Here is a 144,179-nt window from a genome sequence, read left to right as displayed (position 1 = left end):
GTTATTCAATTAGTCTTTCTTTGTCCGTTCGCTCTTGGAGTTTTATTTTGGTTGGATGCATTTTTTCTGCTAGAAAATAGGTTATGGCTTTGTACTTTAGTATATTTATCAGTTATTTTTAAAATATATAATCACAGCAATAGTTAATTACTGGTACACATTTTGCAGTCATCTTTTTAACGTCAAGGGTACCGCTACGTCGTTAATTATATATATATATATATATATATATATATATATATATATATATATATATATATATATATATATATAACACAGTTGTCTTGATCACCGTTTCATAAAACTTTTGCATCATTTCTAATAAAATGTAATTAAAATACACGATACGCGTTTTCACAAAACATTTTTCTAAAATTTTCTAAACATGTAGTCAGTAACTTTAAATGCAGTTTTGCATGTCATGTCCTTTTACTGTAGGTTATCTCAAATATACATTCATGCTTGGTATTTGAACGGACTGGCTGATCAGCATTTGTGCCAGTGTTGATTGGACCTTTGCTACATTTTCCCCCGTTCTGTAAAAGAGAGGTAAATGTATTTCATATTAAGTTATTTAGAAACAAAGTTTATTATTATGAACAATATCAATAGTGGCATTCCTGTACAGTGCTGGCAGAATACAGTAGTTGTGAAGACAGTGTGAATCTGACATCCGTCCTGTTACGTGAAGACAGTGTGAATCTGACATCCGTCCTGTTACACTAGTTCTTGAACTACTGGTTGTGAAATGTGAACATTTTCACCATTGCTGTTGTTCATGTGTACTTATTAATACATATGCATACAAAATTAGGTTTCAGTTACACTGGTAGCTTTTGCAGCTTTAACTTTGTAATGTGTGGTATTTAAAAACATTTTGGTATAGACCTGTTCTACTGTAATCTTGGACTACTCAGTGTTAATTCTACAGTAATCCATATCTAAAACATCATCCAGCTGAAATTATGCATGCATAATTTGTAACAACATTTCAAAAGTAAGGAATCCGATGCAGTTATTACATCAAGTTATTTGGTTTAATAATGGCACCAGGGGGTAAGCTTCAGGAGTCTTGTAGTTCAAAGCTGCCTTTATGCTTCTTTAAAAAACATTAACTGGCACAATATGCTGTGTATAAACTAATGTTGTGGAATAGAGCAGGATTCAGGTTTGCATGGCTGTTTTAGTAGCTATTGTGCCTTAGAGAATTCTGTGGTGCTCCTGGTCTAATATGCTATTTAGCTAACCTTTTGTATTTGTTAGTAAGCATTTAATGTAAACTGATCAATACAGTACTAGTTCTTTTTATCAAATCTAATTCTCTCAGATACTGTGGATCGGATTATTATTTTATTTTTTTGAGATTACAATTGACCCTATTAGGAATGTAACTGGATTATGATTGCATAATTTGTAGCCAAATTTTGTGTCCCTCTGTATCAGTGTTTCATTTGCAAAGCAGGAGGTTGTTTAATGTTTAGACCTCTATTTTGACCAAGTCCCCCATGTTCTGTGTATTAGTTTTTTTTGTTATTTTATGTGCAGTTGTTTTCCTACCATAACGTTTCTTACTATATAAGCTAAGATTTGTTATTAGTTGTAAACCGTGCTATATCTAGGGAAATTCATTGTATGGTTAGTCAGCCTGGTAAATGTTTAATCTCTTCAATATTTGAAACTTAACAAATTCAAACGTTGACCAGACACAGTATGAAATATCTGACAAACCAAGCCCCATAAATCAATGTAGTGTTCATTAGAGTACCTGATCTTAAAATTAAAACTTGATAAATGCTAATGTCATTTTCCGAATGTTTATTTTTTCCCTGAAAAGTAGAGAGACAGAGACTACCAGAACAGGCTGGTGTCAAAGAAAAAAACTGCACGCAGTTAGTGTGAGCTGTGTTAAGACAAGACTCCATGGAAATGTACGGTGTTCTAGATAAGTGTTGACACCTGGGAGTGGGGGAGGGAATGGATACTGTAGCCCTTCAGTTAGGCAGGGTTGTTGTCCACCAGTGCTAGCATAGAATTGGGAAATCACAAGCTATGTTTCCCCCAGCTCCATTACTGTCAGGTGATAACATCAGTAATAGACATTGGCAAACACTGCTCACCGCACTGGCATACAGTACAAAAACAGGTGCCCTTTCATTTCTTGCTTTAGGTAAGTGTGATGCAAGAAAGAAAATAAATGTCTCCTCAAGGTGAACATAGTCGGAGAAAAACATAAATCAGATAAATGTAGATTATCACCTATCAGACTATTATCACCTGAAAGATAAAGATGAAAAATGGTATGATTATTCAGTTAACAAGCATGGTCCATAACAGTAATTATTAGCTGTTGGTAAACCTATTCTGCATGTGTTGCTTGCTCCATACTGAGTTGGTGATGAAACTGCACTGTGACACTTTGCACTGAGAGTAAACAACCTCCCCCCCACCCTCTTTGTCCATTCTCATGTAGGCTATATAGTTACATTCACGTCCTATTAAGTTTTGGAATAGCAATATTGTTGGGAATAAAAGGTTCCCTTTAAACAGACTTGTTTTCAGCAGAGTATTTTAGGAAAGCTGGGTCAGCAAAGAGCCACTTGGAGTAAGCAAGTCTATTGTCATGAGTGCAGTATTCTGATGGCATTATGGTATGTGGTCTGGTCTCTTATACTAGTTGTCCATACAGTAACTATTATTTATTATTAGTAATGTGGTATGCGGCTTATGCCCCCACCCCTTTTTTTTTTTTTTTTTTTTTGTAGTTACATTTTTATTGAAAAATAGTATACAAAATGAACAGAAGGTAATGCCATCTTGTCTTACCTTTTTGCTAGCTCCATTGTTTGACCTTATTGAGGTGAATATCATGTTGGGTCCCTGCTTTTTCTAATTAACCAATTTATCTTGGATGTGGTTCAGCCCTGGTAAGTTCTACTAGCACCCTACTTGTGTGAGAGGTACACAGCATGGGGGTTTGATTCACAGCAAATCTTCCTGTATCTTGATGTTCCCTGCAGTTCGTCACTGGCAAAGTTCACAGTCTGTCCAGGAAATGCATTGGACATCTAATCTGATTTATGTGGATAAGCTGCATCAGTAGCAATGACCACATTTTGCAATTTAACCCTTTTTATATATCTTCTGTACCCGTTATGCTGTGTAAATTGGGTTTACTCAAATCTTGACTTGAGTACCTGAAATATACAATGATCAGTTATCCAAGGCTTCACAAGAGTAGCTTTCCATATTGATTTCTTTTTCTTTCTTCCAGATCCGGAGAAGGCGCCTTGCCCGACTTGCAGGCGGACAGACCTCTCAGCCCACCACTCCTCTCAGCACTCCCCTCACCTCTCCACAGAGAGAGAACCCTCCTGGACCTCCCACAGCCCCCTCACCAGCTGCGCCCGGCCCATCCCACTACCTGGGGCTCAGCGTTCACAACATGACCCCTGCTACGTCTCCCATCGGAGCATCAGGTATACCAAATGTTTCATGATTTAGTAAACGATCCCCTCGAGTGGCTCACATGGTAAAAGCACAGCCGCATGGTGTACAGGGTGAATCGCGTCCTGGTTGTGCGGAGTTGCCAGTCTTCACTGGAGATTCCAGAGGGAGTGTCGCATTGGCTCTGGCGTGCTCTAAGGTTACCTGCAGGGTCTGTTTCTCGTCATCGTGCTACAGCGAAGCCTGCTGGCCAGGCAACCAGTGAGCTCAAAAGCAGACATCTACAGAGCTGGCCTTTGTCCTCCAGAGGCCGGTAGTTTGCTGACATCTGCTCTCATTCCTGGGTGTAGGAGAGGAAGCTTGGTCGTGGGATCGGTGATATATATAAATATAAAAAAACAAAAAAACAATTTGATGTAACAGAGTGCTGTACTTTATAGTGAGACAACAGTAAGACATAATTAAGGAGTACAGAAGACAGGATTTTCAATTCCAATTTCTTTTTAATGTGTGCCGGTTTCTGTGCAATCAGGTAACTTGCTTAATTAGTTAATGACAGGCATTTAAACAGTATATTCCGTACTGTAATGTTTAGTTGAAAAATGGTGCACTGTAAAACCTGGCTTATTTTGACCTTTCAGACAGTCAGGTAAAGCTTGAATTCTATCCCTGTCACAAAACCCGATTTACAGTCCAAATATCTGCTGTACTGATATGCTTTTACTAACGCATTGATGGAAGTTGTGGGTCTGTGCCAGTCATGGAGGAACAGCGTTTTTATGCAGATAGCCTGGTGAGGTACCACGATACTGCATGTGTTATTGAATTATGAGTTCCCTGAAGTGATAATCAAACGTGCAAATCAGAAATGAGAACAAGAACGTGTTGCTGTTTAGAATTTCAAGTGTTTTTGTACATAAGATCTCTTCCTTGGGACCTAGAAGTTGAGGCAGCCCAGTTGTTTTAACAAAATGCAGCTGTATTAATGTATGGCAGTTTAAATACAACACATGCTTGAACATTTCTTAGACAGCACTGTTCTCCTGGTGTCCTGTCGCTACTGCTCTTTTTGCACATGTAAAGACTGATTCACATGCGCATCATTGCATTTGTAGTCTTCACAGATACGAAGGCATTGATTTAAGTGACTGCCATGAGAACGTTCTGAAAAACCTGTTCCACTATTTAACTTGTTGTTGTATTTTCAACCAGCATTGCAAATTGTTTTTGTTCTGTACAAACTTCTGTTTATTTAAGCAAAACTTTTGTTCTCTGTGTACTACATTCTTAAGCTAGTGAGTTGGTTTAAAAGCTGTGGTCATTACAATTTGGATCGTCACTGCTTTACAAATATCACATGCTATGGTGTGTGTACCATTTAATGCAGTGATTGCATGGCCTCCAGACTAAGCTATGCTTGAGATAAAACAATGGCTCTGAAAGGCATGTGCATGAAACCCTGCAGCATAGTTTAATGTTCCAGCAAAGTGGTAGTGTATGTGCTCTTGTAGCAGAGCCTAGAATGTTATTGCCAGTACATGCCAAAAGTACAAGTTTTGAATTGTTGAGTTTGGTTGCATGAAGCTGTCCTTGTTTACTTGGATCAAATCTAGGACAGCTGATCAGGTGTCAGTCAAGTTGTGTACCTGCTTGACATTGTACTGGAAAACCCTGTGGGGTCTCTTTTTATTTCATTTCCCTGTTTGCTTTGAGTCATCCCAAAGCTGCTGGTCATCTTCTTTCAGACACTGCTGGTGTTGAGATTACATTTTTTTTTGTCAGTGTGCATTTGTTTCGTTTATCCAGTAATAGCAGCGATCTTCCATAAACCTTCAGAATTGGTCAGATAAACCAATGCACTGTCTTACCTATCATTAGAAAGCTTCTAAATGTTTATCCACAGTGACGCTGAAATATGAACTGTGTTAGTGCCTAGTCTAGCTGATGGCATGGGTGGATGGCTTTCCTCTGTGATGCACTGTTCTCAAGGGAAAAGGAGCTTGATGGGATACGAAGACCCATCTTTCAATGCCGGCTAACATGCATTAAGCATTGGTCAGCAAGGTTATTAAGCTTACACCATTTTTCTTAAAGTAATGGGACAACCTTCGTAACACTTGTTGAGAATTCATTTGAAGGGTGCTCTAGCTTTATCATGAAGTGATGTAGTATATAACATATATATTTTTTTTTTTTTTTTTTTAATGGGTATAACCCAGTGTGTTTTATCCAAAGAGCTGATTGTCAAATTTGAAATAAGAGTACGATGATACATAATTTCTTATGCTGGAAAAATATTGGTTTATCAAATCCACCTCTAAGGCACAATGCGAGTACCTTTTTCTGTTTAACTCCATGACCTTGGAGAATTGGCTAGTTTTAGTTTTTAGTACAGTTAAAAAATAATGGTTTAACACGGAAACAAAAAAGGACGAAATTTGCTCTGTTGGTGTTTCATTTATTTTAGCAATTACCTGCTGACACCATATTTAATTAAGAGCCTCTTTTCATGGATGCTGTCAAGGTAGGCTTGTGCTGTTTAACACTAAGGCTATTCCTCAACTTGACAGTAATTCATTTTCTGTTTTTCAGCCTTTTTAGTTGAGATGGAAAAGATTACACACCGAACATTTAAGGTGAAAATGGACAACTGTTAACAGGAGCCAAGTGCTAATTCCAGGGATGTTGGTTATTTTTGTTCTTTTCCCCAGGAGTTGCTTGCCGGAGTCAGAGTAGTGAGGGGGTGAGTTCTCTCAGCAGCTCTCCCTCAAACAGCTTGGAAACCCAATCCCAGTCCCTCTCCAGATCTCAGAGCATGGACATCGACAGTGTTTCCTGTGAAAAAAGGTCAAGTTCTGGGTACATGCAATAAACACTAGCAAAATTCGCCTTCAATACTCCAAAAATATTGAGTAGCTTTAAATCTTAATGTTCTGAAATATGCGTAGCTTGCAATCTTACTTCAGGAGTAAAATATACTTTTAGACACTAGATAGGTGGTAGATAACACCACGCATTAACTTTTAGTGTTGTCTGGTAAATTATTTAATTTGGGTAGAAGTGTAATAAATGAAGTGAAAAGACCTGGGAGTTTATATCAACCATTCATATTGTAGCTCTTGCTTTTGGATTCTATTGTTCAGTAACCACAAGAATGTTTTTGCATTGGTTTAAAGTGCAATGCTGAGCTTTTGAGACGGTGGAATGCCCTTCTTGAATCTAAAAGAGAGGCCCCATTCAGCGGCAGCAAATGAACTAGCTTCTAACCGAGAAACAAATATGTTTTCATTATCACAGTCCTACAGTAGGACAATCTCTTAAACTGATTCAGATATCTTGGTAGCCTAGAAAACTACTGTACCTAAACAGAAAATGCACTTGGAATAATTTTATATATGTGTGGTTTATTCCAAGAACTTCACCACACTTAATATCCTGTTTGGGATCTGTGCAAGATCTTGGCTTTTCTTGAACATTTCTGGTGTTCTGTCAGGCGAGTGCGTTTGAGCTTTGTAAACTGTTAGTATTTTAAAGCAGTTTTAGCACTAATGCAACTCAAGACCACAAACAGAGAACGGTACGTTTAACGTGTTCCCTTTTTGCTTGCACAGCATGTCCCAGGTGGATGTTGACTCAGGAATTGAAAATATGGAGGTTGAGGAGAGTGATCGCAGAGAAAAGAGGAGCCTTACAGACAAGGTAAGAATGTCTAGATTAGGTGGACTGTGATGGGCAGACATGGTGTTGTTTGTTTTGTAGCAAGGAAAGCATTTTAAGGAGAAACGTTTCCTGCACAAAGACGAAACTGAGGACAGCTTTGTGGTGTGCAAGCTGTGGTCTGTACAGACAGAGATAAGGCAGAAAAATTTAGGTCAGCTAGGAGAAGGCATGCCGTATTTAGTGTTAAGTTTTGCTGCAAGTGGAATGTGCAGTGTGAACTGCTTTCTCCTCTAGTTACTTATATTCCAGTTTTCTTTTCGGAGGGCTAACCAAGCTTCTGTCCTTCCTGAGTAACCCTTCTGATCCCATTACACGCTTGCAGTCGTATTTCCATTTGCTAATAAGTCTGCCAGCTTTGTTTTTCCTTAATCCTTCTGTTTTTTGAAATGCTAAGTTGTTTCAAACCTGTTTCCCCGCAACTGTAAAATGACCTTCGTTTACAGCTTCTGCTGCAAATGCAAAGGGAATTTCAAAAACAGGCTAATCCCTCGGTCCAGATGCAAAACACACAAGCATTGGTAATCTTGATTTAATCACATACACTCATTTAATGCCGTCTGTATTTGTTTTTAAGGAATCTTCTTCGGACTCTGAAGTGTCTGAGGAGCAGGCACTCCAGGTCATCTGTAAGATCCTCAGAGTCTCCTGGAAGGAGAGGGACAGGGATGTCATTTTCCTTCCGTCACTTGCTGCTGAATTCACACAGGATCCTAAAGAAGGTATAGTGGGAGAGCTTTTCAGAACAGAACTAATTTAATATGTTTGATTTCTATTGCTTGTAATACAGTTCAAAACAACAGTGGCTTGCAGACTTCCATCATAGTGTAGAAGATCCCAAGTTGTTTTACCAAACAGTGTGATAAAACTAGACGATTCCTGAATTGCCATAAATTAATTTTACACTGGAGAATAAATTTGGCTTAATTAGACAATTAAGCCTGTGTGCTGCAAGTTGTTCATTTGATAATTTCTCCTGGTTGCACGAAAATGATCTAGTTAACCTTGACTTTGATTGGTATTGTTATTATTATTTTTTTTTTTAAGTTTGTTCAGATTTTAAGGACTTAATTGGCCAGATTTTAATGGAGGTTCTCATGATGTCCACACAAGCGAGAGAGAACAATCCTTTTGCCAGTTTGACCGCTACATCACAGCCAATCGCTGCAGCTGCCAAATCTCCTGATAGACATCTGGTTCTGAACCCTTCCTCGAGCCAAGGAACAAGCCCCATGCTTAACAATGTAGGATCGTTTGGGGCCAGCTCTCTCTCAAGGCAAGTGAATGATTTTATCACCATCACACGCACTTAATAGGCAAATCTAGAAAGTTATTTTATATATTACACACACACACACTACGAAACATGAAATAGTGTATAATTTATGTCTAACTTGTTTTACTGCTTCCTTGTTTTGCAATATTATTGTAGTCTGTATGGGACTAGTCCAAATCCGCAGGCATTCACCTCTGCTGTGATGACTGCTCCATCCCAATCTTCAGCCCCCTTGACAGTGCCGTCTCCCATCTCCCACTCCTCTCCTGCGAGTTCTTCAGCACCACTGCCTATTTCCCAGAGGTACCGTCCATATGCTGTTGGCTACCCCTGGGCTTTCTCCACCTCTCCCAGCCCAAGATCCACAGCAGTGAGCCATGCAGCCACTGCAGCTTCCTCCTCCTCCTCCACTGGGATTTCTGTTTCCCAAAGTCCACAAGTCATGGCTACGAGTCCCCAGGCCGTCCCAGCCAGCTCTCCTAGGCCGAGGCGGCCCACATCGATGCCTCCACCGTTAGTCCCAGGCTCTCCCAGCACTGCTGCTCAACGACCCTCCCTCGTAAACAGGATACCATCTAGGTATTTCCCCACTTGCCAGTGTGAACAGCAAGCACTAACACACAATTAAAAACTGATCCTCAAAGCGTGCTTGTTTTTTAATATATATTTGATTTAACAAACTAACTTTTGTTTTGAACGTGCTTTTTATACTCCAGCAGTTGTTTTAATTCCACCCAGATTATCTGGTCACCCACTCAAATATTTAAAAGAAAAACAAAGCTGCTGTTCGGTTTGCTGGACCTAAATACAGATTAAATTGTGGTTTCTGCCCGAGTTGGTGTAAGGTATCTCCGGAACGGCATGATTTTTCTAGTGGTGGCTTGTTTTGAAACCCAGTACATTTAGATAAATGTTTTCTTTATTCACTCATACTCATACACATGCAAATTTTGAATGTAGCATGTAGATGGTATTTATTTTCTAACCCTGATTTTATGACTGTTTTTGGCTTGCAGTGCAACCATGACTGTTTTTTTATAATCATCGTCTTGTCCTAATAACAGATTAAATGATTTTTAAAAAAAGTAACTTTTCACTTCTTGACTTTTGCCTAATGAAATCTCTGGAGGGCTTGATTTAATTCAGAGAAGGATCAATTGTTTTTGTCTCGGTTGACGTGGAAATTGTTTGTACTCATCTTTGTTACGCAAACAAGCTGTTATTGCTTGCTGTATAAAGCATTCAGTGAATGCCAGCTTTTGGTTGCATAATCCCGTATTCTTTTCTTTCGTGGCTCATTTTACCTTTGCTTACTCGTCCTTCTTTACCTGTTTCATTCCATTATTCTTTGCTCCTGTTTTTTCTTCATTATTTCTTCCCTTCCATGTCCTAGTATCTACGACAGCCCCCTCTCCCTCCTCTTCTTTGCCCTTTCTGATGTTTCTGAGGACAGCAGTGATGATGAGGCAGAGGAAGAAGATTTTTCTAGGGTCCAGTTTGGGTCCAGGTACCTGCGTGATTGAGTGTGCAGTAACTGGCATGCTTGGACCTACAGTACAGGAACTAACAGCGTGTACTGGTGTGCTCAGAGAAGTGTGATCTGCTTATACTTAGCATCACTTCTGTGATTTTATCATTAAAAAAAAAAAAAAAAAAAAAATCCAAGATTGCAGGCAGAGTATGGAAATAAATGTGAGCATTAACAATACTAACAAGGGGTACCAAGTCATTTAATGTGATTATCCCCTAATAAAAATGAGCCTTTCTGCTCTAGCGCCAGGTTTAAAGAGGTGACACAGCACAAAGTATTTCTGGTTTTAAACTTGAGATTTAGAAGAAGCAATTGTTATTTGAGAATAAGGGAGCCTCCTTGTTTTATATTCTGAAGCTGGGCGATTTTTAGCTGTGTTGGAAAGTGAGAGAACTTTGGTATTCTTAATCTTTAACAATCCTCATTTAAAATTGGTTATGCTGTTTTAGTTCCCTACAGTTGTGAGGTCATTTACAATCTTGAGATTGCTAGTGATTTTGATGGTAAAAATACAAAAACAAGTGCTATGTGGGTAGAGTTGTTTGTGTATGCTAATTTCTTTTTTTGTATGCCCGTCTTTTTTTTTTTTTTTTTTTTTCCCACAAGGTGGCTGCATGACTCGAGTGCTGGATTGAGTTTTGTATAATCTTACTGGCTATAATTTAATTTAACTATAACATTATTTCCTTATTTCTGTCTTGGGGTCTCCAAAGCTTTCTTAACCCCTATCAAGTTGATCTATCCTTGCTATGGAAAACATTCTTCTGCTTGCAGTGTTTTGAAACCAACCTCTCAGCATAATGCAAGTACTGTGTTGACAGTGGGAGCATTCTTCCATAGCTTTCAAATTGTATTACTGTGTCTTTTAATGGAACACTTTGCACTCATCATAGAGTGAGGACGGTAATCAATACAGAAGACAATCATCTATTTTCTTTATAGATGTATATTCCAGTGTTGACTGGGAAATGTGTCTGTTACTAGCAGTAATTAAAATACCTTTTCAGTACCAGGGTTCTTTTTTTTTTACTCGCCACATGCAGACAGCTGACTTGGAGACATTAGCCTAACATATTACATGAATGGGTATATTCTGCTACTGATATTAATGGTGAGGCAGCCACATGTTGACACAGTGCATAATGTGCCTGGGAAAATTTGACATCATTGACCCACTTGGACTGTAAAATTCTACTCCTTAAGGTAGGTAATAAAAAAAATGCATAGTTTTTTTTTTAAAAAGGTATAATACAACTTTGTGTAATTGTATGCAGCATGAGCGGTTCTGTAATGGTCTCCCTCAAGTATATTGATGTATCGGGCTGATTTGACTACCCTGTCGCTATATAAAGTTGATCTTTGATGATTTCCCCTTGGGAATGTTACAATCTAGCGCACAATAGTGATAAAATTGTTAAGACAGTCATCAGCATTTCATTGAGTATCTGCATCTGGGCATAAAAGGAGGTGACTGATTTTTTTATGTACATTTGCTCTGAGCTCTGCTTATCTAAATGAGTTTTAAAAATCTAAACTTAAATTATTTAGAGCTTCAGAGGATGTAGATGTAGGTTTCTCTGTCTGTGTCTCTACAGTCAATGCGATTTAATGTTTTAATTAAGATAACTGTTCACATTCCTGTCTTTCATTGGAGTGAGTCCCATGTGCAAAAGCTTTGTATCTGTTGATTTAATTCACTGAATTTGTTTCTTTTAGTAGCCTTGGTACATCGAGTGGTGTCGTAACTGATTCTGGAAGTGACCGCTTTACCATTGAAGCATGCAAAGAGACGGAGATGCTGAACTACCTCATTGAACGCTTTGAGAGTGTTGGAATGGAAGAGAGGAAAGCTCCAAAGGTAACTGCTTCACAAAACAGTCGAAACTGTACAGTGGTGCTTTTGCTTACATGTGAACATTGTATTAGCAGAATTAGCAGAATATTTGCCTGTACTCAATTTGCTACCTACTTATTTTTTTATATGGAATTCTGCTTTGGTTTGATTAAGCACCTTATGTGTTAGTGGTTGTAAGAGTTTTTTTGGTTCAGAATGAGGTATATTGTTATGTGACTGGTCTGAAATCCTGTATTAAATAACATTGTCTGTTTTGTTTCAGATGTGCAGCCAGCCACATGCCAGCCAACTGCTAAGCAACATTCGATCTCAGTGTGTTTCCCATGCTGCTTTGGTGCTGCAGGGAGCATTAACACAGCCGAGGTAAACTCTGATGTAACACTGTTTACATGACAGTACTGTACATGCACTAACTGGAAGCTGAAAGACCTCCTTTTTACATTTTAATAATGGTGACATTATACAAATTCTGCGTCTCAAAGAATATATTTTATTAATAATATTCAGGCTTTCTATAGTGGCTAATTTGTGAATGAATGAAACAAAGAGAAGTTAAATGCCGCTGTGGGTTGGATGCAGCCTGTATTGTGCTAATATGTTACATAATGTATACTTAATGATTATGCAGCCTCTGTAAAACTTTTTGGCAGAAACCAATTACTTCCTTGCTCTTTGATTTAAAAGGTCGTTGCTGCAGCAGTCTCTGCTCGTACCGTACATGCTGTGCCGGAACCTGCCTTACGGCTTCATTCAAGAACTGGTTAGAATGACTCACCAGGACGAAGAGGTTTTCAAACAGGTTTGATTTCTGAATGTTAAATAAGTTAATGTGCTCTGGATGGGTTTTTTTTTTGTTAATTTTGCATATCTTAATTTTTTTTTCAAAAATACAATATACATAACGCTCTTGGTCAATAAGTGTACACTGTATATGGATGTCAATTACCATATGGTTTTGTGCTCTCTCTATTGTCTAGAAACACTTCATTTAAGCCTCCTTTGCAATGATAACAGTATTGCTGACTCTCTTTAAACACAGCTATGTAATGTGGCTTCTGAATTGCTTAGAAAAGTGTATGGCTGCCAGAAGCTAATCTAAGAATCTTTAAAAACCGTCTGCTAAAAGGTTAACCTTTTTTTGTGTGTGTGTGATTCACCTCAACAGTATACGTGCAGAATGCAGTTTAGGATAAATGCTTACGATATCAGTAACTGTTGTAAGCAGCTGGTATTTTCTGCAAATTAATCCTACTGAAATAGTCTTTGAGAGTGCCATGCAGTTAAAGGGACATAAAAGCAGACAGAAAATGCTGATGTCATGTTATTTTTGCTCCAAGTACTGTTGCTTGTGTCTTTAGTGAAATGTTACCCATGCTTGTCTATAGAAAAGCAGACACGTTGCTATTAGAAACGTAGGTGTTTGAAAATAGAAAAGTGATCAGGGCCCTGTGATAGAGTAAAGTGGCCTTTATTATCCGAGCCATTGTTAAAGCTGACTTTGAGGCCACTCCTCTTTCCCTGCCCATCAGAGGATTGTCAGCCATTCACCTCTTCTGTTTAGACAAGAGACTTTTTAGAGTTTTGACTTATTTACATGCAGTCTGACATTTCAAGTCATAGTTGTCCTAAAAATTAATATCCTACTCTCTTGTTTCATGACTTGTTTAAACTGCTGGAGGTGAGATTGGTTCAGTTAAGTGAATTAAGAGTATAGGTGGAATAGAGACCAGGAGGTCTTCAGACTTTGATAGCTGGAATTGTGCTCCCCTGCTGTAGAGCAACCCTCTCCTCGATGTCGGTCCACACCTTTCAGATTGCGCTAAGAAGAGGTAGAGGCTGCTGAACAGAAACTGAAATGCAGTTTGTGCTGAATGTGTGCTTTCCTGTTCCACATGCAAGCAGGTTTTTTTTTTTGAGCCACAAACGCATACAGAGGTTCCCTCCTCATCTCACATTTCCAGCATCGTCTTCTTTTTCAGATCTTTGTTCCAATACTACAAGGATTGGCCCTTGCTGTCAAAGAGTGTTCCTTTGACAGTGACAACTTCAAATATCCTTTAATGGTAAGAGAACAGTTACCATAAGTATGTGAACATGACTTGGATGTGATTTATTAAGTTTGAATTTGAATGATACTTTTAATCATGATAAAATGAATGAATGAGTGAAATTATTTTACATGGTGTTTTTTAACATGATCTGCCAGGATGTATTACTAGTCTTCTGAAAACCTTTGTATTAATAAAATATGTCACTTTTACAACTGATAATTGGTCTCTGAAAAGATTTAAGTGCACTGTAATGTGATGGGAGTCCTTATAGCTCCCTAATGCTACTGGAATTGGCAGTTTCCTTCGATTGATTTGCATTCCAGTGAAAAGAAATTCTACAAATTTACAATCCCTCAATTGTTGAGCTGAAAGCCCACAGCCTTTGTTTAATAGAATACTTTCTCTGTATTAGCCTTCCAGATTGGCATTTTAACATTCGCATTTATTTTAAGTACACACAAAGGAATCCATTGCAAAGAGAATAAAAGGGACAAAAGAGCATGTCCGTTTTACTGGACATTTTCCATCCAAGTTCGGCACCAAACGTTTTGTCTTGTAATAGTCTAGATGTTAAGAACCCTTTTTAGTTTTTTACCTCTGACTTGGTTCCCTCAAAGTGAAGTGAATAGACAAACAGAGTCAGTGCACCAGCACAGCTCAATATAGCTCATTCTTCATGTTAATATTCCCACTGTTAACATACCGTACGTAGGTATTGGTGAGAACATTGAGCCTGGCATTCATTGACTAGTTTAATATGCCTGCTTGTGACATTTCTAAATGTTAAATATTTAGCAATTCTGTATTAAATATCTAATGTGTGCATGGAATACTAATCTCTGAATTGGCAATATCGCTCCATGAATTTTTAAAGGAAGTATTTAAAAGTAAGCTTATTTGTTAAATACTTCACTTAAAGTTAACTCTAACCTAGTGGATATTACAGATCACCTGTACCAAGATCCCCAAGTCTGTTTAAAAGCAGTTCACCCTTCTCCTTCAACCTGTTGGCGTTTTCTTGTAATATCAAGAAATCCAACAATTTAAAGATGTTTGCCATCGTGTTCTTGAATTATTTTTTTGGAAAGACATTCTTATTTTGAATTACTACTTTTATTGAAGGCTTTAGCGGAACTCTGTGAAATAAAGTTTGGGAAGACTCACCCTGTGTGCAGTTTGGTAAGTTTATGAGGAATTTAAAAGATTTTTGTATCTTCAGTTAAGGAAGGAAAGGGAATGTGTTTTTGGACTGTTTTGATACCATGTTGGTGACTTAAAACGTTCATAAAGGGCTAAGGAAAATGATGAGTGTACTAATATACTAAATATTATTACTCTAAGTGAACTTGCAATTCATTAAGAGATTTTAAACGGGGCAAAGTCATGACATGCTATAGTATTGCTGCTGTGTATTCAAGTATTATATGGTTCAGATTGATAGTAGTGTTCCTATGCAATGTCAACAGTGTATGTGTTGCATCATTCTAGCATGAGAGAGGGTATTAACACGTGTTCTGTGTTCCTGTGTAGATCACGTCACTGCCCCTGTGGTGCCCGGATTCTCTGAGCCTGGGGTCAGGCAGAGAGCTCCAGAGACTGTCATATATTGGCGCTTTCTTCAGCCTGTCTGTTTTTGCTGAAGATGATGTAAGTATGGAATTTTATTGCACTTGTCTTTATTTTAGACCATGCTATTCAAAAGGGTTAAAAGAAGTTGTTAAGGCAATGGAGTTTAGTCTAAACTGGTGTGGATCTGAACACTGCCACACCTGAATTATTGATCCCTTTTACTTACATCACTACATACTGCAAGAGCTGGAAAGAGCTTGGAGATTAGAGCTGGTTTAGGGTGGTTTGTTAAGGTTTTGTGCTTGTTGATGACCATATGGGGTAGTATATGAGATACTAGATATCAGCTGCATCTCTCTTTGAGCCACAATCAGTTTGTGGCATATTGGTGTAGCTGATATTCCATGCTTTTGACTTTTTTTTTTTTGTTTCAGACAAAAGTGGGAGACAAGTATTTCTCAGGACCTGCGATTACCCTTGAGAATACTAAACTGGTCAGTCAATCTTTGCAGCATTACCTGGAATCAGCAAGGGTGGGTATTCACATCCTTCACTACTTCTGGTTTCACTTCCACAGAGTATACATTTAAATGTTCTCACTTTCCAGTGAATACTGGGCAAGTGCGCTCTCGCTCACATTGGATAACGGCTCAGAACCACAGTGGGTAAAAAAAAATAAAAAATCCGTCCAGCCTATTGCAAAAAAAGAGTACCATACTGTAGAGTTTCAAACTGGAGATCATGTAGGAATTATCTTACAGTAGGTGTTTTGCGTCTGTATAGTTTGAGATACCTATATTTTATATGAATGTTTTATGTGTTTAAGTTATAGTAGTTTGTAAATTGACTCTTGACTCTATTTCCAGGGTGATCTTTTTAAAATCCTGCATAACATTTTACTGAATGGGGAGACCAGGGAGGCTGCTCTAAACTACATGGCGGCTGTGGTCAATCGAAACGTAAAGAAAGCGCAGATACAGGTAATTTTTCTTTTCTGTCAATATTCCTCTATTTTGATTTCAGTGAGGTCCACCTAGCAGTGAAGGATTTATTCGAACTAATAAATAAAATGAATTAGTTACATAGTGATATAAATCACTATTTTTAATACCTTCTCTATTATGTACGATTCTGTGATAGTAAAGACCTAGGTGGTCGCATGTTTTTGTGAGCAAAACTTTAGCACTGAATAGATCATATTCATGCAATTCTTTTTCTTATTTTATTTTTTTAGACGGACGACAGGCTTGTGTCCACAGATGGATTCATGATAAATTTCCTGTGGGTCCTTCAGCAGCTAAGCATGAAAATTAAACTGGAGACAGTCGATCCGTTTTACATTTTCCATCCAAAGTGCCGTCTAAATATGACAACCGACGAGACCCGCCTAAAAGCCCCCATGGAAGACTTGAAGAGCTGGCTGGCAGAGCTTTGTAAGTGGAGTTGTTAATGATCAGTTTCTTCAATTTCATCAGCTTTTTTGCCAGTTTATCTTTAGGGATCGCAGTGCTGCTTTAGACACACGCAGTTTTGAAAGTTTGCTTTAGATAATGTCTAGACATTTAATTTTGATGAACCGTTTAATTTTCCGAGGAGTTGGGGCGAATTCCACCCTATGCGATGTTGGCACCTGCAATTCTGAGGTCCTGTGCATGAAACTGTCATTGAATACATTTTGCCAAGGCAATCTGTTTTTTTAATGTTTCTTCTCAAACATCCTTCCTGAGACAGTTAATGTTTTTATTTGAACCCTTTTCATTGATTTACATAGTCAGTTTTAAGCTGCCTTGAAAGTCTTCCATGCAGCTAACCTTATAAAATATTGTTTTAAACAGATGGCGATCCGTCAAAATTTCCTGAGCCAAAATTCCCTACAGAATGCTTTTTCCTGACCCTACATGCTCACCACCTGTCTGTTCTTCCTGGCTGCCGGCGTTACATACGAAGACTGAGAGCAATCCGGGATCTGAACCAGTGAGAACTAGAGAGCAGCTTCTGAATAATTCAGCTACCTTTTTTAAGACCATGAGATAAGCCATTGGGAAACAGTGGGGGGGGGAAACCTTTCTGCTTTTTAAATGAACATTTTGTTTAGAAAAGTTTACTTGGCCTACCCTAAAAAAAAATACTTTGATGGAAAAAGCATTTTCTAGAGCTGGGGCATGAATACCAAGCAGAGATTATTGCAAAAGATCTCCTGAGACATTGAGACTCGGCAATGAAAGTGAAATGCGCATCATGCATTAGTCTAGCTAAGATTCTTTTCTGAAATAATAATTTGTGTTTTGATCTCGGTTTAATTTAAGAAGTCTCTCATAGTTTTAGAGCTTCCCACTGTCGGAAGACAAAAACTCCCTCAACTGGAACTAATTAAAATGTCATCAGAGTAACCTGGTAAATACGTCATACAACTTATTTTTTATTTTTCAATCAGTTGTGTAAACTGTGGAGGCTAGCATTTGCTATGTAGATTGCCTTAATTTTCTGTACACGTTGAATTGTGGAAAGATAGTAGAAGTGTAGCTGGTTGTTAAAGGATAGATAGGTTAGATGCAATATATTCATTAAAGTAGGGACCTGTATGTTGAAGGTAGAAGTTGATGATGTGTCTCCTTTTTCTCTGTACTTGCAGAACAGTGGAAGAGTTGAAGAATAGTGAGAGTCAATGGAAGGATTCTCCTCTGGCAACAAGACATAGAGAGATGCTGAAAAGATGCAAGACCCAGCTTAAGGTATGTGGGAGCATTCCTGTTATGCTGTAGGTGGTTTGAAATTAATCTGGGAATATAACTCTTCTGTACTGTATGTTTGTGTGAATGGTAAAAGCACCCTGTAATAAAAGTGAATGTAGACAAAAGAAATAAATGTTCTGCTGAAACTGTTCTAAACTAAATTCCTTTAAATGAATTGCAAGCCACACTGTGCAGAAGCGTTATTTAAGCTTAGACCATGCATCCAGGATATGCAAAATCAGAATCTGAAATCGGTGTTCTGCAACGTGTCTTCCTCCAGAAACTGGTGCGCTGCAAGGCCTGTGCAGATGCAGGATTGCTGGATGAGAACTTATTGAGGAGATGCCTGCAGTTTTATGGCATGTTGATTCAACTGATTCTGCGCATTGTTGACCCAGCCTACCCACAGTAAGTAAAGCACATAGTGTGATATACTGTGTAATCGCTACAGTACTTGGTATAGAAGATGTTTCCTTTTTTTTTTTTAAAGACCAACAGTCGGACCACTCCTTAATGAGAAGTGAAAAGTAGAGATACACTCTTCTTTTTAGTTCTGGAAACTTTGCAGTTTTACAAACAGTCAGGAAGCAGAACAGAATGAAGTAGATTGGTAAAGAATAGTAAAGAATGCAATATATTTTTGAATGTGTAGATTTTTGCATGCTCAGCATTGTATTTGTAACCGTAGTCCAGCAGGGGTCACTAGAAAACAGCCTGAAAGACGGTATTTCTCATTTTGAGTTTTTGTTGTGCTTGTTTAGATTCAGTGGTGGTAGCATGATAAGAAATTGAAAGAGAAAAGACTGACTAATCATTTAAACAGTGTCACCTGTAATTTTATTTTTTTTGTTTAATTTTGTTTCCCCTTTTAGGATAACACTACCTTTAAACCCAGAGATTCCCAACGTCTTTGCTGCCCTGCCTGAGTTTTACATTGAAGATGTGGCGGAGTTCCTGCTTTTCATTGTACAGTAAGTGATTCTCACTGGAACTTTTCACATGCACAGCTCTTCTTAACGGTACACTTTCACGTGCATGTTATCTCGCTCAATAGAAAGGCGTTTTTACAATGAATTTGTCGTTTTTTTTTTTCTTTTCCTCTAGGTATTCCCCTCTGGTTCTGTATGAGCCTTGCACTCAGGACATTGTGACGTTCCTTATCGTTTTCATCTGTAGCCAGAACTATATCAGAAACCCTTACCTTATCGCCAAGCTGGTAGAGGTCTTGTTTGTGACAAACCCGGCCGTCCAGCCACGCACCCAGAGGTTTTCTGAGATGATGGAGAACCATCCCCTGTCTATCAAACAATTAGTCCCTGCACTGATGAAGTTTTATACAGGTAATTCTTTTTAGCTTGTGAATCATATATGTAACTTTTCATTAGTTTGCTGTGCAGAACCATCTTTGCAATGTAGTGCATGCCGTCTTTTTTACTAGATTTGATGTGACGTTCTAAGCAGCTGCTGCGGAATATATGAAAATATTATGCATGAACTTAACATTTAAGTGCTGGAGAAGGCAGTGCAAAAAATATACAAAAACCATTGTGTGTAAATTTGTGTTATGAATTTGCATTTTTCTGACAAACTCTCGACTCCTCCTCAGATGTTGAACATACAGGAGCTACCAGCGAATTCTATGACAAATTCACCATCCGCTACCACATCAGCACAATCTTCAAGAGCCTGTGGCAGAACGCATCTCACCATGGCACGTTCATGGAGGAGTTCAAGTTAGTGAAGTCAGATTTCATGGAGGCAGTTCAGTTTGACAGTGCTGCCACTTAGTAGGCTTGCAAAGATGTTACAAAACTAATCATCAACATGCAGTTTACATTCCTTCCTGTTTTTAAGGCCTGCTGTTAGCACCCGGAGCTATTTCTTATTTAGTTTTCTAACAATAACAGCTTCATTTAAATAATGTTGTAAAGTGTATTAAAGTAATGGTGATTGTGTGTGCATCACCCCCACAATCTCCTAATAAGAGTTTGGGTTCTGACAGGTGATAGCTGAATGAGAATGACTGAGATGAGCTGTCTAGGGATCAGTGTAATTAATGTACAGGTGTCAACCTAGAGAACTAGGCAGAGTTCCAGGGAAATGTTTATCCATACATTCATTTTACTGTGTTGAAACAGTTTCCTAAACATTATCATAAAATTATACATGAAAATAGATAGTTCGAAAGGGCCTTTTCCTTAAATGAATAATTTAGTCAACCACACTGGAAACTACTGTGTATCAATATAGAATTTCTGTTTTAAACCTTTTCAGAAGGATATTAGAATTTAAAGAAATGAGAATAACTTATGAATGCAAGATGAGATTTGAAACAGTTCTTCGTTCACTTGGCAGTTCTGGAAAGCAGTTTGTTCGCTACATAAACATGTTGATAAACGACACCACCTTCTTGCTGGATGAAAGCCTGGAGTCCCTCAAACGAATTCATGAGGTGCAGGAGGAGATGAAGAACAAGGAGCAGTGGGACCTGCTGCCTCGGGTTAGTGAGTGACAGCCGAGACGAAACACACCTTGAGAATTCTTCTGTTCTAAATTCTTCTAAAAACACTGCAGATCACACATTGCTTTATTGTAATTTCAAAAAAGTTCATATTAATGCAGGCTTTAAATACAAAGTATTTTATGATTTACTGCAGGAATAAATAATAATAACGTAATGTCTTGGGTTTTATGCATATGCAGTACACATTAGAAACATGCTGAACATCTAAATATTGATAATCAGTCTGAGGAGGTTATTATTGCTATGTGTGGTTGGTCCCATTAAGACAAGTTGGTGCACGATGGTGTACTGATTTGAGTTTTCGCTCCTTGTTTTTGTTGAAGGATCAGCAGCAGAGCAGGCAGTCTCAGCTGACCCAGGATGAGCGCGTGTCTCGTTCGTACCTCGCTCTCGCAACAGAAACGGTTGACATGTTTCATATTCTCACCAAGCAGGTTCAGAAACCTTTCCTCAGACCTGTAAGTCAAATCTCACTGTCTCTACAATCCCAGACTATCTTGTAGCATGCAGCAGAATTGTACTGTTTTGCAAAGGCTTTGGGTTACATACAAAGACTCTTGATGAAATAAACATTTTCTTTAAAAAAAAGAATATATATCTGCTGGCCAGGAGCCGAGTGAGCTCAGAGTGGACACCTGCAGGGCTGCCTTTGTCCTCCCAGAGGCCGGTAGCTCGCTGACATCCGCTCTCAAGTTCCTGGGTGTGAAAGAGGAAGCTGGCTTGGTCGTGGGATGGGAGGACACCCACTGAACCTTTGATATCCTGAGTTGTGTGGGGAGTTGTGGGAGAAAATTGGGGGTAAAATAATCATGCACAGTAAATAAAAATGGCTTTTAATTTTGTTTTGAATCAAAAGTTTGTGAAGTGCACTTGAATTGACAGAACCCTTGTTAATGTTTTTTTTTTTTTTTTTTTTTTATTGTATAAAGGAGCTTGGCCCACGTTTAGCTGCCATGCTGAACTTTAACCTTCAGCAGCTGTGTGGCCCCAAGTGCCGTGACCTGAAAGTTGAGAATCCCGAGAAGTATGGTTTTGAGCCAAAGAAGCTGCTGGATCAGCTAACTGATATTTACCTTCAGTTAGACTGTGCAAGGTTTGCTAAGGCTATTGCTGATGATCAGGTGGGTCTATTGCTTCAAAAATGCAGAGCAAGGACAATGCTTTTGGAAAAGTATATTGAGAGGTGAAAATTGCCATTTGTGATTTTTTTTTTTTTTTTTTTTATTTTTCTCCTTTTGGATATTCTTTTAAAGTAAATTGTATTTCTTCATTTCTTTCTGGACAAAGTAACATGGCCGCCTTGTTCTTTTCAAACTGGATCTGACTGTTTTTTCAGACAGTGTAGCCACAACAGTAGTAGTTGTTAATGTTTATTGCAATGCAGGTCATGCATCTGTCTGGCTAGTTGGGGCAAGTGCTAGCAGTATAGTTATTCTACCTGAAGATGTTTTCTTGTGCATTGGGAAATTTAAGTCTTTACTCCAGTAAGGCTGAGCCTCCTGCAAAGCTTCTGTTCCCAAATGTTGCAGTCCTCAGCATTGCAGTGCTGATCTGGCCAGTTCCCAGGAACACCACTCCTATTGAACTGCACATTGCTCATTTTGCTGCAAGTCGTTCTTTTTTTAAAATTAAGGTAATAAAGACTGCAGCAGATTAGATTATACAACAGAATTTATTGCCATGATTGCTTTACCCTTATTGTCTAAAAGGTATGTACAGTATACAAAAATTGACATTAGGTTCTCGCTGACTAGCAGTTGATGGTTATTCTTTAATATATTGCAAATGCTTTTTACTTGTGAGCAATTTATTTGTTTATAGATAAAACTTAATTTTTTTTTTTCGTTTTTAGCGGTCCTATAGCCGAGAACTCTTTGAGGAAGTAATTTCCAAAATGACGAAAGCTGGGATCAAGTCAACAATAGCAATAGAAAAATTTAAGCTACTGTCTGAAAAGGTTGAAGAGATTGTGGCCAGGAATTCTCAATCCGAAATTGACTACAGCGATGCACCGGATGAATTTAAAGGCAAGTTTCAGAAAAGGATACAGTAAACATCTGTCATTTTAAATGGCGTTTTATCATTTAAACCATCATATATTCAATAAAAAAATAACACATTCCTATGATGTTTTATACAGTGCTGTACAATACGATGTACAAGTCAATGCAAGATCTGTGTAATAAATTGATAGTCTTAGTGTCAAATACACAAACTGCTCCCTCAAAGGTCAAAGATTTTAGCACTGCTGGAGGTCTGATCAGGACTGTCAAAGAATAAAAACAGATTATGTCTTTTAAAGTCACGTTCAAGAAACAGACTCCCTGCAGAACAAGACTTGCCTTTTTTTGTCCTTTGTTTAAAGCTGACAGTCAAAGCCCAGAAGATTGGAAAATGCATTAGCAGCTATTGAATATATGTAATGCATCTATATGTTTGGGTGCCATTTAGTAAGCTTGAACATGCTGTTAAGTAAACATCAATGCGTTCCTGTTTGACAGATCCCCTGATGGATACTCTGATGAGCGACCCTGTCCGACTACCCTCTGGAAACATCATGGACCGCTCCATAATCTTGCGGCACTTGTTGAACTCGCCCACGGACCCATTCAGCCGCCAGAATCTTACTGAGAACATGCTGGAATCACGTAGGGGATGGGTTTTGTAGACAGTTTGTTAAACGCTGAGCAGGGGGATTAGTAGATTATTTAAATCTGCAGAAGTTTGTTTGACAAGCATTGTAAATTCACTCTTTCCAAGCTGGATAGGCAATCTTATGTATCATATTGGCTCCCGTGAAAAAGCAGGTAAAGACACCTGTATTACATATGAAGCAGAGGTATATTAATAACATTGATACAGTACGTTTGGGGTTCCAAATGGAGGGTTATCCTGCAGTGCCAAGCCTGTTTTTGCTATTAATTTCTGAGCCAATGCTGACATAAGGGGCAGGAATGTTACTGGCGTGGGATCATGATTTGCGTTTAAAGTTATATTCTGTTGTGTTGTTCCAACATACAGTAGCTTCTCGTTCTGATAGTAAACTTGGTCTTCAGTAAGACAAAATCAAAATCATAACTTCAAGTACACATTATCCTGTCAAGTATGTTCACTGATTGCTTTTAAATGTAGTCAAGACAGTTCTGTTTAAATTGTTATGAGATGTAGGTTAATACTGAAATCGTCTTTTTTTTTTTTTTTAAATGGCAGTTCCGGAGTTGAAAGAAAGAATTCAAGCATGGATGAGGGATAAGCTAAATGCTGGCCGCTATTCACAATGAAGCCTTCGCTGCTGATAATAATTAAGGGAAGTGATTACAAGCTGATGTCCAGGAACGAGAGCCAACGGATTTTTTTTTTTTTTTTTTTTTAATTTGTTTTTCTTTGGACTAAGGCTTTTATAGCCTATAGTACTGAACATAATAAAGAATAAAGTGCAGACTTTTAAAAGATTTTGTTTACGGCTTTCTGTATATGTATATATTTATATTTAAATACAAATATACAAAGGTGCTGGCTGCAAATGTATGAATTTAACAGGTACTTGTCACCTATTTGAGGTTTCACAGCTTAAGACCTGTTGTCAAATGAAATTGATGTGGACAGCAAACAGCAAGCTTTACAATCACTTGTGTTTTTACAGTAAGTCTGCAGAAATGAGTTTTCTTTCCCAAAGGGGGTTGTCTACCCTGTATGATGCTAGCCCTGCAGCCTTTTATTTATTGCATTGCCGTAGTATTATTTAAACCAAAGTGAACAAGTCCCTATATTATGAAAGCAGAAATAAGAGCATATGTATACATTGTAACATGGTCAGTGCCGCACAACTTTAAGTGTGCATAACTTACTGTACTTGGTGAAGATGGGGGGAGAATCTACACCTATAATGTCCTCTAACTTTCAATTCTTTGAGTAGACCTTTGAAATTAACTTGCTGATTTATCTTTTATGAAAAGTATTGCTAGATGAAAATAATTGTTTAGATCAAAAAAAGGAACAATAATCAAATTGAACAAACTTTTTATGGTAAGTATTTTGCTTTTTTTTTTTAATTGCATTGAATAACTAATCAAGTGTGTCTCACTTTGTATCCAAGGCATCAGTATGGCCTGTTTGGGGATAATGGGTTTTAGAAGTGATGTTTTGTTCAGTGGGCTATATTCAATTGGATATATATCTGACTTCTGAAGTTGTATTTCTATTATTATTTTTTAAACACTCCCCCTTGTTTACTATGGAAAACAAATACTTGTAATCATAGTATTGTAAAGATACAGCTGTACAGAAATTGTCATTTGCAACAGACTGTTCTTGGATCGCAGATTTCAAATTATAATAAACGGTGATGCACATTCAGACACAGCAAGGAGTGTTTCAGTGACCTTTATTACAGGTGGAGGAGTGGGGCTGGCACTGCAAATCTAAATATTAAACCATGCCTTTTCTCCTTAACAGCACTATACCCTGCAGAACAATAAAGTTACTCAAATGTATCTTGAAATTTAAACTTTGTGCAGTTTATTTAGGTGACATCCAATGACACACATGTGTACATAAGAAGACATTCCTTAGTCCTATGGTCAGATGCACATGAATCAATATGCATTGCTTTGCCTCTGTGGCAGAGGTGAATGTAGTAGTCGAGGATTTAATGAAAGATATTTTGTTCAGTTTAGTTCAAGTACCAAAGGCTGTTTGAATATACTGTATATGGTGGAATTTACATTGTTGCTAGAAAAGCCTAAAAGTATGTTCACCCTGCAGAGATGTGGGAAGAAACATTTCTGTTAAACCCAGGCCAGAAATAAAACTCTGATTGAAAATATCACCTGTTTTGAAAACTCTGTATGCAAATAAAACGTATTAATATATCCAGACAAGCATTTTGATGAAGCTGTTTATCAACTGTATGGTACACTGAAATTGAATTATTCTAGCACACAAAGGATGTATTTTGAAAGCTGTATAATTCTGTTATTGTCGATTGATCACAAAATACCAAGTACATAAATACACTTTTTTTCAGTGCTTTATTACAAACTGTAAGCATTCGTTTTAGTGAATGTATGGTAAAATAAGCTCTTCTCTTTCCTTGTGATTGCACCTATATGTGTTTTTTTGTTTGGATTTATGACCTACTAACCAGCCTATTTTTAAATCCTTATTCCACTGATGTCCACAGGGCCTCAAGTAACTCTTTCCCTGGATAGCCATGTATGTAAACCGATTTTTACAAGCATTTGCCTCAAGGAATTTAATTACTGTGTGATTCATAGTACAGTGAAAGTTAAGTAAAAGGGATAGCCATTAGACCAAACAACGCAATGTCAAAAAGCATCAATGCATGCCACATTCTTATCCCTGTTGCGCCTTAAATAATATCTTGTCGTTTGACACGCATCCATCCAACTGAATACACAGATTAAGGCAGGGCTTCCCAAACCTGCTCCTCGGGACCCCAGTGTCTTCTGGTTTTCATTCCAGCTGAGCTCTCAATTACTAAACCCTTAATTGAACTATAAGAGCTGAGAACAATTCAAGCTAAAATGAAGCAAATAGTTTAAGTTATTGAGAGCGCAGCTGGAATGAAAACCAGGACCTGGGTTGGGAAGGGATTAGCACTTGTTTGTATAGTTTAACCTCAATAACCACTAGACCTCAATCCTAACTTTATAGCTCAACAGAGATCCTTGGATACTGTAATACTGTTTAGTAAATCACACCATCTAGAGCTGCATATATTACTGGTGACAGCCACAATGGCAAGAGATCACATCTTGGTATTATATACCATTCTCTCGTGCCACTAGTGCAGACCTTGTTTTTCTTTGAAGATCAGCTGGTAACACAAAGCCAATACAAACACTATATAGATTGCAGCAAATTGTGTCACACATAGTATCGCTTGCTTGGGGATAATATATTTTAGCAATATACAGAAGGTCCAGCCTCAAGGGTATTTTTTTTTTTCTGCCTTCACTTTGATTGACTGCAGGGGCAGGGAAGTAACATAAGGTCAAGGGGGTGAGTAGCTCAGTGCTTTGAGTCCTGGGCTGGAGGTGTCATAGGGTTGTGGGTTACCTGCTGACAAACTGGGCATGGCACAGGTCAAGGGTAAGATAAAAATGTATTGGTGAATAGCTGCTTGTTTGTGCTGGGTCTATAGACTAAGCTGTGAAATGAGGTTTAGTTTATTATTGATTCAATCAAGTAGGAATATCAGCAGCAAACCGTGGCAGCTGCTCCATCGCACACAATGGTATCTACATGTATTTTAATGATCTAAACAGTGGCAAAGCTTAATACCACCACTAATTCTGTACTGTAGTTTTACTGATCCAATATATAATTCAGATAGACTGCAGGGAATTCTCAAACAGTGACCTTTTTTTCTTTATATCTTTAACATCAGCAACATGTTTTTGGCAGGGCAGCTTCTCCAGTCCCATAGAGTTCACACAAACCGATTTAAAGTCGTGACCGAAGGGGCTGTACTGCACAGTGAAACACGACCGTCATGAGCACCACCACTAATGGAAAAGAGCAACATCAAGGTCAATTACAATTAAATCAGAAGACCTGTGGTTTTGAGGAGGAGGGAATGGCAATGCACCTACCGCAGTTGCTATTAACAAAATGTAATAGATTAATCATGCAGCCTTTTAGTGGGTGTTCGAGCAGGTATATAATCCTCATCTCTAGTAATATACTGCCTGGAGCATGTGCAGTCCACATCTCTTGTAACATTTGATGATATCATAACAGGATGCATGCAGGAACTTGCCCCATCTGGAGAAGCAATACTTGTACAGAACTGAAGAGGTGTTCCACTTCTCATCCTATTACAGCATTTATGCACATGGATGTTAAGCATTGTCTCTTGTATTACACATTTATGTGATGTCATGCTGTGAGAATTTATTTGATTAATTCACAGTTTAGCCTCAGTAACCCCCCCCCCCAGTGGTAACAATTGTTCTTGTTTGGCTAATCGACTTGTATTTTATATAACAAGCAAGTACGTGTTTTACATGGATACAGTATCGAGGAATTGGAACCCTTGGTATACATACAGTTGCAACGTAACGAAGAATCGATGTAACAAACACGTAATCCAGAATTAAGACCGTAACGCTCGTGACGTCATATCTGATTTGGCTCAATGTTATTGTTATCTTTTTTTTTTTAATTTATTTAAGGGAAATGCATATAATTATGAGATCAGTTATGGCAGATGGGTTTTTTTGTGTTTGTTTTAATTAGTTTATGCGCCGGCGTCATAGCAAATTTTGGGTCACGTGACGATTTCGTTTCGCGATTCAGCGTGTAAAACCCAAAATATATTTGTGCTTGGTATTTAATCATAATCTTGATAATTTTCATGCTTTTGTTGTTTACATCTCTGGATGTTTTACATTGATCTGCGTGTGATTAAATACATAACCTTTCCAGTAAAACAAACAAACAAAAACTAACATGAAATATGGTTTAATTACTATCTATCTATCTATCTCATAATTAAACCACAAATACAGACACCAAATTGCTGTTTTGACGCGTATTAATAACGTTTGTTATTAATATACTTTTATAAGGGGCAAAATTTGGCACGACACCGGGATCTTATCAAACAAATGCAAACTTCCCGTTACTTTTTAATTTCTATACTCTGTTTTGTAGGGCATTTAACAATCACACGATGGTCTAAATACATCACGGTATTTGTAAAGTTCATGGATATACATTATTTCATATAGAGCCCATTTTTTTCATATGGATCATATTAGTAGACGTTATTAATGTACTGTCTGCACATTGTATTTAACTTAGATAAATCCAGGCAAAGCTAGAAGCTGACTCAGAACTGTTAAGTCTGAAAACAATCCTGATGGATTATTCCAGACACCACTTTGCATTCTCTTCACACACTGGGCTCAGTCGTGCCTCGATCAGACGCCTCAGTCTCCTCTTATGCAGAGGCAGCTTCAGTGCTTTCAAAAGCCATCTGCTGGAAACGCCGATCAAGGCGGAGTTCCCACACATTGCCGCCAGGGGGCGCTGTGTAGCGCCCTGGAACGCGGCGGTGACGGTCATTAACAAGAAAGCAGAACTCCTGCAGAGCTACGTCACTGCCAAACACCGACCAACCCCTCTTTCCCCTGTGAATTTCCATTGGCTCCCTGCCGTTTCACTCCACGGACGGAGCATTTCCGTTGGCTTGGGCGGCTGACTATCAAAATGCTGAGGGGCGAGATGACGTAATGCTTGAGCTAAGCCAGGCACTTCAGTTCTTTCAGCGCCGCAGAGGAGAAGCAGAATATATTTATCGCGGGCGTTTTTCTTCCTCCTTCTCTCCGCTGTACTTTTTTTCTGCTTTAGTATTAGATTGCCGTAGTTAGGTTTAGAGCTTCAGACGCGCACCGACTGCAGTGGAAGCCGTTTTGGAGGAGAATGAAGTCGGTTTATAACGGATATTTCTCACAATAGGAGAAGTGTCGACTTCCCGAGCAGCAGTTTGCACGGAGCTGTGTGACGTTATGCTAGCAGCTTTCTCTTCACTAGTCTTTTCTGTGCTGTTTCAGGATCCTGCAGGAGGATCGCTCTAGGTAAGAACACAATCACCTCTGTTTATCTTGCATTGCACGATTTTACCGTATGTAATATTGTGCATGTTATATATATGTATTTTTGGTATTGTATTTTGTGGCTGACTCTCTTACAGTATGCAAGGTGTGACCTATCTGTGCGCTAAGGATAGTACTTGCTAATGAATTAATTTTTTTAAATAGCCCAAGTATTTAAAATAGTGCATAACAATACGGTATTCAAATTGGTGGGATTAGCAAATAACCTGAAATAAACGTAAAAAAATGTTATTTATCAAAAGATATCAATGTAAGCCGCATTTTAAATAAAATATGTCGTGTTGTAAATTGTTTTCATAATTGCTTTTGCATACTGAGTGGATTACCGCTATGCGATCATTCTGACTTATGATCTGTGGTAGACCAAGATACTGTAAAGAAACAAAAAATAATAATAACTAAACCAGTTTTAATAATAGACTGTCTTAATAAAGACACATTTTAACAATAGGATGCGTCGCTGTCAACATGCTGCCGAGATGTGTATAGATTTCAAAGAGATGTACAAATGTAGCGTTTTTTGTGCTTTTGTGTAATTTTGCTTCAGTGTTTTGTGCCAGGCCAATCTGTGCAATGCAGAACAACCTGGGCGTGTACCACCGTGCCCGATCGCAATGAAAACAACTGATTTGAAAGTTTTAAACCAGATAGTTATCCTGTTAACCGTGTTAAGTAACAACTTTGATGTAATCAGGAATTGAGTTATGTTTTTAGATCCGCTTATTTATTTATTTATTTAAATATTGGCCATATATATTTACATATAGGTTAATAACCGCTAGTGGTAATTTCGCTACTATGACTACTACGACTAATAATAATAATAATAATAATAATAATAATAATAATAATAATAATACAAGTTAAAATTGTATTTCCCTTGTACGTATTTCCAGGGAAGAAAGGAAACGGAAAGTGGTCGTATTTGCAGTATAATATAGTAACTGCAGAAATCATATAAACAACCTGTCTTGCCCAATTGGTTAAACTATATTTAGACTAGGCTGTAATCATATCACACTGCAGTAACGTTATGGCAGCCATGTTGCGATAAGGACATAGATCAAAACATTCCGTATGCATTACCTGCCTGGATTAAAAACAATATGTATTTTTCTAACACAGTATTTATAAATAAAGCAAGCACTGACAAGACTTTTGACTGTTATAGTGTGTATGCATTAACAGCTGCAGGAGCCGGTGCAGCAATTTTAAGTGTGGAAAACTAACCGGCATTTCTTGTGAAATGAACAGGGTCATATTATCCAGATGAAAACGGAAAGGGTATTAAGGTTATGGTTTATTGGCAGCATAGCTTAATGAACTGCAACTTGAGGGACTTGTGTGTGAAATTAAAATGAAAAGCAATAATAACTTCCTAGAGAAACTCTGCACTGCAATGTGCCTTCATTTGCCATCAGCTTCCCAAAGTTTACCATTTGCCCTTCAGTGTAGATTTCTTTGCTGACCTAACCAGTCCCACAAAGATTCCCAAGGGTCTGAAAACCAAGGTGTTTGGAGGCTCTCTCCACACTGATGGCATCTCTGTCTAAAATGCATGGCTAGAGACACAGTAGACAGAGCATGAAAACGAATAGGCCAACGTCAGTGCCTGTCTCATTTGATGATTCTCACCGATCTACAGTATATACTGGTACAACATGTTAAACAGGGATGGGAATAAGACTCTTATTGCAGACCAGTTTCACCTGTTCTAGGATTTGCGGTGAGCTTGATTAGCCACAGTGTCTTGATGAAGTCGTTGTAAAACCAGGAATGGATCCAACTGCTATGCAATGGGAGTCTTGCCTCCATCCCTGATGCATAGCACTCCTTAAATCTTAATTGTGATTTGTATGACCTAATAGATAATAATCCAATGAGTTCAGGGATGAGAATAAGACGCCTATTGCATAGCAATGTCACCCATTCACAATTTCAATATGAGCTTGATTAGCCACAGTGTATAGGTAACTAAGGGGTCTTAGTAAGCTCCCAGTAAAACCTGGAATGGATCAAACTGCTGTGCAGTGGCTGTCTTATTACCATAATTTATGCATGCATTAGGGTGTTTTTTTGTTTTTTTTTCTCCAAACTGCTTTCAGGAAAATGGTGACATGAACAAATGGTTCACTATTGTATAATTCTCAAAGGAGTCCAAAATGTAAAACAATAAATACACTCTAATTAAGGTAATGATGAATTTCAGTTGGACAAGCCAGGAAGTTGACAAGAGTCCTTGTAGACAAACTTCACCACGTACAGTATTAAGATGATAAAAGGATTAATCACAATTTGGTATTAACCCAAAATGTGACCTCATGCACTGTATTCGATACAATATTTACACAGGCAGTACAGTAATTTTTTTTTCTCATTTTCTATGGTGCCTCCACACCCAAAATAGTCACTTGGCATGTTCCTCCAGCATGGAAATCTACTGTTTGTTAGAAGACAAAAAGCACAGGGCAAAGCAAAGGTAACGTCAGATTTGTTTTTCTGCCCGTTGTTGACAGTCCTTCAACATACTGCAGTCAGTGTGTCTCATAATGGCTGTGGAGCCTTGTGGAAGTGAGAGACTTGGTTCAGAGAGTTCCAGTGCACCAATGCTGGATTGCCTTGGATTTTTCCATTTGCATTCTTTATCTTTTTTTTTTTTTTTTTTTGATAATTTTGTTTGACGATACTGCAGCGCCCTCTTTTATTGATGCATTCATTTTGTCTTCTAGGAAACTCGAGAGCGGAATTGTAAAGTGAAGTAGGACAGACACAGCAAGATGTCCGGGGCTTCAGTGAAAGTAGCAGTGAGGGTGCGACCCTTCAACTCCAGAGAGATGGCCAATGACTCCAAATGTATTATCCAGATGCAAGGCAACACGACCAGTGAGTGTTCTGCAATCCTTTACAAATCACACTGCAATTCTGTGTAAAATAGAAGCTTGAATAAATGGCTTGTAGCATGGCCATTACTGAACGTCGGGCTGTTCAACTATTCAGATCAGATCACTGGGGCAATGGTGACTAATCCCATGTTATGAATTTGTATGCGTTTGTTTCTGTTGATAAATATCTTTACTAGGGTGGAGAACTTTGTTACAGATAGAGAAGTGTGCACCTGTGCATATTAAGGAATAAGCCTCTGGCAAATAAAAAGGCTTTAGTGTTGTACATGTTAAACAGAGCCATGTGTTATAATTTGAGTAACATGCCATTAATCATTTTAAACTAGTTTTTTTGAAGTAAAAATGACTGATTTAAAAATCCTGTTAATCTCTAATGGTTTAAAACGATTTTGTTTGTATGTGTTGTGTAAACCACAGGGATCATCCTTGTTTAAAGTGTCGTCATTCCGAAAGACAATACAAAAACAGCCTTGCTGAACAAAAACAACGTTCGCGTAAGGAGGAAGATTAAATGTGTGTCGTTTCGGTAAGGAGTAAACCGGGGCCGGCACAGCCCGAGGGTCCTCATGGTTACATTCCTTTCAAATGGAATCTAAAACGTCTGCAAAATCACCATGTAGAGTGTCCCGGACGACCACAATTAGCAGAGAAGGGTCCCCATATTTGTTAATGAGGACCCTAGAAATCAGAAAGAAACACATGATACCTACAAGTACAGGCTCCTAAGAATGGAATAGTGAGATTTATGAGAGCAAGCCTTTCAAACGACTCTCTAGTAATGATCGCTTATTGATGACTAAGTACAGAGTTCTGTTGAAGCCTCTCCACATAGCTGGGCCTGATATCACAGGAACATAACAGTTACTCACCAGACCCACTGGCAACTGAAGATTGCCTAGCCATTAGAGACAGAAGGGGCTCGCCAATCGCTGAGCATCATCCAGCTGCAAGGCTTCCGTGGCCATTAGGGTTGTCAGTGTTATTAAGTTTAAGAGCTGAGTGAACGCTGCAAGCAGAGCAAGTGACCTATTCATCAAATCTAGTTTTAAAAGGCAATTAAATTTACCAGATAGTAGCACATCAAGACACTTAAAAACAGTAAATGTGTAAGGTTGTAAAAAATAATGAGCTGATTTCGAACTCTGTTTCTGTTAAACCTTGTTTACAGCCACAGGGCCGTAGTCACAGAGCTTTAAGACTGTTTTTAAAGACCGTTTTGATTAAAGCACGTCTACAGGAAACCCTTTTGAACTGTTGTAGAGGCGGCTTATTTGCTCGTTTTCAAAGCACTGCTCAACTTAATAGAATGTTCGTAAACACTCTTTAAAAAAAAACGTCCTTAAAACAGTCCTTGTGAACAGGGCCTTTTGGTTTGCACTGCTAGACATAAATATACATTTAGGTATTTTTTTTTTTGCAAAAAAAATAAACGAATGTAGGAGCTTTCCATAATTAACTTAAAGCTGGCTTTAGGCTCCAGCCATCTTTTTTTTTTTTTTTTTTTTTTTTTTGTTGTTTTTGTTTTGTTTTGCCGAGGTTAACTGGATTAAATGAAAAAATATGCAGTGTAGCCCTGAGTCACATGGGTAGAGTCAGACTGCACAGAGCAGACTGTAGGGCTGGCAGCTGGCCCATTCTCCTTGATCAGAGCAGATTGCAAGTGGTATGCAGAGAATGTTGAAATCTAGTGAGTGGGCTGGTGGGGCTTCTTGGATAATGGCACCATAAATAATCCGGGTTGAGCTGAGCGCTGGAGGTCACTGCCTTGCATTCAAATATGCATCTTCTAGGTAAACATGTGCAGGATTTAGAGGTTAAATTAGAAGGGGAATATAAGGCAAGCTCAGTCATCATCAATTCAAGTACAGCCTGTGACATTCTTTGGCTCTGCCGACACTTAAGCTGATCAAAATGATTAATCTGGAATTATGCTTCTCAAAAGCGTCTCTCAAAAAGTGAAGAAATGACGTCCTGTACCTCCTGATAAACTTTCCAGCGCTTCAGGTTGACATTGGTTGACTTTTTGGGGTTTTAAAAATAGCCTGAATTGTTATGACAAATTTGTATCCTGTCTGCTTGTCACAGTGATTGTTTGATTGGCTGTAGCTGGAGTCTGTCAATTTATTTCACAAGCTCCTGGCCTTGTGATGGATGCACTCAAGTCAGATAGCTAAATGTAACTCGCATATTCCAGTGCGCAAGATTGGTATCAATCCTTGGACCTTGAAGTATGTTACTGCCTACCCTTGTAATTGATTTGTTTACTTGCCAGATTGAATGCAGGCTAGCAAACTGATATGACGTGGTCTTAAACCATAATCAAATTCTGAAATGGAAATTTGGTATGACGTGGTCTTAAACCAGTCACTTAGCAAGTCTCAAATCACTTAGCAAGGCCTGACAGACACTGCGATGAAATGTCATTTCTATATTAGTATTATTTTGATGATGGGGCCATCTAAGTGCCGTGTGATTACAAAGAAAATGCATGTTTGAAGGTGATATGGACGATATTTGGTTGCTGATAATCACTAGCTGTGATGGTGTGTTGGTGTGCAGTTCAGAGGTTGAGGTTTTGCGTGCAGGCCGAAGCCTCGCAGTGCTACCTCTGCCAGTTCAGTCATTGCTGACGCTCTGCTGTTTCTGTAGCAGCAGGCTAGAGGATTATTGATTTTCTTGTTTGTGTCGGTTAAGAAGGAGCTAATCTTTCAATCTGAATAAAAACGCCTTATTTGACAGTCCTGTATACCTGGTTTTAAGTGTATAATCCTCCTTGTAAAACCAGAATAGCAAACAGTGAGGTTGCTATGGTGAGAGTACCCATTCTAAATAAGTGTTTCCATATTCTACTTTTAAATTTAACATGTGTTGTTATTTAGTGTTCAATAATCAATCATATTGTACTTGTAATACATTGCTAATGCAAAGGAATAATAAAGAAAATGGATGTAGAGGTTAATTTTAAAAAATGACTGTGTGTCAAGCATGACATGGTAATGACATGCTAGTGATCTCATGCAACTAAAACAGATTTGTTTTTAAGGAACAAAGAACTAAGGCTGTATTTGTGGTCATTCTTAAAATGGTGCATGTGAAACAAATGAACCAAATCATATCATAGTCCTGATGCAATGTAGAAAGTATGATTAAAGCAGTATCAATATAATTGTGAAAACAGAGATGTGTGTTGAAAGTATTAAACAGATATTGTAGGATTCCTCAGCCTACATTAATCAGAGGTTACTATACTGTATTTTTCTGATTCTGGTTTTCCACTAAGCCTGCAGCTGTGGGATTGCTTAGCCTTCTTAGCACTTGCTGGGGAGGAATGACTGGAAGGCCTCTAAGATGCAGTGTTTTCAATAATCATTTCAAGTTTACACAAAAAAAAAAAAAAAAAGTGCAAATGGAGCTGTAAAATTACCTATTTTCTGCTTTATATGTCTTCATTTCTGCTGCAGTCAAAACTGTCATTCTAAATGTAAACTGTATTGAGAGTTTTTTTTTTAAATGTATGTATTTTTATTTATTTATTTATTTAATAAGAGCATAAGGTGGGGGAGGGGAGGTAGAACCACTCTGTCATGCAGCATTCTATTTAAATCCAGGATTCAGGGATTTTAAAGAATGCAGATTTGTACAGGTATTGAAACAGGGCGATTTTTAACTGTGTTGGAAACCTATTCATGTATCTGTCAGGAGGTAATCTTTGGGTGGTTAAAATTACAATTAAAAAATATCCAATTCTGACTGAAACATTTGTCACTTATGTAATACAAAGCCTTTATAATCTTCTCCCACAATGCAACCACAGCAAGTGTGTGCAGGAGTAGCACGCTTGCTTTATGGAAAGCTGGAGGTATGATTGCATCATCCATGCAATAATGGTTTCATTTAGAAATCGAAGGCAGACTGTCAGTGGCTGCAGTTTAATTTTCACACTGTTGGAAGAAAAACAATGACCCATTGTTAGAGAAGCCAAAGAAAAGCAGTTGGCCATCCTAACGCTGTGCTCTTCAAAACAGCATGTCTAGTGCGAAGTATACCAGAGTAACATCCACCTTTCCTTTTTGGATGGAGTGTCAGTGGGTGGGAGGGTTGCCAAGTGTTCACTTGTATTTAAAAGCACACTGCCTGTGTTTAAAATGTTATACAGTACGCTGGTCTTAACAGACTGCACTGTACAAAGAGTAATGACACTGTGCTAATATTATTTGACAGTGCTGCATTTTGATTTCTGTAAAGCACTAGTGTGTTATATATGGGGAAGTCATGAAAGATGAATCTACAATATCTTCCTCAAATGTCCAACTTCAAAGGTGAACACTAGAGGAGTGGTTGTTTAACCAATCTATCCCCATTCATCTTGGAGAAAAGCAGTCTTTCCTTTTTGTATTAAAACTGCCCAGACAGGTAGATCCACAATACAACACGGTAATTGCAGAATCCATTCCAGAAGATGCTAGGAGAACACTGTAAAAAAACTAAAAACAAAAAAAATGACCAAGTGCATTAGCCATCTGCACCATTTTATACAAACCGCTAAAACATAATTGGTTTTCAGGCATAATGGAGGTGGTTCTCAACGTGGCATGCTGTATTTATTGCTTTTTTGAAATATTGCCAGTTCCTTTCTTGAACTGCACGAAGGGAGAAAGTATATTACGTTCAGACCAGGAGCTGGGTATGCACAGTATGAGCAATGCAACTGCAATTTACAGATCACTCTTTTTGCATCGATGCTGAAGCTTCAGTTTACAGCCCCTTTCCACTCATGTTAAACTGCATGACGGGTGCAGTGGCGTGCATTAATCTCAATGCATTCGGCTGTCGGTTGTTTTAAATGCACATTGACAATACGCGTTTGCTTTAATCTTTTGTTTCTGTGACGAGACAGCATGCCATTGGAGGGTGTAATAGTCAGCCAGTACAGTATTGAAAATCTGCACTGTTACTGTAATAACCAAAGAAGGAATTCCTTTGAATACTGGACACTAAAAATCTGATTTCACATTTTTGTCATTCTACCACCTGACTTTATAAACTGCTAGTTACTCTTTAATTCATTGTAATAAATTCAATCCTGGGAGTTGTTGTATCATGGTATGCAGTAGATCAGCTGACTTATTTCGTCCAAAAGCAAAACGTAGCAGTATTATTATTCAAGCAACGCTACCAGTAATAAAAGCAACACTGCACTAAACCTATTTATATTAATGGGATTATTTGCAAATGAGCAGGGTTAATTAGTAAGCAATACAAATTCATTAAAGACATTCATAATAAACAATTAAATTAAAATGAACACTGAAGGTGTTTCCACTGTTAATGTAGAAAGTATGAATACCTATGTTGTCAGCTCTAAGTTTCCATTTTACTTAAACTACTGTTATGTTTGATAACAAGCACCGTTATTTTAGGTCATTTTGCCATCTGTAGTGGGTTGGCTATATCGTTCAATACTATTTAGCATTTGAAAAACAGTAACAAATAGAGTTTTTTTTGTTTGTTTTTTTTGCCTTTTAATGAGCCAGGAAAAAAAGCATTATGACGTTTAGGTGAAATGGTCATTAAGTGTTAAGGATTAATTGGTACAATTGGCAAGCAGTTTCTTCTGCATTGTATTAATCCTGTGCTTTCAAAGTCATGCAGTGAAGAAGATCCACTGCCAACATGTACAGACACTTTGACCTTTCTAGCACATGTTCCCTGGGATCTTTAGAATTGTGCTTGGCAGTAAATATTATCCCTTCTTATGCATCCTTGTTTAAATAAGCCATGCCTTTTCATTGCTTTGAGAAGCAACGCATCGGATTAATGGCTTTGACCTTTGAACTGTAGCCTTTTTAGCGATCTGCTGAAATGCCATGTGCTAAATCAGAATGCAGCAGCAAGATGGATTTCACATGCACAAGAATGTGAAATAATTCTGGAATGTGATCGTCTGGAGAATGGAATGATTTGCATATAAATATGCAAAAAATTAAATATACATGATAGTCTTGAACTAACAATAGGTATTCTTACTGTACTTTCACAATTAAAAAAAAACAAAACAGAAATACCTTTAGGGTTCATTTAAATTGAGATGTTTATGATGAAAGATCTTCCATTGATTTGCATAGCTTGTTAGATTAATCAGTACACATGTTAATATAAAGCTGGGACTAGTCTTGCTGGCTAAATTACTGAGATGGTAATATCTTTCCCTGCATGCCTCCTCCGCCTTGCTTGAAAATGAATACTCCTCCTTAGAAAGCTTGATGTTAATTTTAGGCAAGATGACTAGCCCTGCTGACACAACTGCTGTATCACAGGTTGGAAAGTGCTTCATAAACATGCTACAGTCAAACATTCAATAAAGCATAATGTTAGAAAACAGCCAGTGGAGCACTGTGCTTGACCTTACAGACCTAACAAAGCTGCATTCAAGCTAGCTTTGTTATTAGAAGGTACTTCAACCATCGCGTCATATTTACACTTCAGAATGAGCTGTTTGTACTACTAATCGCCATCTTATTAGCTAACTGTGCTTTGCATGAGTGGAAGAACATCCAATAATACAATTCCGCTGGGGAGTAGCATTTTGACACCCAGTTGGTCATTTCGATGTATTTCTTCTGCGGTTGAATTTCAGTTTTCTTGAGTTTTTATTTTAATTTTGTATTGCTGAATACAACTTTCAGGGCTTAACTATTTCTTGGGGCAGGTGGTGCTTCTGAAGAAACCTCTTGAACATTGCAGACGATGACAGAAGCTGTTAGGAAACACACCAGCTGAGCAGGTTCACTGAATACCAAACGTTATTATACATTTATTTTTCAAGCAAGCCAACCAGTTCTGTTTTCCAGGCCTAGCAGGTGTGAGTCACAAAGCTGGACCCACCATTTAATGAGCGAGCCAACTAGACTCTAATACCACCTTATATATAATTCTGAGGTGTGATTCAGAACCAATCCTAGCACCTCCTTTTATAATCTCTGAGTCAGCCCCTTGTCACTGATTCAGTGTGAACACCTTTTGAAGCTCCTTCTTAAAACAGGTACGTGTGCAGAACAGAGGGATTTCTCTTTGACATCAGGGATTGCAGAACAGGAGAGAAATAACTAAGGCGTCTTTTTTGCTGTTTGTACCCTTTGCCGTGTTTTATGCTTTTTTTTTTAATTGATCTGTGCATCGGGGCTTTTTCTTGACCAGTTCTTTCTGGTATTGCCCAAAGATACTCTTCTTAAGAACTGCTCAAGTAAAAAAAAAAAAAAAAAAAACAGCCCTGACGGGAATTAGTGTGAGATGTACTTTGCAACAAAACATAGTCCACTGCGCCATGAACCACAGGGGGGAATTTGAAGATGAAAGAGGCTGCAGTCTCTGCTGTTCTGCCTGTAAACACTGGTTTCATTTTATTTATTTATTTATTTATTTGTTTCAGATGTGTTTTTTTTTTATTTGCCGTTTATCAGTTAAAACCTAGACTGAACCCCTAAATATGGTTCTGTATATATGCAGTAAGATTCACACATGTGTGTTTTTCAGTTGACTGGCCTTACCAAGCAATGCCTCAGAACAAATGATTAGCCAGTTACAGATTACAGATAATCCTAAATGATGGATTTTTTTTGATTGCATACCACTGATGTCACTTGGTTCTGTATCACAGGGAAACAGCATTCAAAGCTTAAGGGCTACATGATGCATTGTGGGAGGGGCAGAGTTAAACTGTCATTCCCACAATGCAGTACTGTATATAAAAGGCTGGCTGTGTTTTCTAAACCAGTAATTCAAAGCTGTTGACACACTTGCTGTGTTTATTTGTAAGTGTTTGCTGCTGTTTGAAAGTATTCTTGGAGATTTCCAAGTCAGGAGAAATATACCAAGCTTCTTTATATTTTAACAAATTACAATGGCTATTATACTCAAATGTGCATTTGAAGACGACAATTATTTTAATTGGATATTTTTACTGTATTGTTGTTGTTGTTGTTATTATTATTATTATTATTATTATTATTATTATTATTATTATTATTATTTTAAATAATCAATTAAAAGATAGCAATTAGCAAAAACGTGGGAGTTTTGTACTCATGCAAGATGACTCAAGCTTTAAATACATTTCTTTTATTTCAAACCAGTAGGACACTGTAACAGATAAACAGTCACTCTTTTTTGTCTGTTTATTTACTTGCATATTAAACCGTTGTCTTCCTAGACTATGTCTTGAGCGTCCTGTGATTGCATTGGGGCTGGGTCAGTATGATGGGAGGTGCAGTCTGCTAACATTACATGGGAACAGAAGAACAAAGGCCAATAAAATCAATAAAGACGATATGCATGGAAAGAAACAGAACTACTGTGCGTAGCTTAAAAGTGAACCCTTGCTGCATTTAATTTATGGTAAGAATGCCGTCAGTATAAAAATCAGCACACGGCAGCCCTACTGTTTGATCTGGTGTTTATGATTAATTCAGTCCCCGAGGCTATGTAGTGGTGGTGGTGGTGGTAGCGTCATTTATATAGATTTGTTCCCGGAGCCTTTAAGCTCATGTCCTGTGGGTAACAGATCTTTGAGGACACTTGATTCTCACAAAGGACAGTGAATGGATTATGTTTCTGAAGAGGATCACCATCATAATTGTAATTATATTTCCGTCTTGTTGGATTAGGGAAAAAGGGCAGTACTGGAATCGAGGTACTTCATTTTAAACAGGTCGTTAATCCATTAGAGCTACTGTGCGGGCTGTGCTATTGATTCAAGTAATCTGCTACTCCTGACCTTTTCTCTCTGCTGCACGGAGCAGTTTTCGCTTCTTGGGAAGCAAGGCTATTTCATTCTGTTCAGAGTTGGCATTTATAAACCAAATGCATTGTGGATACAGAGTCATTCATTGAATAAGGGCGGGCGTCGTTTCAGTTAGTCACTTTGACAGCGGTACTCATTCAAAAGCCTGGCTCACTGCATCAACCAAAAAAAACTACATTGCAGTTATCTAGATGGAATCAGGCCGATCTGTGGAACAGTTTTTAGGAGCTCCCCTCTTATTTTCCTGTCACTCTGCTAATGAATAGGCAAGAAGTCAAGCGCAGCCGTGTCGAGTGTACCGTTTCATACTGTAGCATCTGATGCAGCGTCTGATGTTTCCAAGGCTTTCCAGGACATAGCATCTAATTTTAAGACAGTATTTGCAATGAGTGCAGTGTACTGTATTTTGCCACAAGCATATGATATTAGCAAGGTCATCCCCTCAACATAGCCAGCTGGTACTTTTTTAAAGTATGGCTGTGCATGCTATTGAATAAACAGCAGCCGTTGTACTCTCTTGAAGATTTTATTACTGCAATTTCAATGAACTCTCCACACTTTTAATCTGTGCACATGGGTAGATACTTGCATGGTTTGACAAGTTATTTTTTAAGCACCTCTTTTCTAAGATTATTTTTTGTTTTTGTGGCAAAGTACACAAAAAAGGCTTAATATTCTGTTTTAGGAATGAGAAAGATGCTTTTATTTCTAAAGGAACACAGGCCATTCAAAATGCATCTCTTCATTGTCAGGCCATGTACGGAATGCTTAAGTTCTGAGAATTTAAGGTGGTGAATCCCACAGTTGATTCATTTTTAGAGATTTAGAAGAGGATTAGGATAACTACGTAGCTTAGGTCAACGTCAGCTGTTGAAAATGCATTGCCTCTTTCACTAGAATATATAACACCTCTATATACAGATATGTGTTGACCATGTCATTGCTGCAAGGTGACTTCTTTACTGGTTTGACTTCCATCGTCTCCAGTCCAGAGAACATTGCTGTACTGGGGAGTAATAATAGCGTGCCCCTGCAATATGTGTTTGGAAAGCTGTCTTCAGTTAGTTTTCTGTGCCCCAAAAATACAGAGAGAGCTCACAAAGGCTTGATTGCACTCTTTAAGCAAAATCACGAGAAGAGAACATCAACGGGGAAGACAAAACCATTGTTCAATAAGAGAACTGTTTTATTAAAGCAACTGATTACCATGCCTCAGGGCTATTCCAATAAAGGACCCATAAATAAGAATATAAAACAAATGTGTGGCTCGAGGGAGTTATTGTCTGTTTTCAGTTGATCACGAGCTAAGGATAAAAGTATTTTCTGCTCTGTGTTTAATTTCCAGAAAAACGAGCCAAATCTTTCTGTGCTGTGTGACTGTATTTTGACATTCAATAAACTCCTTTCCTGTACATTTTTAAAGCTATAATACTGTATGTATAGCCACCTCTCAAATGCCATTCGTTGTTGCTGTAACATTGAGTGCAGAGTATAGAAACATCTGCAGATTGCATCCACCTGTAAGTTGCTTTTATCTTAATTGTACTGATGTTGTCTGGTGCTCATTCTGGCAGGCTGGACTCTGCTGCTGTCAGCTAGTACTAGAAGTGAGAGGGGTTGTAATGGACAGACGCACCGATTCCTTCCTGTCCCTGAAAGGTTGTTGGCTTGCAAAGTTGCCTCTACCAGCTGGTGAAGTATTTATAGACCCCAGTATCTGTGAGGGCAGCTGTAGCTGAGTGAAGTTTTCCATTTGTTTTTGAGGTAGACATGCCAACATTTCTTTCTTTTTTTTTTTTTACAGGGAATGTATTTGATTATCTTGTTTTGAAAGACCTCCCATTCTTTAGGATACAGCAAGGCTTCCCAAACCCGGTCCTCAGGACCCAAGTGTCTTCTGGTTTTTATTCTCTTTACTCTCAGTTACTTAACTCTTAATTGAACTAATAATTTGCGTAGTTAGACTTTTTAAAATTGTTCTTAGTTCTTGCAAAGTTGCACAACTAACAACTAAAGGCACAAGTAATACATTATTAAAAGAATTTAGCTTACATAGCACAATTTGAATTTCCACTTCCCAGTTTCACTGCTTTAGAGAATGGTTCCCACATGGTCATTCAGTCAACAAATGCCAAGTCTTTGCTCTGGGCTCTACACAGTTAAATGGCAGTGGATCAACACATGCTGTGCAGCTTCTTGGGCTGTGTTATTTTCCAGTCCTGGGGACCCCCCTAAACACACTTGTGCGTTCACAAAAGAGTCACCCCTCTAATGTGTGGCGACCTCATAAGGGAACAAGTAAGCAAAACTCTTCTAATCTTTATATGGCGACATATGGAAGATGCACAAATGCATGATAGCCTTATATGAGGCTAGTAGATCATGTGTTACCTTTTATTATATCTTGACCCTTAACTTAAAACGCACAAATACCAGGTATTTGAACTGAAGGGGAACAATAAACACTGGAGAAAGTTGCAATTAATGGAAGATTGAACATGATTTAAGATTATCTTCATTCATAATTGTAGGCAATGATCGATCATTTAAATAATGGCTATACTGTGAACAGTACACTAAATATTGTTATGATACGATATGCATAAAACATTTCTTTCTGAAACCATTACTCGCAGAAGTATGACTAACACTTATGGGTAGAGGTTCTTGTTTTTAATTAGTTAGAATTAGATTAGCAGCTAATAGCTCTAAAACATGCAATGACCAATTACTGCTATTTAAATAGTAATTTAGTAGAATCAGACATTTAAAGCAGTGTTTAGACTCCACATTGGGTATAGTCCATTCGGCAGTCTCTGAGATTTGTTGCAAGGTTAATATTGCTACCATTAAGTAAGGGGGTGGCTTGACCACTTGTGAAAGGAGTTTGATACCCTAGCTGTGTGCTTCTGGACATACAGCAGTATTTCAAGAATAACGTGATGCTGTACAATGAACCATTGCTAGGATTGACCGTGCACTCATCCCCCAGTTCATTTCCTTTCATTAGAATGGTGGGGAAAAAATCAGACGTGCTATTTTGAATATACAGTGCTGTTACTGAAACCCACACCAGATGCTGCATTCTTGCTTTGGAGCACGTGGATTACATTAGAAAAGGTATACTCAAGAACACTGACATTGCCCCAGGTAGCTGATTTAAAGGCAGGTCAGCAAAGCTCTGTAACCCAATATCCCCAATAGATAAACTACTGACATGAGTGATCTGCCTTTTTAAGTATAATGATTAAACAGCTTTACCAGTTAGATCTGTTGTATCCCTTTTTAGCCAGCCATAAGAACAGGTAACATTGATTATTGTATATGTGATCTGTATTTCTGTACAAGATTATAGTACTAAAGGTTTTATTTGATTTGCATTGACTGAAGACCCTTTGCATAGTGTCCTCAGCAGACCTGCATTCTAGTGTGTGTGTATGTTTAATGTGTGTCTTTAATTGGTAGCAGAATCCCAGTTGAAACCTGAAGCAATATGACTGCACAGTAAGGCAGTTGCTAGAGCTTATATCTTTAATACTGTGACAAAGGAATTGACTGCCGTTGCGATCGTGGCTTCTGTACAGAATGTGCTTTACTTTGACGTGCAAGAAAGCTGATTCTAATCAAATTGTACGGCGAATAACTGAACTTCATTTGCTTGTGACCGTTAAGGAATTGATAAAGTGAGCCGCAGTATGTATTTAATGTGTTTTATTTTGAACGCATCGAAACCGCTATCCCACCATGCGAGCCAGATTTATGTACTTTCTTTTTAAATTGGCATTAATAAATGAATTAATCATCACTGGAGATGGCACCCATTATCTCAATTCTCACTTGCTTGCTCTTGCTTGTCCAGGACCTGGTTGCTCTGTCTCCCAGCATGCATTGAGTTGGTAGCAGCAGTGTTGTAGGTTGGCAGGAGGTAGGAGCTGTGTATTTCAATGCTTGACGACTTGTGTCAGACTAATCTGAAACTGAGTGGGCGCTTGGGGGTGTAAACAAACTGGAGTGTCAAGAAAGAATATAGTAAACGGAGAGAGTCAAATTCAGCATGATTGTGGGAATCGGACACAGCAGCTTTAAGCCTATGGTTTTGATACACCTAGAATTTTAGGATTGAGGTATAGTTCAAAAATTTACATCATGTAATCAAAGAAACTGCAAAATTATATTGCAAAATTCTACCAGAAGCCATAATAGTATTACAGTATTTCAGGTTAGATTTCAAAATGTCAAATTTTTCAGTTTTCAGCAATTTTTCGTTAAGTATATGGGGAAAACTACAAAGCGGTATGTAATTCAATATGTTAACGTGACATTATTCAGCAGGTTTCATTTGACTTTTTATGAAGCAAAATGAGTTAATTCTATAGGGTGATGCAAAACTTTTGGCCATAGCTGTACTGCTGAATTAACTGTACAAAGTGTGCAGAGAGATAAGCTGGTAATTAGACCGTGCATTTGAAGCGAGCGAGCAAGCAAGCAACCTTGTTAAGAATAGCTGATTCCACAGTTATGAATCATTCCTCTTGTTAAAAATGGCACCCTTTTGCTACAGTGTGTGTGGCATCATTAAGACTGTGGAGATTAGTGTCTCCCCTGGTCCATGAATCCTCATCCGTTCTGAGTTTGGCAGCGCTCGTCATTGTAGCTGTTTGATTATTGCAATAGAGCCTATTGAAACGTGTAATTGTGTGTTTACAGGAGTCTCTGTATCTCGGGCTGGGTTGCTGGTAAAGAGACAAATATTTAAGCAGCAGTGGTTCATTATTCTAGCACCTCTGCTGTCAGTGTTATAATGAAGTGCCTCAGTTGGGTATAGGAGGAGGGGGAGGTCAATTATAGCTTGGGGAGAAATACAATGGCAAATGAATTGTATTTTATGAATCGCAATATTAATACTAACATTTTATGAACCGTGTCGCATCATTGAACAATACTGCATGTTTCACGTCGGGAGACTAGAGTCTGGTTTGCAAAGATCTAGGGGAACAGTCAGAGCAAAGGAGAGGCAAGGATTTCCGCTTTCAACATCATTGAGTCGTCGTCCGCAGAAGACGGTCTTTTCAGGAATATAGATCGTTGATTAACAGCAGTCGATTTTACAGGAGCAATACGGCATGCTAGTAAATGTTTAATCCCCACATCTCTTCACTGTCTGCAGAATACAGTGAAGGGTATTGTGTAGCAGGAGCATGTAATGTACGTCACGGTGCCATATCAACCAGCCACTGGGGAGACTTTCTAGCGGCGTAGCAATAATAAATTAGAGAAGTAAAAATGGCAAGCCATTTAGCCACATGCCAATGTGTGTCGGTCCATGCGTAAAGTCCTGAGTGCTATGTTTATGTTCAGTATTGACTTGGGGTCTCCTCTCAGATGCATAAGGATTAAAGATGTCTGTGCGCGAATCTTTCTACTAAGCTGGCAGTGCCACCCTTTGTACTGCAGAACAGGTTAAGGCATCCAGTGTTGGCATTGCAAGAACTCCTGAAGTGTGTTCTCCAGACTGGCTCCAGGGCAGCACGTTGTAATGCACTTCTTGTACACTGTAGTCTTGAATGCAAAACAAAAATGTGAAGTTACACAGTTTGACTTTTCTAAAAGTCACACGTTTCCTATGCAATTCCTAGCCCCAAAGCCCTCATACATGTAATCAGTGTCACAGATTTAGAGTTAAGACAGGGAGATGCCTTCTAATTGTATATTGCAGAATTTGCGCTTGACACTCCAATAAATTCGAGTGCCAGGTACTTCATGTGTACTTCATGTGTTATGCATCTGTTTTAAAGAGCAATGCAAAAAATGTGCAGATTGAGAAACATCTAGTCAATCTGAAACAACGTTGCTTAAAAGAGAACTCTTCCGGGTTATCAGTTATTCAACCAATCACGGTCTAGGGGCTTGTCAGTGATCTAACGTGTGTGTAACTCTGTGTCCAGAGTCTGTTTCTGTACTTTTATATTTTAAGAAGAAATGACAGTTTACGTTATTTAAGGTTAAGTTGCATTTTTCTATATTTTCAAATTTATGAGTCTTGGTTAAGAGCCAGACTGTGCTGTAGAGCTCAGGCCTTTGTGTTTCTGTTTATGTGGTTATTGATTTGCTAGATCTTTACAGTCTGGAAACTCGGACTGCTAAAAAAAAAATATATATATATATATATCCAAGTTCTGTGTGCACTTAAATGCAGGTTGGCAAAGCAACAAGTGCTCCGACAGCAGTAGTTGCTATGGATATGCTCTTAGCTGTGTGGATCAAACTGCTGAATGTAAAGAAGGACTGATTGCTTTTCCAAAACGTCAAGTGAAATTAATTCACTTTGCATAGGTTTTAATTCAGGGACCAGGAATTCTTGTTGGATCTTTCCAATTAATATTTAAATAGAGTTGATCTATGGGTGCAAATTGCACAGACCTCATTCTGTTAGCTGCTGCATATAATGGTGACACAAAAACTATACATTGATTTACCCTGATTGTGATGCAAGTGATTTAATAAAAGCACAGAGCCAAAAAGAACGGTAATATAAGGTTCTTTTTTTTTTTAAGGTGGGTGTTTCAGTTGATTAAAAATTGAAATTTCTCAGCTTTGTCTCCAGGCATTTTCCAGCTTTTATTTCTTGTCTCTTAATTGATTTCCCTTCCTCAGTCAAACAGTGTTTGAAATTGAACTAGTGTTTCTTTTAAAAGAGGTGAGTGAATTATAGTTAATATCCAGTACAGCAGCTCAGGAAGTGTTAGTTTATTGGCACTGGGAACATTTGATTTGTACGTTAATGGGTTTGGTGGGCATGCGACTCACGCAGTGTCATACAATGAGTGTCGCTGTCTTTGGTCAGGCTTTTAATTAAAGTCCTGTCAGAGTTAACATCATAATTAGCAGGGGCACATCAGCGTCTCAGCTTTCAAGGTGCTGTTCATAGTCGTTCAAAAAAAACAAAGAATAATATTATTAATGGAACCAGTCGATAGAAATCTGAAGCAGCTGTTAGAATTGCTTCTGTAATGTAATACAGTTCAGCTTCAGAAATCACTAGCTGAATAGTTTAATAAAGTACACCCATTTAAATGCATTGCAGAGGTTGAAGAGTTTTTCAATATCCAGCGATTGTCTGGTTAAATTAAACGGAGATCATCAATGTATAATATAATGGAAAGCTAGTCTGCTATACTTTTTTAAATCAAATAGGAAACCAGTTCTGCCTAACAACACCTGAAAGCATTCGAGCTGAATGCTGGTTATGTACATTCAGATATAACCCAACATAAACTCCTCCGTATTGTCCTGTTTGCATAGACAGGGTGCCCACTATATCAGTACACAGTAAAGGGTTGCAGCATTATGGGATGAGGGGTATAATGACTAACAGCCCTGGCATTGAAATTTGAAAGATTTGAACCGGTGACAGTGACTGTTTGCCTATTGTTGCACTAAAGAATGTGCTGTCCGTGATTTGATTCCGATTCCTTTTGTGTTTTAAAGCCAGAAGCATACTGCCTGTATCGGCAATCCAATCTTTTAAAGAGAAGTTTCTCAGCTGCAGAACGTCTCAAAGAAAAAACAGCAGGGCCATACAGCACCGGCAGTGAGGTCAAGCATTGAACGTCATCACGAGGAAAGTGTGGAAGTGAGCACACGAATGAGAAGAGAGTGCACCTCACAGGGGGGCCTTTCTCCTGTTTGCAAGAACAGTTTGACAAATCGGACGCAGAGGCATTGTGTGTAGGAGGAGGTGGTGCTGCTACTGTTTCATCTCAGTCGTCAGTCCTTATTGAGAGTATGAATCACCACAATGGGTATATGCTCTCTGCTTCCAAAAGCGGCTTCCTGCTCGAGTCAGTTGCCTGATTCTTTGCCGAATTTAATATTGCTGACGTAAAAAGAGATAGGCTGTACAGATTAAAAATTGACTCGACAGCTGCTTGGTGTGATATTTACCAGAGCAGCAAATGACGGCGCCAGAAAATGTGCAGATTAGTTCAGTGGCTTTTAATAAGAATGATCCAAACGTTCTCTGACTTGCCCACCAATAATCACATCCTGCATACAGATCAGGGTCTGTGCCTTTCTTCTTCTTCAGCAGGCGTGGTAGAGTTCAGAATGGATGTTGATGGGACATACAGGCCCAATTAATAAAACTTTTAATGTTTTATTTTCCTGCTTACCTGTTTTGACTAACCAGGGTCTGGTTGTAATTCATTCATGTGTTTCAGAGCACTCTGTTCTTAATAATCATTTTGAAACGCCTCATTCTGTGTCAAGTAGTGTTTCCAAATCTGCTCCAGTATTGATTTTATCACAAGAACATGCTGCAGGGGTGCTTTCAAGTGGTTTTTGGGTCAGGTTTAACACTAAAAACTTTTTTTTTTTTTTTTTTTTTTTTTTTTGAGCAGTTTTGTAGAAGACTCTGGTTTTAATGACTTATACCCCACATGTCTTGTTTTTAATAGGACTGCTTGCATTTTTTACATTATATCAACGTGCTTATGGCAAGAATAGACACTGCCCATGTCAGTCCGAGGGCTTAGTGATGAGTGGTCTTGTGATAATTATGGAGACTGCTGATCATTCCAACCTGAATACTTTGTGTGTCCTGCAGAGAGGCTAATAGAACTAAAAAGAGATGGCATTTCTCTGAATGCCTTTTAAAATCATTTTAACAGTGCCAATAAGCTGTGAACACACGTTTATTATGCCTGTAGTTTGACGCTGGACAGGTGCAAGCACAATTGTTAATGCGCCTCATACTAGTTGCTTCTGCTATTTTCTCCAAGTCTAATAAAATTCTAATTTTAAAAAATAACCCTGTGTCAGTGCGGAGTGTGTTTTTAATATAAATTACGAACGCCACTTTTTTAATATATATCATTCCTGCTTATTTAAATCCCTGTCTTTCAAGATTGCAATCCTCTTACTGTTGACAGATGAATCCCTAAAAGGGAATCATTTAGGGAACCCCTGTGGTTTAACTGTGCAAGTCGCTTTACTGTGCATGCTGCAATGCAAGGAACATGTCCACATTAATTGTGAAAGAATCTTTGCATGTATATTTATTAGTAGAACAGTACTGTGTTAACGGAGAGAAACTCCATCAGAGTACAGCAGTGCACGCCCCTCTTTCCATTGGAAAATCTTTATATGGGATTATATCCGTAACGTTGGCGGTAAGTAAAGTGTACACCGACAGTCCCTTTTGCTTCGTGTTACTGTTTTGTTTGTGTTGTTGCTAAGCCAGACACACTGCCTACTCATCAGTTTTGTTATTTAATCCTTGTGAGTTTTGAGCCTCTCCAATCTGGCATCGGTATGCGCTTGTCAGTAGCACTAGGAGCCAAATAACTTCCCCTGCAGAGAGACTTCCACTACTGACCAGCATGGAATTTCAGACAGTCAGTAACAACTGTTTCTATTTATAAAGGGCTGTGTCTTTTGATCTGCCCGGCGAGGGAGTCTTCGTTTTCAGTGTGCATTAAGATTCCACCATCGGTGGTGAGATGAGGATAGCATTGCGCTTTAATGGGATCGCATGCCTAACGTCTTGTTGGATTTTTGTTTTGTTTAAATATATTTGTTTGGATTTTAGCGATGAACCATGAACGGCTGCTTTCAAACGTTAGTATTATAAAATAAAAAAAGAGATCAATTAAGTACACGTTTTTGTTTTTAACATCAAATAACATCAAGTAGCGATTTTAAAAAAAGTGCTAAGTATGAATCGGTTCATTTGTGACGTTTCAAATAGATTTTTATTAGTCATTTATAATATTCAAATAGATTTGTTAGTCATTTTATATATTCTGTTTTTTTTTTTGCAACCTAGCCCTGTACATTTCAACCAAATACATTTCAAGGGAATTCATGATTTGGTTCTGTTGGTTCTGTCAACATGACTGCGAACAAGAGGTCCTACCCCTAGCCTTTCTCACCAGGCTTCAGTAATACACACACGAGGGATTGGAGTTTAGATAGGGCAGCTTGGTGTGGAAAGATTTGGATTAAGTAGATCTATATATGGAGAGATTACTATGCTTGTCTGTGCATGGATGGAAATAAGACTCCTATTGCATAGAGGTGTGACCCATTCCTGGTTTTACTATGAGTTTAATGAGACCCACCTGAGCTTGTTCCCTGTACACTGTGGCTACTCAAGCTTATATTAAAACCTGGAATGGGTGAAACTGCTTTGCAATAGGAGTCTTATTTCCATCTCTGAAGTTGGATATGCATATCTTTAAGTTCTTAATCACAAAGTCTAGGAGAAATTTGCTTTCTCAATAAACAATATGAAAAATCAATATGAAAAAACAGTACACACTTTGGTTTTGTGTGAAGTCAATGCTGTTCATGTCATGGGAAAGCACATCTTCTCGCAGTATTGTATTTTTCATGTTGCTAGGACTATCGGCTGCTAATATGTACCACCCCAGCCCCAGACTTACTACTTCACCTTTCATATTAATGGGGAAAGGACACTTATCTTGCCACCAAGTGACTCTGTGCCCCACTTGTCACTTCAGATGTTTTTGCTTTCCTCTGGATAATTGGAAATTCTCTTGTTTCTGTTGTTCTCCACATGGCACCTGTTTTTAGCCAACATCCTCATGTTTATTCGCTCTAGAGAATAGTTCAGAATTTGGCACACACTGTACAGAATCTGTTTAAACTAATGATTGGATGAGACAGAGCGAGGCTCAACAGAAGCCGCCTCATTAGGGAATAGTATCCTAATTCAGAGGAGACATGCTAATTAGCTGTACGTGATCTGCCACTTAAGCATATATAAATTCTATGCAGAATCTTAAGTGTTCATGCATTTCCCTTTTCTTATATACATATAATCCAAAAGCCTGTTATAAAGCAAACCTCTTGCAGTACTTGTTTGCCTCATACTAGCAGTGCAGGGCTTGATCTGGCGGTGCTGATGAGAGAGCAGGTATCCTTGAAGTCGACTCCTCCAGGGTTGCAGCAGTGCTCTGCTGCTCTGGGAGGCTCCTGTCAGAAAGATCTGCTGATAAGATACTTGCCAGTGAAGGTTTTCCCAGCTGGGCTCTCTGCACACAGCCCTTCAGCTGCTGACAGGGTCAGAGACACCAGCGATTCCAGTTTCACAGGACAGCAGCAGTGTTGCTTTCTGCATGCTGAGAGCACTTTCACTCCTTCTCACCTGGTGTTAAACAAGGAAGGTATAGGGCACAGTTTGAGCCATTCCACATTTTACTGTGAGCTCAGCAAGACACAAAATAAAGGAAACCCCGCAACTCGCTCGCATATCAAAAAATACTTTATTGGTTAAACGCATACTTGAAAAAAAAAAGTGTTTCTGCTTAACGTTGCCTTCATCAGCTTAGATTCTGATGAGTAAAAGCTGGACGTTTTATAAATGAAGGTTTAATAGCAATGGAAATCATAGCTGTTTGTACAGCATGGATAAAGAGCCGGCTGACATGATGAGAGACATGTTTACATGCTAAGATCGCATTAAGGCCGGTGTGCCAGTTCCCTTGCGTTTCTCTTGGGATGAAGCATTTAAAATGTGTGTTTAAGTCTGTCGCATTGGAAAACATCCGAAATGAACACTTCTTTTTTTTGTTCTTTCTTCTAGCTATCTCCAACCCCAAAAACCCAAAAGAACCATTGAAGACCTTCAGCTTCGACTATTCATACTGGTCCCATACCACGGTAAGGCTGCAGCTTTTCTACCCTTATGCTTTTTTGATTATTTAAAAGGGGACAGACTGTGTGGCACGATATGGCAGGTTGGGAGACGACCTGGACAGATGGTGATCAGTTAAGGCATTTAAAATCTTCAGCACAAAGGCTCCACATATCTTAAAATAGATATTAAAACATTATATAATACTTACCACAAATGAGCTACTAAGAAAATATGACGGTCGATCAATCTTAGCCACTGAACCCAGGACCTCCATCTGTCTATTCTCTGTTGGCAGGAATGCAGGTAGACTTCATGGGCTTTGTAGGCAGGACCTGGAGTGTTTGCACAGCCCTACTACCAGCAGAGTCTATCCACATCTCTCTCTCTCTCTCGCTCTCTCTCTGGCTGGGGTTAGGCCTGCTGTCACTTGCTTACTCATCTCAACATTGTTCACTGTGTTCTGCAGTCCTTGCTAATTTTACATTATTTAGACCTTTGCATGCAGAAATTGATGAATTTCTTTGCATGCTTTGGAAATTAAACATGCATTATTTTTTTGTATAACATTCTGTAACTAACCACCCCCCTAGTTTTTTTTTTTTTTTTTTTTTTAACAAACAGTTATGGTACTATTGTGTGCTATTGCACTTTCCTCTGTATTTAGTGTATTACGCTCTTTTTTTCTGTATGCCATGTATTTTGCATTTCTCTGTATTTAAAGTATTATGGATTTTCTTCTTGTTACTGCATCTTGTAAAGGACTTTGTGATGGTGGTCCACTGTGAAAGGCGCTATATAAAATAGATTGATTGATTGATTAATGCATGCAACGCTGTATTTGCTGTCGTGCGTTAGCACAGTTGTCACAGTAGTAAAATGTTTGTTTGGTGTAAAGAGCACTAGGTGTCCCAATATGTCCACACCCCCTTCCATACCAAGCAATGCAATACAATTAAATACAGCACGGGCCTGCCCAGTCTCTAGTTCTGTAGGGTTCAATGCAGGGTGAATTTCCCTGAACTGCACTCTTGTCCTGTACTCTCTAGTTAAAATGTTCAGCTGTTTATTAGGAGAGGCCTGGCAGGGGGCTAGGGGGAGCCTGAACATCTCTTACTAAGGAATTGAGGCCTTGTAACGACACTCCCTTGAATTTATCGAGGAAAACAAAGTCCAATTTGATAGTCACTAGTCCAATCCCTCTTTAACGGTGTAATACTCGTCACAATGCATGCCATGTGTGTAATTGGGTTTGTTTTTTTCTGTTCATTTTGCAGATAGAAGATCCCAGCTTTGCCTCCCAGTCTAAGGTATTCAATGACATCGGCAAAGAGATGCTGCAGCATGCCTTCGAAGGCTACAACGTGTGCATTTTTGCATACGGACAGACTGGGGCAGGGAAGTCCTATACCATGATGGGGAAACAGGAAGAGGGGCAAGAGGGGATCATCCCGCTGGTGAGAAACTGGCTTTACCTGACACTGCCTGCTTTGGAGAGTTATTGGAACTGCTCGGTGGCTTGCTGTCTTTTTTTGTGTGGCTGAAGGACCTGTCTTGTGGCTGAAAAAACCCAACACTTTTATATACATTAATGCACAGTGACCAGTGTCTTTCTCAGTATCTTGAAATTAAGTGGGGGTCACTTATTGAATGAAAATAAGTCAGCTGTAGCAGGTGGTGCCACATTCACAGGGTATTCATGCAATATCAAACGTTATTTCTGTTGAATATGAAGACATATTCGTTTCCTATTTTAAGATTCTTTAAGCCTCTGGTTGTCAAGATGACTTGTAAGACATCAGTGGGACAGTTGATATGATTTCTTAGTCTTTTTCGAAAGAGCTTCTCCATAGGCGTGTACACATGTAACAGTTTTGTCTAAGACGATAGTGGAATGTGCAGAAAATTCAGAGCTGAAATGCTGTTTCATTGTAAATGCGCTCACAATATTGCATGCAGCATTTATTTTGTTTAGTGGCATTGTAAACCGTTTTGAATAGCTCCTTCTTGTTGATTTTCCTATTGATCTGGGCAAGGCTCTGTAATGACCTGCGGTCCTGTAACACATCCACGGCTAGTACCTTTTAACTCGAATGTGTTCTTCTCCCGCAGCTCTGCGAAGATCTCTTTGAGAAAATCAATGACAACAGGAAAGATGAAATCTCCTATTCTGTGGAGGTGAGTCTCGACGTCCGCTAGACAGGTGGAGCTACGAATTTGGTGGGAGAAATTCTCCTCAGTTTTCCTCTAGCCTTGGCATGTTATCATAAGAGTTTGCATTCCCCACAAAGAGATGCCACTCCACTGTGGCTGACTCCCATGATTATTTTAATATTTTGTTCAGGCCTTGTTGCAATTTATTACACAGGAAGGCAATTCACACAAGTATTGTTTCCTCAGCAACCTGATACGGGTTGAATGTCCTTAAATTCGCCAAAAGCTACAAAGTACTGACACACTGGAGAAATGTGTATCATGCTCTCATATCTACTTATGGCTAAAAAGTTTGCCGATATGTAAATAAAAGTATACATGTAAATCTATGGTTTTAAAACCAGACTTACAAATAGTATGCATTCTAATACAGAACACTACCTTTTCACAGTACTGGCGCATGACTGGCAGAGGTACAATATTGAAGGCTGTGTCTTCCATAGCTTCAAACATTTGTGTAACAGCATGTGCCTTCATCAGTGTCTAAATCACTACAGCCAGTCTTTTAAAGAGATGTTCCTTTTCAATCCTCCAGGTCAGCTACATGGAAATCTATTGCGAAAGAGTTCGGGATTTACTGAACCCCAAGAACAAGGGGAACCTGCGAGTCCGGGAGCACCCTCTGCTGGGCCCGTACGTGGAAGATCTCTCCAAACTGGCCGTCACCTCGTACACCGACATCGCAGACCTGATGGACGCCGGGAACAAAGCCAGGTAACGGCTCACCACTCCAGTCCGGGGAATGATAAATGGCCAGGTTTCTAATCCTGATCAAATTTACTGTTTTTTGTTTTTTTGCTCTAAATATGTGCGTACATGCTTATTAAAGTTACCTGCTGTGTACTGTACTGTCATCCCTACAATGTTTTATGAAGTGTGGGAAATCGCAGGCAAACAACAGAAGCATGTAAAGCATGGTAAACTTCAAACTGTCCATGGACAGTAATACATAACCACTGCATCTTAAGCCTCAGATTTTAACTAGTAGTTCTGATTTAAAAGACAGCATACAGTAGGCTGTATTAAGACCATGTGTAATGGAGGGCTTCTAGTTGATCGTGACCACCCAGTTGTATCCCCTTATTCTGTATAAATGTATATCTGTACAGAACACTTATTATCAGATGGCTGCTACAGGTTTGTAAACACAAACAACAGTATAGGTGATCCCAGAGGGCTGGAGCTGAGACGCCCTGCTCAGTCAGATCTGCTGAATCAGAGCTGCTATTTCTGGAGCCCATTGTGCAAGCTCTGCACCAGCCAGGCGTATACGCACATCTTACTGTAGGTTCATTAATGAGGAGAACAGCTTGCCTCTACTGCAAGGGACTCGTGTAGTTCAGTATTTCTGTGAACGCATTCTGCCATTTCCCACAAGGCCTGCTTGGTTTCAGTGTGCTTATTTCTGTCCGTACCATCTGTACAGTACCTCACACATGAAGATTATCACTGAGTAAATACGACTACACATGCCAGTTTATAATTCCAGGAATACACAGGGTGTCAGTGAAGGGACATGCTGTAGCTAAAGTTGTTTCAGATGGGTAGAATCGGGGTCTGTCCTTAAACTCAATCCTGGTAGTAGTTACAGGGTGGTTACCTGTGAGGAATTTCAATAATCTTGACATCGCTCTCTGTAGGAACTCTGTAGCAGCGTAGATGTATCAGAAGTTTATCTCGGAGAGCTGGTGCTTCCCATCGTGAAAATCGTATGGAATTAAAGAACGGGCGCTCGTTTGAGCAGGTGTCCTGTGACTTTAATATGCACCCTGTGCAATCACAAACACAACACACAAAGGTGGCTGGGCTGTGCTGCTAATTACATTCCCCGTTCACATTCTGAGGTTATCTCCTCACAGTCAGCTGTGCGCAGTTATTGTTCTGAAATGTCACTGCCTCTGAGAATTTGTTCTGAAATGCACTGTCTGCTTCAGTGTGTGCTGCGAGCAGCAACTGAGCCCCATGAACGGCATTTACCAAGCAAACAAACACACAGACTGAACTGCAACCGCTACTCATTTTCTGTATTCACACCACAATATAAACCAATATAACTCTGGGATGATGAACTCTTAGATTGGGAAGATGTTTATGAGAAGAGCGATTACGCTTTACCAGGCTTGTTGCTCATTTATTGCTGTGTGCAATTTTCTCTCCTTTTTTTTTTCCGCTCATTGCAATCAATTAGAAATACCTAGAGATGAATACAGTACATTATTGAATTGCAAAAACAATGCAGCTATGATAATATAAAATTACAAGTGCAGGTTTAACAATATCAGGTATAACAGGTACAGAAATAACTACAATGCAGGTGTATTGAATAGTGTGTGTGGACATGATCACTGCAGTCCTTTATTTTTCAAAAACCTTTTCCCTTTTTATATAGCGTTATGGAAACCTCCAAAATAAAAGGTAATTGTTTTTGCTGTTGTAGGGTTACCATATGACTCCATGTACACTTGGACAGTTTGGGATAGTTCAGGCTTTTCAACTCGCACCCCACAGTGCTGGTAAGTGTAGTCCTGCTGTGAAAGGTACCTGAGACAGGTAAAGTGTAGCAGAATGCATTGAGTTGTGTCCCAGTGTACATGGAGTCCTATGGTGATCAGACACAGTTTAGATTTAAAGCATAGTAGATGTTGTAACTGCCCAGTTTTGCCTCCCATTCAAACAGCTTCCACTGTGTCTGACTGTGAGAGTTAACCCTAGGCATGCTGCTGTATTACAGGACTGTAGCTGCCACCAACATGAATGAAACCAGCAGCAGATCCCACGCAGTGTTCACGATAGTCTTCACACAGAGGAAGCTTGACGCAGAAACCAATCTTTCAACAGAAAAGGTAAAACTAAGGAGTGTTGAATGCATTGCTTTAAATAATAGCGTTGCAAGTTACAGGCTAAAATAAATGATCTGAAAGAAAATGATTAGGACCAGGCAGCTGAAAACCAGTGTTTGGGACTGCTGCTTCCAGAGGGTTTTGACAAGGTCTTGTGGCTTGCTTTCTTTCTTCAGGTCAGCAAAATCAGCCTGGTGGACCTGGCGGGCAGTGAAAGAGCTGACTCCACTGGGGCCAAGGGGACCAGGTTAAAGGTAACCCTAATTCTACTGCTTCATTGCTACAAGGGAGCTGCAGACTGAGTCCTCTGGGGAAAGGGGAGGGGATGCATCTGTCTCTGTTTGTCTGTTTCTGCCTGTGTGTCCGCAACAGCAGTATGTTAACCCTGTTTTACATGTCATAAAAATGGTCACATTTAGTATTAAACCAGCCTGGCTCACTGGTTTGAAAGTAATTCAGTACCCAGCTGGAGAAATTGAATGTTCAGCAAGCTGGACAGTGTGCATGCTTTAACCACGTATGATAGTGGTGAGACTAAATTGAAACAAGCGAATCAAATACAGCTCGTATTTATAGACGCCATGAACCAGGTTTATAAAGTCCTTTATCCTGATTTTCTAGCACTCACACACCCAGTGTTTTTGGATGGTTTTTTCTTAAACTCCCTACAGAGTTTGCACAAAAAAAGGATAAATAAAATAGAGAACTATGTATGTATGCATATGTATATACATATATGCATCAGAACAAATTGCATACTGACACCCACAATGAGGCCAGTAATCCATTTCATTGTCTAAGATACTTTTTTTTTTTTTTTTTTCAGGAAGGTGCAAATATCAACAAATCCCTCACAACATTAGGAAAAGTGATCTCTGCTCTCGCTGAAGTTGTAAGTACTTTTTGGTTATATGTTCCACAGTAAGTGAGAAGGTGACGAGTTGCATGCTGATCTCTTGAAATCTTTTCTTTTCGTTACTGCCTCTCCCAGGATAACTGCACCAGCAAGGTAATTACACACGCTTTCTATTGCATTGCATCATCTTCAGCAGTATTACAAAGCCATTTCAGTGAATACATGCTACAATGCATACAATGTAAGAGAACTATACTACTGAAAAAATGATGTTTTAAAGCCTGTAAAGTAATAATGAAAGGTTACATTTTTTTATATACTTTTCTAAAATGTGTGTGTGTTTAACAGAGCAAGAAGAAAAAGAAGACGGACTTCATACCATACAGAGACTCTGTGTTGACGTGGCTGCTTAGAGAGAATTTAGGTAAGGCTACAACAAGATCAGCAGTCTTTGCAATTAGTCCTTTTCCGAACCTTTTTCTTTGCATTTAACTAATTGAACAGTTCCACCACAGCGACGCGCTCTAAACACCTGGAACTGTTTTCTGTCTAAAATCAATACCGTTCGCGGTGAGATCTTCTCTGCATCGACACATTGCTGAGATGACCCAGCCAGAGCAGTATGAGTGGTCCCAGGCCAGTGCCTGTGAAACGATTGTCTTTTAACCAGTTGTCTCAGTCAGCAGAATCCAAATATTCGTTATCTGGCAGGCAGCTTCTGTTGGCAGCCAATCCACAAACCTCCCTGCCATATATTGTGCTAATCTAATAAAATAAAATGCTGCATGTGAAATTGAAAAGTCATATGACTTGCAGTCCAGGGTACTCATAGCTGATGAGTATCTGGTGATATTAAAACTAGCTTTTTCCTTTCCATATCCTTGATACACAAAGGGCCCTGTTTTTTAATTATGGCAGTATTTAGATATGTCTCTAATATACAGATAAAACAAATTGCTCATCCTATTTAAGTAATGTTATGTCAAGAATAAGCACAGGGGTGACTGAGATGTTTAATTGATATGTTTTGTTGTTGTTGTTGTTGTTGTTTTAAGGCACACTTGCAAGCATGTTAGGGGTTTTCTGTCTAAAGTAAAGTAAACTAACCCAACTGTAATTTCCATTCCAGGCGGAAACTCTAGAACTGCGATGGTTGCTGCTCTCAGTCCAGCGGACATTAACTATGATGAAACACTTGGCACTTTAAGGTACATTTCATAGAACAAACGTCCTTTAACAAAATACTGTGTGTTCAATTCCATTTAAAAGCCTTTGTATGTTCTATTTGGCACATATAAATTAGAAGTGACAGTTCCCATCAGTAAGGTCGGGATAAGGGTGTTCATCATAATAATGAATCTGTTAAGTCACAGGAGATCAATAGGATTTAGTTATATTGCATTTAGATTCCTTCACCTACTGCAAAGTGTTACCATTTAGTAGACTTTCTTTAATAGCATATGATCAACTTGAAAAACCTGTTTTTTTCCAGTGCAGCCCCAATGTGTTATAAATGTAAGATGCAATGGCATGACCATATCCTGACACAGCTGGACTGTAGCTGAGTTGACCTGTTGAAGCTCACCCCCCTTGTTCTTGCAGGTACGCGGATCGGGCCAAACAGATCAAATGCAACGCTGTGATCAATGAAGATCCCAACGCCAAGCTGGTCCGCGAACTCAAGGAGGAAGTGGGCAGGCTGAAGGACTTGCTGCGCGCTCAGGGCCTGGGAGATATCCTGGACAGTAAGTCTGCTTTCCACGTCTGCCCGGGCAACTCATTAACATGCCCATCTGCAGCCAGTAAAAGGTAGAAAACAAGCACAGTAGTTTCTTTAATTAGACTTGACTCCATCACAAAACGTTATCCAGCGTGCTGTCTGTAGTCGAAGCTCCCTGGTTTAACTAGTGTGGCTCTTGTGTGCTTTCTCTTAAGTTTACATTTACTTCGCACTTACTACTACGGCATTTCTGAATAATCTCCCAGTAGGGGGGTATTGGATGTGTAGAAGTATTAAACACTGCAGAGTCAGGCTGATTTGTCTGTCACAAGCAGACCTTTCAGTTGAAGCTACTGGAACGATCAACCCCATAAGGGAGATTGGCAGTATCGTTTGTCATTTTTAATCAACAGGACCGCAGAATGTATTATATATTTGCAGTAGATCATATAATGACAAATTGTGCACAACAAGACTAGCCATTGCCCTGTGCTCAAAATGACCAAACCAGTAATATACAGCCAAGTCAAGTTACGATCGTTGCAGCAGAAGGCTGGCAAAGTACAGCTGTGTAGTTATTTGGTATATTGTCTTGTATATTTAAACATGCAAACCTGAAAATGCACTGCAAGTGCTTATTGAAACACATGATCTCCTGCCTTGAAGAAAATCATTTTCACCGTTAACCTAAACTTTTTGTAATTCACATCTTGTTTTCCTTTTCTCCAGTTTTTCTCTCTGCCATTTCTACTGCTTTTCTACTACCTGTGCATATTAACAAGTGTTTTTTTCAGAACTGAGAAACTAACCACACAATCTGGGAGAAAAAACATCATTCTAGAACTATGAGTAGAGTAGACACTATATAATGCAAACTTATGAATTTCATCATGGAATCTGATTACGTCATCGTAATGATCTCCCGTTTCCTCATTGTAATTTATACACATTCAATATTCAGGGCGTCAGGGATTCATTAAAACAAAACAAACAAGCATTTGCATTGTTTTGTTCCATTCTGTCAGTTCATAGTTTTGTCAAACATTCCCCAGCTTCCTCAGTTATCAGTGAGTTTGTAAGCCTGAACGCTGACCTTTTGACCCTTCTCGTGTTCTCCTGCTTCCCTTCAGTTGATCCAATGGGAGATGATTACCCAGGAGATGGAGGCACATGTGTGTATACGTGTGGTGGTACTTTCTCACTGTGCTCTAATTAACCCCTCTGCTTCTGGCTCCTTATAACTGCAGCTTTGCATGTGTAAGACTCACATGGGGGAAAACCAAATATATACACCTCTAACAAGGAGTCCCAGACAAATGGCAACGTTAAATAACATAATAGTAATTAAATTCCATTTATTTATTTATTTTACTTGATGATCTTTTAAAGTGTACCATAATGGCATGCGATTGGGAAAACTGCTTCACCATCAAATAAAGAAAACAGCTTAAATAAACGCATAATGACCCCCTCTAAAAATAAATAAATAACAATTGGTAAGATTTTCTTTTTCACTAATTCTTGCAAGTATTCTCTGGGTCCAATGTCAGGTAACACCATTTACTGAGCTTGAATCCTAAAAAATGCAGCGCCTGTATGAATGTGTATATCCTACCTTGTCTCTGTACCACCTTCTATAACACACACATGCTATTAAACATGCATGATTAAAACAAAGCTAACGTTTTACAGGACCCTTGTCTGACCTGGCATTGAAACCACCGTCTGTCTGGGAGTTCTTGATATGAACTGTTATTTCAGATCACTTGGCTGTTAGCACCCCTGCTTTAATTAAGATATAAGGAAAATCAAAGAATTTTGCTTGCAGTTTTAACTTGTGACTCTCTGAATTAATTACTTGCATGAGTAAGAAACTATGCAAATAACAGCATTATGTAAAAGTTATTCAACATTTTGATGCAACAGAATTTGTATGTTTTAAACATGATGTCTAACAAATAATAAAAAAAAAATCAAAAAGATGTTTAAAAGATATATATGCATGCATAAGCCCTTTCCTCTGCTTTTGCTCGTTGGCTCCTGTCCTGGTTGCTTTATCCTTGTTCTGTTCTGTCTCTTTAAGCTGATGGCAGTTTTCAAACTGATTTTAATTTTTAATTTTTTTGCTAAAACAAAAATTAAAACAACTTTGAGTCTGTCACACGCACTCATTTGGAAACTCTGTTTTAAAACTGCCATTTCCGTGTCTTAACTTTTGCTGGTGTGTCTTACATGAGTCTTTCCTCCTTTTTCTCTCTCGTTCCTCTTGTCTCTTTTTCCTCCCCTCCTCGTTTTTCTTTCCGACGCCTCTCCTCTATCGCTCAGACCTGAAAGACGTACACAACAATAACCATAGATACTTACTAGCCTCTGAGAATCAACGCCCTGGCAATTTCTCCACAGCACCCACAGGTTCCCTGACAGCCTCCCCATCTTCCTGCTCTCTCAGCAGCCAGGCTGGGCTGCAGTCTGTCACCAGCATACAGGAACGTATCATGTCCACGCCGGGAGGAGAAGAGGCCATCGAACGGCTAAAGGTACAAAGCATTATAGGTGCTGCCCGCCACTTCGGGGGCACAGTGACCTAGCACACCTCTGGAGGACTAGGTACAGATCCAGGCTTAGAAATGAGCCTGGTGGAGTCAGCCATGACAAATAAGCACAATTACAGGGATTGCAATTCAAACCGCTGTACCTACAGTGGTGTGCAAATATATTAGAACACCCCATTGCTTCTGTAGTTTGGATTTGTTGTGCATATGAAAAATCAAACCACTGGAACTGAAAATCTTGGAACATTTTCAAAAATAGGCAAATTAGTGATTGTCTAATTTAATTAACGACTGTATTAGGCGAGACATACAGTTGATTTCAAAATAGTAAGAGAAAAGGAACACACAGCCACAAAATGCATGAGACTTTTTAGAAGTTGTTTAGATGCCTAAATAAAGCAAAAATGGTCTAACATTTTCACACAGGAGTGCCTATTGTTTCTATATCTGACTGAAAATTGATATTCCCACCCGAGGTTTTCATGCAGGTAGGTATATAAAGGCTATAAATGACAAAGCTTGAGGTGTTATAATACATTTGCACACTGCAGTATATTAATGTTTATGTAGTGAAGTTCATTTCTGCAATGGACATTTTAATGATGTAATTTCCTAATAGCACACCTAGCGTCGGATTCTTGAGTGTGTTGGTTAGCTTCCACAGTACTTAAATCTTCTGCTTGGGATGCATGCTGTCTTACAGTAAATGCAAGAAAAAAACATGTTTGTACAGAAACCTAGCATTGATTGTGAACGAGGAAGGCTAAAACGAATATATGTATTGCCAGGGTTGCAGTGCATATTCCTTTGTTATTCACAGTACATTCAAAACCAGTGCATAGAAAGACCAGGCATCGCCCCTTTGTTTATAAAATGACCCTGTCTCTACAAAGTTCACAACCATGGCTGTTTTATAAAGATTGCAGATCGAGTATGGATAGATGTTTCTAGATCTGCTGACCTTTTCCAGTGTAATTACTGTTTGGACTTAAATTGGTGGTGTGTAACCAAAAAAAAAAAAAAAAAAAAAAAAACAAAGGAAAGGAAAGGAAAAAGAGTCCCACTGCAGTACAACAAAAGTGAATTGTCATTCATTTCTGCCCTGTAGAGTAGACTTCAGCTCTAGAGTGTCACCCTGCTATATGAAAAGCTGGTTACAGATGTTTCCAGTGTAGTCAGTGGAGACCACTGGCTGCTTTTAATATCTAAACAGCCATCTGGGGGGGTCAAAGACATTTTTTAATGTGTTTTTTTTTTGCCTCATGTGATTGTCACATTAACAATCACATGAGAAGACAGGTTCTTTGAACATGCCCCTTTGACTCTCAGTGTTGATTTTATATGCAGCTTGTGAAGCATGCAGTGTGCTTCAGACATTTAATCAGCGAATAATAAGCACACTGCTATGGAGAATGTGAACACAGCATGGGCTTTGCACTGGTGCGTTCCTCTAATGATGTGGTGTACTTTGTTAGCACTGGTGCGTGGGTGGGTTTGGGTTTTTTTAAGGAATAACTTTGCTGAGATCGTGTTCCGGCTCGGCACCTGATCATCCAGTTTCAGTGACAGCCCTGCTTTGTTTTCATTGGTTTAAAAGCCCTGAAAATAGCATTGGAATTAGGTGAGAAAGAGGATGTGATTGATCTCCATGGCAACTTAGCGCACTGGTATAGCAACTACAGTGCACAGACATTAAAACATTTAGTTGTATAAAATGTATGTAGTATTTTAATTTTGTACATTTTGGAGCATTGTTAAAAACAATTTATATAAACCGCATGTGTGTGTGTGTGTGTGTTTATATATTATGTATATGTAATTTATCTACAGCTTGACCGGGGTAAAGATGTTTCGTAACCTTTAGGGACTGGTTATAAAGGAATTGAATGGAAGTCTTGTCAGTGTAGATTTAAAAGTGGTCTCTTTCTCTAAGTGGATAAGAAAACAGTTACAACAAACAAACCACAAAACAAAAAACCAAGCTTCTCCTACACTGCGTTTTGAATCGAATGTCCAGTTGTGATGCTCACAATAGAGTGATTGTTGTTTCTATAGAGCAGTCAGCTGTAAAGTGCATTGCTGTGAATGCACTCTTTTTATTGTACTGATTCCCTGGGTGTTATGGGGAGCTGAGCATGGGGCTCTCTCTCTCTCTCTCTCATCTCTCTCATAGAGAGTTCACAGGCCATCCATTAAGAGACTGCTGTTGCCATGGAGACATCGGGCCCGTCTCCTGTAGTCCCCCGATACTCTGTCTGTCAGCGAATGACGTCAGAGCACTACAAGATAAAACCAGTTTTTAAAGAACACCACAAACAAGTTGGCCTGCAGAGTACTGTACTGTACACCCCGCAGCTTTGCCGTGTGAACCGAAAGCAGGCTTGGAACTGGTAGCTCAGGCACAAAATCGCACACGGTCTACCCCTGATGAAAGCAGCTGTATGCTGTTTTCAATGCCTGAGAGTGTGTGGCCTACATACTGTATCGGTCTGATAAAAGATGGGATGAAACAATGAGTATTGTTTATCTGTGCTGTTAAACCTAACTGGATAACTCCCCCACAATGTCAGGATTACACCAGGGAAGCACTCTCAGAGAAGCATTGCTGAGATTACCGGTTACCAATGGGACAGCTCACGTACTATGTACCACAGAAGTTATATTGTAGGCCGATTGAGGTGCTAAATATGTATCTGGGAGGTTGTCCAAATTGATTACCAGAGAGTAAATAGCCAGCTTATAATCAAACAAAAATTAGGATCACTTAAGTATAGGATAAGGCTCAAATATTGATAATTATTGACCTAGAATATAAAAGTAGCCATTTGAAATACCAATATACTTTTGATATTGATGGGGTTCTACAGTTCAATCACTGGTTAGTATTGATAGTTTTATCCTTCAGTCTGTAACGTGTTATCTCCTGCTGTGAATCCGGTGTTGTTTTAATGGGACTCCTGATTTTATAAAATACAATTTTTTTTTTTCTTTTCTTGTAAGTGTCACAGAGATATATTCAGCAGGGAGTTTTCCATGTAATTCTATATTCTGCAGTCGGAAGTGTTGCCGGATTCATTAATGCATAAGCTTCTTAGCAGCATTAATTCTGTGAGTGATGTGAAATCCCTCTGGGACATTCACATTTCTTTCTTTTTTACTTTTTTGATAGTCATCAGCTTTCTTAGGCTCTTAGGCTGAATTTCTTCCGGAAGAACCCCATGGTCACTTGAGGCTTTGAGGAATCTCAAAATCAATTACTGTTTTTTTGTGTTTTTTTTTTTTTTTCCCCCCTCATATGTTTACCCAACTATTAAAATAATGTTAAAATTTAAGCTGTATTAGTAATCAAATCATATCCTTTGTAACAAATCAATTTTCTTAATTTTAGTAATGCTAGATTTACCATCTCGGTGTACTGGACTGAAAGAAACCCTAAAACTATCAATGTTAAACTGAACACGGTGTATTGATTATCTGTATGCATGATTTAGAGTGTCTGTCTCATCCGAAACTGAAGACTGTAAAAGTAAATGATGTATACTTTAGGAATCAATCAGGAATAATAAATCTGGTTATTAGCTATTTCTGCGATTTAAATACTGCTTTATATTTGATTCTGCTGAAAAGGACAGGGTTTTGGGATGGATTTGTGAATTGCCTGTATTCGTGAAGGGCTGCCTTTTTAAGATCTCCTACTGGTATAAACAGCTAACGAAAATAGAACTCTCTATGCAATATTTAATCATGGAAAGCATCCATTACTCTAAATGTTCATTAGATTCAAACGCGATAAGTTCTTAATTACGTTCAAAGAAAATAGATTTAGTTAAATTTTAGTGTGGCTTTTTTAATAATACATATTGAGATGAAAGAAAGATGCAAACTGTAGTTATAAATGTAGTTCAGTAGTGATTTTATATATCAAACAGACCTGTGCTTTGTAATTGGTCTCTTTTTTTTATTTAACGTTTCGTTAGCTTCAGTTGATATCACCCCATTAGTCTCCACTTTATTCAAGCATAGCTGCTGTATGTACAGCTCACTTGAGAGAAGCACCAATACAAATGTGATTGGAATTGATTGATGGAGCTCATTGATTCTGAACAAATTATGCTGTATCTTGGGCACCACAATTATAAAGCTATGTATACATTTGTTTTGTCATTTTATATGCATTTATGCATTTATTTTATTATATATATATATATATATATATATATATATATATATATATATATATATATATATATATATATATATATATATATGACCCCTATATATATGTTGTAGCAGCTTGTTGGCGTATTATGGGTACTGTGGACCTCTTGAATAAGGTCCTCGAATTAGATATTCACTGAGAACTCTTTTTTTTTTTTCCTTAGGAATCAGAAAAGTTTATTGCAGAGCTCAATGAGACCTGGGAAGAGAAACTGAGGAAGACGGAAGCAATCCGAATGGAAAGGTCTGTTAGTGGTTTAAACAAGGACGCTGGTTTTGTTTTCTTACCACGCACTATTAAAATGAATGCTCTTACAAATTCTCCTTTCCCTCCTTTAAAATCCCAGAGAGGCTCTGCTGGCTGAAATGGGAGTGGCCATTCGAGAGGACGGAGGAACACTGGGCGTTTTCTCTCCTAAAAAGGTGACGTGCTTGCATCGGCTGTGGAGAGCGTTATTACTGCCGAGCAAACAAGTGGAGCTTGTAGATCATGTAGCTTTTTTTAACTGCATTTGCTCATGTACCTTTCATCTCATTGCTTTCCTTGTGTGTTGCATTCCATTCAACATCTAACTCCAGTTTCATTTTTGCATGTTTTTTCTTTTTGCTTGTTTTCTTTTCCTATGTAAAATCACTTCGTCTAGATTTGCCCTCAACGGCCAACGTCCTTGTTTGACAGCGCTTTTGATTCGTTTCCAACCAACAAGGTTCGTGGGAGCATTGAATTCATGAGCTTGAGTTAGAGAATAGTGCCACTGCAGACTCTTACCTTGGATAGGCAGCTTTCTTTTATCAACATGGAAAAGTTGTGTTCATATATCCTTATCAAAGGATGTGTTTCTTACATACGTCCAGTGTTTCTGTTCCTATTCTATGTATTTAAATTGTGCAGCATGCAATGCAGCTGGTGGCCAAGGGTTGTAAATAATACAAAAACATTGATGTGTTATTGTTATTTGTATTTGTCCTGCCTGGATTGCACTAGAGTTACAAACTGTTTTCATAGACTAGTAACGCTTGTTTTGCTGAAGTTGTCACTCTGGCCCTGGTCACACATTGTCTTGCTTGAGCAGAACAGAAGCAGTTTCATATTAAAGCATTGGGGTGGGAGTGGGGATTACAGACCACCTGCTTCGGCAGACGTTCCCCGAGGAGATCTGGGAACAGGATTCATACTGTAATTTAGAAAATCGTTAATCTCTCATTTATTGCAGCAGTGTTAACGCAACCCTGCTTCGTTGCACTTCTCATTATAAGCACAGTCACTTAACTAGGGCTCCTGACAACACTGCTGTAACGAGGAAGCACTGTATCTGCAATAAGCTGAAAATTGCTGTGAAATTACTGAAGTGCTAGATGTGTTGTTAGGCATGAGACAAAGCCGACAATCAATATAATATAACCCGTTCCATAAGAATAAAACATAGTGTAATGTATGGAAACAACAGCCTAGTGATATGGCTAATCTACCCAATCTGTCAGCAGCAGTTCTTAGAATCCAATTCTGCAAAGTTTGCCCAAGATTATAATATTCAAATACAAATGTCGCTAAACAATTGCAGACCATTAGAGGAGATGCAGGTACTTAGCATGCTGATCGGCATTCAGATTTAATTAGAAGTCTTGCTTTTGGCAACCAGTGCTACAAACCAGATATAGGTATGTGACTCATGAATTCTAATTTAGTTTTTTTTTTTTTTTATTATTAACATATGTGTCTTATTCTTTTTTAATGTATTTATTTATTTTTTGTTACTCGTATGTTCTGTTTATTTGTCTTCATTCTTTCTCTCCCTGCTTGTCTGCCATTCCACTGGTTAGATTTTCACTCCAAGACCGTGTGATTTATTTGCTGACCCTAACGGGGTATTTTCCCCTAAGAAGGTTGGTGCAAAGGACTAGTTGTCCAAACTGATAGCAATAGTATGCAGATGCTTGTGAGAAGCTGATTTGAGAAATGAGAGCTATGTTGTAATCACTAATAATTCAAGGTGTGAATCACACATTCCAGCTGGTACATAACAGAATATTTTCTATAAAAAAGGTCATTAAAGGGGTGTTTGAAGGTGATACAGGTGTCATTTTTATTAGGATTTAAAAGGGCAAGTCAAATTAGCTATGTACAATTCAGTACCAACACAAGGATATCTACTGCAGTGGCTTATTTCTTCGTTTTAACCCTGTTGTATTAATATTCTGCAGTGTGTGTGTGTGTGTGTGTGTATGTGTGTATGTATTGTGTATATATATATATATATATATATATATATATATATATATATATATATATATATATATATATATATATATATATATATATATGCATATATATATAGTTATATAATATATATATATATATATATATATATATATATATACATATACATATATATGGAAATAGTCATGCAGTACAACACGACAGTCATATCGACAGATGGAATTCATTCTCGTATCACTGTCTGATCTCTCCTAAGCATTCACATTTCAGGGTGTCCACGCAGTATATGAGAAATGGCTGGATATATTCCTCGTGCAATAGATGCGAGCTATCTTGCCCAAGAGGGGTGTGAGTGTGCTTGTTGTTGGTGATTTCCTATTGCTCAAATTGTATTGTGTTTGTTTTGTTGGATTTCATTTGCTTTGCAGACTCCGCATCTTGTTAACCTCAATGAAGACCCTCTCATGTCAGAGTGTCTGCTGTATTACATCAAAGACGGCATTACAAGGTAAGGTGTAATTGGGTAATTGGGACTTTCATAGTACTACGGTCTTTTTTTTTTCCCCAAAAATTATTTTTTTGCAATTTCCGATACTTACTGAGCCTAACTTTGTTTTTCAGTAGCAAATTTAAGCCTGGAGATCTGTTGTCAAAACTGCGTTGTCATGTCTGCCTTTCTGCACATATTCCACATCTCTTTTACCGTTTTATTTTTTTAATGAAGATGGGGTGGGGTTAGGATGGGTTTGGGGGCAGTTTGGATAAGAAGGCTGTTTGGGTGCTGTACTTTAATTACACATTCATAAAGCTTACCTAACTGTATTTCTAATGAAGCCAGTGTATATACTGGAATTCAATAGATCTTAGTGTTACATTGTATCTATTTTATATTCAGTAGAATACCTTGCATATATGACAGTCTGTTCGTACAGGTGCCCTTGTGCTTCAGGGAGTCTGTTGCTGAGATGAATGGGGTGGTTGCGCAGGCCGGATAACCTAAAAGCATTGTAAATCTCTAGAGCAACCAGATTTGTAGTAAGCAGAGAAGACTCTGAACAGAGATTAGGGCTGTCTCTTGTCTCGCTGATGTGACTGTGCTAACAATTCAGATTTTTTTTTTTATTTATTTCGTGCAAGTCAACTGAAAACTTTGAAGCGATGCAGAGTTGGTTTAACTATTTTTTGCACGTTCAGTTGTTTGAAACTTCGCTCCCTCCAAACCAAAACTATGTCCTTATACTGAACCCTTAAGGAGCTCGTTGTATTTGAAAAAGGGTGTGATTTGTGTTTGTTTGTTTCAGGGTTGGCCAGGCAGATCCAGAAAGACGTCAAGATATTGTTCTGAGTGGAGCCCATATCAAAGAGGAGCACTGCATCTTCAGGAGCGAGAGGAATGGCAACGGGGATGGTGAGCCAGTGCGGCAGCAAATGAGACAATTGTCTAGCCTTTTTATTTGGGTTGGAAATCAAATGAAGGCCTTTTTAGGCAGAATATTGACCTAACTTTTCTCCTGGGCTCAGATTCAAAACCTGTAAGGAAAGGGCCAGGCCTGAATAACAGATTTGATCCTTGAGGTTACGTCTGATATGTATTGGCAGCTTCCACAGCACCGGAGCATTGCCGTGCCACTGTAACCAGGGATAGCAGTGCTACTGAAGAACACAGATTTACTTGAGTGAGACGTATTCTAAATGTAAATGCAAGGAGCATTGATTCAGATGTTTAATAAGAATTTTTTTTGAGTCAGATGTCAATCTGTAGGATGCGTTTGCTAGTGGGGAGGGGATAAACCAGGAAGAAATCAAGTAGTGTACCGTCTTATTTCTAGAACTAGAACTGAAGTGTTTGACAGCGGTCTGTTTTCACTCCTCCAGTTATCGTCCTGCTGGAACCGTGTGAAGGGTCGGAGACATACGTTAATGGGAAACGAGTCGGCGCTTCCGTGCAGCTGCGCTCAGGTACTCTTCTAGAAAAATGAACCCAGTTTACCGTTTGAAAAAATTTGACGCTCCAGAATAAAAATCTGTTTCACCCCGGGGCGGTTGTCGATATGCTAGCCTTTCACCAATGAGTTGGTCTCAAAACTCTGTGACAGTGCGGGAAAACAGGAAATATCTGCAGCAACATCATTTTGCAGATGTCTCACTATGGACATATTTACAACAGCAAATGTTGGTGCATGTAAACTATGCATATAGTATATAAACTGAATTGAGTAATTCTGTTAATTTTGTGGATTTTTACTATATTAGTGAATATTTCTTGCCAGCAGACATTTAATGTTGCACAGTGTATGAGATGCAGTTACCTGACTAGGGCCTGTGTGGGTGATAGATCTTTGTCTGCACTGTTGTTTTTGTTAGGAGCTGCCCATATTTTGTACCTGCTGTGTCATCAGTTGTCTGTGGGGGACAGTTGGATTGGATACCCACCTGGGTCTGAGCGTTCGGGGTCATGCCATACTGTCTTGCCCAGTCCTCTGTGTCACTTTCTCTCTCAGGCAACCGTATCATCATGGGAAAGAACCATGTGTTCCGTTTCAACCACCCCGAGCAGGCCCGCGCTGAGAGGGAGAAGACTCCATCCGCAGAGACCCCCTCTGAACCAGTGGACTGGACCTTTGCTCAGAGGGAGCTGCTGGAGAAGCAGGGCATCGATATGAAGCAGGAGATGGAGAAAAGGTAACAGTGCCTCATACAGGGTCTCACCAGCCCTAGGAACACATTTTATTTTAAGTACCAAATAAAAAATAATATTTTATGCTGATTTGTGAGCTGTTCAAAAGACAATGATTTGGGGTTCCTTTTGTTTAAAACCAGTAAGATACTGGTGCGCTCCTCATTTTGTGTGTGTCATTTTTAAGATGCTCCCAGATCTGCAGTTCATTTAATTTCTCTGCAAGTTATGTATTATTTATATGACTGCAGAGAGTGAATTCAACCAAAGTGTCTTTCATCAACATCTGTTCGTTCAGGCTGCTTAACATGTCACTCGCAGAAAGTTTGAAGGTTGAAGCAAATGAGTTTCGGAAATGCGCAGAACCGTTTCACAGCAATAGGGCTCTGTCAGGACTACTACAGAAATGTGAAATCAGTATTTATTTTCTTCTCAGGCTCACAGAGATGGAAATCTTGTACAAAAAGGAGAAGGAAGAAGCAGATCAGCTTCTGGAACAGCAGAGACTGGCAAGTCAAACTTCTGGTTAACCCTAAGAGCTCTGCAGTTGAAGATGGGTTTACTGAGTTTTTGCTCCAAGGCACCCATTTGCTTTATGCAAGAAATCAAGATTGTTATGTTTCAAATGCAGAAATAAAAAAAAAACTAAGTTCTATTTTGAAGCAAAGATGTTGAAGTGTATTAGTAGCAAGAAACAACTAAGGCCTGGATTAATTCAAAGTGATGGCGACGCACAGCCATTATGAAGTGTAGATATGGCATTGAGATAAACTTTGATTGAATTCAGGCCTTAGTTGCAGGTAGGAGTTGTTCATGTATTGTCCTTCAGTTTAAAGTTGCCTTTGCGTGTTGCTTCATAATAGTACCCCCCTAATAGCATTTCATAGACTCCTGTTTGCACATTAGATTTTTTAGCAAATGGTGCTAACTTGCTGGAGCGACAGCTCTTTAAATCCAACTAAAAGCCATTCTAATGTATAGGATTAAGCCATTAGTGCATGTACATGTTATCTCTTATTATCTTGTCTTTTAAATTAGAACCTGTTTACAAGAATCTATCCAACCTTTCTTATTTTTTTTTTTTTTTTTTTTTTGGGGGGGGGGGGGGGGGGGGGGGGGGGGGGGGGAATTATCCAGTACTTGCACAGGTGGCTTTAGTTAAACTGTCTCGGTATTTTTGTAATATTAGAAGAAGCAGATGCAGTTTTCCTACTGTGTGGATTTTTTTTAAAGTTGTAAGCAGGTGTGTTGTTGATGCCTGGACAGTGTACTTCTTCACTGCGACCTTGCTCCAGGGCTCTTGAACTTTTTTGTATTGGATCATTTTCAAACTACTTATTATTAGTGCATGTTTGATACCTCTCCTTTTGCATGGAATTCTTCACTGACATTGTAGGAGGGGAAAAAAAATCTCTCCGTATTCTCTGACCTTGCAGATTACAGTGCGGTTTGGTTGTAAAACAATTCAAATTCTCTAAGCTGTTTCCATTTTTAGTCCATTTTGTCATTGTCTTCTGGCAGATAATACTGAACCTTGCTGAACGGCAGCTAAAGTTTTGTAAATGTGTTAAAATGACTGTAAAAATATGCTGTAGATTGAATGCACACACGACTCAGTATTTGGAATCTGCCTTCTATAAATGGTTAGGTCTTTTGAAACCAGATTTTAATTTCTTAACAGCTATATTGAGAAAATGAGTCTTTTCAATTTGAATGCAACAATATACACTCTTTAAATGACATTAAAAACTGCTGGATTTAATTTTGCATGGTTTGGTTTTGGTAGCAATCTGTGCTATGACAGCATGTTTTTTTGTATTTTTTTTTTTTTTATTGCATTAATAACCTGCATTTAGGCAGAATCCAGCTAGAACAGGTTAACTAAAAGCAACCGAGCTGTTCTGCATAGTTTGTTTGCTTAAAATGGATTTTTAAAGAGAAACTTGGTATGTGTTGGAAATACCAGAGTTAAATTAACTGTTGTGTTCAACCTGTTTAGATTCAGTTTGAGTTAGTTTCCTTCATCACATTCAGAAGTTTAAAGCACTCCAGGGACATCAAATTGAGCTCTCAGAATCATGTGCTGCTACAGGAGTGCAACCGTTAAAATGTCCCCCTGCAACACACTATCAGGGTCGGGGTCAGTTCCTGTTTTTCGATTTTTAATATCAATTCCCAATTCTATCGAAAGGAATACTGCTCATGGCAATTTTGACCAGTTTATGTGCTGGGACTGATTAAGAGAGAATTAGGAATTGATAATTGATTTTGAAAAGGAATTGGAAAGGATTGACCTCCACCCTGCACTCAGTATTGCATTTTGTGCAACATATATTTCTTATAACCGCTAGGGGCAGAGTGTTGCGGGGGGGGCAAGTCAATAGTTGCTGGTGTACCTGATGTCCTTAGAGCATCAACACGATTTTAAGAGCTCTCTTGACTCCACTGGATTGCGTAAAACTTCAGAGTTTTAATGTCCCCAGGGTGTACTAAACGGAAACTGATTTAAAGGGAATGGAAACAGCGAGAGAGAGAGCAGTAAAGGTCACTATTTCATACCAAGTAGCTTTTTAAACTCCATCTTGTCTTCATGTATTTATTTTAAAACTTCAGTGCAGTTGGTTATATGAGCAATGCATTGTTTTCTCAAGATCCCTTTGTAGTTTTCAAGATGGAACAATATTAGAAACAATGTAGTTTAGGTGACATTGGTTTAACACAGATTATGACAGTGTTATCAGTCTGAAACTGCACGAAGGAAAGCTATGGCTAGCTTACGCCTTTTTGACTGTTTCTGAATACGGTATGATGAACTTGCTTTTGATATCATATGACCTCCTGAAGTTGGTCATTACCCACCTCTTTATTAGAAGTTTCTAATCACCGCCTTGGATTTCTGCTTCCTCTTCTTTTAACATGGGAAACTGCATTACCTCAAGAGTAACTGTCACTTTAACAACTCTGTTAACACAGCTTCTTAACACAGATCCAGACACACCTTTCCCCCTGTTCTAAACAGGTTCTAAGCAGGCGTAGAATGCACTTGTGTTACTAACATCCTTATAACACTAGAAGAGTCTGAACCACACCACTCTGCCTCATCTCTGCCATGGACTTCAAATGGGGATTGCAGAAACGGCAACCATGTTTTTGCATGTTTTGGTAGCATGCCTGGGATGCAGCTTTAAAAAATATCAACAGTGCAAATAAGTTTAAGAAAGATGGAACCTTTTACATTTTTCATTATTGATTTGAGAGTCATGTATTTTAATTTTTCACAAGTGTGCAAAATAGAGACCATTATCCATAAATGTGGTATGGGGTTCTTTTTTTCAAGGGACCATTTTTTTTTAATTCTAGATTTTTAAACCAAAAAATAAAATAAAATGTTGTCCTCCTAACCCATGCTTCATTTATTGGTTCTTATTTTGCATATTCTGATTTTCTTCTTAAGTTTCCATTTTAATTTTTTTTTTTTTTTTTTTTTTTTTTTTTTTGTTTGGGCACCTTTTTGGTTTGTTTCTTTTTTAAAGGACGGAGATTCTGATAGTGGGGATGATTCAGACAGGAGGTCTTGTGAAGAGAGTTGGAGATTGATTACCTCCTTGAGGGAAAAGCTGCCTCCCAGCAAGCTGCAAACCATTGTAAAAAAGTGTGGCCTACCCAGCAGTGGGAAAAAGAGAGAGCCCGTCAAAATGTACCAGATCCCCCAACGAAGACGCATCACCAAGGACTCCAAGTGGGTGACCATCTCAGACCTCAAGATCCAGGCGGTGAAGGAGATCTGTTACGAGGTGGCCTTGAACGATTTCCGACACACTCGGCAGGAGATCGAAGCCCTGTCTATTGTCAAAATGAAAGAACTCTGTGCCCTGTATGGAAAGAAAGACCCTAACGAGCGCGACTCCTGGCGCGCGGTGGCGAGGGACGTGTGGGACACTGTAGGTGTGGGAGACGAGCGCATCGAGGATGTGATGACAAACGGGAAAGCCGTCTCTGACGTGGACGACCTCAAGGTGCACATCGACAAGCTGGAGGACATACTGCAGGACGTGAAAAAGCAGAACAACATGAAGGACGAAGAGATCCGTGTTTTAAGGCACAAAATGATCAAAATGGAAAAGGTGTTACCTTTGATTGGCTCCCAGGAGCACCAGGAGAAACAGTCTGCTGCTCATAATAGTAATAAAAATGTTTGCAAAAACGATTCTCAAGCCCGAACTGGCAGAAAGTATTTGAATGAAGATCAGGAGGGTAACAAGGAAGAGCGAGTGTCCCAGCTCATGGGCGATGACCCGTCCTTCAAGCGGGGTCGGATGAGGTGGATGAGACAGGAGCAGGTCCGTCTGAAGAACCTGCAGCAGCAGGAGATCACTAAGCAGCTTCGCAGGCAGAGCGGCCCCCACCGCTTCATCCCACCTGAAGATCGCAAGCCCAGGTTTCCCTTCAGGAGCAGTCCCCAACACAGGAACTCCTGGAGCCCAGGAACACACATCATCATAACGGACCAAGAGGTGATCGAGTTGAAAGTTCCCAAGGAAGCAGTGCAGGAAGAGCATGGAGAGGCAGAAACCAAGAATCAGGAATGCGGGCAAAACAACTCCCAACAGCATGGAGCTCTTCCCTACGGAAAGGCAAAGGGTCAGGACCACAGTCAAGGCCACAGACACGGCTACAAAAACCAGCAGCAGCCAGGGCGCTGGCGGAGCAACTCTTTCAACAGCAGCCAGCAGCAACAGCCTGGGCTGCATCGCCAAGCCTCCAACTCAGCTGAGTCCTTGCAGTCTCCAGAGGAATGGCAAGCGCCCCAGAACCCCATGTTTCACCAGCCACGCTACCACCACCACCAGCAGCAGCATCGTCGGCCAAACTACTACAACAGCACTTACAGCGACAGCAGCTATGGGAATTTGCAGCACTACAACCAAACCGATAGGCCTAATCATTATAATAATTTCACAGCACCTCCGCGAATGCGAAGACAGTTGTCTGCACCTAATCTCAAAGGAGCCCAGGAAACGACTGTGTAAAATTAGCTGAACTTGTTTTCAAACATATAAAAAAAGAGAACATTCTCAAGAAAACAACAATTAAAAGAAAGAGACTCCCAACATTGTTTGAATGATCCAATTATTACATCTGTGATGACTAATCTATTACACTTGAGCAGCGCGTGTGGTTGGTTGATCCAAATTGTAATTATATATTAAGAAAAGCACAATTTATATCTGTTAGAAGTATAGTATAACTTTCCATCCCTTTCAGTTTAACTGCACTGGGTGTATTTGTAACTAGCTATTATGTTCAGACAGGTTCCTGTAATGCCAGTATCATCCAGACCTTCTACAATTAAATGTTTATAGACGTGCCTAGAAAAGCTGTCCTCATGTGGAAAAACCAAATGGAATAATAGCTGTGTTCCTGGATTAAAATCACGAAGGGTTGCCATTTGCATGCCTGTTCAGTTTCAGGTCTGTTTGTATATCCCAGATACTCAGATTGCCTGATTTGTAAGTGATGAAAATGTCAGAGGAAAGTGCTGTAGTTGTGTGGGAAGCAGAGAGAGCTTAATTGATCTCCAATGCTGCATTAACATAATTCTGCATTTAGTTCCTGCCAGAATAGTAAATACCTCACTATTAGAGGCTTTCTTTCTTTCTTTCTTTCTTAAATCTGCAATAACAAGGACAGTCTTTCAACTGTTTTTGAGATCTAAATTTGATTTAGGGTTGGTTAAATCTCTGAAGTGTGACTTGACCAAAATCTAATCGGAAATGGCTAAAATGTGTGTGGTTCGGAGTAACCCTTTCTGAAACTGCTCCAGACCGTGACGCTAGAGAGCGCAATAAAAGTGCCATTGTGTACAAGCTGGAGTCGTTGCAGATTTTACTTTATACAGATTTCATTATACACACCTGATCTTTTCAATTCTTTGATCTCTGAGAGAGAGGAGGATGAGTCACGTGTTAATATGGGTCATTTGTGGCTAATTTATGCAAAGATCACATAACTTTTTCCTCTGTGCATTGCACAGATTGCACATAGTTTGCAGTTCTTTATATCAAATTGGGAAGACTTGAGAGGTATTGCCTTTTTCACATTGCGCACAATGCAGGGATATGAATATTATATCTTTCGTTGTGAGCATAGCAAAAATATCTCCTGATATTAAAAACCACACATGCAAACTTTTTTATTAGATTTTATTTATAGAAGTAACAGGTTCATAATAAAATCTGGAATGGTTCAAAGTGCTTCGTTCCTATCATGGTATACTACAGTGCAGCATGTGTTTTTTGTTTTTCTCACATCGTGGGCAGATTCCGAGAAATTTGGCTTTACTTTTGGTAGCAAATCCGACAGGATATCTATAAAAAAAAAATCAGTGGTCAGGAAAGGAAGTCCTGTTTCTGGTTGCCATGATAGCAGGATACAGGTTTACAACAATTTTTAAATGCATAAAATCATTTTATGTACATTAAATACAAATGTCTTTTTAAAAAATATATGTATGCTTTTATCTGCAATACCGCTTCATATAATATGAATCCCTTCTCTTTTTGAAATTCTTTTGGAAGAAAATGTCTAAGCCAATACTGTTTTTATATAAGATTAAAGCTTTTAAAAAAAAAAAAAAAAAAAAAAAAAAAAAAAAAAAAGCATGTTTTTGATTGTAACTCTTTTCAGCACAAAGTAATTTTGCCAAAAGACAGCTCTACAATAATAGGTTAAAGAGATTCAGAGTCTTTTATATAGGGAAATCTATAGAAATGATATAGGAGGCATACCAAGACAAGGGCTGGTTATACGTTTCCCTGCAGTAATAGTTCTCTTGACCTGCATGTAGGTCTGCAGTGTTGAAAGAACTCGGTGAGATCGAAAACGGCCAACAAAATTAAACATGATGAATTGCATGTTGGTGTTTTTCATTGTTTTTTAAACTAAGAATTCAGAAAAGGACGTTGCCCTAGCTGCCGTTTCTGGAGATCAACGATCACGTGCTCTTTCCAAATGCAACATCTTTGCAAAGCCCAATTCTTTTGAGGTTTGTACACATTCGTGCGTTTCAGCCTTCAAGCTTGGACAATAATTTGCCAACATATCCTCACAACACAGAAACGATAAGTGCCAATTCTGACACAAAGCTGCATGGCCTTTTCCTGTTCTCTCTTTGTCCTTGTATTACTAAATGTGTCTTTTAGTAATCTTCTAGTTGTACAATAAGCAATGCTAGATTTAAAAATGTAATGGTGCTAACATCTTAACTAAACACGGTAACAAAAAAGCTATCACAGAAACATATAGACAATGTTAATGGTTCTTTTAAGTATATATATTTGAGGAAGAAGGGTATTTGTTGTACCTCTTTGCTCACTTTTGTTACCTAAGCCTTCAAATATATTAAACACGAAGTGCTTTCATCTGACCTCAGCTGCCGTGCTATTGAAAGTAGATTGGTGTATCTGTGGCACATGCTGATGTCAGTAATATCTAGGATTTGACTGTTTTTCAAGCGAGTCGGAACGCAAACTGTGTTCTGTTCTATCAAGTACCAAGTGAAATAAACTACCAAGTACTGAATGAAAACTTCTGTGCTCTGGGGTTTTTTTATACTTCCATTTTCACCAAATCTCTAAATGAACTATTGAAAGCTGTTTCATTTATTTTAATCACAGTCTACAAAGGATTCAGGTTGTGCAAAATAAAATCAGATTTGATTTCACCTGAAATATATATATATTCTGCAAATTTCACCATTTGGTCACTTCATTGCACTGCGTGTTAAAATTCAAATCTTTAATAAATAACATCCAGTGCTATTTATTCTGGAGATTTATTAAATCTGTCCCTGGTTTGGGCTGTAATTAAGCAAAGTATTAAAGCAATTTCTACTGCAGTACAGCAGAGTCTAGTAGTTCACTTTCATCAAGCATTCCTTTTGGTGATTGAATGAAGGAACATTATGAGACAATCTCAATGGAACTAGCAGAAGTACAGAACGTTATTTACACTGGCATGTATTTTGACACATGCTTGAAGGCAGCACAGTGTATGTGCTGTGTGATCATTGTATTAGCCACCACTGTTTTAAAATAGAGATCAAAATCTGTTTCATGAATAAACATAGTTTGATATTCACAACTGTTCAGGAATATGAAAATCCTTTATTATAGATGCCTTTGCATATCTGTTGAGATATTGAAGCTACAATAACTTCAGATAATGTAATTGTATTGGATATGCCAACTGGAAAGTAGATATGACTCTAAACCCTCACATGAAATACAGCACAAGGTGGTAGATTTATTATTCACATTGAGTGAGATAGTCAGTGTCTGGGAGTTTTGACTGGTTTGCAATTGGTACAGTACAGCATCATCATCTGTTCTTGGTTTATCAATTCAGTCCTGCTAAACTAGACTGATGGTTTGTATTCACAGGACAAACCCGTGAAGCGTTTCAGGCACGATGAATAAAATGACAATTTATCTTTTATGAAAAATCCATTTTTGATAACCGAGCATGGCAAAGCGAGAACGCCGTTACCATCTACAGCATTCTCAATAGCACCCTGAAGAACAGAGTGGAGTCCCATCCAAGTGTGCTTTTACACTGCCTCCTGTGTGGGTCACACAAAGCCAGGCTTGGACTCTTAATGAAACTGCTGCATTTTCATTTGATAAAATTGAGTCCAGTCTAAGTGGAAATTTCAAACTTACTAAAGATATAAACATACTTAAATGAAAGCTTGTAAATAGGGTTCCTTTTATTTCTGCAGCATATTGCTTATTATTAATGTCAATTAAGAGCAATGCATTTTCAGCACTGAAGTTTGAATTATATTTCAAAATATAATAATGGTCTTTATCCAGAAACCATGCTTCTGGCCTTGAGTTGTCATCAATGTGAAACACAAAGGCCAGCTTCAGCAAAGTCACCAAGGGAAATTTTAAAATACCAAATCAAAATGTATTGAAAAAGATGTTAAAAAAAGCTTTCCAAATGCAAGTGTTATAACGTATGAAGCCTTGAACCCCTTCAAATAATCAGTGCATAGTTGTCTGCACCATGGGTGAGCCAATGCATGGTCTAGATAATTAACTTAAATTTTATCAATGCGTCACATTCTTCCTAGGAAAATGCATTGCACCAGTGCAGACACCATCCTTCAAGCTGTTACTGCAGTGGAAGCTTACGTTTTTGTTTAATTTCAGATAAGTGGGTCTTGCCAAGTAGGTGTATAAATGGCTTCCATTAATAACAGTAAAGGTGATGGCTTGTATTGTACAGCCCATCCTTTGAAACGATCGAATATCCACATTTTGTCTTCTGTTTTAGCTTGCACATGTTTCCTTTTACCAACGTCGTCTTTGAACTGCCACTGTATAATATGTTTCCGTTCCCTTCCTTCGAGCTCTTTATATACAAAGTGTTTAAAGACGATCCATTAGGAGCACATGTGCTGTCAGTGAGGCAGTGTTGGAAAGATTCTTCATTGTTGTGATTCTGCTTGAGCCTTCTGTTTAGGAGGCTGTGTGGTCCAGTGGTTAAAGAGAAGGGCTTGATCCAGTTACCAGCAGCTTGTGTTGCTCCTCCATCTGTATCATTCACAATGGGGGGGGGGTCTTACAGCATGGCATTGCTTTGTACAGTGAGTCGAATTATTTAAATACCCAGACGCTCCTTTTCTTCTGTCCCCCTTTTATTTATAAGGATATCTTAAGACCCGTTCAGCTGGTGAGTATCTTCTGAACGAAAGGCATTTGCTGTCCCTTTTCTGAAGTGACAATGCACTACCAATTTTTTAGTAACTTGTTGTAGCATTGGCTAGATTCTCAAAGGCTGTTTACTCCAAATTGTCATTACAAAAAAAACAAAAAGCTGGTTAACAAACCAGAAAGAATGTGTTTTTTTTTTTTTCAACCATTGAGACAAAAATAAAACCGATGGATTTGGAGTGCACAGCTTCGAGAATCTAGCCCTAAAAGAAGTAAGTGACGCGGTCCAGCAGTTATCTCTTCCAGCCCAGGTCTTTGTACCAACCATGTTTTCATTGTTGAATTGAGCCATCTTAACCTCCACCAGGTCCTGAAGCAGGTAATTCTGTCATCTGTTAAAACTGGGATGGAATGACCCTCCAGGACTGGAATTCAGACCCCTGATCTAGACATTATAGTATTGATGGAGCATGGTTTAATCTCAGCAGTCGTGGTGCTGGTAAATTCTGGGTTTTAACACTATTCACTTCTATTCAGTATTGCGTACCATTGCAGTTCGTTACAAGAACACTAGAGCCGTGTTCTGCACACTGCCCTCCAACGTACACCTGGAAAGTTATTTTACCCAAAGCCTCCAGACCCACCTTACTGTGTACAGCTATGGCCAAAAGTTTTGAAGCACCCAATAGAATTAACAGTTTTTGCTTCATAAAGTTGAATATATAAGCTGCATTCTAAAAATATGATTTTAATCTAGTTAAAAATAATAATATAAATAAAAAACAGTGGGAACAATGTGGGGGCAAGAGGAATGAATGACACCTGCTGAATAATGTTGCGTTAACATGTTGAATTACATACTGCTATGTAGTTTTCCATATACTTAAATCTAACATGAAATACCCTACTGCTGTTATGGCTTCCGGTAGACTTTTGCAATATCATTTTGTAGTGTGTTTATTTGATTACATGATAAATAAAAGATCTAAATTATGTTCTAAATCATGTATAACAGTTGGAAAATGCATTCTTTCAGATTAGATCAGGTCAAACAGGTGGATGTGCCTCAGGGAATGTGAAATGTAGGTCAAGCTGATCCACGTCAGTCTATTTCATGCACCCCCCCTTTTCTGTGGACAAGATAAGACTCAAAACCTTACATATGGGTAAGAGAGTGATCCAACCAGCTTTAATTCAGTCTGTTTAAGTCACGTATGTCTCATCCTTTCTTCAGGTTTTCAGATACTGGATTCTGTATCAAGCAACTCTGTAGTCTTGGTGACCGTGCAAGGTTATAGACTCTGTAATGCTGGTGTAACCAGGAGTCCATGGCCCCGGCAATCATAATGGTGATTCAGAGAATCTTGAGCTTCACAGCCAAGAATGTGCAGCATGAGAGCGGCTCCCAGAAAGTGGTGGCGATGGTTCTCTTATGATTTCACAGGGTGGTAATAAAGTGAAACGTAACTTGCCGGCACTAACTGGTGGGCATTAAGGTTCGAAAGGACTTGTAGCCAACACCTACAGGTACTGTAAAAGCGTCAACTGCTTTACAGGGACACCATTGGAGAAGGGGCTGTTTCTCCATACAAAAATAATTGGGCATCACTGGGTTAAAAACAGGAGAATTTAGCACAAGGGTCATTCTACATTGGCAGTGACTGTTTTTCAAATACAGGCTTGCACAGCAATCCACATGCTGTTTATATGGCGCTGTACAGTATGTAATCATATATGTTTTGTTAACTGTGTTTTTATAATAGTTCATAATAGTGTATTTCCTTAACAATCCCTGTTTTCCGAACAGCACTGTCTTTCCTCTTCTCTGAAACCCTCCATCTGTTCTTCTTCTTCTTCGTCTGTCTTCTACATGTCTCCCCTCTGTCATTGACAGGTGTACGAGAGCAAGCTGCAGGAGCTGCAGAAGCAGGTGGAGACTCGCTCGCTGACTGCTGAGACCACTGAGGAGGAGGAGGAAGAGGAGGAAGGTGGGTTCCACATGTATTTATAATCAAGAAGGCATTCATGCACGTCCACGCTTTTTATTTAAAAAACAAAAAAAAGGTACAAAGAATTCTCTTCTGTATTCTTTGACATGACCACTGATGTTGTGCAGCAAAATCTTCTTACTTAAAAACATTTAGATTTGAACAAAACAAAAACGTGACGTGTTTTAACACATGCATGTCTTCATCAAGTATTAGCTATACAACTTCTCTCAACTCTCTCATATATATATATATATATATATATATATATATATATATATATATATATATATATATATATATATATATATATATATATATATATATATATATATATATATGTATATAAATATATATATATATATATATATATATATATATAATGCATGTACATCTCTTATAAAAGTTTACAGTAAAAGCATAGGGAAGTGTAGTAAAGTATTTGTATATTAAAACAATTTTAACAGCATTGTAAACCGCAGGAAAGCAAGACAAATCAGGTACTGTCGGTATGGTAAAGCATGGTGAAAACCCTTATGCTAAATTTTATCATGCTGAAACATATTAAAGGTGTATCAGCATTGAAAATACATGGTAAACTGCAGCTTTTACAATGGAATTATACATGTACGTTTCTGTCCTTTTGACAGTCTTTATGTTGCGTGTGCTTTTAACTAAGGTTACATCTCCTCTGCAGAGCTGCTGCATTCTGCATTATGACATGAAATTATTGTGATGCCTGTTTTATGTTTTTGCACTTCTTCAGTACCCTGGACCCAGCATGAGTTTGAGACAGCGCAGTGGGCATTCCGAAAGTGGAAATATCACCAGTTCACCTCGCTCCGAGACCAGCTGTGGGGCAACGCAGTGTACCTCAAAGAGGCCAATGCCATCAGCGTGGAACTGAAGAAGAGGGTAAGCAGCGATCTCTCCGGTACATTTCTGCTGCCAGCGGCTTCTCGTAGACCTGTGTGCACTACGACTGATAATAAGAATAGTAATAATAAGAAGGGTGTTTTATTGATGTGCTTGTGCTGCAGGTGCAGTTCCAGTTCGTGCTGCTCACAGACACGCTGTACTCCCCCCTGCCCCCCGAGTTGCTCCCCACGGAGGCAGAGAAGGACCGGGACCCGCGCCCCTTCCCCAGGACCGTGGTGGCCGTGGAGGTGCAGGACCTCAAGAACGGAGCCACCCATTACTGGTCCCTGGAGAAACTCAAGTGCGTGCCCAAAGACTGCTGTTTTAATAGACCTTGGAGATGGGGATATGGGCAATGTTTCTCCATTCCGGCTCTAACGTTTTTGGTACTTCACATTGTGGTATTCAGTAACAGTTTGTGTATGTGATCCTCTTCAGGCAAAGGCTGGATCAGATGCGTGAGATGTATGACCGAGCTGGTGAAATGGCGTCCTCCATTCATGAAGACAATGACAACGTGCTGACTGGGAACGACCCCTTCTACGACCGCTTCCACTGGTTCAAGCTTGTGGGAAGGTGGGTTGGTTGGCAGGTTTCAGTTCCCTTTTTTCCACCAGGTTCCTTATCGAGGTGCTAAATATTTTAAAAGTTCGCTTTCTGACTGTTTTTGTTTTCAAAGCAACTGGAACCATTTTTTGTTGTTACCCTGTGTGTGTGTGTGTGTGTTGTGTGTGTGTGTGTGTGTGTGTGTGTGTACACTTATATATATATATATATATATATATATATATATATATATATATATATATATAGCTCCCCAGTTTTTACCGATCTGAAATTGTCTCCAGCCTACCCTATGTAATTTATTGTATCCCTCGTAAATGACTGCACCCAGTAACAACTTTCATATGTTTGATGTAAGTGTACATTTGTTTTTTAAAGCACTTTTACTTCAGCTGTTCTTGAGGCATTTTGCTTCACCGGAGAACCCATTTAATATCATTCTGTCCTTTGACAACTTTTAAGCTTTGAATTCCCTGTGCCAGGGCTCATGCCTCAGTGCTAGAGCGTTATCAATCTGTCACCTCTGAAGTCACTCTAGCATAACAATCCTCAGCAGCGAACAGAACCACAGGACGCAAGTTATTACCAAATTGCATGTAATATTGACCACAGGGACATTATTATTAATGCATTAATGCACAGTGACGCCGTGTGGGATTTCAAACACCTACAGTACATTAGTGAATCAGGGTTGTGAGAGCTAACAAAGGATATTCATGTTCTTTACTGATGCGTCAGCTGAACAAACATCATGGCATTATAACCTAGGGATTCAGAGACCTGACACAGTGCTTTCTGGATTGTGAGGCTGTTCATTGTTCTCTTATGGAAACATCAATAACTCTTTGACTTGCAAGTTATTCCAGCTGTTATTTTTTTGCCAGATAACACATTCCAGTGGTTACCTTTTTTTATTTTGCTATGGGTAGTTTTCCGGACTTTTCACTTCGGCGAATCTAATTTATCCTGCACCGCACTTCCATATCAGACCTAATGCATGCTGCACTGGGAGCGAATATGTAGTGTATTGCCAAGATAAATGAGCAGTCAAGATCCTGTTTAGCACTGCGGATTATTAGTTCAATACACACAAATATACATCGCAGTATATAAACCAAGAAGTACAACCATGTTTTTTCATAGGATCAGCTAGAATAGTTTAAAAAAAGCTGAAGCTGAAGTTCCTCTACAGAGCTGTTCAGTCTCCGTGTGATGCTCTCCCTGCTTCCTCGTTGAAGGCATGCTTTTTGTTTCCCGGTGCGTGCTTTGGTGTATGGTGGTGCACCTTTGTAACTGTCTTGATTCCTCCCCCACTCCCTCCCCCCGACTGCGCTCCAGCTCCCCTATTTTCCACGGCTGTGTGAACGAGCGGCTCGCGGACCGCACCCCGTCTCCGACCTTCTCCACGGCCGACTCGGACATCACTGAGTTGGCCGACGAGCAGCAGGACGAAATGGACGACTTTGACGACGAGGCCTTTGTGGACGACACTGGCTCGGACGCGGGCACTGAAGAGGGATCGGACATCTTCAGTGATGGCCAGGACCCGTTTTACGACCGGTCTCCCTGGTTCATTTTAGTGGGAAGGTTGGTGAGGTCCACTCAGGGGGGTGGTTGATGCAGACAGGGGCTAGCTCTTTCCTACCACACGAATTAGATGGTCTACGGCATCTGGCTTGTCTGCATGCATGTGAAGGTTAATATTTCTATTTGTATTGGTGTCATCATCACAAGTGATCAACCTTTTTAAATATGCATGGATCTCTATACAGTATATCAAATGTTTTTCGGTCAGTTGTTGTGGGTACTTAGACAAGAGTAGTTTCTTCATTTCATGATCAAAAGCGACTGGTTTAGGAGACTCTGCGACAACGCTTCAAAGCTGTAGTGACCTATACTAACTTAACCTGTTCTACTGTGGGTGAAAATCTTTTAAAATGTTATTTTATTGTAAGTTTAAAAAAAGTATACATTGCCTATGAACAAAATAACCCAAACGATTATTTCTAACACATATGAACATGCAACACATGCAGGATTATTTAGTACCTAGAGCCTCTGCCTTGCAATAACCCCAATTATCAAAAGTTACAAATACAGCTTTGCAAAATTGTGGAACACAAATCATTTATTTACAGTAATTGTTTGACCTAATGGTGTAGAAAATTAAATCTGCGGTGGAAGTTCTTGTGAATTGCATGCTTGGCATATAACTGGCAGAATTTCTTCGTTCATTGCAATAATGTAGAGTATATAAAAGTGAGATATGATCTGCTGTAAGAATATTCTTAGTTCTGCTGGTGGATTACCCTAAAAAAAGAACATTATTCACCCATTAAATACCAAATAAAATTCTTTGAAAACAAAAATTTAAACACAAGCTGTATTTGTCGTTTGATACAGTCTAAATTAATATTTTTTCACAAAAAAAAAATGGAATCCTTCCTTTTGGCTACAAACTGCTGCGTCCTATTTTGAGGGCTGTCAAGTTAGACGTGTGCCAGTAATCAAACCAGTGAAATTTCACAGCTTCTCTGAAGCTCAACACGTAGAAAATGGAGCTGTATCACCCCTGTGGGGAGAAAAACACCAAGAAATGGATCATTGTTAGGCTTCAGTTTCTTATTTTATATTGAGGAGTCAAAAAAGCATCTGAAGGGCTGAATTTGCAGAATTAACTTGCATTCAGACTTCACTTTTGCATTTAACAAAATTAGGGTAAGTTAGCATAACAATATAGTTTAACAAAAAATGTAATAACTGGTAGATGCCAGTTTAAAAATGCTGCAAAAAAATAAAAATTACAAAGTAGCCCTGTTACTTAATAGGTAATTTGCAAGCAGTCATTGAAAACATGTAACTGAGAAGCTTCCTCCCAGACCTTGTGACCCTCGTGTGGATTGGGTTTCTGTCACCCTGCTTTGTCATTGTAAAGGTGTGGATTTATATCTGCAGGCAGGCTAAGGTAGTGGAAAGAGCTCGTCCCTTCAGCCATCTACTCCTAAGGCATGCTGTGGCTCCTTTTTTATTTATTTTTTGTTTTGTTTATTTGGTTCTAGCAATGCGGATAAAATTAAACAAATGCAATTCGATTTAACAATCATCTGTTATTTGTGTTGTAACACATTTGTCATTATTAGCTGTTTGTTTTTTGGTCAGATTTTACGTTTTGTTAATTGTTTTGCTTGTGAACATGCCATTTTTACCTCGCCAATCTTACCCGCTAATATTGTTTAGACCCTCTTCAGTCTGTTTTAAGCGAAGCACAAAACCAAAAGCACAATTGAAGCAAATCACGCAAAGCCTGAACGTTTCTGACGGAAGGGAAGCAGCGTCATTGTGGCTTCGTTTTAATTGTCAGGATGTTTGAAGTGCGTGAACGGCCGTGACATTGTTTCTGTTTAAATGGAGACTTGGTGCAGCGAGAATACAGCTGTCAGTAGCAGAACAGCCTTTGTGTTCTTCACTTGCCTTACACTGGGTGACACCGACAGTCTAAAAGAACCTGCTGGACATAATGAAACCATTATTCCTGCTTTTTAAATATAGTACTTATCTTTTCATAGTGACATCAACTGAGAATTTTTTTTTTTTTTTTTGCAGTGTGGTCGGCAGTAGTTTTTCTTTATGCTTTTCTAGTGCTACTCTTATTATTTAGTTGTGCTTATTAGCTTCAAGCAGACTGAAAAGGCTCAATTATTGTTTTATTTTTACATTGTGTATGTTTTGTTTTTGCTGTGTATTATTTATTTCATGCAATTAACATTTTTTCTGATCCTTTTAACATTTGAGTTTATTTTATTTCAGCATTTAAAATGTTTTACGTGTTGATGTTTTGGTTGGTTGGTTATTTGTTTATTATTTTTGTATCATTTTTTATTATTAATTCAAGTTTTTTTTAATATAAATTTCCAGCACATTTTATTTGAAGCAACCTAAAGAGAATTTTTCAGTTGCAGTTTCAGATCTGTCCTTATTTTGGTTCATTCAAACTACAGACTCCTGAATACAGAAATCAGAGTTTTTAAGGATTGTTCATCAATACCATCTATGCCTCTTGCGATATCGTTGAGCCTTACCATAGATCAAACTAAAGTCTATCCATTGCCAGGTACTGTAAAACAAACGGACAAGCCCGATATATTACAGCAGTTATTATAAGAACAAGGTCCCTTTTAATATAAGAGTCTACAGGTTCCAGAAATACTGTGCAATCAATCCCCTTGACCTGACTGAGCAAACAGTGTTGTTAAAGTCATTTGTAGTGTGGATGTTGGATGAATCGGAGCCAGACTGTTACATAGACAATGCAACACCTGACCTTTAAAAAAGATCCCTGAGCTCGCAACAGCATTGCAGTACCTGTCAAAACCACGGGCCCCTATACGTAATGTATCTTAGGAACAAGACCGTGGACTCAGTATACACTTCTTACTCACTGCGTGGACACTACAGTGTAATGGTCATTGTATAAGCCTGAGCTTAATATTCTAGCATTGTTTGGTAACATACTTGGTAATTTCATCCACTTTTAAATTGTGTATATTTGAGTTTATATTTTCTGGTCATCCCCTATGAATAATCACTGAACTATGGTATAGTGTGCAATTAGCAATTCAGCAATTAAGGTTATAGCGCCCCAAAAACTGAAAGGTTTGATATTAAAATGCTTTATAAATATTAAAATGCTTTATACATTTCAAGCCTGGCGCAGTGAATGCAGTGTAAACAGCTCCTCAGTTGCACACATGGGGAGCACACTGTGGATAGGTCTTTCCTCTCCCACACTGACTGACAGCTGTGCTGCCTTCTCTGTCTCCGTTCTGCAGAGCCTTTGTGTATCTCAGTAACCTCCTGTACCCAGTGCCCCTCGTCCACAGAGTGGCGATTGTGAGTGAGAAAGGGGAGGTTCGAGGATTCCTGCGTGTTGGGGTCCAAGCCATTGCAGGTAAGAATGGCTGATGATGAATGGAAGATACAGGAGTATAGCTCTGTCACTATACTGTCAGTGAACTTGACACCTTCACACTCGAGTTTATAATCATCACTGACGTTGTATGGACAGTGCTTCTGAGCAGCACCTGAAGGAGCCTGGACTCAAATCCCAGGGTATTTGGATGTCTACTGTATGTACTTGATCAGTCTGGATTGTGAAAATGCCAAGTAATTTCAGTTTGTAGTGCAATAAGAGATACTAAGCAGGTGACAGTGAGAAAGTTATGCACAAACAGAAGTATATGTGTGTATATATATAACACACCAATGTAATATCTGAAGCATATCCAAGAATATTTTATATGATATGAAGTATCAAAACAGTAAAGCCACTCCTTTTTGCTTTAGCTGATGAAGAAGCTCCAGACTATGGCTCAGGAGTGCGACAGTCAGGAACTGCCAAAATTTCTTTTGACGATGAATACTTCCAAACTGTAAGTTAATTGCTAGTAGGTAGTGTTTGAACAAGGCTCTATTACCTGCAGAGCACAGCTTCTGCTGCAGAGTATCATTATACACAGAGTCTCAGAGGCTTAAGATCAATGCAAACAGGATTTTGCCACTAGCAATCTGAGTTTCTTTTTCTGCAGAAGCCCCGCTTGCATAGCGCTAAAGTTAGAGGTTTTGATAGATTTTTATTTTTTATTTTTATTGCACCTGGAGTATTTAATGAAAGAGAAGTAATTCTGGGTTTCATGCATTTTATATTAGGCAGTTCTAGCAAATGTCTCCTGTTGACCTGTTAATATTGAAATACTGTAGGACAATGTGACATTTCTTTTAATATTCCATTTAAGTGTATATTAATCTTTTTTTTTTTTTTTTTTTTTTTTTTTTCTTGTCCTTCCGTCTATATCAGAGTGACTGTTCCACTGTTGCATTGACCCGGTCAGGGCTGTCCCTTGAGGAGCTGAGGTATGTGGAAGGGCAGGGTCAGAGTTCAGAGGTCGTAACCCCTTCAGAAGAGCACAACAGGATAAATGAACTGGGTGAGGATTACACATTAAAGGTATTTAAAAGGAATAGCATGCTGTCAACGATACCCTGTTACCACTTGTGTTATAAGCACTCTGCTTGAAAAGGGAGATTTGTTCTTTCTATATCGCTGTAAACATTCCTGTGAAGCCTTTTATTAATAAGCCATATAGCCCAACGTAGATCCCTAAATCCCTTTAGTAGTTGACAGGTATGTCATCCATATTTCAATGTGTAAGGCTGACTTCTATCAGTATGCATTTTTTGTTTCATGAAAGTCACAGTGATTCAAGGATATTGAAGTCCATGACATGAGGACTACCTATTTCATGGGACAAAGGCTCTTCTTGTACTTCCTCGTGTACTAATATCAGTTTTAAGGGTATTTAAATAGAGGCGATGGAGCCAGCGGGTCTGTGGCTACGTGAAACTGAATGAAGGTCTTGCTTGCACGTGTTTGACCAGCTCCGCTTTGCTTCTCCTAGATCTGAAGGGTAACATGAGGGACACCAAGCTGTCCATTGAAGGTCTGACGGAGGAGCTGGCGAACCAGCTGGTGGTCGGAAGAGTCTTTACCTTCCGAGTGACCGTCCTGCAGGCCATCGGGATTCTTCCGGAGTACGCAGACATCTTCTGCCAGTTCAAGTGAGTGATAGACAGCAGCAGCACCAGTTCATTACCACTGTGGAGCCTGGTGCGGGCTTCACTATCCTCTATGCCTTGGAACGATCCCTCTGTTATTACGTGGTCATGTAATGCAATTATATATGTATTGTGGCCGAGTAGGCGACCTTAATATGGAGGTTTTAGGACCCTGGGGGTTAGGAAACATCTACTCCATCTTGATGAAGGAGACAGCCATCTTAGGAAAAAAAAAAATTCATTATTAGTTAACTGAGACACCTGTGCACGCTTAGCCCCTGCATAAAGGGAAGGGAAACCCTGCGGACAAGGGAGAATGAGGCTAAGTCTCAGGAGCAGGTGGAGAGAGAAGGGCAGAGACACCCCAGAGCTGGGAGCAGGCGGTTGTGCACTCCTGGGTTCAAACCCAGCCTTGTTGTTTTATTTAAGTGTACGTTGCAGGTATATATCTTAATCAAACTACAGCATATAAATGACCAATGAAACATGTTCAGAAGTGCAGTACTGCAGCTTCAACAAAGACATTGATGTACAGAAAGTGTTACTGTGTGTGATGTAGATTTTAGGATAGCAAGAGCATGAGGCTTAACTACTTATTCGGTTAGATGTCACTGGGGCAAGGACAGTACATGCAACATGGGAAAAAAGGGAACGTGTTGCATGACAGAATGGTTACTCACTCTGAATGTTCAATTCCAGCTTCCTGCATCGTCACGATGAAGCGTTTTCCACGGAACCGTTAAAGAACACGGGGCGAGGGGCTCCTCTGGGATTCTTCCACGTGCAGAATGTGAGTGCTTTTCCACTTCAAATGAGGAGATAGGAAGGGCTAATCCTCCACATGAAGCAGCAGCTCTGAAGTACATTGGTCCTCATGTCAGGACCTGACTGTGTACTGCTGTGTCGAACACTGCAATAATTGTTCCAAATTCATTGTGTTAATGGTAATATAATTCTAATTGCATTATTATTATTATTATTATTATTATTATTATTATTATGTATTTATTTGGCAGGCGCCTTTATGCAAGGCCACCTAACAGGCGTTATAATGCAAGCTTAATATTTAATACAGTATAGTTTACAGTAAATGCAAATAATACTACTCAAATACAAGATGAACCAGGATGCAGCAAGTTGGGATTACAGCAAGTTACTGTGATGTAATAGCAGTGCAAGGATAGTGCATTAGCTGAGGATCCAGTGGCGTGGTGCACAGGTCAGGGAAGTCCAGTGCAGAGTAGGAGGGGTAGATCAAGAGAGCTGCGGTTGAGCAAGAGGTCTGTGGTCCTGCTTGGATGCTTCTTTTCAGTGAAAGTAACAGCAGTTAATACCTTGACTTGCAGGTCGCTGTTGAGGTGACAGAGTCTTTCATTGAGTATATAAAGACCAAACCCATTGTGTTTGAGGTGTTTGGACACTACCAGCAGCATCCTCTACACCTGCAGGGGCTGGACAGGTAACTCCTTATTTGATTTGTTTTTTTTAAGTAAAAATGTGTCAAGCTGGGTGCTGCGTTTGTCTAAATAAATAGCATCTTCATGAACCCCCTTCAATGATTTAGGGTGCATCCACTGTGGCTTTTTAAAGCCAAAATAAATTAATAATCGAATTACTGCAACATTGATTTTTTTTTAAATCCTTATTACGCATACTCATTTTTTAGCAGTTTGTCCGCCCCTCACCCTTTACAACCTACCAAAAACACACGTAACCCACAACACATACTTACAAAAAAACCAGAACCAGACACAAAAACCAGCAGAAAACACACAAAACCCCCCCCAAACAAAAACATAAAAAACAGTTATACCATCCATGACAGCGAAACCAGACCATGGGCCAGGGCGGTGGTACCAGGTGAACTAAAATAAAACAGCCTCCTACAACCCTCTCGCAAATCTCTCCCTCCACCAATGCCGCTGTCTAAACCAGGTAAGAATCCTTTGCAACATTTTTATTTCTGATTCCAGTGATTTTTCGTTACTGAGTTCCATTGATTTCTGTACCTGCCACCAGGGTGACCCAGGTGCCTGGGAAGCAGGGCTGCGGCAGCCCAGGGGGGTTCATTTATTTTATCCAATTTGAATCGTTTATTCCACATCAGAGAATTAAAAAAGATGGGGAATGACAGTTTGTTCTAGTTTTTCTTGTAAGAGCTTGTTTTATTGATCCATGTGGAGAGGAGGTAAAACTGTAGATTCAAAGTGATTTATTTGCTTTTGCTGGTAGATTCAGACTGAGACCGACTGGATAATAAATGCATGGTCTAGCTCAGACGCTGTTCGCTGCTTGTATATTGTTTAAAAGGTCATGAAGGATTATATTCTAGTGTTCCCGAGCATGCATTGCATCTTTTATAATTGTTATGTTTGTTTGCAGCATGGCAGCTCACTTTACATGTTATATCTTATCTCTCTTTTTTTCTTTCTTCCCATCTTTCCGGTTTGTATCTTTTTCCCAATTTCCGGTCCGCTCCCTATCACTGTTCCATCGTCGCACCCCCCACCCCCGCCTTCTTCTTCTCCCTCAATTTCATTTCAGACCATGCCAGAAAGATTGAGTTGATTAGATACCTTGTGTCTGGTTATGTAAGCAGGCAGGTGCTGGACACTGTGTCCGAGCACGCCAATGCTCTGGCCTCTTCTGCGGTCGCTAGTTTCGAAGACAGTGCTGATCAGCTGTCAAAGTTTCCATTCCTGCCTGTTACACATTGTCTGGTTCTCACAGTACCCAAACACGATGGTTTGTAACCTAGTCACACCCATGGCAAACTAATAAATGGTGTAGTGCTGTATTGTGTGTGCCTGTGTGCTCCAAGGCTGTTTTCCCCTCATGTAATAAAGGCTCAAATTTAGCAGAGCGTTTCTCCAATTCCCAGTCTGCTTTATTCCCCTGTAGTAATCTTTTCACTGTTACCAGCTAAAAAATATTAATAATACGTTCCGGTTGAATAATTTTAAAGTCGATTTTAAAGAGAATTCACTTTTATTATAATTACAGTTTGTTCAGCCTGGTTGCTAAAATAGGTTAGCTCACAACAAAAATAGGACGCAATATATTTTGAAACTAAAATATCAGGAGGAAAAAAAAGTCTGTTTTTTTTTTTTTTATCATGTAGTAAGTGTTTGGAGCTAACTTGATTTCTAGGGACTGAACCTCATTTAGACACATTTACTACCACTATTGATTTTCTGTGTGTCTGTGATAAGATCTAGCAGAATACACTGTAGAATTCCTGTTGTGTTGCTACTGTCATAGTACCTTCAGTTTAGTTGTGTGTTTATTTATATATATATATCTCAATAATGTATATGTAAATTAAACATTTGCCATGGTCTAATGGAATTCCCATTCCATTAATCCTCCTGTTTTTTAGCTTCTTTACCTTCTGTTTTGTTTTTGTCAGCAGTGTCTGATGTGTATGAATTTGGTTCTTCTGATTTCACATTAGTAGCACTACAGGGATGGACATGAGGCTCCCATTGCATAGCAGCTTGACCCATTCCTGATTTTACTATGAGTTTAATAAGACGCAGCTTGTTACCTATACACTGTGGCTAATCAAGCTCATAGTAAAACCCGGAATGGACGATACTGCTGTGCAACAGGAGTTCCATCCTCTCACCTTTAGATGTATTAAGTGGGAATTGGTAGGCAAGAAAATTAATTATTTATATTTCCATTTTTGTAAGTTATGTATTTTTCCCATATGTACTGTATATTCATGTAATGTTTTAATATTACTATTGTGTCTTTTCTAATACCATAACTATGGGGATAGGTAAATTACACTGTTGAAAGGTGAACATGTTTCATTATGTAGAAATGTATTTTGTTTAACTTCTTTGCAGTTCCAGCTACTAAACTAAATGCCATAAGCAAGCCCAATCTGGGACAATGTGTCAGCAAGTATGACCTACTGGTCTGGTTTGAGATCAGTGAACTGGAACCCACTGGGGAGTAAGTGGAGTCTTTTAAACCTTTTATTATGCTAAATATAGAACAGTACATTAAACACCATTTAAAGTTGAAGTGACCCATACAGCTGAGAAGTCTTCTGTTATTGTGCATGAGTGTGGCAGGGACACTGCTTTAAATAAAATAGGATTTGTATGTGGGGCATAGTGCCACAGTGTGGTCAAATACAGTAAAAGCTAGATATAATATTTATATTTGATAAGTGCCATTTTCTGCACACTCATTTGTGCCAGCAGAAGTCAAAAGGAGACAAAATCAACGTTTAGCTGAAATGGAAATGTGAGCAACAGTTGCTGAACATTTTTACACTGCGTTTTGTATTGGGGAAACTTTCAGACCATGCGCAATTGCATTCTGATGGTTTGCTGCATAAGGCAGTCACACTCTTGGCTGCGTTGGAGAGGACACACCCCTAGCGGATGCAATTGGTTCTCCTGCCAGCCCTTGTTGGCTGGATGCAGGTGTTTCAATGCCATCTCTTCTCAGATTACAAGCATTTCATTTACATTACTCTGCACCTTTGGCAAAGATCATAACTTTATACTTCTGAAGTCAGGATGTCAGTTATTTTTATTATCTGGAGTTAATGATAGGTGCTGGATTGACAGCCCTGCTTTGTAAAGTCATCCACCCTTGATGCAGTGCCTTTTGGAGGAGAAGGCAGTTCATTCTCCATTCCCATCAAGTCCTTGGCACAGCTAGACGACTGCCAGCCAATCAGATTACAAGCCCTTTTAAATGTGTGGGTTTTAAACCGTGGGAGGCAGTTTGCTTTAGAAAGTTAATGGAGGTCACTGGGATTCAGTTGCATTGCTTCCCAGATCTTCTGTTCCCGAGTTGGAATTAGTTTGGTTGAGGAAAGTTTCGTATGGCACACCCGGAGACCACACTGCCACGTTTATATGGGGTGCAATGTTGTGCACCCTTTTATATTCACTGCCTCTTTTTATAAGAAATTAGACTGCATTCATTTTAGCAATATGTGATGAAAGTAAAACTGTTCATTGTACAACAAACCAACCATTTAGGGTAGCGATTTTATACAGTATTGCATCCTACTGGTAATACAGCCGTGTCCATTTCTAACTGATTGTAACTACATTTGAGACTCGGACTGATTCCTGTTCTGTTTCTGCAGGTATATCCCTGCAGTCGTGGATCACACAGGAGGCCTCCCCTGTCACGGCACTTACCTGCTTCATCAGGTGTGACTATTTTAAAGATATTTTTAATGCATTTGAGCAAAGAGCTGCTGAAGAAGTTTTTTTATATTATATTATTATTACCTGAAGGGCTTCTTTTTTCAAGGTTGTGTCTCTAAATCTCTCGTTGGAAAAGTGCGCACAAAACATGAAATTCTTCAGAGAGAATGACCTGTTTTAGTTTGTTTCACATTTACATGCATTTGTTGTAGTGCTTGGTCTTACAAGTGGTACAAAGAGTATTCTGTAATACTTTTTTTAATGCATTTCAGCAATCGGCAGCTGTAGATTTTCTTTATATACTAGAGCAGGGAGATTATGTTCCAAGCTTGCATCTCTCATTGGAAACACTGGAAATGAAGCATAACATCATCTGAGAGACTGAGCATTTTAAAATGTGCACATTTACATGCATTTGTTGAGTGGCACAATTTTTTTACAAACTGCAGATAGTGTTCTGTAAAAAAATGTATAGAGTACTGTTTTTTGTTTTTTTGCCAGTTCCTATCAGTTGTATAATAACGGTGCTATTGATTGAACACCTGATTTGAAAGTGAGGATTGCACTCCATTGTGTTCCTCAGGGTATTCAGCGCAGAATCACAGTCACCATCATCCACGAGAAAGGCAGCGAGCTGCACTGGAAGGATGTGCGAGAGCTGGTTGTAGGTGAGTGCTGAAGCTCCTCTCCAACCTTTATTGGCATCTGGAAGACTAAAATGAAGATAGGTAAACGCAGGGATAAAATCGATCGTCATAAAAGTAGTGTACATTGTAATAAACAGTGCAGACTGCGGTAGAGTCAAAGAGTTAACACATAAAAATACAGAGGAGAATAAGTGTGTCTAGGGTGTTTTTAAATTTGGCTACTGCTGTGGATTCTATAATGAAAGTTGGTAGTGAGTTTCAAAGGAGCAGCACAGCTAAAACTACGCCCTCAGAGCTCAGAGTGTAACACACACATATATGTATATATGTGTGTGTGAATATGAATGAACATCATTTAGATATTTTACTTGTAATCTAATAAACTATAAAATGATATTGCAAAAGTTTACTGGAAACAATAGTGGTAGTACAGTATTTCATGTTAGATTTCAAAATGTTACTTTTTTAAATCTGTTTTTCATGAAGTGTATAGAAAACTACAAAGCGGTATGTAATTCAATATGCTTACGTGACATTATTCAGCAGGTTTCATCCGACTTTATGAAGCAAAATGAGTTCATTCTCTCGGGTGATGCTACATAGCTGTATATGTACATGTTTCTTTTAGCTAGCTGTTTTTAAGTTTAGATTAAAGCTAAGCACTTGTACAGTATTTGAAGTAGATTTCAAATTCGGACACAATTCTGAGCAACAGAAGCCGTGTTGTGTAAGGAAGATGCAACGCTGTTTAGCATCTGTGGCGTTTCTTATTTTCTCGTGGAATTCATGTATTATTATTTTATTTCCGTTATTAAAAGGTCGCATCAGAAATAAACCGGAGGTGGACGATGCTGCTGCAGATGCTGTTTTGTCTCTGAATATAATCTCAGCAAAGAATATCAAGTCTTCACACAATTCCAACAGGTACGTTGTGAGGGGAACTTGCAGCAGGATTTAAAAACTGCTTCTCCATTTACTATGGAGATCGTGAAAGCAATGAAGTAAGCCAAGTTTAATGTACGTTTTTACACCTTTTTAGAAAGAGGCTTGAAGGATATGCTTTTAATGCTTCAGATTGGGACTGATGTTTTAATTTCTTTTTTTTTTTTTCCAATGCATTACTTTCTATCTCTCCCTGATCCTGCTGTGCCTGTCATTACAGTGTAACGTCCTTTACAGATCTGTTCTCTGATTTGGGCTTGAATTACATTAGTCTTTCCATCTGCCACCTGAACTAATTTGAAAAGGGTTTAAAATCAGTTGTGTTTCGTAACGTCAGTGGAGAAATGAAACCGAACTAAAGTTGAATTTTAACTCTTGTCAGCTCTGATTAGGGTCGCAGGCTGGCAGGAATCTTAATCCATTTGATTGACCAGACCTGCAAAGGGTTAAAGAGCTAAATAATTCATGTGATATTGAGCACTCCTTCAATACCTCTTGATCTTTAAACTAATGCCCAATTGAAGACCCGTTTTAACCCTTTCAGCCCTGAATTAATTTTGTCAAGCTGAAGAATGTGAAATTGAGTATACTTTATTGAGGACCAAAAAAATATATACATGTTTTCCCTATATTCTCTATACACTAGCTCAGACTGGGACCTAGGAGTCTCGTGAGGTTCCAACGTCATTTCTGATGGCATGTGTTAACAAACGGCGCTACGATAAGGGTTAATACTGGAGTGGGATCAGACCGCAGTGTACAAGCTGGTAGAGTGGTGCTGATGGAAACGTGGCATTAGCAATCGCCACTGTTCACCAGCTGTGATTTAGAGTACTGCCTGCCAGTTCTGCAGTGTACCAGACTGCTGTCTGTCTGGGGAGCAGAGAGAGCACTGACCTTGCAGCAGGTTCCAACAGCTTCTATCACATGCAGCTGGGATCCACTGTTTCCCTTTTATCCCCTTCTCTCTGAACACTACAGCTGAATACTGCTGAAAACTACAGTCCATAAGGTGGAAGACTAAAACAAAGCTTTTGAACTGTGAGCTTAACAAAATTTACAATCCAACAACAGAGGAAAACACTTAGATGGAATTATAATCTGATTGTAGCGAGGTGGTTATTGTATTATCCCCTTCCCTGAAGTGGAAGTTAAAGTAGTGCTAATCTGTGAAACCAGCTATTGTATGCTAAAGACAAGGAGAGGTCTGGAAACCTGCTGTGTGCTGCTGGCTGCTGCTGAAGACTGTGTGTTAAGAGTCTAAGCTCTGACAGCTGAAGGGATGAGGTGAGCTTGGAGCCACGGCAGGTTCCTGGGTTCCTTACACAGCGGGAAGCAGTGTGTGGGGGAGGAACCAGCAAGGGGAGCTAAGTGTGTGCAGCCAGGCCAGCTAGTCCTGCTGCTCCTGTCCCTACACAGTGATGAAAAGGGTTACCAGGGCTGATTCAAGACAAATTTCTATGTGAAAACTTCCATTGTAAAAATGAATAAAATTACTGGGGACTGTTAATGCTTTGGCAATCAGCAAACAGATTGCATCAGGATATTATTTTGTATTCAAAGATTATTAGCAGATAATGCACATTTTATATGGAGGGTGGGTGTGGGGGGGGGGGGTATGTAATTCAGGTGTCGAGTCTAGAAAGATCCCATGTTCTGAGATTCTCAAGAAGCCCACACAATGTAACAATTGCAGTCCTGAGTCTGCTCTACATTGTTAAGCCGATTTCTTTATAAAGCTTTTTAAGTACATCTGCGTCAAAGCAGCGAATCTCACCAGTCATCTCGGCTGCCTCTGTCATTGGCATTGAAAAGGTTGTCAGGTGTTTAAAATTTCATGTTTTGGCACTTTTAAAATGTCTTTCAAAGTATTATCGTGTTACTGACTCATTTTACAGATGCTGACATCATTCACTGAGTCAGGAGGTGTAATTGCTGTAATGGCTGAGCTCTGTTCCTCAGAGGACAGAAGCTATAGGGAATGAAATCTATTGATTACAGCTGATGGCCTTGTCTGAGATAATGGAAGCGGTCAGATAATGGGAGCAGTCTTGATTGGTTCAGTTCACACAGCACAACGCAGTATTTGGTAGTTGATGGAGTTGCTAATAAAAGCCGTAAGCAACCAGATGAATTTGCACACCTCTCTTGTTTTGCTGAAGCTGCGCATAGAGCTACCTAGCGCTAATGCTTATTTGAAGGTCAACTTTTGAGGGAGAAACAGTGACACCTGGTGGCTGAACAGATAGATTAGAGGCCTGGTCCACAGCACATGTACTAGGGGGATTCTGATAGCTTGCAAGGTTTGACTGTAATGATTTAACTAAACCAGGTGCACTGACTTCAGACCGGATCCTACCCAATATCTGTCTTATATGTCAGCGGGACGCTGTTTGTTCTTATACTTCTTTCTCTTTGTTTGTCGCTTGTTCCATTATCCTGTGTCATCATTTCTGCCTCATTACCTCATCATGTATTTTGCATTGCAGTAATGTTTGCAGTTTATTTCTGCTTTTGTTTTCCTTTTAAGCCTTGTTTTATTTTTCTCTTTTTCCCCTTTTCCTGCTGCTAATGGACCCTCCTTGTGTTTTACAGGATTTGTCTTGATAAGGAAATACCTAGGTACCTAGTTCTGCTCATAAAGTTCTTTTTCGTTTTCAGTAGAAAGCACTTTCTGACATCTCTAGTGCTCTATTTTAACCTGCTGTTAGTTTGTACATGCTGTATAGGCCCCAACAGTATTCATGTAAGGAATGTTTTGAGGACTGTTTTTTTTTTTTTTTTTTTTAAAAAGAGTGTTCATACATTTGCTCTTAGGTTAAATAGTGAAAAATAAGAATAAACTGGGATTTAAAAAAAAAAAAAGTCCTTAACAAAGTATTCCTTTTAAAAAGTCCTTGATGTTTTGTGAATCTGGCCCACAGGGGTATATTCTTTAAAGAGTGGTGGATTGAAGTATCTCTCCTATTTAAATAGTTCTAACGGTGCTCTGTCTATTGAAGATACACTGAAGAGATACTGTTGGAGATACTGTGACCTTGATCCAGAAGACACAGTCTGGTGTCTTAAACAAGGCTAAATCTAAATAGGAAACCCAAGTAGTTACGCCTGCTTCGTCTATCAGCCTGTGAGTGACTCTGCTGTGGAGATCACTGTGTCTCTTACGGTGGACCTGAGACTGGTTCAGGCCGTGGGAGGGTAGCTCAGCTGGGTTTGTCCGTCTGTCTTCAGTCAGTGTTATTGAAAGAGACACTGTGGTGCTCATACAGGTGAGCGCAGTCTGGGCTGTCACTGTTGTCGAGGCAGGGTGTGACTCATTGAGATGCCATGCGAGGCTTGCTGTGTCCCAGACAGGATGAAATACATGAGCAGTCAGCAGAGAGCTACACATTGATGTGACACAGGCATCCTTAGATAAAGCTTACATTAATACCGCTGACAACAACCGCGTAAAGAACTGATGAGAACTGAAAATACTAAAGGGAGAGTCTTTTATTTTCACCTAAAAAGAAAAAGTGTTTGTCAGGGACTTGTTGGTACATGTTCATATATAAATGTTAGTGTCAGTTTTATAGACCCATCCATTTCCTTTAGGTACAAATTTCCATTTTATAATAGAGTAGCTGTGCTGAGTGTAGTGAACAGAATTGCACATTGACGTGCATCTTTATCACATGTTCAAGTGAATTGTGGTGGCGTTAAATCTGCACCATGAGTATGACTTTAATAGTATCACCTACCTGACTCACTAGGTTCTTCCTACTGAATCTGATATCTCATTCATTTCAGGGTTTATTTGTATTTTATATACAACAGTTTAATAGTAATCAAGAGCGTCTTTTACCAAGTTCATATTGGAGGCTTTTGCAAATTACAAAAAAAAAAAGTAATTTCAAATTATTCGCTGACATATATGCATCGGTAGGTTGTTATTGTTAAAATGCAGTATATTTACAGCATTATTTTGTAAGAGTAACTGTACAGATAAAAAAGGAGTCTGTTGATCTAATCTAGTTTAATCTTAAAAACTGAAAAGATTAAACTGATTCTGTGTGCAGGCAAGATTCCTGCCTCATACCTGACAAAACAATAGAACAGAATGCACCAGACAAATAAAATCTTTTGAAAGCTTTTATACGTGGCTTATAGTTAAATTGCTGAAATGCAGGGATGTCATCATTGTGGCTCTTTCAATGGGTTTGTCACCCAGGTGATGTCTTTGTATATTTCAGGACCTTCTACCGGTTTGAGGCAGTGTGGGACAGCTCTCTACACAACTCTCTTCTCCTGAACCGCGTGACTCCGTACGGGGAGAAGATTTACATGACCCTGTCTGCATACTTGGAGGTGAGTGCTGCTGTGCCTCTCAAACTCTGAATGAGGTTTGAGGGGAAAGCGAATTGGAAAGCCAGCCCCTTTAAGCACAGAGTTTTACATGTTGATGTATACAGCTTTGACAATGCAGTTTCGCACTACACAGTCATAGCTGGAAGAACATTTTGAAAACTGCTTTCCTCACAAGAAGCAGCAGCCAGCAACCTCACCACTTGAGCCCCTTTTCTCTTCATCTCTCACTTGAAAATATTTTATGAATTGGATGTTGTGCACTGCACACAGGATAGTAGAGAGGAATTCCAGCTTTGAAATTGTGTTTGTTTATTTTTCTCCTCTATAAGCCCATTTTCCCCTTTTCTCTGTGTGATAGCTTGACCACTGCATCCAGCCTGCAGTGATCACGAAGGACGTCTGTATGGTGTTCTACTCCCGGGATGCTAAAATTTCCCCCCCTGGCTCTCTGAAGAGCCTGTTTGGTAGAGGATACTCCAAGTCACCTGACTGGTACGATACACACCTTGCACAAGTTTATGAAATCAGTTTGAAAATCATGTTGAAGCAAATCTCAATGTGGTGCGTCGTCTACAGCTTTGGAAATGGCTGGAATGGGGTGTGTGTATAGAGGTTGTCGGTATTGCCTTGTGTTGATTTCGTTTTTTAAATGTATTTTCTACAGTAACAGAGTGACTGGGATCTATGAGCTGAGCTTGTGCAAAATGGCAGACACAGGCAGCCCAGGTAAGTAGATTTAATTATAGCTTTATTATTTCAGAGATCTCAATTTTAACTAACCTACTTTATTCTTGAAAAGTTGCATTCGCTGAATTCCACATTCATATTTTAAAAGTTTTCTTGTGGGAACTTTAAAATCTGGAACATGTTACCAACCACCTTCTTGGCTAATTTAGGCCCATAGTCACACCCATAGTAACACCTGGAAGTCATAGTAATTATCTTAGATTGATTTCAGACGAACAAAAATAATAATCTGCACTTACCTGGACTGAAGCCATGCAGAAGTTATACAGGATCTTGGCATGCATTTTCATTACAAGCTGTCTAGGAATTAGACCAGAACACAATCATTGCTAAGCAGGTAGCAGGTTGTTTAAAAACTACTGTGCAAATAGTTTTGCTTTGATGCTTGGAGTCATTCTAATCGCCATGGTGTGTAAAACAGGTTATCTGCTTAGCGGTCAATGACTGCATTGCTGTGTCTCCCAGGTATGCAGAGAAGGAGGAGAAAGGTCCTGGATACGTCGGTGGCGTACGTCAGGGGAGAGGAGAACCTGGCTGGGTGGAGACCTCGTGGAGACAGCCTCATTCTGGAGCACCAGTGGGAGCTTGAGAAACTAGACCTGCTGCATGAGGTGGGTGCCATGGAAACCAAGGCTTTGTAAAATGCATCACCTTGAGATTCCTACTCTTGCACTTGCCCTGTCAGAATTGTTCTTCAAGTTTAATGTTTCCTGTTGTGTTCTATTGATTTTTTTTCAGGCCATCTGGGCTTTTTCTTTTGTTTTTGGTGTAAGTTATGTTGGCAGATAATTAATTAATTTTAAAAAAAATTAAAAATAAGCCCTATTTTATGACACATGAGGGCATGGAATGTGTCTCTAAAGTTGCACTGTTCGCCTTTCAAGATCTTTTGATTCTCAACGATAATTTTAACCAAAGTAGCATCATTGAATTGAAACACCCCTCATAAATGAGGCAGTGAAATTGGAGTTCAAGTGCGTGTCACTTTCCATTCATTTTGCACACATTGGCAATTCTAAGGTGGCAATAGAAAGCTTGCCAGGGTCCAGGAATCTGAGATACAGAGCAATCAGCAGTTGTGCGTCAGCCTCTCTCCATCAGGGCTGATTGTCGACAGGTCAGGAGAAGAGACCTGGAGACACACTGTGACTGGAATTAGTTATGTCTGTTCCGAAGGTAGAGGGATTTCAACTGACAAGATTAGTGATTTATTTCTGCAGCGGGGGACAAGAATAGCATGTGACACTGGATTAGGGAGTTCAGTCAGCACTTGAAAGATAAAAATAATATTCTGGAGACCAGCAGGTTTATCTACTATATTTACCGTAGCTTGTCTGTGTTTTAGATCAATATGCAGACAACGCAGCACCGATTTGATGCAGTAGAAGGATGTGTTTTGTTAAAATGACATGAATCTGCCCTGGTGAGATCAAGCTAAAAGCACTATAACCATACCTGCAGACAAGACTGGCTCTCTTGCATAGCTGTTAAGGTGCTGACGTAGACAAGCCTGGCTCTCTTGCATTGAGGTTAAGGTGCTGACGCAGCACTTGTTGCACCCTGTCAGGTTGAGAAGACCCGGCACCTGCTGCTGCTGCGTGAGAAGCTGGGCGAGACGACGGCCCCCAAGTCCCTGAGCGAGTCCCTCTCCCCTAGCTTGAGCAGCGGCACCCTGAGCACCTCCACCAGCATCTCCTCCCAGATCTCCAGCGCCACCTTCGAGAGCGCCATCACCCCCAGCGAGAGCAGCGGCTACGACTCCACCGACATAGAGAGCCTGGTTGAGCGCGAGAAGGAGCTTGCCACCAAGGTGCCTGAGCCTGCCAGCTGGAGGCGTTCTGTCTCACATTCGCACGGAAACAACTTTTATATCTATTGACTAAATCTTCCTTGTGTTGCTATATATCCTAATGTATATGCAATCTGTTTTAGTGCCTGCGACTCCTCACCCACACCTTCAACAGAGAGTATAACCAGGTCTGCAACAGCATTAGTGACTGCAAAGTAAGAAAAACTTTCTATGAAAAATCTTAACAAAAACAAATTCAGGATAGAGTCATCCAGAGTAAATAAACGTTTATAGCATTTATTTTACATTAGGTAGGCATCACAGTTTTGCATGCAATAAATATATACCTTTTTTTCTGGAATACTTAGTAGAATGTTATCTGTTAGAAACTATTACAGCACTAGTATGTGGTTGTTTTTTTGTTTGTTTTGTAGTTGCATGTGAAATTACATTACAGTGTAGTGCTTATATTAGCTTCTTTTATTAATGATTTTGGCTTGCTTTGTAAAACCACAGGAAAAAGGTAATTTACCTTAGATAGTGGGTCAATAACCTCGCTGGCACCCCCTTTACATCAGTGTGTCTTAGCACAGTATGACGCTTGAAATGTCTGCCGCTTGCTGTCACTGGCTCTGCAGTGAGCGATGCTGAGATGCTGTGTTGGTTTCAGCTGTCAGATATCTCTCCGATGGGACGGGATCCTTCAGTGTCGAGCTTCAGCAGTGCCACTCTCACGCCGTCATCTACCTGCCCCTCCCTGGCGGACTCCAGATGTAACTCCACGGACCAAAAGTAGGTCGACTGATGCTTTCCTTTCAGACTCCTAGAAATGAACAGCGATTTGTGAGCCGTGGATCACACTGGGGCTCTGTTAATGCTGCTGATGAAACACAATTCTTAGCAGTCTAATTCATAAAACAGCCTTGCCTTGCCCCCCCTCAGGAAAACACAATCAGTCAGTTTGTTACATGACTCTGCTCCACTTCTTCAAATACAGATGGGTATTTATTCAGATGTTTAGCACTGACATTTTACGCTGTTTTAATGAGCATTAAGAACCAACCTTACAGAGCCACGAAGAAAGACTGAACTAACTCCTGGCTTCGTCCCTCTGCGATATCACTTCTTAATTGTGTTTGCATTCCCTGCTTAAAACCATCACCCATCCATCCTCTTGTCAGCTGTGCTCTAAGGCTGGTTCTGAACTGTTTTCTAGAACTCCAGAAGCCAACTCCAGAGCCACCAGCCCTTCCTGTGCTGACTATGAGAACTTCCCCATGGTTCCCATTGTGGAGACCTCCTACCTGGCTCGAGCCGGCAAGAACGAGTTCCTCAACCTGGTCCCTGACATTGAGGAGATGAGACCCGGGTAAGCAGCTTCTGTTGAATACAAACGTTTTACAGTACTTCTCAAATTGCACTATTCACAGTGAATGCCAGAATAAAATAAATATAAAACAGATAGGTAGGTAGGTAGATACAGCAGTAGTTTTTTATAGAAACAAATTATAATTAAATAAAACACTTTAATTGATAGTATTCTTTAAGGTTGGGGGGGGGTCAATGGCCACAAGCTCCCAGGCTTGGAGGCTTCTCACTGAAGGATTGATTTAAACTGTGGTTTCACCTGGAAGCAGGGATGAAGCTGCCCTCACGCTGAGCTTTCACATTGCAGGTCGGTGGTTTCTAAGAAAGGCTACCTTAACTTCATGGAGCCCAGGTCTAACTCGTGGGTGAAGTACTTTGTGGTGGTGCGGCGTCCCTACGTCTTCATGTACAACAACGACAAGGACCCCGTGGAGAGGGGCGTCCTGAACCTGTCCACCGCGCAGGTTGAGTACAGTGAGGACCAGCAGGCAATGCTGAAGGTGATCTCAGTCCTCAAAACCGTATTTACAGCATTTGTCCACCAGGTGGCACCAAACACATGATTTAAAAAAAAAAAAATAGAACACCTTTTAACTAGAACTGATTTTGATCACAATGGAGTTATTAGACCTCTTATAAGTATACCTTTTTGAATCGCCCTTTATTGATACCGTGACCCGATTTGGTAGTATATAGTGTTATTAATAACCATTACTTGGCATGCTAATCGGTTGAAAACCAAATTATGTGATCTCTCTGCACACGTACTGTGTTATTAATAGGCTTTGACTGATTCTTCGTTTCATCCACTTCTGTACACGTCAGTATAGAACTAAACCCAGACACAACGCAGCCTAACCCAGTGCATGCTGTATGCTTCCTTTCTGCAGACGCCCAACACGTTTGCAGTGTGTACCAAGCATCGTGGGCTTCTACTGCAGGCTATCAATGATAAAGACTTGAATGACTGGCTGTATGCCTTCAACCCACTTCTAGCTGGCACAATAAGGTACAGTCTGCATTATTTAATACAAAACAATAAGAATTCTGATAAGAATGTCGTCATTTGAAATGACTGCCATGTTTAGTGTACATCTTTACATCATCTATAATCAGTGGTTACTGTATCCTCCTGGTTCAGTTGCATTTTCCAGTTATAGTGTTCAATCCTGGCGGTAGTTCATTTAGCTGAAATTAGTTGTGCTAAAAAAAAAAAGTATATAAACTACTCCCGATGATGCTAAACATCCTCATATCATTTTCTCTTATGTTTTGTTAAACGATAGACAATATCTTCACATGTGCCACTCGATTATTTAGGTGTGATTTCATTGAGAGACTAGCTGCAGCGCTGCACGATTACATGGTGTCCATGTTTTGGCAGTTCGTAGGTATTTATGTTGGTTTACTGGTCTTCAGTTTAGATTGCAGTTATCTTTCCTCACCCTATGTACAGATCTGTAGTGTCGAGTTTAGTCAGCAGTGAGTCAACCCTACAGCTAAAAGCAACCTCCGATATAAGCCGTTCCAATTTGAACTCTTGTTGAAACTCGTTCCAGTCATTGGCTGCTGCACGCTTTCGGTCGTCAGATATGTAGAGAGGGCCAGTGTGGAGGTCGCAGTGTTGAGGAGCTCTGTAGGGGTCTTACAACAGAATGGTGTGAAGTATGCAGTTTAATCAGTAGGCTTTTATGAATGAATGAATGAATTCAATGCACTATTTATTTTTTGTTTCTAGGTCCAAACTTGCCCGAAGGCGCTCAGGGCAGCTGAAGAATTGAGAACGGTCCCTACACTGAGTGCAGGGAATGCAGTACCTGTTCTTCTGACTTGCCTTTGAAGATACAAAGTGTTAACACTTACTTATCTTTGTGATTCTTGACGGTTTTCTCTTGTATGTAGACCTGTGGTTAACTCTTCTTCGAAGCACCTTTTTATGTTAACATAATCCTCCACCACCCCCTCCTCCTTACCTCCCTCCCTCCTTCTCCTCCTTTTTTGTCTTTCCTAAAACTTAACTAGTAGCATGTTGTAATACAGTCTAGTTGTGTGTGTGTGTGTGTGTGCACGATTTTTCAGCAGTTTTTTCCAATTCTGAGTTTTTGTGTCTCTAAGGTTGTCCTATCAGTGTTATTTCAGTATGAAACAATTTTCAGTTGTACCCGCTTGATAACACAGGCTGTCGACAGGTTAAGCAGAGATTCATGCACACAGCAAAAGTAAACAGACTAAATATATACCATTGAACAAGTTATTATGTACTTTGCTTTAATAGTATATTAATAGTGCAATTCCTAAACTAGAATGTTACCATATTTAACAAAACACTACAGAGATTGCCTGTTGGCAATTGTCTATAGGATTTCTCTCTGGTTGACAATTGGTGGAACATCAATAGAGGCAGAGTATTGGCGTTAGACAGGGTGGTGGCCCTGTCCTTCACACAGAGGATTGAGACCCCTGAAAGCGCCTCTCTTTTGCAGGCATGTTTAGGCATCTTCTTTGGTTAGCCTACTTTTTTATTTTAGTAACTTTTAATCATCTCTGTCGGGACTTGAAACCTATTGCGGATTTAGGAAAAAATACGAACGAGAAGTAAAATGGGCGAAACCAAATTGCAATCTCGCCGTGTCATAAACGAAAGCAAAAAAAACAAAGAAAAAAAGAAGCAGTCGAGTGAGATTAGGTATTTCAAATACTCTGGGGGCAGTGTATTCGTATTCAGCTAGAAAACAAAATACCAAAATGGCTCACAGATGGCCAACGCAAAAAGCACTTATGTTTCTAGATAATCTTACTCTAGGCCAGACTGGGAACTGATGCAGCCTCCACAGACCCACAGAACATACATGCTGTATTACTTCATATAAGCAGATGTACCTAAAATCATTGTGTTGTAATCAGCTGTTGTGTTAATGACACAGTGCTTGGACCATCCAGTTACTGGGCTGTAACTATTATAACAACATACAAATGAAAAACATTAACACTATGAAAACAAAAAACAAATGTCTTCTGTGTATCTCGGTTCTAGAATAGTGTTTGTTCCAGTGACATGTCTGCAGCAGCGATTGCAAGACGGATAATTCTTCTGAGATTGTCCAAAAAGTTTTATTTGATTTGACTTTTAATTTGTGTTTTTATTTCTTTTAATATTCCCTGTATCTTTTAGTGCAGGTTTATTCTCACAATGATTTTGCCAAAGCAATGTTAATATTGAAGCACTGTTATTTACAGCTTCCTACAGCTTGAAAACTACTGGAGGGACTGTAGAAGATACTGGAATAATTAGGTCATTTTTAGATGCTTACAGGGTTCCAAGTACTATTGGATTAGAACATGCACCAGAACCAAAATGAGCTTCTTTAATGTCCAGGATATATAACCGAGGTACAGCATTGGACTGTGCCAAGCATATATGTGTTTATATCATATGCAAATGCCCAGATGTTTACGACCAGAAATAGCAATGATTTTCAAATCCTTTTGTAGCTAAATGTTGTTGCAGCATTGCTAATCATGAAGATGTCACTAGAAGATATGTTATTTGAGTTATGGGGAAGTCTTTCCTAGATTACAATGTTTAGCACTTTCATTCCTCATGAAGTCACAATGGGAGTACGCAGGACAGCCTAGGCTGATCTTAAGAGTCTGCTGCAGGAGAGGTGTTAGTAGGCACAGTATTTTTAGCTGCTGATTTAATGTGCTTTAGATACTGTGCTAACAAGCAGTGATTGCCAGGGTTGGGTAACATGAAGTAAGAGGTACATGGTTGATGAATGGAATAGAGTCCTGCTGAATTCATTGCTGTACCAAGTATCACCGAAGTGAAGGAACAAACTATAATACTCTTGATTTTTATTGTTTAAAGACATTACTGAAAAACTTTGCTCTGCATAAATCTGAAACGGGGCGTCAACCAGAAACAAACTGGAAGAAACATAGGCCTGTATATGAAGTACTTTTATATTTATTCAGCATTTAGATGGATTCTTTACAATTGTTCTGTTACATTAAATACTGTTTAGTATTGCTGTATTGGTATGAAAGGGATGATTTGCATTGTTCAATATTCTACAAACCAGCCTGACTGAAGTGTGACAATACAGGGGATTGTGACTCTGGCCAGCCAACCAGTAGTACATGCAATCCAGCACACTTAGAGGCTGGGTATGAGTGGACCAGGGAAATGCAGACTAAGGACAGGCATTCTTTAAACAGGTTATTAACCTTTTGATACAGCAGGCTTTTCATTTCTGTACAAACGGAGACAGAGTGGCTATTCTTCATGATGTGCCCAGGGTCTGGGGTCAGCTAGCCTGCAGAGCACAGGCACTCACACACACACTGCATGTCAGCCTGTTATGGTACTGTCAGCTTAGCATACACTGAAATATTACCATCAGCTAGTTGACAATGAAATGAATTTACAGGATTGTTTGCATGCAGTCCATACCTTATAACTGTTGTCAGAATGGCTGGCTCTTCTAACTAGTAGTCAGTAGTTTGTTTTAAAAGTAGCTATGCAAAATGAAGACCCTGTGCAGTTTGTCAGAGCAAAGGTTTTCATTAATTTTGAGTTGCAGGTTTATTAACACAAAGTTTAGAGACTTTATTAACGGTATTTAATATTTTAACGTGTGTTGTGTGTGTATATATTGGGTTGCAGTTCTTTGCACAGTAGAATTAAATAGTAGGACAGAAAGGCATACAGTACAAAGGTTTGCATATTTTTAATAAGTCATTCCACTAACTCTGCCTAAACATATACTTGAACTATAAATGAAGCAGTGTGATGCTAAAATGAGGAGTCGTTCATTTGGAAAGCCTGGTGTTACTGGTTTTTTTTTTTTTTTTTAATTATTGTTATTGGGAACTGGTTTAATTTTTGTGCTACCTGTTTAAAAGGAAGTGTCAGCCTGTTTCAGATTTCAATTTCTTTACAAGCGATCATTAACTTGAACACTAAATGATGTTCTTGGCGATAGCCTGGTTCTATACCAGAGGATTATGATGTTGAAAGTGGGCCTATATTAGGTTTATAATAGAAGGTATTATCTTAAACATCTAATCGTACTTTTGGCTGAGCTCTGCATTGTGCAGCTCCTTCCTATGTCATCTATTCACCAATTCCATCTTAACTCTCATCATCCATTATTTAAAAGTGCCCCAAATCTAAAGCAAATTGCCCCAGAAAGAACAATTTCATTTCCGACTGAAGGTTGACATTGTCTTTTAACACCGGTTTTTGTTTGAGATCATCTGCACTGTACATTATTTATTTGTCAGATTTGCTTCATTTTCATACATTTTATTTTGTAAATATATATGTTGTATGGAGCTTGAATTAAAATGTAAATATTTCATGTATTTGTACTAATTATAATCCATTCGCTGTATAGCCTAGACGTGTAATGCAGATATATCTAATTCTGTGTGTGGTAATCTTGCACCACTGAACTGTTTAGTGAACGAGATAACAATAAATGTACAACCAGTGCATTAGCAGAATAAGTCCTGAGTTCTGTGTTTGTTTATTAGCCATCATGAGAGTGATTAAACTATTGCATAAGTGTATACAAACACATGCAGTATATACATACATAAGTGTGTGTGTAACGCATTAAGACAATAGTACTCGTTATACTTCATCAACTGTACAAAGGTCATGTGTTACTAGTCATATTGGCAAAACAATAGTATGCTGGAGAAATTGGGGTTGGAGACGATGAAGACAGACCCCAATAAAGAGTTACCCTGAGCGGCGTTTGGTTCCAGCTGTGACCAGGAGGCCCAATGCCCTTTGACTGAAAGCGTGTCTATCCCATGCAGTTTAAAGGGAGTGGCGGTCCAGAAGAGGCATGGCTTCTACTGAATGACTACATGCAGTACTTTAATACTGTCACAACACAATAATCTTAAATACAATCTACATTAAACATTGCAATTTTACCTAATACTACCCTGCCACTGAACATGCATCTTAGCTGCCCAGCCCAGACACAGGATAAAATGTTCAATTCCAGCTTGGGAGGTCGGTACACAGGTTACGCTGCAGACCGCATTTTATACATTTCATGTATGATACAAACCTCTACAGCTTCACATCAAGTGCCACTGTTCTTATATAAAGCTATGCGAGTCTGCCCCACACACAAGGAAGTGGATTAAACCATGGAAAGAGCTTTGCTTGTAATTTACAGTAAAGATGTGCTGAAATCGTTTCCTTCAACGGTTATTGAGCGTTTAGTAACCTGCATGCCAGGTGGTGAAAGACGACTCATTTCTGCTCCCAGAGATTTTTTTTACAACTGAAATGCGGGCACCTACACAGCCAGGTGGTACGATTGACAATCAATCAATCAATTGTATTTTTATATAGCGCCTTTTCCTGTAAAACATCTCAAAATGCTGTACATGACATAAAATACATCCACAATTGTTAATACATTTATATCACATTTATTAAGAAACACATTAGAAACAGCATTTAGAAACATGATTTTTTTAACAGTGCAATAATTATACTGGTAGAGCTGACTGCTTAAACGAGGCTGTGGAGAAGGTAGACTAAAATTAAATGCAGCTTTTATATTAAACACAAGCATGCTGGGGTATACACAATATATTATAAATATATATATATATATATATATATAATATATATATATATATATATATAATATATATATATATTACCGGCAAGTTCCATATAAACCAATAGCTCTGCAGTGACACCTAGCGAATTTATAAGGATATTGTTGATTTTTTTTTAATTTATTTGTATAGCTGTTGTGCTTTAAAAACTGCTACGAGAAAAAATAAATAATAATAAAACCATGAAAATTGAAATGCAAATTCCCACGTCCATCAAACTGCCTATTCGATGTGCTCAACGTCACATTGTCCCGGATTTGCATATGAAATAACTCTGACAGCAGAGTCATGTTGATTTGCACAAACCTGGTCGTGACATCAAGGGGAGCGGAGGCCACTGGGCTAGACCACAGCAATCGCTTTGCAGCACGCTGGGAACCTCGTCCAATTTTCCCATCTGAGCTTCATAAAGTGCAATATTAAAATACTATTTGAGGCTAGCTGCCATGTGGAATTAATAATATAATTACAGAAAGCGGTAGGGTTTATGCCTTATTTTATACCGCGCTTTCGATCGCTCGGTTACCTGGGTCTCGTTGCGCTTTCGGGGAAGGAAAACGCAAGATTAATAACTGACGCTCGATCAACAAATCCAAATCCAGTTTCCATTGGTTTATTCATTCTGAACCAATAGGAAATCTCAAGAGGCGGAGCGTTGGGCTCGGCGACCTCACTGGGGAGAGCTCTGTTACAGTGAAGCGGTTCCTCAGGCGGTGCAATACCCCGAAACCCTGCGAGAAGGAGGAGGGCTGTCTCCGCCGAGCTAATCCTATTCCAGCGCTGAAGGATAAAACGCGAGACCATGGCACAGTGAGTATGCATTTCTGTGGCTTTGTACGGCGTGACAATGCAAGTCAGTCTATGTTTGTAGGACTGGACTGATTTAGAATGCAGAGAGTACTGGCCAAGGATTAGACTAATTCGAGTAATTACAAATGTTTTTAGAGCAGTGTAAGGATTAGACAATCAAGCTTGTTTCTGAAAATAAATGCGTAGACGCGCTAACACTGACAGTAGTAACAGATTCCCCTTCCAGCTGTACTGACACTAACAGCCACCACGATTCAAGTGTTCAGGTGTTGATCAGCATTCATATGTATTGCCTATGGTCACCAACTCTGCCCGTATGAGGGATCAAGGAAGGAAAAACATTACTATGCCGAGAACAGCCCCGGAAACAAAACTACGAACACAGTACAATGAAATGTTGCAAAAGAGACACAGGAGTGGGTTCCCATTTTGAAAGAAGAATGAATGAATTATTCAATTTTTTAATTTTAATTTTATTTTTTTTAAAGCGAACTTCGAGTTAAATTTGACTGCAACCTACATTATTACAGCGTGTAGGTGTTTTGTAGTTTCGCCTACCCAAACAGAATCTCCCCCTAGAATTGGGTGTGTGATTTTTTTTTTTTTAAGGAAGGGTTTTGTTTTAACTAGCAGATCAGTTGCAATTTTCTGCCAAGTGGAAAAGCAGTTCTGCTGGAAGAGTAGAAGTCCAGTCCCTTGGCAGCTGTCCGGCAGTGTCCACATTTGCAGAAGTCCACTTCCTTAAAGGTTTAGAGTAAATGTTAGGGATGTTGCAATATTATATTGCAGTAGTGTTTGGACATTTCTGGGGGTGGATTATTTGTGTAACAATGTCAGATTTCACAGTTCACTTTATCTCCCAGTATTGTGGAACTGAAATACCTTACACGCTATAGAAAACATTAACCCCATTTATTTTTAATATGCAATAGAGTATAACACCCTATTATTATTATTATTATTATTATTATTATTATTATTATTATTATTATTACTCATTATTAATGCTAGATAGTGACCTCATTTTAATAAATCATTATGTACCGTAAATAGACCTACTCAATGGAACCTCCCATGTAATCACACATTGTTACTGTATTGTTACTGCTTTATGTGATTTGTTAGGTGTGGCAAATAAACCCTTTTGTTGAGAAACTGAAGAATGTTTCCTTTCCAACAGAGCTGATATTGCCCTGATTGGTTTGGCTGTGATGGGCCAAAACCTGATCTTAAACATGAACGACCATGGCTTTGTGGTAAGCACAGTTCAGCAACAGGGGTCAGCCGTATACCTGGATTAGATGCCAGAATTATAGTGGTAGCTTTGGGTGCCTAATTTTAACTATCGTCGTATATCCACAGTAAAACACTAACGTCATATAATTGGGCATACACCAAATCCTATACCAATACCATGGCCTTCGGGTGAGATGTAAAACCGAGGTCTTATTGTAAGTGATTCTGCAGCAGCAGTTGTTGATGCATAGTTCACCCCCCTAGCTGAAAGTCACTTTTGGATAAAAGCATCTGCTAAATGACTAATTCAAATAATAGAACTCCTTTTTGGTTTTTGTTCAATTTAACTTTAAGTGTTTTGCCATTATGTAATTTTGCATTAAGATTGCATTAACCCATTTCAAAAGTTATACAGTTAATATACACAAATCTGACAGTCCCCGATGTTATTTCTTATCATACACCATCGCAACCTTAACAGCCAGTCGGATTGCTGTGTTGCATTAGGACATGGCACTGCAGCTGTTGATTTGTGATGCCTGCAGGTGTGTGCCTACAACAGGACAGTCTCCAAGGTGCAGGATTTCTTAGACAACGAAGCGAAAGGAACGAACGTGATGGGGGCTCAGTCCCTGGAGGACATGGTGTCCAAGCTGAAGAAGCCGCGGCGAATTATTCTGCTGGTGAAGGCAGGCCAGGCAGTGGATGACTTCATTAGCAAGCTGGTGAGCACAGAGCAAGGCTGGCTATGCTGTGTGATATCTCAATCAGATATCGCAATGACACATCTGGCTATCCTGGTGCTTAGGAGTGTATCGATGCACTAATGTCACGATACCATATGTATCACGATATGCAGGTTGGGGTACGATATGCATCACGATACAAGTGATGGGCCAGATTGACTACTTCTATAACGCATAGCAGGACTGTTGAACAAGCCCCAAATTATTCTGCATTGCCTGACTACCAGGGATCAGATGATGACTAACTGTGAAATGTGGCTCCTCTGCCCATTCAGTAGCAAAGATTCTGGTTAATGGGCCCAATGGATTTGCTACTCTGGTAAATAAAAGGTGCTGGTGAGTTGCAGGCTGTGTTGAAGAGCCAGGCCAGCAAATCAAGGACCTTCATTCAATCCTCATTATCTTTCTTGCAAAGTTGTTTCTGGGCACAGTCAATCCCTGCTTTTAAAATTGGTGTAATTCACATTGGTGCCCCATAGCTTGTTACAAAAGCCCTCCTATGTACTACATGAAGCTAAAAGGTGTTTCTCATTCCAGGTTCCATTGCTTGAAGCAGGGGATATCATCATTGATGGAGGCAACTCTGAATACAGAGACACAGTGGTAAGTAAGGAGAGCTGGGGGCAGGAGTCATCATGAAACTGCCAGACAATTCAAAGCACTCTTCCTCAGTACATAGCTGATGAGCAGCGCCGAACGTCATCTTTTAAAAAGCTGAAATGGCTCTGGTTTGCTCTGCAGCGGCGGTGCAAGGAGCTGAAGTCTGCACAGCTGCTGTTCGTTGGCAGTGGAGTGAGCGGAGGGGAGGAGGGGGCCCGCTACGGACCCTCGCTGATGCCCGGAGGTCACAAAGAGGCCTGGTAAGTCTTTGCTGGGCACCAAAGCCTTGTCTCACTGTCCAGCATTGCCATGCTCAGAACCCTAAATAATGCACAATCAACACTTGTTAAAAAATCTGCAAAATATACATGCTGAAAAATTAGCATAATTACTCAATTCAGTTTATATAAAGTATAAGTGTAGTTTACATGCGTAAACGTTTGTTGCTGTAAACATGTCCACAGTGAGATATCTGCAAAATGAAGTTGCCGCAGATCTTGCATTTTCAAAATGTTTTTGCATGATTTAGATAACGTCAATAGGACATTTTTGCATTGAGCACACTATTTCTGTACCACAGGCCACACATCAAAGATATTTTCCAGAGCATCGCTGCTAAAGTGGGAACGGGAGAGCCGTGCTGTGATTGGGTGAGTAGAAATAAAGGTTGCTGGATTTATCATTAACATTGTATACTGCATGATCTTATTCATGGGTTCTTCAACCTGTGCCGCTGTCATTCAACTGTCTGCCAGTCTGCAAATTTAATTATGAAAGAAGTCTCTCTGCATGTTGACAAGATGCACATTGGCTGAGCAGCCAGCCCGCAGCGGTACAGTCTCACTAACTTGGTAGGTCAGGGCTGTGTTGTGTTCTGTAAAGTCCTGGAAGAGCTTGCTCTCTGAAGTGTGCTTTCCCTCCTGTGAGGTCCATGTCGCCACCACACTGTAAACTGCTCTTGACGGGTTTAAGTTAGTGAATCTATAACTTGGAACTGCTTGATCACAATCAATCAGGTAAATGTAAGTCAAGCAGACAGATGTTTCAGCTGCAGTTGTACACTGATGAAGACAGTGAGCTGCAATGTTTGTCTGCTTGACTTGATTTCTTATTCATTTTAATTTAACTCTTATAAATGTATCAGTTAATACCCTAATGAGGATCTGATATTCAGCCCGGAGCAACAAAGCTTTCCTGCTGAATTTCAACAGAAAGCAAAATGAGTTTCTTCATGGCTTTTGTTTCCAATGTAATGGTATATGTGGAAGGAACAGAGCGAGGCAGATTCAGTAGCAGCAGGTGGAGTGCAGTGTCTGGTTGGAATGTTCTTCTTGATTTCGTGCTCTAGGTTGGTGATGAGGGCGCAGGTCACTTTGTGAAGATGGTGCACAATGGTATTGAATACGGAGACATGCAGTTGATCTGCGAAGCCTACCACCTGATGAAGGACGTTCTATTCATGGACCATGATGAAATGGCCAAGGTGAGCAGGGAACAGCCCTGTGCCTTCAGTTTTTAACCCTTTGCAGTCAGTTTATTCAGCTCTTTTTTTTTTTATTTTAAACGTGCTGTTTATTTTAAACTTGCTGTTTTTAAATTGCTTTTTTCAGAGTAAAACAGTGTTAACTACACTGTCTTTTTCTGTCCTGTTGTGTTTTATTGCTTAATGTTAGATGCATACACAATGACATAATGTGATCTGGTGAATCTCTCTGAATATGTGACAGTCTGTGTAGATTAGTGAATTATTTGTATTTATATTTTTTTCTTTAGGCATTTGAAGAATGGAACAAGACGGAGCTGGACTCCTTCCTAATTGAAATCACTGCAAACATCCTGAAATTCCGGGACTCCGACAACAAGCACTTGCTGCCCAAGATCCGAGACGCGGCTGGACAGAAGGGCACAGGGAAGTGGACTGCTATCTCTGCACTGGAGTATGGCACGCCAGTCACTTTAATAGGTTAGCACCCGGATTATCATTTCACTGGAAACTCAAGCTAAGACTGGTCCTAATGCTGTGCATGATCAAAACTTGCATTATATAGTCCTCCATGCTGTGGATGTTGCCCATGGTGACTGTCTATGTGCTGATCCCTGTGATGTGTCATTTATTTCATTGGCACTGTATTGATAACCCTGTCGTACAATATTTTGCTTAGAAGGAAACTGAGGTAAACACTTAGATTGAAACCTGTAACCCTATTGGCTAATAGTGCCACATGACCACAAATCTGCTCTGTGATCCAGAAGGTGAAAAGTGAAACCATTGTAGCACCAAGCCTGATTTCTGCAAATTACAATTGTTTGCCTTTTATGATGGTCCTTATACAGTAGTAGCCATTAAAATCACAAACAAGTTTCCCAGAAAGGCTCTTTGACCATGTAATGAGACAGCTGAGCCTAACACCACACCATCTCTAACTGGGATAGTCTTCTCTTCTCTGGTACTCCAGTGTTGTCTGTTAACAATATAATAAACAACCTTGTTGTTTTCTCCAGGATGAGGCTGGGGAGGTCTCATTCAAAGCCTATATCTGAGACTGCCAGATGAGCTTCCCCATCAGTGGTTCCAGCTAAACAGCGTCTTCTTTGTGTTTTTCAAAGTAGTCCCGTTAACAGTATTTGACACCGCTCTCCCTGAGAACTGGGGCTGGGTATTTTTAACACAGTTGAGAAAGACTGCGCATCTTGGAGGTTTTCTGGTATGTCAAAAAAAAGCTGCAAGTACCGCACACTGACAAAAGACAACGTTATTCTGCAGACAATGCAGTAATGCAAGTACTGTGTGTTTGTCTGTGGGGGGTGGGGTTAGAGTCTGGCACTGAACCCACTCGAATTACCAAGCCACTGTAAAAGCTGCAGATTTTTGCATCACAAGCATTCTTTGGTTTGTGCTATGGTCTCTAGAAGTAGAAGGTAAACTTTTCATGCATAATCATGTCTTTATCTCTCCTTTTCTTAACCATTCTTACCAGTAATATTGTACGGATGATAAATACACAAAAGGGAGTATTTTTCTTTAAATCAGGGAGCTACTACAGTAAGCACCCTTTTTTTTTTCTCATGTATTATTAACACTTCATACACTGTGGCTTGCGTTTATCAATTCAATGAGCAGGATATTCAGAGTCATGCTCGACTGGCAGTTTTTTTTTAATTTATTTAATTAGGCAAGCCTAGTATTGTTGAAATGTAAATAAAGCAATGAGTAGTGTTGAAATTCTGACTGCGATGAGACTTGCAGAAGTAACACTTCTCCAGAATGGATGGTCAATATGTTTTATTAACTACAGATTTGATCCGCAGTGCCAGCTTTGTGATCTAGTGCGCCCCTGTCAGTAATCTACTCGGGATCTCTCTTTGACCAGGTGAGGCGGTCTTCGCACGATGCCTGTCCTCGCTGAAAGAGGAAAGAGTCGAAGCCAGCAAGAACCTTAAAGGACCCAAAGGGGCGGAATTTAAAGGAGACAAGAAGGCATTCCTTGAGGACATCCGACAGGTATGTTTGAATCGCCCCTTTAAGAGTGTTGACTCCGTTGCGCTACTTCCTTTATTTCTTGCTGTATAACAAAGAAGAAAGGGTTCCACCGTGAGCAGCAGCAGTATTATAAACACCATGCTGTGTGTTTCAGGCTCTCTATGCCTCCAAGATCATCTCGTATGCCCAGGGGTTCATGCTGCTCCGACAGGCAGCCAAAGAGTTTGGCTGGTCTCTCAACTATGGTGGGATCGCTCTGATGTGGAGGGGAGGCTGCATCATCAGGAGGTGAGAGTATAGGGTTCGTTCATTTTCACAACACTTTTTCACACTCCGGTCTGTTTGCTGCATACTGGAGTCTGTAGTTACCAGCAGAAACGCACGCTAAACGTGCATAGCACGAGGTTTCCCCAAAGAGCGTACATTCCAACATGCTAAACCCCAAAATATAGCATTTGAACTGGGAAATGAAACATTTTTGTTTCATAGGATGGGTGTTTTATATATTGTATTAACAAACTACTCTGCATTTACTTAACCCTTTCATGCATGAAATGTTGGACACAAATATATTTTTCAGTGACATTTTATTCCTTGTATGAGGTCATCATGCATGTGTGTCTTGTATAGGTCCCCATATAAACAGTAGAAGAGATTATTTTTAATCATTCCCATAGGAGTTCGCCATGCATAAAAGGGTTAAATAGCTTGAAAACACATACAAATAACATGTACAGTTTACCAGGAAGCCACTGAGGGAGAAAAAAAATTGAGCTTTGTTGAAACATCTCAAATATAGGTCTGCCCTCTTGTGAGAGAAATCATATGACCTCATATAACCTGCTTCTATCCAAGGTCTGCGGCAGGTTAACAGTGTTCCTGATTCCCTGGAGGATGTAAATTAACTGCATCCACACTGTACTTTAACAAAAAAAAATAGAAAGTTTGAGATAAACCTTGCTTCAGACCACCAAAAATTGCACAATGTGTATTTGGCAGTGCTCAGTTGTGAAATACTCTAATGAGGAAATGCAGGGGCAGGCATCAGTTAGATCTGCTCGGGAGATGAGTAAATATACAGGGTTGTGAACTTCTCAAAGGGATCTGGAGAAAGAAGATAACTTAACAATTTACAGCTCATTTTTTGCCCAGGAAACTACAAAAGACAAAGTGGAATCAATCTTTTTTTTTTTTGTATTGGTCATAATAGAATGCAGGGTAAAACTGTGCAACATACAGGCCGATGTTAAACACATGAATTTTCACCTGATATGGGACCAGTTGGCTTAAAAAGCTTATAAAATACAATAGTGGCTACCCTTCTTTCTTTTTTTTGCAGTGTTTTCTTGGGTAAGATCAAGGAGGCATTTGATAGGAACTCTGAGCTGCAGAGCCTGCTTCTGGATGATTTCTTCAGAAAGGCGGTTCAGGATTGCCAGGTAGCAAATCAATCAACCCTTTCCTTCGCTGCAGTGTGACTGCGCAACAAGCACAGGGGCACACTGAGCTAAGTGACTCTGATTTACTGACTCTGACTCTGTATATCAGACCATACTGTGAAGAGTCCAGCGCGGGACACCCTGTGGAAGATAACTAGTGCATGATTGACTGTGGATAGCTTAGGTTTATTCTTGTGTAGCTTCTTGCAAGTTGTGTGGATTTGTGCCATTTGGAATACACTGGAACAAATTTCCTTTAATTCGGTGTTTCTTGTAGAAGTGTGTTATTGGCTTGCTCTCACTCCCTGCCCTCTTCCCCTCAGGCGTCTTGGCGCCGCGCAGTGAGCACTGGAGTGCAGGTGGGCATCCCCATGCCCTGCTTCACCACGGCGCTCTCATTCTACGATGGGTACAGACACGACATGTTGCCAGCTAATCTCCTCCAGGTCAGGGCACATACGTTTGCAGTGATTCGCTTGTCACTGCTGTACATCACAATCGCTACTTGTTCTTGGATTTGAGATTTTTCAGATCCACTTTCCTTACAGTTGATTTGTGTGTGTGTGTGTGTATGTATGTGTGTGTGTGTATATATATATATATATATAAATTTGTAATAGTTCTGTAGTAGGTGGATAAACTGCCACACTTGTTATAGTGCAGAAGTATTTGTTTTCTATATAATTAATTGTGGTTGCTACCGATAAACTCGTCTGGGTGTAATAAGTAGTACTGTCCACAAGGAGGAACTACAGTTAACGGAAGCAATAAAAATGTTTTTGATTTTCTTCTTCCACCTGTACAGGCCCAGAGAGATTACTTTGGCGCCCATACCTATGAGCTGCTGACTAAACCTGGGCAGTACATCCACACAAACTGGACTGGCCACGGAGGCAACGTGTCCTCTTCCTCCTACAACGCCTAGCGAGCGGCCGGCCCACAGCACACAGGCAGCTGGAAGCTCTCACCACCTGACATGGCATCTCACACATTCCTTATTTTAAACCAAATCAAAATCCATCCCCTGGTTTAGAAATATCTTTAGTTTTTTATTATAGAATTGTATGAGGAAAAACAGTCTAGAAGGTATGCTGATCGAATATTTAATAGGAGATGTATAAATGTGGACAATAAACTCTAAACAGAATGTTGTTTTGTTTCAGTGTTGTAGCTTTTCAGCACTTAAGTAGCAACTGTGTGTGTGTGTGTGTGTGTGTGTGTTTTTTTTTCAATGAGGTCAAGAGGTTTTGACTCTAAAACCTGACACTTGTTTTCTAAAGTCATGTTGCCGGCTTACAGCTGTAATCGTGGATTAAACTGAACGCTCGCAATGTGTTAGATTCTTCTAAAGCTAAATAAAGATTCAAATCCCTTTTTAATTAGATGTTGTCCTCTGTGTATCCCAAATACAAAACACAATCCCGGGTATAAGCATGGAGGGTTATAGAAAGAGAAGCTAGAAACCATTTAGAACTAACTTCTGGTTGACCATTAACTGGACGTGGATTCCGACGGCTTCTAACTTTCTCCTCTCCAGCAGGTAATCGCTGGATCTCCCTGGGGAAAGTCGTTGTCTGCCTCGCCTTTGATGACTATCAGAGGGCTGTTAATGCCTTAGAAAAGCACCAACCCTGTGAAACAGAAGGGCAGTTCAATACATGGGGTGTAAGATCTGGCTAGAGGCTGGAGAAAGTCGAAGAATAAGAGCAAAGGTTTAGAGGAAAACTGAAATATTTTATCCTACTTTACAAATAAGCAAAACAGTCTCGAATCTAACTTCTCACTAAACATGAATAACAAACACAATGCTGAATAATACGCCTCTACTTTGAAAACTCTGACCTAAAATGCCTTCTTAACAGCAGGGGAATGTAGAAGATTATTTTATTTTATTTTTTTTTTAAATACATAATTCAATAAATAGGGGTCTGTAGAAAGCTGTGGAATCCAGAGGAGCTGAATGTGAGCGCTCAGGCTGGAGATGCATGAAAGAGGCTGACATGAATACAATGCACAGATGAAATATATAAATAAAACACATGCACAAAACCTTTTTTTCCAAATTGGAAGCATCTGGTACATTATGAGACAGCTAGCTGAGAAAATAACATGGTGTGCAGAACCCATTCATTCCCCAGTGGTGTGCTGCTCTGTCGCCCTTATGTAATGGGGCATTCATTTACCACAATTAAACACACATACGCTTTTCACTTCTGAATAGTCTGTTCAAAAAGGAGTCAAATGCTTGGTTGATTTATTGGTTCTGGGAAAAAAAAAGTCTTTATTTCTGTGAACATTTTAGAGCAAATAGTGATTGTATCGTCCTTGGGATGTTCAAGGACCGGTAGTGGTACTGTTTGGGTTATTCAGCCCTTGAGTGCATGATTGTGGACCTACAGTTTGTCTTTCAGCACCATATCAAAAGCTCCACTTAAAATCCAATTAAGTTTAAATATGTTAAATTGTCTACCAGCACTCAGGCAGATGGGAAACAAGTGTATATAAGTTTGACGCACGCTTGGCTGGTTTTAACATAACCCTACCCCTTTTCAGAGTCCTTCATGTCCTTGTTTTTTTACACACGCTCCAATGCAATTAATGCAATTAAGACAGAATGATCCCGACCACAACCAGCCAGACCTGTCTAGAAGGTACTACTGAAGTATGACTTTCAACTCTGTTAACTGCTGGAATGAGGTGCCTGATCGGATTTCTCCAGTGGTGCACTTCACTCTTCTCACACATATTGCGTTCAGAAAGGTTAGCTTGAGTTTTAGACAATGCAATATAAGTTGTTATAAGATATAGGACATTTCTAATACCACGTTACAAATTGACATGCAGTACAATCATTCCATTTAAAAGATCACAGACCCTACATTCATTAAACGTTGCACTTAATAGGCTGTTAGCATCACAGGAGCTGAGTGCACAGACACTTTCAAGAAAAGATCTGTCAAACATTTAGGGAAGTTTCAGATACCAAAATGTATAGCATTAAAAACAAATGAAACTTGAACCAACACATGCACAAAACTTTCGATCAGTTCATTCAAACTTAGTAGCACAGGTGGGGCTTGTGAATAACCAATGTCATAATTTATAAAACAGTTTGATTGGCTCACCTGCTGAACACATTGTGCTGCTCCCTTCCATTCCATCTGACACCTGCAAATGATAACACTGTATTAAAATAGGAATCAAAAATTGAAAGCATTCTGAATGTAAAATGTTCAGAACTGACACATTGGTTTGACAGTATGTTAGCCTTTTATTAGACTTACACGACTGCTAAAAATCATCTCACGGGATGGGACTCCCATTGCATAGCACTTGAATCCATTCCGGGTTTTACAATGTGTTTAATATGAGATACCTGGGCTGGTAGCTATACACTGGAGCTAACCATCAGGCTTGTATTAAAACCTGGAATGGGAGAAACTGCTGGGCAATAGCAGTCTTGTGTCCATACCTGAAAAGCATCTGAAGGCCAGCAGCAACTGGTGATGGGGCAGGAATCATAATACTGAAACGAATATCCAGCTTTGTTGGCTGATTTCTGAAGCAGAAAACTGCGCCAACGTTATTCCGTATTTTAATTTGCAAAGACAGTGACAAACAATAACAACTCCCTTTGGCAACTGCATATTGTTAATTAAATCGTATGTTTCACTAAATGACAGTGAAACGAAATGAACATACCAGCGTAAGCAAAACAAGAGTATGAATTGGTCGCGTGTCTAAATTGTACTACAAACGTGAAAAACAAACGCATGTGTGTTAAAACCGTTGGCCTAAATCACATAGTAACTTGTTATGTCTGTTTACAGTGGTAAAACATTAATTATTTTAATACTTTGGAGTAAGTTCCAAGTTTTACCGAGCGTTTTGTTATATTCTTCACATCTTTCAATACACATATACCGGTATACAGACAGTCGCTTTTGTTTTCCGTCTGCATTTTCTGTCTACAGACAGCTTCCGTAGATCGCGGGAAAGTTGAGCAGGAATTAACGCGGGGGGGAAAAAGAAATACTCTTATTTACAAATAATTAAATGCTAGTGCCAAAAACCTGAATAGTAATGGAAGACACAGATGAGCAGAGGAATTTTACTCGGACTCAGGTGAGAATTGTGAAATAACTTACTTACGTAGGTCGATATTCTGTTATTTAATTACCAGAAATTAACTTTCGCTGCAAGAAGGGGTGTATCGCTGCATACGCGGCAGTTCCCAAACCTTTAAAATAATGTCATTTCGCATTTTAAAACGACATCCTAATATACTTACCGTCCTACAGGCAGCCGTGTCAGCATCAGTGTTCATACTGGGGTACCAAGTACGCAAGCAAATGCGTCTGTGGTGACATTATTAATAATTCTGACTTTCCCTCTGCTTTATTATTGTTTTAAAACAATAATATATATATAAGCAAAATATATATAAGAATAACTTATTTGGCCAACAACGAAGAGAAACAAAACCCTGACCATGTTAGAAATATAGCCTAGATATGTTTCTGGTAAAGTGCTCCCCCTTTTTAATTTCTGTTTTGCTTCTTGAACTACAAGCTTCAAAATGACATTGCTGCTGCAAGCGTGGTTCGCAAAGTGATGAATACCCTGGGATTAAAATATAATTCATGCACCAATATCCTGATCGTGACTTTTAAAAAGTAAAACAAAAAGCAGTTATTGCACAATTATTTGTTGCAAAACCCCACAAATTATCATTTTTCTTCTTTATAGTTATTGTTTTTAAAGTCTAAAGGATATTGGTGCCATAATTAATAACATAATCATCCTAGGATATGTCACTTTGTGAACCTTTGTGTAATTATTTGTGTAAGGGGCAGTACCTAAATGATCCAAGTTGTTGTTTGTTGTTGTTATTTTGTATTTTTTAAACAGCTACAGTAAGGATAGAGCTGCCATAGTTAAAATGTGGCTAGGTTAATTCTTGGGTAAGTGATGAGGTGGTTTCAAGGAGGGAGAGGAATGTAAACCAGCTGGATTACGATTTTTAAATGGAAGATTTAACTATGGAAAAATGTACACAATAGAAAGCAAGGGATTATATTTTAGTGTTCGTGGGATACAGGTGCTTTACCTTCACCTAAACCATGCTTATTCACAGAGGCTGAAAGCTGCTGTCCACTACACTACTGGCCTCTTGTGCCAAGAAGTGGCAGAAGACAAAGACATGGAATTCAGCAAGCAAACCATAGCAGCCATTGCGGAAACTACATTCAGACAGTGTGGTGAGTTCGGGTTACCTCCTTGAATAAAAGAAGGCTCCTAATGTTTTACCAGATATTCCTAATCAGGACAGCTTTTAAAGATACACTACATGTTATTGATTAGACAAAATGTGCAGGTTATATTCTTATTAGGGATAGGAGTATGGATCCCATGGCATGCTGTAGCTGGTTGATCTATTCCAGGTTTTACTGTGAGTTTTGTTAGACGAGTGTACAAGCTCAGGTGGTGGTGATAAGTGATCAGTAACAATCTAAAGGTTTTTGTAGGTTTGGGTCTGACTTTCCTGATAGTGAAAGTGAACTAGGGAGCTGTAGAGAGTGTTAGCTCTCAGTACGGAACGCAAATTTAGCATTTTAAACACAAGTTATTTACAGTAATCCACCCTAAACATGTAAAGAGTAACATGAAAGTACTGAGGTTCTAGAACCTCTCAATCAGAAATGGTGTGGTAAAAACTACATGTCTTCCCACTTGCAAATAACATGTTAATTGTGTTAAATATGCAAGCATATTGTTTTGGTTTTTTTTTTTGCCATTAACTAGTCCATATGATAAAGAGGGCTAAATTAATTAGGGGGAAGAAAATACATATTTTTTATGTTTCTTAGTTTTTTAACAGTCGACCTGGAAGACTTGAAATTTTAACATTTACATTAAGTTATTTGGTGCTGGTGCTTCCGTTCCATTTAATAACTAGTATTATGCCGCTTGTCAAAGGAAATGGTAATGCTGGTGTTAGCTGGCTTGAAATGTATGAGTTTCCAAAGGAGCGTATATATTTCTCAGCCATGTTGAACACATTGACACCAACGCACACAGGTGGCAAAGTGTGGAAAAGAAATACCAAGTCTTTGCAGCCAAGCATTTGTATAAAAATCATTTCAATGCAATCAGATTCATTTTGCATGAGAATGACCTGCTGAGGGCTTCTTTCAAACAGGCAACAGTTTCAGTCACAGTGATTTAAAAGGCGTGAGTGAATATAATTTCTCAAATCGGTGGAATGAGAATGATTCCCCCATTAGCGCCTCTTGTCCAAAACAGACTCAAATACCAAATTTGGTCAAAGCCCAACAAACAATGTGATGCTTTGAAACAGGGCTTTTGCATTAAAGTGAATTTTAAGCAGGGGTCTATTTTTTTTTTTTACATGCCTGGACAGAGAGTATAAATGTTAGTGTTGACTACATTCAGTATGTGAAATTATATGACAGATAAGCTAATAGAGCTTTTATTTCTCCGCTATCTCAAGGCCACATCTAATCTCAAAACTTACAAGAACAGTTTCACTCAAAATAGTCAGACACACACAATGAAAACCAAGGTTTCCTTCTATTATTTGACATTGTAAAAAATGCTTTTGAAATCAAGTGATCATACTGTTTTATAAAGAAATATACAAGGTATTAACCAGAGCATACAATTAAAAGTCTACATAATGGACTGAGGATATTGACTTTAAAACATTATGTTTGCTATACACAATTTGAAGGCTTCAGGCAGTTTAAAGTTGTTTTGGGGCTTGTCTTGATTACTAGGTACAGTAGTATGTTTCAACTATTTCTAAATGTTTGATAAAAACATTTATTTTACTTATTTTCCCTGCTGGTTAATTTTTTTTTCTTCTTTTATTTATAGAGATTTTTGCCAGAGACCTTGAAGCATTTGCAAGGTAGGAGCAAATCATGATACAAATAAAGAGCCAAGATATGCACAATATATATATATATATATATATATATATATATATATATATATATAAACATGGATAAATTCCAATCAATTCAAATGGGGTAAAAATATAAATAAAAATGTTTCTTTATCAATACATACACTCTTAATATCTGTGATTTTAGAGATTAGGCGATTTCCTGAGTAATTTTCTTCATCTGGTTTGTTTTGCATTCTGTGTTTCTAACTTGAGATCTTGTGCAACGGTTTTAATTCAGGCATGCAAAGAGAACCACAGTAAATGCTGAAGATGTGAAACTCACTGCCAGGAGAAGCAACGCTTTGGTGAGAGAACTTTTTCGGATTATATCTTTTTTTAGTAATGAAACAAAGCCGTAATGCAGCTTAATTCAGTCCATTTTAAGCAGGGTAAAAGTTGCGAACCAAGAATATGCAATAATAATAGTCCTTGCCTCTGTTCTTCAGCTACATTCACAGTCGTTAATACTTGATTTGCTTTGCAGTTCAGTTTTATCACGCAAAGGAGCGAGGAACTGGTTTCCAGTAACCAAGAACAGAAGGAGAAAAGAAAGAAGGCTGGTGGGAAAGCAAAAAAAAAGAGTGATGCTCCATTGGAGTCTGGAATGGATGAACGTGAGGACTCCAATATGGCTTAAAACCTCTCTGGTATAGGGTAATACCCAACACAGTGGGCAGTGCCTGCATTATGACTGTCATCAACTATCTGAACCCAATGTTCCAGCATTTAGCAGAGGAGACAGTATCTCATGTCATCTGCAAAGGGTATTATTGATAGTATAAACTGAAAATATGAACATAACAGAACATGTATTTGATAACATTAGGGTGATTTGAAAGCAACCTTATTTCAAGATTCTAAGCTTGGTAGAGTGTCTTTGTGATAAAATGACCACTGAACACATGATCTGACATTTAACAAACATTTTGCATATTAATTCATTAATGCAGATAGTACTGAGCATATGCTTTCCATGGATAACGTCAGTACGAAAAGAAAATTGGAATTGCAGAATGGAAAAATATTTGCACCGCATTTTGTAAATAATTGTTTTGCATTATGTTTTTTTTTGTTAATAAATATAAAATATTATTTGCTTGATTTATGATTTTTAATTATAGTTGGTAAAAAAAAAAAAAAAAAGGTGCTGACCCTGTATTGTCTCAGTTAATAATGTGGGAAATATCCTTATTCTGCTTTACATTGTAAGGGCAGCTAATCAGTAATCTTTAGAAACCACAGCCAGTAAACCTCAAGTCATTTAGGCAAATGCTTGTAGTCATTTCAGCACCAATTGATGAAGCTAGCAGCTTCATTTTTCCTTACCATCAAATCTTACTGGATACCGAACAACACCTCAGAACAAAACATTACATATAAAGAGACAGTATGACATGTATATTAATTGTGCTGCAATTTAACATAATGGCTGCAAACTACTGTGAATTCCAATGCATTAGCTGCTATTATGTTCCATTTATATGCATTATTAATTTTTTGACTTTTTGTTGTTTTTTTGTTTTTTTTTAAATGATCTTCACTAGAAAAAAACAAAATTAAAACAAAACACTTGTTCAGATGTTAGCCCTGTGCAATTCTGTTGAGCTGTATTGAAATTCATATGACTGAGCAGCTATTATTTTAAAGTGCTACCATTGATTGCTTATTGATGCACAGGCAGTTTCAGTTCTTACTGGGACCTCACTGAATACGAAGCTGAGTTACTGCTGCCCAATTCTTGTTCTGGATACCTTTCTTGAGTATGCTGTTTCAACAGTGGTCTTCCTTCTTTGTGTGTTTCTTCAAGTGTTGACCAGAATGATTCTTATTCTCAGTGCAGACTGCCTGAGCAAAAAACAAAAATGAATTGCTAAAGGTCATAATACTTTAATAAATTCTGTCTAAAGAACATTATAGATGTGCAGCACGCAAACCAAAATCCTGTTCCGATTCTAATTTAGGAACTAAACAGAAATCGACAAATAAAATAAGTATGACCTTTCAGGAATGATGTAAATAATGAAAAGGAACAGTAAACAATAGTCATTAGACCACTTCCTTGTGGAAATTTAGCTTAATTGTAGTAATTAGCTAAAACAGCAGGGAGCAAATCATTTCTAGAAATTTCTTCCAGGACACTCAGTAACATCTAGGGACAAGTGGTTTTCAAATAACCTGTTATTGTATACATTTAAATGAATACTGGCATGGAGTATATAACAAAACACCAGTCCTAATATGACTAACACTTTAATAACATAACTGACTGAATTTCTAAGTTTTAAAATGTCAGAATCACTACAAAAACACATACATCCCTATTGCACTACCTAATGCATACTTTCATTGTCATGTATTGCTAAATACTAGAGTACTCTAAGATATACTAATATGGAAAATAGAAAGCAGCAAGCTAAGATGCTAAGTGTATTTTAAATGTATGTTCATCTAGTTCATTTATTCATTTCCTGGAATTGACGGTTAATGGCTAAAGGCATAATTTGCCTAATTAACTGCTTCAGGGTGTGCGTCAGAGCCTTTTGTGGGATATAGTATAAAAAGGATGGAAACTGCGACAAATTACAAATAGCACATTTGCTGGAAGTTCACTGTGGCCAACATGCAACTGCTGTCGAGTGTATTTCCTCTGATTCTCGTAGCTTGGAGTGCGACAGCAGCGATAGCCATGCCTGCTGAGGAGACGTGGGCACAGTATAACAGTGGGGTGAGTAAATCATTGTACAATATGTAAATTGATACTTGCAGGAGATTGAGTTTAAAAAAAAAAAGTACCATTTTTTAAGTGTGGTGCAAAAATGAGGACAATAGGATACAATGGTCACGCATCCAAACAAATGAAGGTTTCTAATGTACTCTAAAACGTGCAGCTATACCTCTGCCTCTTAAGGCAAAGGCTATGGATCATGGTTAATCACTTAATGCTTAATTAACAACTTGGTTTAGACATTTGAGCATTTTAAGTTTTGCTATCAAAACATCAGCTACAAGGGCAGGGCACAACAAAGCTATTGTAGGGACAGAGATGCAATTTTTGTATGTATATATCTGTCTAATATATACATTTCCCTTAGTTTATCATTAAAATGTTACAGTTGCAAATATGTATCTGCTTCCCTTTATTTCGTTGTTATGGAATGTTCATTCTTTCAGGGTTTCGCTAAAGAAAGGAAAGACTTCATTTTGAAGATTTTATCCGAACTGTCTGATTTCAACATCTTGGGGAAAGAGATGGCAGCTCTGGACTCTGATCAGGTTAAAGAATCCCAGCTTGGTGAGAGATCAATCTTCAATCAATACCCACCCAAAGAAAGGACTCCCTGCAAAAACTTCTTTTGGAAGACTTTCTCGCCCTGCTAACATTCAACAACTAAGTATGTGAACAAGAGCATTTCTAAAGTGTAATCTTTCTGACCGTTACGTACGTATGTACTATGTAAAGAAAAAAAGTAACATATAAATTATATTAATGAAAATCAAAGCAAAAAAGTGTTTGGTTTTTTCCTGAACCGAGATGGATATTGGTGGGATCTTTAATTGGCCAGTCCCTGGTGTTATTATTGATAGAAGTTACATTGCATATTAAAAATCAGTAACAACAAACAAGAGGTAAGAAGGGTATAGCTTTTTCAAGAGGAATGCCACAAAAACAGTTTGCTTGACAAAGTATGAACTTGCATGCAGTTTTAAGATCTCAGTGAGCAAATGCAGAACACAATGATCCACATATTAGCATGCACATTAAGCGGTCAAACTGTTGTAATAATAAACAATTAAAAATAGCCTAATGTGGAATTTTAAATCAACAGCAGAAAGAGATCAATGCAAGTTTAAAATAGTCAGTCTGCTAAGCAACTGGGAAATTCAAAACAGAATATTTTAACTTGACAACACATTATTTCTGTTCTGGCAATTTAGGCACCATTAGTGAGATGTAGTTAAAGCTTTTTCATTAGTACTAAAAGCATCTAGCTAATGACATTTCCACTTTATTTGGTAAAAAAAACAAAAAAAACAGGTTATTTGAAAATATTAAGTTCATTAGATGCAAGGACCTTAATGTAAATATGGGCTGTAGTTGCTGTTGGCTTACAAATAACCCTAAAACATGTCACTGTTAAGTAGTAAGGGATATTGTGAAGAAAGTGAGCTTCACTAGAGGAATACCATATTTAACAAGGGACTAAGCAGGTGTTGCACGGTGGCTTAACTTCCAGATAAAGTACAACTGCATAACCTGCAACAATTTACTGCACTTCCATGTGCTTTGTTTTAGGAAACGGCAAATAAAAGGATCAACATTAGTAACCCAAGTTTTATTAATTTATTAACATTTTTCTCACCAGATTAACCCATTGGGACAACATGTCCCATTTACAAAGGGGTCCTAAACAGCAGGCATTCACTCAAAGTACAGCCTATACATTAAATCAAATAAAAGCTTCTCAACCCCTTCAACCTTCTGTACAATCATGCCCTCAAACTGAAACATGGTGATGAAATACAAAATTTATATCAGCAGCACATTTTTGTAACTCAAGACATTAATTAGTTACTGATTTGGATCACAATTTAAAAGGGCCATGTTTTATTTTAATATTTAGAAGAAAAGCACAAGGGGCCTGATCGCACAGCATTTACTTCATTATTTAATTCACACTAGAAAAATAAAAGGGTCTCTGATATAGGCCACTTTGCAATAGTGTTTAAATCACAATTAAACTTTAAACAGATTTATACATACATCGCTGTACTTTTTTTCAACAGAGTTGAATTCACTCATTGATCTCAAAACACTTTAGCAAGAACCTTAACAGATGCAAGAACACATTCCATGGATTTGCCACAATACAAAACCCACAGCCTTAATGGATTTAAAAAAAAAAAAAAAAAAAGTTATGAACAGATGTTTAAGTTACACAGGGAGTATGTTAGCCACAGTATGAAGTCTTTCACAGAAATAAGGGATTCCCAAACTGTCTGCCTCCACCCACCAACTAAACATCTATACTTACCCCCTGTGTACAGCATTAAAAGATTTAATTTCATGACTCTTTGTTGCCCTCCCCAGTTCAGCTCTATGAATTGTCCGTTAGTATGTGAAAGGAGAGCTCCCAAAGTCTGCTTAAGTGGAGGAAGGCTTATTTTAAGAGGGAATGGGCTACTATCCACCATTAGCTAGTTTGGGACCACCAACAATCCTTGGGACTTGGGTCTTCAATGGCCTTCAGAAAAATGATGGGTCTTCCTGGTACAGATGTGAACCTGGGTCCATGATGGGACAGATCACTCCTTATCCAAGGTCCCTAAATGTGCGAATTAAATAAGTTTGTGTGTTTGGCTCAAGTAAAAGAGAAAAGTTAAAATAAATTAAGACAATAAAACCTATTGAAATGAATTTTATTTAATAAACTCCCTTCAAAATGACAAATCAAATAAAATGCATTCAAACACAAACACTTAACAAAAGCAACATTTGCCCCTTTTAAGGAATTCTTACAGACTTTCATCCTCCTTGAGACACACTGAGCTCACTTGATTAAATTCTGGCACACATTAGCTGCACACCACAAGCTCCCCCAGTGTTCTCATCACAGCCTCCATCAGCATCAGATCACATTTCCACACTTACAGTTCAAAACAGGAAAACAAAAGCACACACCACACGGCATTCACATCAGATAATATAGCAAGAAGAGATACAAATATTCAGATCAAACACATTCCACTACATTTGTAACTACTGTTTCACTTGATCAGTTTAAAAAAAACCCTAGAGTCTCTCTCAAGACAGACGGACGTCCTCTGATGAAGTTAGAAACACTCGTACCTTCCTTGCAACTGCTGCGCCGTTCACACTCGCTCACCAAAGCCACAGGAATGAGCCGTATCTCGTACAGTTCTTAAATGGCTTTATTTTAAATGCACAACCAGTTCTTTCCACACGTGCTTTTGCTCCGCTCATACCAGCCTCTCACTCGTGGCACCAACAATCCATCCCAATCAAAGTTCTTAAGCGTCTCAAAAGCTCTCCCGTTTTCACATCACAACCTTGCTTTACAGCGGATATGATTCCATGAAATAGGAGAAAAATGCAACACCCACCGTCTAACACAGTTTATGCAGAGTGAAGCTGTGTTCTTTGATGACAATAGCATTTAGACATGGGAAGAAGGGTACTGATACCGAGATTGCTCGAACATTGCTGCCAGTGAAGCGCTTCCTCCAGGCATATTGGAAATGAGATGAACTGCAGAGAGATTTTAATTAAGGTGTTTTCTATAAAACTTTAAAAGAAACTGCAAAAAAACCTTAAATGAAGTTTGAAACCAGATTCTTACAATACAAGATACATGGAAAATATATAAAGCATGGGGAGGGGGGGGGTATTTATGCAATTTTTGAAATATCAATATTTTTACAATGCATGCAGAGAATCAGGTTTGCCCAATCTCAGTTTCACCAGGGAAACACAAAACATTTTTAAACCAGAGTGTTGCAGTTTACCATCCTGGCAAACACTGACTCTCTTTCAACTACTCTGTACATTAATCTTTTGTAGATTTAGTCAAATGTACAAAACATTCAGGTTTTCTTTTACAAAAAGAAAAGGCCAAAAAATAGTATGTCATTTAAATTACCTAGGACATATTAGAAATGGATCTGGAAACTCTTTCAAAATACTTACCATATAATCTCTAAATGTAAAGCCTTGGAAAAAAAAGGTTTACATTCCCCACCCAGAAGATTTTGACTCCATACTTGAACCAAATCCTGAATTAAACCCACTGCTGCTTGTGCCAGAGTTTGATCCTGTCGCCCCCCATGCTAAACTTGAAGGGTTTGCGCCATAACTGCCGTTTCCAGAACCAAAACTCTGGGGTTGCTCCCTCTGAATATTGCCCTGAGCTGCTGGAGTACTAGCTGAGGCCCCAGACTGATTTTGCTGGCTGGCAAGCATGCCCATCATCCCCCAGCTGCTCTGCAAAGCTGCCTGAGCAGCAGCCATCATGGCTGGGTTAATACTAAAACCACCAAAATTCATCCCACTCCCCACATTACTGTTTGGACTGTTCCCCAACCCACCTCCACTCCCTCTGCCATTACCAAACCCCGCCGCCTGGTTCCCAAACCCTGGGCTGTTCCCAAATCTCCCCCCTCTTTCTAGCATTTGCCTACTATTATTGTGCTTAGGCTCAGCGTTCGAGATGTGCACGCTGATTCCTTTAATGATCAGGTCCTCTCCACAAAGGGACTGGGCAACCTGGGGGGAAAAAGAAGAAAAACCACGAAGAATTAGAATACAGGAAGTTTAGTTTCACAAAGGTACATCATGAACCTTTAAATGATATGCTACTAAATAAAGCTTACGGAAACAATGGGATTTATAGCAAGATGAAGCAAACCTGGTCATCTGCAAAGGTGACGAAAGCAAAAGCTCGGAAGGGCTTGGGTATGAAGACATCTGTAACCTCGCCATACTGCATAAAGAACTGCCGAAGCTCTTCAGCACTCATATCCTCAGTGCAGCGTCCAACAAACACTTTTCTGCATCTCAAGGGTTCATCAGGACTTTGCTGTTTACCCCACCAAAAAAAAAAAAAAAGTGTCACAAGTAAATAACACAGCATTTCACAGCAGTGAATCAGCAAACATTAGCCAATCCCACATGGTATACAATTTTAAAAACAATCAAACAAAGCTACACAATTGAAGTGGATGTTGAAACGGGACAGTCCAGCAGTATTCTTTATAAAGAGTGTTAGCAGGAAGATGACCCTTGTCAAGGCTTCCCTCTGTGTAGATTGTGCACTTTACTCTTAAAGAAAACAAGGTACCTTAGAATTAGGTAGTTTACAGTCACACCACCTTCCATCTATCATGTGCCGCTGTGACATCACTTTTCCTTGCGTTTCATATTCTGTAAATCTTACAAAGCCAAAACCCTTGGAATTGCCAGTTTTTAAATCCCTTTTAACCTGAGGGAAGACGGAGAGAGAATATAAATTAAATACAAGATCACAACAGACTGGAAACAAAAATAATCACCAAGGGTGCATGAGGGTGGAGGAAGAAATGTACAAATTCAGAAACATCTGGGCACAGCACTCATACCATTTTACATTAAAACTAGAGGTTTTACCAGATGTATTTACCTGCACCATTAAGACTTCTCCAAAGGTACTGAAGTATTCTTTCAGATCCTGTTCTGATGTCTTCCAGGGCAGGCCAAGAACAATTAAATCTGAGGTCTTCAGTTCTGCCCTCTTTATCTTCACTGCAGATGAGGCATCAATTTCTTCCATTTTTCTTTTGTTATCTTTAAAAAAAAAAAACACACTTTATTTTCAATTATCAACCCATTCTCTTTGTAATTGTCAGACCCTTACAATAACACACTGCCTAGGCTGCTAGTTCCATTGCCAGTCTGGTGTAAAACAGTCCTTGACAAAAACAGCACTTACAGTAGTGAGGTTTCGCTTGCTTAAAAACATTGAATGAATGTCAAATACAAGTTTAACTGCCCGTGTTCTCAGACTTAAAACCTAATAGCTATAAAATTCATGCTCTGGCTCAACGTCAAGCAGTAATCAGCAGACCTAACACTACCTTTATTGCATTAAGAGCAACTGGGGGGTACAAATTAATAAAATCGGTATTTCTAGGCACATGCACTCGATCGTGTGGCCGGTTTACTTTATGGGGATAGATAAATACGTTAAGGACTGCACAGCTTACCCTTTGGATAGTTGACAACGTAGACCAAATTTCCCCAGCCGGTCTCCGGTGCTTGCAAAACCCCCTCCATCACACGGACCCCTCTCATACACTGGGAGACCGGGTTCCTGTACCTCAGACCACAGGCCCCGGGGAACTGCGCTGCTACCGTGGAAAGTAACACCGTGCCATCGTCCTCCGAGGGGATCTCCATCGGTTCCTCGTTTTCATCCTCCGCTACCCGGATATATAACTCTGCCATTTTTACCCTAAATGAGCTACACAACGTTCACCCCGCAATCACAAGATCTAAATGACGAATGCTGCAACCCGACCAACTTTTCAGGGTTTTTTTATTATTGAAAATAATTATTATGCCCCAGATATCAAAAGAAGCTTTAAAGCGATTAAAAAAAAAAAAAAGTCGATGAGAATTCGCTTTGTTTTAAAATTATTTCGCAAACACGTAGGCCCTGACCAACCACGCTTGCAATGAATGGTTTCTACAAACCCTATTGTTCTATGCGGCAATTTAAAGGGCAAACAAGTGGGGAAAAAAACGTCTCCTGGCTTGTCAGCGTTCGATATACCGAAGTAAGATGTCGTTTATTATCCTTTTAGATTGAAAAGGACCAGTTTAATTGTGCAAAACACGATTCCGCGCAGCCTCCTTGCTCTACGTTTCCTACCTAAACTTCGAAACAAAATGTCCGACTGGTGTCTCGGAGCGTATTACCTCATAGCTTTGGAAGCTTCCACTAGTTCATAAAAGGGGGAGTAACCGTGCAATCTTTACTGTAAACTAGACAACTTCTGCTTTCTGAACCGTTTATATTTAATAGATAATTTATAATTCATGGTGTTCAATTATATCTATTCTTCATAGACAACCTGTGTTTTTTTTTTTTTTTTTTTATTAACTCATTTTAGTACATTCCTTAAAGAAGGCTGAACAAATATGTAACAACGTAACGTAATTACGTCATGAAACCAAACAGCTAAAATGCTGGAATGTTCTTTTAGGTTAAAAAACGAAAAACACCGTGAATGTGAATGAAATGTAGCAGACATGTGTTTGAAAGGATAATGTACCTTTGCGTATATTCATTTCAAGGCCGAATGTACTAGTTCGTTGATGAAACACATTTAGTTAAGCACTTGTCAGATACGGTTACAAATAGAAATTGTTTACCTGTCTTGAATAATACCGACGTTTGTTGAACTAGTAACTCCCGAAAAACCTGTTTCTTTTTTTCATGACTAGCTTTATCCTATATTATTATTACATTTGTGTATTTCTTTGGCGTTCTTCAACTCAAAACAAGGATGTAACTGGTGTTGAAATTAATACCTAAAAAAATATTACTAGTCGAAGCTGTGACAAAAGATGTGACAACACATCTTTTGTGTGCAAGATCCTTCTTTTCATCTGCAAGAACAGTTCAGTAGCACCGCCACCTTTATTTCATTTTTTTTTACAACCGCGTAAACTATTATTTGTTTGTGATTTAAATCATTGTATTTGTTACACCCACATGAAAATAGCACATGTAAATTGGATAGATGGATTACTACATAAATGACCTTTAATTTTTTAATATATATATATATAAAAATATATTATATATATATTATAATATATATATAGTATATATATATATATATATATATATATATATATATATATATATATATATATATATATATATATATATATATATATATATATATATATATATATATATATATATATATATATATATATATATATATATATATATATGTGTGTGTGTGTGTGTGGCAATCAACAACAACCGGACTCAAACACATTGATAAGGGCCAGTTTACTTATCACTTACATACTAGATGCACACCAATGCTCCCCCTCCGCCCCTCTACTATCCTCTTCACGTTCTTCCTTCCTCTCAAGTTTTCACAACCGCCAGCGATCCTCCATCACCGTTACCTGCCTCACACCTCCAGTTTCCTTTTGCTGATGCTTGAGATGTTTGCACACACACACAGCTGACCAGAGCTGCTTATAAATACAATGACAGCGCACAGGTAGGTACCAGTAAGACAGCTCCACCCGAAGAGCAACCTACCAGAGTGAAAAAATGATGTGTGCCGGCTTTACAGCTATCTAGTAAGTGTTGCGATCATAGTCAGCTTATAGGTGTTGTGTTACGAAACACCTTTGTTATTGGGAGATATATCTGTTAATAATGTCTGTATTATGCTGTGTTATTTAGGATCAAGAGTAGTGAACTTAAATGGCCATGGATGGGTTAACATTTGTCTTTCGTATGGAACACTGTGGTCGAGGCGTTTTAAGATTTAGATCGAAACTACTGTAAGCGCGGTGTCAATGTTTTGCTGCACGTTTATTACTCGATTTCATTCATAAATTCATAATAGCAATTGCAGCTAAATCATGGCTATTAACCTTTTCTGAGACGGTTTCAAATGTTCAATAAGAAAACTTTTTTTTTTTTTTTTTTTTTTTGCAGTTGTGACTTGTTACTGCTTCCAGTAAATGGCGTAACAGCTTTGCATTAGCATTCTAATAATGAACCGTTCCACATGCAATATAAACCATTGATAGATGTATTGCAGCGGAACCATATTTTGATATATTAATTTGATCATAAGAGCATGAACGAAATACCAGAAGACGCTGGTAATCCATTGAAGTGTAGTGGTGCTACACCAGTACCAGTGTGATGCTGTATTATGAACGCTATGCAATACTAATATTTCTTCTAAATACCTTCAACTGCCATTGCATCGATCTGCTAATCATTCAGACTTATAATATATGAACCTTTTTCTCCTCCTCAGTTTCTTGCTCTTCACCAGTTTCTGTGTAGAAACTACAAGAGGCTTCCCCGTGAAAGCTCAGAAAACAGACTGGTTCAGTCGCTCACCTCAGAACATTGCAGGTAAAAAAAAAAACAACAACAAAAAAAGCATAACCACCACATTTCATTTCCAAAAACTCCGGGCTATTTATTATACAGCAGAATGTTTTTATGGTTCTCTTGCACAAAGTTCTCCTGGAGAACATTTTGGAATTCTTGCAGCCCTGCTAAAAATAGGAAATAGGTAAGGATGATAAAAAGGTAGTAGACACTTTTAAATGTACCTGCAAATATATATTTCCCTGTTTTTGTCAGAGGAGGATGTTGAATGCTTCACAGAATACATGGAGCTGTGGTTACAACAGAGGAGGACAGACAGCCTGAGCGAATGGATTTCAAGAGCTCTAAGAATTCCAGGTAAGAAATCCATTATTAACAAGGGTGGCTCTGTATTCAGCCTAGGTATACGCATACATAGCAATGTCCAATTAGTATTTGTGGAGTTTGATTAGTAAAAGTTTATGGAGTTGTATGGTGTTACTTTTGTTCTCCTGACTGACAGTGCTGCATTACTTGGGCAGGTAGTATTAATTCCCCCATCACTCGTTAATATAATTTTTTGGTTTCCCTGTCTGCAGTGAACCTGGCTTCTCTGGACAGATTAAACTCTCACCTAGCTCCTTGTGGTTACTCCCTCCACAGGGATCAAGACAAAAACTACATCTTCCAAGTCCAGTACAGTGGTTGCTTTGTGCAACTCCAAGTATTATGTGTTTATTTCAGTAAAAGTTAATGCAGTGTCACACTGGTATTAGGACAGACACCCCTTAGAACTATTTTTCTGATCCCTTTGTACAGCAGTTACATTATATCTGTTTCTTCTCTTTATTTTTTTTTTTTCAGAAAGGCAATTACATCCTGGATGTAAAATTGATTAAGAGACTGGGTGGGTTTGGAACTCGGAATCAAATCTTTGTCATGAAATGCCCATTGGTTGCAGTGCCCCCAGGTGGAGAGCATATTCAGTGCAAGCCAGACTACATTCAAGTGAGTTAATTCTTACATGTTCTGCATTAGCTTCACAAGTAATAAACATAGATGACATGATAAACTGCTTTATTACCTTTAATGTGGCTTTTATTTACATTAACATTCGCCCTCGATTTGATTGGGATTTTAACTTAGAAAACAAGGTGCAAAAGACGCACAAATGCTTTAAAAAAAAAGTAAAATCCATGTAGTATACTTTATAACTTTTTATTTTAAGCTTTGAAAAGTAAGGTTGTTCGTATTATGTGCTGAAAACCAATGGGCTTCTCCATGTTATAATTTGGTTGTGATACTACGGAAAGAGATAACATTGATTAGCTTTGATGAATATTGTAAACGTGCTTGTAAATCCTCAAACTTAAAGTCGAGGCCTTGTTTTGTTTTCACAGGTAACCAGACCACTCCCTCAAGACAGCTGGGACAATAAGGTACAAGATGGTACCAATAGCTAAAGTCTGTTAGACATTTCTACAGAGTTTAAAAAACACATTCACTTTTATTTTACCAGGATATAACATACTATACACAATTGTGTTGTGGACGACAGGGTAGCAATGGGAGTGTTCACCCTTGTACCTTTATTAGAGGAAAGTGCCAGGGACTGTAAATTAGTGAAGTCTGTAATAAGATGGAATTTGTGGAGAAACTGGAGATGTCTTTGTCGCCCCTAGCTTCCCTGGTCTCTGTCTCTGAGGGGACAGCTGGTTGCAGCAGTCGAGGACGCCAGTTTAATTCGGCTCACCGTCGATACCAACGGTCCGAATATCACAGTACAAGGTGCCAGAGGAGGCATTCTCAGCACAACCGAGGTACGCCGTGCCACGTGTGCATTTCCATTGGCATTAACGGGGTGCTTAATGCCAGTCACGTTATAATGGGAAGCTCTTGAATGGTGTAAACAGTATGCCATGGTCTTTTGCATGTGTGAATTGCATAACCCTGCACTGCCATCTAGTGTTGAAAGAGCAGATTTATCAAGACGTGAGATTCTGATGTAAGCTGTGATATAGATGTTTGTAAGGAGAGGCTATTCTACACGTTGTGGCTGTAGGTCACAGTTTCATAAAGATGTTTTTCAAACCGTTAGCAGGGTACTGCTTTGTGTATTAACAGAAGGATTTTATTACAAGTAATGGGGAAAATAGTCGACATTCTGCCAGTCTGGATAGTGAGTGGGTATTATGCATATAGCATGGAAGCCAGCTGTCCACTGGGTATGTATTATTCAAATTAGGAAGACGTTTACCATAGTGTACCTTTCTAAGGGCTAAAGAGCAAAGTAAAACATCACATAACAATGTATAAATATTCATTGCATTCTATTGCATTCCACAGTTTCCACTGTCCCAACCAACGAGACAGTATTCCACATCCTAAAACGGAGAATGGGATTAATTAAGAGAGGGGGGTATGACAACGAGATCCTTACTGTAAAACACATTGCAGTAAAGCAGACAGCCAGCTACTCTGTGATTGAAGACCACGAGTTTGTCCAGGTTACCATCCCCACGGCTGAAATCCTTCAAGCAAAGGTGTGTCTCACTCCCTGCACTTCTCACCTGGGCTAACAGCATTTATACATGAATCTAGTGCCGACTTGCATCTGATTGCTGTGCTCTTTTAGAAATGTGAAGATCCTCCTGAGAACTCGCACTTGCAGCCATTCTACAAAGTGGATGTGATTCTAACCTTCAAAGAAGCCCTACAAAGTGTACTGGAGCATGGAAAACCAGTTCCCATGCACTGGTATGTAATGACAACTAGAACTTGTGGATATTTTGATATTCTTATGTTTGGCCACCAGGTGGCACTGATTTGCGAAACAAAAACAAAACATAGGAGGCATCAACGGCTGTATAAGCAATGGAGAGCGCTGCCTTTATTCAAGCGCCACTGTGTAATGGATGAAACGTGACTATGTGTGATGACTAGCTGCATGGCCACATAAGTTGCTGTCATGAAGGAAAGCAATTTCCTGAATGGTCCTATATTGGTTAAGCCTATGGAATTGCATTCATTTCATAGTGAAACATACCAGTATTTAAAAAAAAAAAAACAATCCACTAAGTCCACATCTAAAAGCATAAAACCATCTAATTTTACAATCAACTGTTTTGCTAAAAGCTAAGGCTAATCAAGTAGTTTCTGTATGGTGTAATAGTGCCCTGTCCCGTTCAGTTTCACACCAGGTGATATTTCAATCTTGTGCTTTGAAGCAAAGCCCTTTTAAAATCTAGACTACATTAGTAGTTACTATATAGCTGCATAGTTCTGACACTACACAGTCGTAATTAACAGCAGTGAATTACACAGGATGCATCAATCCAAAATATTAAAGTGAATGTAGTTTATAACCGTTGCTCTTGTAGTTTTTAGTGCCACAGAAGCCCTTGATGGAATTATTCTCTTACAATTCACCACATCCCAACTTATATCACTGTAGAACTGCAAGAGGCACTACACCTTTAAATGCATTCCATATACATTCATTAGCCACATGTTTGCTCTACGCTTCACATTTGAATCCCCCCCCCCCCCAAAATATTTTATTGCTAAATTCATATATGCACCGGACAGCATCTGAGATAGATTTTCAATATGTTGCTAGCTTGTGCAACAAAACGATAAAATGACAAAATGCATTGGTCTCCGCCACACCCTGAGAATGTCGCGGCTATTGATTTCCTATTACTCATTTGGCTTGCCCAAAGAATTAATTGAAGCTGGGAGCAATTAAGCAATATAATGATACAAATATTTACTTT

General features: G+C 39.0%; 5 protein-coding genes and 1 long non-coding RNA gene across 30 annotated transcripts in view; 5 read left to right on the top strand and 1 right to left on the bottom strand.

Moving 5' to 3' along the window:
* Positions 1-24,144, top strand: part of LOC121328582 (ubiquitin conjugation factor E4 B) — a 24,542-nt gene extending 398 nt beyond the window's left edge. The window contains exons 2-29 of one of the 8 annotated variants that reach the window (XM_041273361.1): positions 3,272-3,476; positions 6,156-6,291; positions 7,056-7,143; positions 7,739-7,883; positions 8,209-8,437; positions 8,594-9,016; positions 9,831-9,944; positions 11,688-11,826; positions 12,086-12,186; positions 12,508-12,622; positions 13,803-13,886; positions 14,997-15,053; positions 15,405-15,521; positions 15,878-15,976; positions 16,310-16,423; positions 16,678-16,876; positions 17,279-17,417; positions 18,076-18,175; positions 18,456-18,583; positions 19,048-19,146; positions 19,280-19,515; positions 19,782-19,908; positions 20,531-20,675; positions 21,023-21,157; positions 21,629-21,820; positions 22,552-22,726; positions 23,201-23,347; positions 23,910-24,144. In XM_041273361.1, coding sequence (XP_041129295.1) covers positions 3,272-3,476; positions 6,156-6,291; positions 7,056-7,143; positions 7,739-7,883; positions 8,209-8,437; positions 8,594-9,016; positions 9,831-9,944; positions 11,688-11,826; positions 12,086-12,186; positions 12,508-12,622; positions 13,803-13,886; positions 14,997-15,053; positions 15,405-15,521; positions 15,878-15,976; positions 16,310-16,423; positions 16,678-16,876; positions 17,279-17,417; positions 18,076-18,175; positions 18,456-18,583; positions 19,048-19,146; positions 19,280-19,515; positions 19,782-19,908; positions 20,531-20,675; positions 21,023-21,157; positions 21,629-21,820; positions 22,552-22,726; positions 23,201-23,347; positions 23,910-23,980 — 4,059 coding nt within the window. In that variant the 3' untranslated portion in view covers positions 23,981-24,144. Of the gene's footprint in view, positions 1-3,271; positions 3,477-6,155; positions 6,304-7,055; positions 7,144-7,738; positions 7,884-8,208; positions 8,438-8,593; positions 9,017-9,830; positions 9,945-11,684; positions 11,827-12,085; positions 12,187-12,507; positions 12,623-13,802; positions 13,887-14,996; positions 15,054-15,404; positions 15,522-15,877; positions 15,977-16,309; positions 16,424-16,677; positions 16,877-17,278; positions 17,418-18,075; positions 18,176-18,455; positions 18,584-19,047; positions 19,147-19,279; positions 19,516-19,781; positions 19,909-20,530; positions 20,676-21,022; positions 21,158-21,628; positions 21,821-22,551; positions 22,727-23,200; positions 23,348-23,909 lie in introns of all 8 variants that reach the window. The other 7 variants (XM_041273356.1, XM_041273355.1, XM_041273353.1 and 4 more) reach the window with 7 other exon arrangements.
* Positions 24,145-28,977: 4,833 nt separating this feature from the next.
* Positions 28,978-112,327, top strand: LOC121328632 (kinesin-like protein KIF1B). 15 transcript variants are annotated; one of them, XM_041273499.1, is made up of 50 exons: positions 28,979-29,305; positions 32,074-32,227; positions 52,656-52,732; positions 53,984-54,163; positions 54,819-54,884; positions 55,456-55,634; positions 57,652-57,763; positions 57,937-58,014; positions 58,587-58,652; positions 58,752-58,769; positions 58,965-59,040; positions 59,746-59,824; positions 60,219-60,361; positions 61,467-61,508; positions 62,740-62,873; positions 67,271-67,350; positions 67,454-67,529; positions 69,753-69,832; positions 70,626-70,732; positions 71,200-71,283; positions 71,826-72,006; positions 72,438-72,510; positions 83,615-83,708; positions 84,475-84,623; positions 84,749-84,927; positions 85,065-85,202; positions 86,529-86,777; positions 90,020-90,138; positions 90,534-90,619; positions 91,045-91,174; positions 91,646-91,805; positions 92,502-92,592; positions 93,149-93,261; positions 93,682-93,737; positions 95,657-95,765; positions 96,922-96,988; positions 97,569-97,653; positions 98,451-98,556; positions 101,170-101,196; positions 102,807-102,921; positions 103,280-103,413; positions 103,586-103,647; positions 104,134-104,279; positions 105,236-105,478; positions 105,601-105,672; positions 106,128-106,249; positions 106,674-106,826; positions 107,133-107,325; positions 107,716-107,834; positions 108,564-112,327. In XM_041273499.1, the coding sequence occupies exons 2-50, from the start codon at positions 32,122-32,124 to the stop codon at positions 108,604-108,606; spliced, it is 5,397 nt and encodes a 1,798-aa protein (XP_041129433.1). In that variant the 5' UTR covers positions 28,979-29,305; positions 32,074-32,121; the 3' UTR covers positions 108,607-112,327. The 15 variants fall into 15 exon arrangements, with proteins under 15 accessions (XP_041129442.1, XP_041129443.1, XP_041129433.1 ...); XM_041273496.1 differs by having other exon boundaries at positions 62,662-62,873; XM_041273497.1 differs by lacking the exon at positions 58,752-58,769 and having other exon boundaries at positions 62,662-62,873.
* Positions 112,328-114,122: 1,795 nt separating this feature from the next.
* Positions 114,123-123,173, top strand: LOC121328634 (6-phosphogluconate dehydrogenase, decarboxylating). The gene is made up of 13 exons (XM_041273512.1): positions 114,123-114,292; positions 115,473-115,548; positions 116,074-116,253; positions 116,812-116,877; positions 117,016-117,134; positions 117,455-117,524; positions 118,223-118,357; positions 118,648-118,837; positions 120,246-120,376; positions 120,510-120,643; positions 121,695-121,794; positions 122,118-122,240; positions 122,600-123,173. The coding sequence occupies exons 1-13, from the start codon at positions 114,285-114,287 to the stop codon at positions 122,717-122,719; spliced, it is 1,452 nt and encodes a 483-aa protein (XP_041129446.1). The 5' UTR covers positions 114,123-114,284; the 3' UTR covers positions 122,720-123,173.
* A 2,614-nt stretch (positions 123,174-125,787) lies between these two features.
* Positions 125,788-129,817, top strand: cenps (centromere protein S). Its single transcript, XM_041273513.1, has 5 exons — positions 125,788-125,919; positions 126,932-127,055; positions 128,695-128,728; positions 129,006-129,072; positions 129,252-129,817. Exons 1-5 carry the CDS (start codon positions 125,878-125,880, stop codon positions 129,402-129,404), a joined length of 420 nt encoding a protein of 139 aa, XP_041129447.1. The 5' UTR covers positions 125,788-125,877; the 3' UTR covers positions 129,405-129,817.
* Positions 129,818-131,074: 1,257 nt separating this feature from the next.
* Positions 131,075-133,180, top strand: LOC121328654. Its single transcript, XR_005951709.1, has 2 exons — positions 131,075-131,492; positions 131,939-133,180. It is a non-coding gene; the product is annotated as an uncharacterized LOC121328654 (long non-coding RNA).
* Positions 133,096-138,222, bottom strand: LOC121328653 (TAR DNA-binding protein 43-like). Of its 4 annotated transcripts, none has more exons than XR_005951707.1 (7): positions 137,525-138,222; positions 136,942-137,105; positions 136,624-136,764; positions 136,192-136,362; positions 135,872-136,049; positions 134,891-135,035; positions 133,096-134,091 (listed from the first exon to the last, which is right to left on the bottom strand). XR_005951707.1 is itself a non-coding variant. In XM_041273558.1 (6 exons), exons 1-6 carry the CDS (start codon positions 137,763-137,765, stop codon positions 134,944-134,946), a joined length of 987 nt encoding a protein of 328 aa, XP_041129492.1. In that variant the 5' UTR covers positions 137,766-138,222; the 3' UTR covers positions 134,170-134,943. The 4 variants fall into 4 exon arrangements, 2 of the variants coding, with proteins under 2 accessions (XP_041129492.1, XP_041129491.1); XR_005951708.1 differs by having other exon boundaries at positions 135,965-136,049; XM_041273558.1 differs by lacking the exon at positions 133,096-134,091 and having other exon boundaries at positions 134,170-135,035.
* Positions 138,223-144,179: the final 5,957 nt, after the last annotated feature.

Source organism: Polyodon spathula, chromosome 16, assembly GCF_017654505.1.
Source record: "Polyodon spathula isolate WHYD16114869_AA chromosome 16, ASM1765450v1, whole genome shotgun sequence".
NCBI classification, from domain to species: Eukaryota; Metazoa; Chordata; class Actinopteri; order Acipenseriformes; family Polyodontidae; genus Polyodon; species Polyodon spathula.
Note: the sequence above shows the minus strand (reverse complement) of the source record. Positions and strands in the feature narration are given on the sequence as shown.

Bases quoted from the DNA above. Each gene is read 5' to 3' on its own strand.
- LOC121328653 (XM_041273557.1), bottom strand. From the start codon at position 137,765: ATGGCAGAGTTATATATCCGGGTAGCGGAGGATGAAAACGAGGAACCG. The intron at 136,363-136,623 runs GTACCTTGTTTT...TGGGGTAAACAG, and splicing joins GTAAACTACCTAATTCTAAG to CAAAGTCCTGATGAACCCTT. The intron at 136,050-136,191 runs GTTTGCTTCATC...TTTTCCCCCCAG, and splicing joins TCACCTTTGCAGATGACCAG to GTTGCCCAGTCCCTTTGTGG.
- LOC121328632 (XM_041273496.1), top strand. From the start codon at position 32,122: ATGTCCGGGGCTTCAGTGAAAGTAGCAGTGAGGGTGCGACCCTTCAAC. The intron at 54,164-54,818 runs GTGAGAAACTGG...CTTCTCCCGCAG, and splicing joins AAGAGGGGATCATCCCGCTG to CTCTGCGAAGATCTCTTTGA. The intron at 91,175-91,645 runs GTGAGGATTACA...TGCTTCTCCTAG, and splicing joins CAACAGGATAAATGAACTGG to ATCTGAAGGGTAACATGAGG.
- cenps (XM_041273513.1), top strand. From the start codon at position 125,878: ATGGAAGACACAGATGAGCAGAGGAATTTTACTCGGACTCAG. The intron at 127,056-128,694 runs GTGAGTTCGGGT...TTTTATTTATAG, and splicing joins AACTACATTCAGACAGTGTG to AGATTTTTGCCAGAGACCTT. The intron at 128,729-129,005 runs GTAGGAGCAAAT...GTTTTAATTCAG, and splicing joins GACCTTGAAGCATTTGCAAG to GCATGCAAAGAGAACCACAG.
- LOC121328634 (XM_041273512.1), top strand. The intron at 116,254-116,811 runs GTGAGCACAGAG...TTCTCATTCCAG, and splicing joins ATGACTTCATTAGCAAGCTG to GTTCCATTGCTTGAAGCAGG. The intron at 120,377-120,509 runs GTATGTTTGAAT...TGTGTGTTTCAG, and splicing joins TCCTTGAGGACATCCGACAG to GCTCTCTATGCCTCCAAGAT.